The 144,179-nt window shown below is 44.6% G+C and overlaps 3 protein-coding genes and 3 long non-coding RNA genes across 10 annotated transcripts; 3 read left to right on the plus strand and 3 right to left on the minus strand.

Annotated features, from left to right (window-relative positions):
* Window positions 1-8,564: 8,564 nt before the first annotated feature.
* On the minus strand, window positions 8,565-11,506 carry LOC135394342 (uncharacterized). Its single transcript, XM_064625040.1, has 6 exons — window positions 11,322-11,506; window positions 11,046-11,111; window positions 10,906-10,959; window positions 9,403-9,751; window positions 9,076-9,240; window positions 8,565-8,765 (listed from the first exon to the last, which is right to left on the minus strand). Exons 1-6 carry the CDS (start codon window positions 11,483-11,485, stop codon window positions 8,565-8,567), a joined length of 999 nt encoding a protein of 332 aa, XP_064481110.1. The 5' UTR covers window positions 11,486-11,506.
* A 28,981-nt stretch (window positions 11,507-40,487) lies between these two features.
* LOC135376128 (uncharacterized) lies at window positions 40,488-41,486 on the plus strand. Its single transcript, XM_064608711.1, has 2 exons — window positions 40,488-40,882; window positions 41,167-41,486. The coding sequence occupies exons 1-2, from the start codon at window positions 40,648-40,650 to the stop codon at window positions 41,328-41,330; spliced, it is 399 nt and encodes a 132-aa protein (XP_064464781.1). The 5' UTR covers window positions 40,488-40,647; the 3' UTR covers window positions 41,331-41,486.
* Window positions 41,487-55,573: 14,087 nt separating this feature from the next.
* On the plus strand, window positions 55,574-67,368 carry LOC135379034 (uncharacterized). The gene is made up of 4 exons (XR_010418679.1): window positions 55,574-55,657; window positions 55,959-56,017; window positions 56,440-57,577; window positions 63,720-67,368. It is a non-coding gene; the product is annotated as an uncharacterized LOC135379034 (long non-coding RNA).
* LOC135379035 (uncharacterized) lies at window positions 63,873-76,563 on the minus strand. The gene is made up of 4 exons (XR_010418680.1): window positions 76,515-76,563; window positions 76,155-76,213; window positions 74,759-75,732; window positions 63,873-64,818 (listed from the first exon to the last, which is right to left on the minus strand). It is a non-coding gene; the product is annotated as an uncharacterized LOC135379035 (long non-coding RNA).
* A 110-nt stretch (window positions 76,564-76,673) lies between these two features.
* LOC135376139 (zinc finger protein ZFP2-like) lies at window positions 76,674-120,473 on the plus strand. Of its 5 annotated transcripts, XM_064608720.1 has the most exons (9): window positions 76,674-77,016; window positions 77,212-77,320; window positions 81,349-81,584; window positions 83,576-83,746; window positions 87,600-87,755; window positions 90,574-90,738; window positions 94,473-94,637; window positions 97,507-97,683; window positions 117,679-120,473. In XM_064608720.1, the coding sequence occupies exons 3-9, from the start codon at window positions 81,452-81,454 to the stop codon at window positions 118,914-118,916; spliced, it is 2,205 nt and encodes a 734-aa protein (XP_064464790.1). In that variant the 5' UTR covers window positions 76,674-77,016; window positions 77,212-77,320; window positions 81,349-81,451; the 3' UTR covers window positions 118,917-120,473. The 5 variants fall into 5 exon arrangements, with proteins under 5 accessions (XP_064464790.1, XP_064464809.1, XP_064464799.1 ...); XM_064608739.1 differs by lacking the exon at window positions 76,674-77,016 and having other exon boundaries at window positions 77,129-77,320; window positions 97,507-97,671; XM_064608729.1 differs by lacking the exon at window positions 76,674-77,016 and having other exon boundaries at window positions 77,129-77,320; window positions 83,576-83,734.
* Window positions 120,474-134,578: 14,105 nt separating this feature from the next.
* On the minus strand, window positions 134,579-136,037 carry LOC135376164 (uncharacterized). The gene is made up of 4 exons (XR_010417562.1): window positions 135,879-136,037; window positions 135,035-135,121; window positions 134,941-134,966; window positions 134,579-134,748 (listed from the first exon to the last, which is right to left on the minus strand). It is a non-coding gene; the product is annotated as an uncharacterized LOC135376164 (long non-coding RNA).
* Between the last annotated feature and the right edge of the window lie 8,142 nt (window positions 136,038-144,179).

The following is a 144,179-nucleotide window of genomic DNA, read 5'->3' on the forward strand; positions in this document are numbered from 1 at the left end:
GTGGGAGAGCTTCGGCAGTCTTCCTGTGGATTCGTGGGTGCATCAACAAAGATGGGCATAGCCTTCTGGATGTCTGTGTGTGTGACAGCCGGTGTCTTTCTCCCTCTGTTACGTCGCGAGACATCTGAGATCACTGTCTGTGCGCGCTCAGGAAGCTTGAAATCTGCCCTGATACATATACAGTAATATACACCTTCAATATACGCTGATATATATACGGTCAATAAATTGGGACTTGCTCCACGGCAATCTTTCCCGGAGTCCACAAGAGACACTGTTTGTGGATTTATGCCTTACGTTTAATCTATCGCATGTCGTTCCACATCCTACCCGAATAACTCATGCCACACAGTCAACCTTTGACTTGGGTTTAACCTCCCATCCTGAGCACATCATTTCTTTGCATGTCACTGATGGTCTCAGTGACCACAAGGCCATTTTCTAAGATATCTCTTCAAGTAGTCCAAATGTTCATAAATTCAACGATAAAACCCTATACGACTATGCTCGAGCTAACTTCCAAGCCATCAACGAGGGTCTTGAAGCTCTGTGCGAAAATTCATTTCATGGCACCTTGCCTCGCTCCATTGAGGATAACTGGTCCCTCTTTCGTGACAACATAAACTACCTTACCGAGTACAATGTTCCAAAGATAGGAGTGAAATATTATGATCACAATCCTTGGGTCACGAAAAGTCTTAAAATCTTGCTAACCAAGAAAAAGCGCTTATTCAGGAAAGCAAAACGTCTTGGCGACAACGTATCATGGCTAAATTTCACTAATGTGAACGGGAATACAGGCGCTCGATCAAGGAAGTGAAACATCAGTTCTTTCCCATCGACCTCCCGTCTCTCTTGACGAATAAACCAAAACAATTTTGGAAAATCTTATCTCCACCAAAATCCCACCGTATCAGTCTAACTGACACCCGCCGACAGCGACTGCGCCAACGCTTTCGCTTCCTTGTTTTCATCTGTTTTCAACACCGATAAAGGGTACACCCAAAGTCCATTATCAGTAATCGCCTTGTCACCTATGGTCCCCATTCATATCAGCACTCATGGCATTTGTAAGATCATTGAGTCACTTAAGCTGTCGTCGAGTGCTGGTCCGGACTCTATTAACCCGAAGGTTCTATACAACACGAGATCTATTTCCAGCAAGATTCTATGTTGCATATTTACTCAGTCACTCCAAGATTCTGCCATACCGCAGGACTGGAAGATGACGAAGATTGTCCCTATTCACAAATCAGGCACCTGCCACATCGTTAATAACTACCGCCCCATTTCACTCACTTCTATAGTATGTAAAATTCTCGAACGCATACTCCAACGTAGTTAAGTACCTTGAAGGAAAATGCTTCTTCTATCACTTGCAGCACGGGTTTCGAAACCTCTTTTCATGTGAAACTCAAGTAGTCAGTTTTGTTCACGACATCTTTCGCCACGCGGACAATAACCATCAGGCTGACGCCGCTTTCTTAGACTTTCGCAAGGCCTTCGATATGGTGCCGCACTCTAAGCTTCTATACAAACTCTATCTGCTTAACCTCGACCCATATGTCGTCCATTGGATAGCTCAATTTCTGACTAATCGTACGTTATTTGTTACTTGCAACAACCACCTATCCCCAGATGTACCTGTGCTTTCTGGTGTCCCTCAGGGTTCAGTCCTCGGCCCTCTCCTTTTCCATATCTATGTAAATGACCTTCCTTCAGGCATATCTTCCACAATTCGTTTCTTTGCTGACGACTGTGTAGTGTACAGGCAAATCCTCTCTCCTTCTGACCAACTAACCTTACAAAGCGACCTTTAACTAATCCGGCGTTGGTGCAATGAGTGGCAAATGCCTCTGAACATTGCACAGTGTCGCATTTTGTCGTTTTCTCGAAGACGGGTCTCCTGTCTTCCTCCCTTCCCCTACACTCTAAGTGATATCACATTAACCCGAGCAGATTCTTACAGATATCTTGAGTCCAGCTTTCCTCCAACCTAACTTGGAACGAGCACATCAACCATATAATAACTAACGCTTCTCGCTCCCTAGGCTTTGTTAGACGCACCCTCAGGTTGGCGGGCTCCATCTTAAGCTCCTAACCTTCACGGCTCTTGTACGAAGCAAGCTGGAATATGCATCACCTATTTGGGACCCTCCCCAAAAGTATCTCTGCGACGCCCTAGAAGCCATCCAGAATCGGGCTGCCCGTTTCATTTCCAAGGACTACTAATTCGATGCCTCTGTAACCGCGTTAAAATCAAATCTTAATCTCGACTCACTCGAACATCGTCGCCGTCTTGCCAAGTTAGCCCCTTTTCCATAGGTTCTTTTTCATCTTGCCACCGCACCAATCGCCCATCACCCGCCCGAGTGTCATTTTTCCTCGCATCCACCACACTAATAAGGTCACACGCTTTCATTGTAATACCAATGCATTATCCAGATCATTCTTTTGTTCAACTGCCATCGAATGGAACAACCTCCCATCATCTCTCGCAACTATTATCAACCATACAGTATTTTGTAACACCCTCTCCCGTTCACTCCACCCACTCCCCTTGTTCACTCCCCTTGCTTGTTTGTTTCTATCAAGTTGCTGTAAATGTATCTTACGCTCCAGTTTCCCCCCCCCCCCTCCCCCATGTAATGTCCTCCGGACCCTTGGGGTTCTCGAAATAAAGAAAGAAATATGAATGTTATACTAGTGCGTGCAAGTCAGGGTGTCGAACCGAACCCGAACCCGAACCGAAAACCGTACCCGAACCGTTATTTTTGCCGGAACCGAACCCGAACCCGAACCGAAATTTTCATGACACTGTTGAACCCGAACCGGAGCAGAACCGTAAAAAATAATAGCGGTAACCGGTTCGCAACAAAACGGTTCGGACATAAAAGAAGTCAGCATAAGAGTTCCTCTCTATCCCCGAACGAAGACACATTGGTATCATCATCACGCGCCTATATCATAAATTTCAGAAATGTTCGCCTAGCAGTCAGACGACGACGTATAGTGAGTATACTTTCAGCGTCTTTTTAACATGTTGAAGCGCAGTTGTCCTTGTGAGTGCCGCGGCTAGCGCCCCACGCACGCGGTGCGGCGTCTACTCTTCAGAGACCAGGTGCCACGCGGACGAATGAAACACGAATGGAGTAGGCCAGTTATATAGCTCTACAGGACGAATATGTGATCAAATAAGCGCCCAAGATTTCCCTTTACACGTGAGCAGCACAAATTAAACAAGTCAGAAACATGAGAAGTGGAGAAGGAGCGTACGCAGAACGGTGCCTGTTTGATTGGTCGTGCTTTGAAAAGTAAATGTGGTTCTGCTTATTGGTAGCGCAGTTGTGTCGTCGTGACACATTGCCGTTGTGTTGTGGATTAACAAGTACACTGCTGTGAGCTCGGAATGAGTAAGGCTTGCAGGCTTATTTTCGACTTGCTTCAGTACGGTTTCAGATCGATTCACCCTGCGAATGCAGTGTGCCGGCAAGTACTGTCGTCTATGTTACGCTGTCCATCTTATTAGGCTTCCTTTAAAGGGACGGTCTCGTACAGCCGGGGCGATTCCGAAACTTACCCAAAACTATATTCACGAGTGCTCTACAAGTACAACCGTGAAAGTTTCATTCGGAATAACGCAGCCGTTTTCGAGGAATTTGCCGAAACACATCGTAATAGCAGACGACGGAACCTGCGCTTCCCTCTCATGTAACGTCACGTATGACGTCGACCCGCGGGTGGCTCTGGTAGTGCGCCCATTGGCTGAGCAGAAAAGAAAGCAGCTGTGTGCATTCGGCGCGGTTGCCATGGTAATTGTAAGTAGCTGGGGTCGTAGGTAGTTGGCGCACGACGTAGTCATGTCTGACAGCGAATTTAGCAATAGCGACGAATCCCTGTCGCTCAGCGGTGACGAGAATGATTTCATTGACGTCGATCGGCTGAATTACGAGGATATCGACGATCCTTACGAGGCTGACTCTTTGCCACAACAACGTGGTCAACAAGTGGAAGTTGTAGACGATATTCAACCGATTGACTTTAGGTACGTAAGACTGTTATACAGTAAATACGGGCGATTTTGCGCACATTGAGTCGTTTCGTGACCACTTCTAACTCGCACAATCATTACAGGTGCATGTGTAGCCATTGCTCGCCGCAGGAGGTTGACGAATATGTGTGTTGCATGGCTGTTGATCGCGTGGTGCCTGTTGTTAACGGCGCCGGCGTTCGCTGCATCACGCAACATGTGTTGTTCCCCGACTTCTGTACACGCCGGGAACTTTTGATAGTTAACGGCGCTCCGTATCGGCGACACAGCCGTGAGCTACGGCCACTGGATCCGAACGACAACAGGTATGTCGCATCCATTTTCCATTATTGGGAACGGGAAGGCATACGGGATATGTGGATGAAACAAAGGCACAAGAGTTGCAGGGATTGTTTAACAGACCGCCACGCGACATTTGTTCTCACACACATATAAAAAAACGTAGGATTGACTTGCATTTCAACTACTTTTGACAGGTGCATCAGATATGCAGCATATGCATGTTTCACCAATTGGATATGGGGGTACCTTGGCCCAAGGAACAGACGTCAGATTCCAGGCTGTGTTGTGCGCACTATTCGGAACCTGTTCCCATCTGCCACGTACACAGGCTATTGTATGTATTGTTTTTGTTACACAACTTTTTATTTGCATTCAAGAATGTTATGTTCCCCGGTCCTTAGATAACATTTCAGCATTTCGGCTCTTCATCCTATGCATCACATGCGCCTGTCACCATTTAATTGGTACCGAATGGTTACAGGGATAAAAAAATTGTTGCCAACACCACTGCAGGAAGAACATGGTCTTGGATGTAGATGGGTAGAAATCCAGCGAACCGGTAGAATGTAGGAAGGGAGTTGCCTCAGGACAGAAGCCGCCGATATTTCGAACAGAGACTGTTCTTCTTCTGGGCACCGTCCTCATCATTGGCATGGTATTTAAAGGGTTAGGTGTGACGTGTTTAAAGGTTCATGCGAATTGTGGGTCAACAGCCCGGAGGGAAGAAAGGTTCCGTACGGGTTTTTACGGCCGGAGTGAATGGCTGCTTTGCTTTTGGTCTTGGATGGACTTCTGAAAGATGCTGTTCTCGGTATCCACCCCAGGAAGCATTGGAAGGTTGTCAACCTGGTGGGCAGAGGCATTCCATTCATCGTCATTGTGCCAGGAGGAGATGACAGACACAAAGATCCACATAAGCTGATCTACGTCGAGACCTTCACTTACCCCTCGTCTAAGGAAAAAAAGGCCCTTTTCAGGGCCATCCCACATGCCTGTAGCAAAGACCGTGCCTCTGCATAGAACAAGCCCTTATCTTCATTACTTTGCATCAACATTTCTAGGAAAACATTGTGGAAATTCCCACAAATAGGGAAAGCTTCAATAGAATACCAGTATGACCAATAGACAGCTTTACGCAAACACGCAATGTCATAAGATTGGAGCTACTGATTCTATTGATGAACATGGCAAATTTCCAAATCTTTCTCTCACACACTTTTTTTGCATTTATCTACTACACATGCATTGTTTCTTGCAGGTATCACCTATGCAATAGTGCGTAGTTTGTCAAATGAATATAGGAGCAACTTGTCTGAAGCAGTCAGGTAGGAAATTTTCACGGCTTACAGTGTTAGGAACCTTTGTAGTCTGGTGTCAATATAGGTTGCTTTCCATGGTTGTACCCAGAGGGTGGGCAAGGAGGGGTTATGGCCCCTCCCTGGAGCTTCAATATCACTTCTGAAATTTGTTTACTTCTTATCCATACAGGGTGTCCCAGAAAACGTGTCATTGAATTATAATAAAAAAAATATGCCACCTCGAATCATGCGGTCAACAGCATTTGTTCTTACTCGGTTTTCGCCAGTTAATTGTGTAAATATTTGCGAACTGAACTCGGAAATTTGCCAAGTAAAGGTCACTTTTTTACCCCATCAATATGAAGAGTGTACCGAATTCACTCAAGTTCATGATAATTGACAGTGATATTCGCGAGCTATCCCATCGGAAAAAATAGCTGAACATCATGCTTTTCGTAGCACGGAACCATAACGCGAGACGACTTTTCGAGCGCAATCGCTCTCAGTCCGACGAAAGGAGGTTCCAAGTCCAGCCCGCAGAGTGATAGTAGAAAAAGTAACAGTTCCTGAAATTGGAAGAGGGAAAGTGCGATCCCAATGAAAGTCGGACGCGATACGCCATACCTGTGTTCTCTTTCTACGTTGCAGGTGTGAGCTGGGTTTCCAACCTCCTTTCGTCAGACTGACAAAGATTTTTCTGAAAAATTTGTCGCGCGCTAGCTCCGTAGAGCATGATGTTTGGCTATTTTTTTTTATGGGATAGCCCCTGAATATCCCTGTCAATTATCAATAATTTGAATAAATTAGATACGCTCTTCACATTGGTGGGGTAAAAAAGTGACCTTTACTTGGCAAATTTCAGACTTCAGTTCGCGAAAACTTACGTAATTAAACTTACGTTACACGACCTTCACATCAGGAGGTGGCAAGAACCTAGAAGAACAAATGCCGTTGACCGCATGATTCTAGGCGGTGTAGTTTTTTTATTATAATTCAATGACACGTTTTCTGGGACACCCTGTATACCGATATATATTTTTCTCAGATATCATAATATGAACCTATGAGCAACCACATGTCACCAGCATTCGTCTCCAGGAAAACAGACGGACGAGCTTTGCGCACTCCCCCCAGAAGCACTTTGCTCCACTTGTAAAAAATCCTGAGTACGTCCATGTTGCTTTCATGAAAATTGATAGATGGGCAGACATGCACAGAGGTCATGCAGTTGCCGTACTTTGTGATTACGGAGAGGGTTACCATTTGCCATGCTGGTCAGTGACGTAGTGAGTATTGGTGTCACTGTGACTGGTAATGCACATTTTGGTGGAAAATGTCAACGGAGGGCACGGTGCAGCGATACAAATTATCTGAAAGGAAATGTGGAAATGATAAAATGCCCACGACTCTGTACCACGTACACATATCACCACGCACACATACCACACCACATACACACATCACAGAGCTGGATGCGCAGAAAAAATATACAAATGGCCAATAAACAACACACTAGCCACTGGGTGGCCTCTTAGCTACACATGTTGGGACATAAAATCCCAGCTGCCACTTTATAAGGACAGTGGGAATGTTGGTAATCCACACACAGTTGAGCACAGCAACTGCATTTCTCATTAGCAAGGGTTTATAACGCAGCACTGGGCTCTGTTGAAGACATTTGGGTGGCCCTGATAAGGGCCGTTTTTTTCTTGTCTTCTTTGAAGAGAGGTGACAAATGAGGACTTTCAAAGAAGACTGGGGCCGGCTTCAGAGTCACCACGGGGTCCCTCAAATGTTGAACCTATTTACAGAAGAGGTAACAATGTACTCAGCATTGCAGACAGCGCTGTAAACTTAGTAAAATGCTGAGTAGATACACGAGTATAATCATCTGCAGTATAAATACCTGGCTCTGTGTTGCTTAACAGCATCGGCAAGGGTGGGCTTCTCACCATACGTTGTTGAGCGGGCCGGCTGAACCTTGAACACTAGTGCCTGTTTTGCCGATTCAAAGGTTGGGTACTGTTGCATGCGGCTCAAAACTGCATTAGTTAGTGTCACTGTGTAGTCTGCACAAAAGGAGAAAAATCCGTAATTATATAATTCCAAGGCCACAGTTATTACATGTTTTGCTAAGTCACAATGTTTCTCATTGCATGCCTAATGTTTGTATAGCTTACTGTGTGTGGCATTTTCTTTCAGTGGGACGGCAAGCCACGTCTTCTTCACCTTGGATGGTTTCAGGCGGTACTGCTTTGCACCATCTTCCACCAGCTGGACGCGGTCCGCATTTTCGTAATAATGCAAGATTGCTAGTTGTGTTCTGACAAGAAACAATGCATATTGCTTGTGATTTCACCTTGCTAGCTTCTTTCTCTATAACATCAGAACCTTCAAGTGCTATTATTACCTCGCACGCATTCCAGCATCTGAGAAGCCATGTGTTTTTGGCAGAAAATGAAGGAGAACGCTATGAAATGCTTCCAGGCCAAATGTCTGATTTGTAGATGACAGCATCGGAATGTCTTTCAGAAGTGTAGGAGCCATCAGTATATCATGCACGCGCATGTAGGTCTCACTTTCTGGAATTATATGTCATGAAATTTTACTACACATCATTCTTTATAGATTTTCAATTGCTCACCTTCCTTCAGCCATTCCCTTGGGGGGGACACTGGCCCGTGGTAGCAGACAGGGTACCGAGGGTCTTCGTGTTGATGGACGTCAACGATATGGTTCATCAAGGACACCCATTTAGCCCGGCACAGTTCACCATCATCCCCACTGGTTTTGGGGCACCAGTAGGCATGCCGAACTATACTCTCGATCCACAGCTGCACCACCTGATGCTTTGCTGTGCGACCGAGAGCAAGAAGTTTCTTCTTGATACCTGTTATAAGCACACATGTAAAATTTTTCTGTAAGCTTCAATTTCACTGTGATTTCACCTTTGACAACATGCCACACATCAAATCGATGCTTAATGTGGGGCACAAGTCTCTCATCATGGCTTTGATGCCTGTGTGCCGATCCGTGACAAGCATGTCTACTACCATGTCATGCACCTCGAGAAATGCAAGACACCTTTGTAGCCCATGCTTCTCCATGGCGTTGCTGCTTGTCACCTCTGTGACCTAGTAGTTAGAAAGAAATCCAGTGAATTCATCAATGTATACTGCTAAAAATCTGTGAGGTATTAAAGCGTTTACAGGGCCGACTGCCACGTGGATTGGTTCTCAATCTGCTGCTTTATAGGTGCATGTGACATAATGTGATAGCCAGACTGTGTTTGCAGGTTTAAATTTTGTAAAATCAGAAAGAATCAATAAAAATATAACAGCATTTCAGAAAGAGTTCTACCAGGAATTTGCTACCACTGATGGCCCCATAAAGTTTCTGCATTGAAATGTACTTGGCATAGCACGTAAAGATACATGTTTTTACCTTGACTAACTCGAAGTGTACAATGCGATTGGCAGTGGTCTCCAGTAATGTATACGTGCCATAGAGAGCCGTGTGACCCGGAGAATCACACCTCCCATCACCAGCAAGTGTTAGAGGCACTGGGCGCAGCTCCTCCAGCAGTTGTTGCTGCTTCGTCTCGTATACCTGTAAATGAACAGCGCTTATATTAATGTATGCTGTATGCACTGCATATGATTTTGCACTCTGTGACTTTGCACTTGTAGTAAGACATATTGCATGAGAGGACTGACTGATGTCATTTATAAGTCACACAGTCAGCTTATCCTAAATATCAGAGATACTCACATTGTTTACTGCAGGAAACAAATAACATTGCTGCGTTTTGTAGAACTGGGACCTCCTGAGTGCTGGGACTCCCATAATTTTCAGCATTCGGAGGGCTTTGGCAATGTTTGTACCAGAGAAAAGTATCCCGCAGCACAGCAAAACATTCCCCAGTGGCCTATTGCCCACCCATGGCTGGCTGTACCACAGCCTTTCTTTTTGGCAACCGCATGTCATCTTTGCTCTTACACAGGTGCCCTTGAGAGTTATATCAGCTTCAACATCATCTCGCTGGCATGAAGGACACACTGATAGCAGCTCTCTTAAACAAGATTCTGCTACGATAAATAGCCTCTCATCTGCAGCACACCTAAAAGACATATAAAACATGATTTTCAAAATTCAAAATGCTTCATTGTGGCACAATACACTGTATTATTGACAGAGTGGGCAATTGCTCACCAATCCATGCTGAGACCGGACATTTGCTCACTCGTTCTATTTTTGACCTTTTAGACTGTGTGACACAGTAAATGATAATCAGCGTTGTATTTTTAAAATCACAATTCTATTTTTCGAACCTCTTGGAAACCGTGTCGGCATCTGTGTGGTAATTATTTTACAAGAAAAAAGGAAATAAGGGGAGTGGTAAAAAGTCTCCCAGTGCTCGTTGTCTGTACAGGGAATATTTGACGAAGGAACACAACCTCACATACACAAAGCTGGACTGCCCTGTGAGATATGAAGTACAAAAAGACCTTTCTGAGGTTCATCTATACTCGTCGTCGTAAAAGCTACTCGTCGAAGCATGAAAAGAAAACAGCTAATTTTGTAGCTTCGACTTTTCACGACACAATAACAGAGCGTATTTGTATGCGTACGCACTGCATTCCGCGAGGTCAGGGTTAAAATTTGTGATCGGATTAGTTTATGTAGCACTAATCCCAGTATAACCCTCACAGTATTATGTAAAGGCGGCATTGATCGGTACACATTATTTTTATACGCTTTTAGACTTGCCAGGCATGCAGCATTTTTGCAAGTTATATCGGTCCGCTTCGTAGCTATTAAAGGTATGTTTTGAAAGTAAATGAACAACAGATATGTGCCCTTAATAATGGTACACCCATGCTCCGACTTTATCAACATACCCTACTGCCATGTGAGTCCTACGATGCTTCTGTGTTTGTGCGCATGTATGAAGTATTTATACTAATAAGAGGCTGTTGTCATGGGTGCGGTTGCAAACATGACCCACAAATTTGATGTTTCTCAGCAGTCATCTCCCACCCCACCCCGATGCATAATGAAGTATACTTGTGAAATATACTTTTTCTATTCCACTTGCACGAACCACCAAACACGACACACATAACTTGCAAAAACAACAAGCACGTCAGAAACCGTGGTGAGTATTTGTGGACACTTTCAGTCGGTGGACAATTGTCCGGTGAGCAAATCTCCTGGATCCAGTATTGACCTCTGCTGAGATACAATCAACTCAATGAAATGTCTCACACTTACGTTTTACGAGTATGGGATTTATGCTGCAACCTGAACGGCTCCTCGTTCTCAAACCTGAAAGCATCAGTAGATTATTTGCATTCATAATTTGCGAGCAAATCGACAAATAAAGTGCATTAATTTTAGTCACGTAAGCTTACTCGTCAGAGTCTGTGCTTTCTGAGTCACTGGAGAGCTGAAATGTCGTGTCATGCGGATCACGTGGGCTGCAGAAAGAAAAAAAGAAACATTTCATGGAAACTGCGTTCAATAAGCAAAGCAACAGGATTGTTCAAAGATTACTTTGCCCAGCATGTTATATGTGGTCCCTTCGGTTAATACGTATTTTGACGTAAATAATATCCATGCGCAGTTTACTGTCCAATTTTTTTTCCCCGTTTAGAGTGCATACTGTTTGTGTGTACTAAGCTACGTACTATTCAGACTCAACAGTTATGTTGAGCTCCTTTGGTATCGGGGTGGAGCTCCTTAGCAACGGTTGGCTGGTGTCGAGAGGCAAGGCAGGAACCTGTGAGCTTGACATGTTTGGTGGTGTCATCTCAAAGTGGCTGCCCATGCCGCTGTCGCCACACTCAGGCATGCAACTGCTGCTGCTTGCTGAAACCAATGACACCTTACTGGCAGGATTTACAGAAGCCTGTGTAGGACGGTGCAGATGAGTCTGTGTTCCTAAAAGGCATGTGCAGTTTGTAATATCCACAAACAAAACTAGATGAAGAAACCATATAATACAGAATTTAGGAACATAGATGTGCATACCAAGAGTGCAAGTTGGAACAGCTGTCTGTGTAGCCTTGTCGGTAGCTCCTGCGCCTTTGTCTGGGTTGTATGGCACAAGTGTATACTTGAACCCGTATTGGCTTACAGTTTGGTAGGGTATCAGGGGTTGTAAGGGCAACCCGTCAAGCACCAGCACGTTGACTGTAAAAGACGTGGAAATCAAGAGCTATGCTATAGGGAGCTTTCACCTACGTCACTATGTGACGTGGCAGTGACGTGACATTCTCGTAAGCTCCTCCCACTGATGGTCACTTTTCGTGCTAGCGGCGTTGAAAGATGATGAGCTGTGCTATTTTTCGATGCGACAACCATAGATTTCGTAAAAGAAAAATGTGAGAACGAGAATGACGAAGCGTCTTTGGGATAAAAGAAGGGTACAGACGCGTCCGCATTTCAAAATACCATTGAAGGCTTCGTTTTCGAGCAGATGTTAGCATCCTATATATAGTTAGCCACCACATAATTACACCCGGTATTTTCTATATTTGATGTGCAATGTGTTCATAGCAGTGATGTATTAACATGTTGGGAGAAGTCACAAAGTGATAAAGTAGAAAATAAATCAGACAACATAAAAAGGAAAAAAAATTAAAATGTGGTATTTATGGTAGTGTTAAACTAATTTCTCAAAGTGAGTTTAATCATTGTTGCAGTTGAAGCTGCCTTTGTCACGGCATGTTAATGAACTAGATATAATATTCTACATATATGTTCGCATCAATGAGGGGGAAAAGGTAAGCAGATATGTGACTGAGTTGCTATACATGTCTGCTGGTGACATACCGTCATCAGATATTGACTGTGGCACAGGAAGGAAAGTTCCTCTGCTCACGCATCTTGCTCCCTCTGAATTGTCTGTCACTAAAAGGGTAAAAAACGATCAAGTGAGATGAAAGATACAGCTGTTGCAAGATATGTGCAATAAGTAAAACGCAAAATAATAAAATCCAGTCCTCGTTTTGTGACAATAGAATGCAGCCAAAATGCAAGGATATGTATATTAGCATAGTATTAATCACTCAGCAGTGATTTTTCACTGAAGCCTGCAACTCAACGATGTAATTTTCATCTTGATTGCAGAAAAAGTAAGCACATGTTTGTTATTACTTGGTATACAGTTGAAACTTGTTAATGTGATGACGGTCATTCTCGTTGATTTTGGCAATGAAACCATTTTAGGATAAAAAACACCTGTCAAGGTGTAAGCTATGAAAAGTAGTAAATTGAGTGAGGCATTTTAAATTGCCTTTTTTCCTTTATATTTTCAGTGCTGACATACATCAGCTTGTGTAACTGTCAACCTGGGCTATTCCAGCCAAAACCAGCCAGAGATGTAGCTTGACTCTGTTAAATATCACTGAAAAAAATTGTGTGCATTTTTTAGATGATGCATATATCGAATGTAACTCATCATATTGTTTTCTTGACCAATGGGGGCACATTAAACTGTGCCGAAATATGAAGTTGTCCCTTACGAACTTCCTTCTGACATCTACATATGCATCATTTGTGCGCTTTCCTTGCCTGGTGTTAGAGGGGAACCACGGCTCTGCCATCCCAAAGGGTATGTAGAACGAGAATAAATCTGTTGACGTGGTGAGAACTCGAGAAAGGAACACATTTGGAGTCAAGTTTACAATAAATTTCTGACACATTAGCATTCTTGAAGGAGCCCCAGATTATTTATGCTTGTAACTGATTGCTTGTGATTAGCTTCACATAAAAATATCAAGCTGATCTATATTCATTGTTTAACCATGTGTTTGAGAATAACAAGCACTTGCAAAAAATTACTGTTTTTTTCAGATAGTATATTCACATATAGGTCGTCTAAAAGAAATCTTCCCTTATTTGTATAACTAGTCCTCTCCTGCAACATATTGAAAATCTAGAGGTTTATTTTTCTTTAAGAAAAATTTAAAAAAATTGTCACCATAATGTGCTGCAGCTTGTTCGTGAGTTGAGGCCATCTAGGAAGCAAAAAAAAAGAGAAAAAAATTGAGAACCTACAGGTGTATTTGCTCTTACGCAAGAAAAATGTTTCGTCAGCTCATTCATATCCCATCTGTATGACGCTATAGCACACTTTGAACAAATTCTGCATTCAACCGTTCTGCCCAGTTCTACAGATTAATTGCAGTCGCTGCTGCATAACAGCTTTGTCAACATTTATGATTGTTTTCACATACCTGAAGTCATCTGGAAAGTGAACAAATCTCATCATTTCAAGGGCATACCCTCTCCTATAGCATGTTCAGAATCTGCTGGCATGTGTTTTCCGTAGGTCTTACAGCATCAGCTGACCATATTGGCTCAGATCATGTCAGAATGCGACGTAACAGCTTTTGGAAACAATTTATTATGATCTCGTGTGCCCTTCAACCACAACAGAAAAAGAAAAACCCAGTCTTTCTTTCAGTGGAAATAGGTGTTTTTGCTGCATTAACAGAAGGTGGCTCAAATTAATTGTGTACCTCCTTGTGGCCTGGGTGGAGCATGCCTCACTGTGCTTTATGTCCAGTAATTTCTTCTCCAACCGCATCTCTTTGGCAGTGAGCCACAACGTATGCAGTCTTCAAGCTTTCTTTCACCCGGAAGAACAGCTTACAGCTCTGCAGGCATCAGAATATTTGCACGCAATAAGGGGCAACAATCTAGCCCTATAGGTGCCAACGTTTTAAATCGTACTGCGAACACAGTCATAGTACCCTATATCACGGCACAAAGCAATTATGTCAAAGTTATGCTTGTGGAGGCGAAGTCACGCTTGCCAAAGCCAAAGAGGCAAAGTGATGCTTATGGAGGGTTTTATTATGCCCTGCTGCTCAGTGTATGGCTTCTGTTTTTAGCTGGAACAAACCAATAAAAAAAAATCTGAAGAAAGAAATATGTCACCTTCAGTTGTCATCGACGAAGCAAACTAAGTCAATAATGGTGGTTGTTATTCACTCTGCTATGTGATTGTCTTCATGTAAATTCACCTCTTTGGTACTGTGGTATCAGGTAGCTTCCTTGTAGCGTAACATATATGTGACCACATAGAGAACAAAGAGGAGGAATTAGCTAGTCTGGCGTAGGAGCTCTCACACTGGCATAGTTGGTCAAAAAGAAAATGTGGGCCATACATCACATAAGACACAAATACCAGTATATGTTCAGCAAGCACTGGTTAATTTCTAGTAGGTGCAGTGCATATAGCATGTCCATGGACTGATATTTTATTCTTAGAGAAATAATATTGTTGCAGTTATAAAGGATGACAACATGTTCTACATCCGAAGCGAATGTATTAATTAGATCTCGTTCAATTATTAGAAATAGAAGGTCGGTGCAAATGCAGTGTCGGTTTCCCTATGTGCCGCTATAGTTTTCCAAAGAATGCTCGTGACCATTTAGTGCGAGGACATGGCCCCGAAATAATGGCTGTGTGAGAGTAAGTCCAGAAGCGTTCTTTTTGCCTTTTCACTTGAACGTGAGGAAGAAACAACGCTGCAGAACTGCAAGCAGCACATTTAATGTAATGTCGTACAGGATGCAAGTTTTACAGCGATTTCATATTTCAGCACAATATTTATAAGCTGTAAAAATGGGTGCAAGGGTACCATACAGTGAAGTAGCTGGTACCGTAAATTTTAGACCTCTCCTTGGCGTGGGTGCTTGGCATAAAGAGTGACTGCTAATAAACGTACTTGGGGATTTTTGAATGCCAAGATCATAGGAGAGAAAGGAAGGCAAACAAATACAACAGAGGGTGCCATTCATTTCTCACACTTCTGATTTCAGTTACTTCATTGCTCTTAGTTTTCTTCAGTTCCGACATCTGATAACCAGAATTTACACTGTATGTCCACGCGAATAAAAAAGATGCAAAAATTCCTGTGAGAAAATTTCATGGTTTTTAATACCTTGAAAATGGCATTCTTCGGTTCCAGTGTATTCAAAGCCCAGTGAAAACAAAGTGCTTGAAGTATTATGTCTAGATACATCTTTTGCAGCTTTTGCATGGCAAATCGTTGTCTAGGAAGGTGCGCGAATCAATGTGGATGTTCCTGAAATTAGAATCTTATTTCGTTACACTTTGAGATTACCGTATGCTGGTTACAAAAAAATTAGGACCTCTGCTGACTCAAGTTATTCATTCGAGAGAAAATAGTTTTTTTCTTGCAAACAAACACACAATTTCTTCACATTCATATGCAGCTTATTTGCAGAAATGCATTTCGAGAGTCTGTCCAGTACCTGTTCCGTGCGTTAATCAGAACGTAGGCTCACAAGGAAAACCACAGGCAGGTTCCGATTTCACGATTCTACGGTTCTGAGGCTGGAACACACACAAACACGTACAGACGGATAAACACAACACATCCACACGGTATCGGAATCAGGCTTTTTCGTCGATCGTCACTTTTCAACTCTACGACTTCACAACCAAGGCAGCTGCAGGAGAATGGCGATGTTCGCGACAATGTTCATAATATAGCAGGTGTCCACCATAGCTGGGACGGCTGGGACCAACACCGGGAACTCATTCGGTGACACCACACGAATTCAGAGTTCGACATACTCAAATTTGACAGGCGAGCAGCAGAGCAAATCATTAACTGCAGTGTCAACAGAATCCTGATAGCCGGCGGAGAATACAGTAAACGATCGTCCAGACTCGGTACTCTCGTTCCCAGCCCACCGCAAAAAGCCTCACCCTGCGGGGAACTATTTTGAGACGCGGGAGCCAAAAGCCTTCGCTGCTCTGAGGCTGCCGTGCCTGTCGACCAATCAGAGACGATTTATTTTGAAAGTTTGAATCTGAAGCGTTTGTATCGCAAAAGTTGATTTTTACGGCTTTATCTTTACACCGTGGATTTTTTCGTGATTTATTTTGAGGAGTTTATTCTCGAAGTTTATTTTGCGAAGTGTAAACCAGAGTGATCCCGTCGTAAATGTTGTACGTAATACACTTAACGTGATATACCTGCATTACTTCCTTCGGTCACAAAAAGTAATCAAACTTGACTTACCGTTCACCTGCGGTACGTGGGAAAGAAAGCAGACTTCCTCTCTGACGATTTTTGCGTTCTTTGGAGGTGCAGGGATTCCCTGTCATATTCGTCTTCCCGCTGTTGTGATTATCAGGGGGATGTGCCATTCCGTTCTCACATTAGCACTTCGCCACAATCTAAATCTAAAGCATTCAAAACCCTCAAACTACCCGCTAGCGTCTGCGTGCACAACGGTTGTAGTCCGAGAGAACACGCGTGGCCGGACAGACGCGACGTCTCCTCTGTCGTTTTTCTTTCTCCTCCGTTCGACCGACCGTTTGGACACTCGCGGCCCAATCAAATGACTCTCGTCCAATCAGCGTGAAGGAAACTGACGACAGTTCTCGGAGACCAATGAGCATCCAAATATATACACATATAATGTGCCGCCAACCAGAGATCCCCCGAGCAGGCTCGCCGGTGGCGACACCGTTTTGGAGGCGGACCCTGCCCCCCCCCCCCCTTTACCGCTGTGTTCCCGATGTAAAAACCCTATCTCCTGGATGATGCTGTGCCGCAAAGCCCGAAATTTCCTGAAGATGTCCCCCATGACAGACCCTTAAATCCGCTCCTGACGGCGTGTCCTTCGTTAAAATGTGCACAATGAACAGTACAGTGGGAGATCAGCAATAACACCATGAAACAACGTTTGTTTTCTGAAATTCCGAGAATTGTTAACGGAGACTGTCGGGTCACTGGTACTGCACTCTGATACTCATGGGATCAAATGTCCTTCAGCTTGGTCAACGAAAGTTATGCGAGATGGGAGCCACATTTGCTCAGTAACGTCCGTAAAGAGCAACGAATGAATGCAGCTTGCATTTTCCTTCAATGGTATCAAGACGGTCGAGATGAATTTCTTGGAAGCATTATTATTCATCAAGCATGGGTGCATTATGGCATTATGCAACTGCATAATGCCAACAAGAACAAAATACCAAAACACCATAGGAAGTCAGGGTGGGTGCCCGGTGAAAGCACTCTGAATGAGATGAAACTCGCGTTTTCGTCTGGAAAGGCTATGCCGACAGTGTTTTAGGACTATCGTTGTGAGCAACTTGTAGATTACTCACACGCACAAGCTCAGTAAATGCAAAGATGTACTGTGAGATCCTGGGTAAGCTTCAACAAAAACGCAGAGGACTTGGAAGGGTGTAGCGTACCACACAACGCTGTCTGCACTCCCCTTGGAAGACTCGGGATTCGTTTCAGAAATTCATGTGGAAATTTGCCAAAGAGAGAATAAGTCCACAAGCTGCTGGTGTCATGTTGAAGTAGGAAGCATCACCTTGAGGATAAGGAAAATGAAGTATTCAGGAGGCTCACAAACATGAGCCTCCTTTTCGTGTGCTTCCTGTATACTTCGTTCTCCACATGCTCAAGGTGATGCTTCCTACTTCAATGGTGCTTGCCCCAGATGCTGTTCCATCATCCTCTCAAAGTGCCCCTTGGCAGTCACCAATTCGCAAGCGACCATGAAACACAAATTGATCAGGTGAAATGCAAAGTGGATACCTGGATATATCCCCCCCCCCCCAGGACATAGCGTGGCACATATGCTTTTTAGGTGACTATTAACGTCGAAAACATAGAAATCGCTTGGATATGCTACAAATCACGGAGCAACAAGTTTCACACACCTGATGTACGGTGAGTACAATATGGGTAACGGCTTGGGTGGGACCTACAATACGGTGACCGATGGCACCACATCTGCCTGCTAGCGAGAGTGGTGGTCTCCCGCTGTCATGTGAATAAATCTTATAATTTGACGTGGCGATAGAGCTCTTGCTTTGTAATGTATTTTTTAATATACACAATGTTTATCTTTACCCTGTACAGAATTTTTGTATTGAAGTCGTGAGAGCAGCACAGATGTTGTTTTTACATAATGCAGTGATGGAAGTGCTGCGCCAACCATGAAGTGCTTCGCAGTCCCCTGCTCGACCAATCGAGGTCGCACCCGTCACGAGAAAACGCCTGTCACATTGATGTATCAACGATTGCGCTCTTCATCTTGTTTTCTTCGGTTCAGGGACATGTTGCCAACGTTCACCACCTCGCTTGCATTTTGCTTCTATGTTCATCGCTATCCGAACTGAGAGGCGCGAGGTGATTTCCACGCTTAGACTGATTTTCGATTCCCAGGGTAGCTTGCCGTGTCTCTAAAGATGTTGGTTAAGCAAATTTACGACTGCCACTGTAACTTGCTACCTTTGAGGATTGCTCAGCCCTTAGGCAACGAAACACATTGCGTATGTGGACACGAAGTTCGCCCCCACCACGCACAGATTCCTCAGAAGCAGGTTATGCTCGCGAGTCACCAATCTCGCGCCAATTAACGTGGGGTGAGATCCCGGCATCGTCCCCATAAGGTAGTCACGCACAGATTTTCAGCTGTTGCTGAAATTTGTGTTTGGTGGCTGTAACAGTCCTGCGATTTTTGAATGTGCGGCATCTTTTCTTTATGGGTCTATCAGATCAGTGTTGATACTGTTTTTGCTCTTATGTGGCCAGACAAGGATCCCGTGAACGAGTGTGCATAACCACTAAACAGACTAGTGTTAGAACTAGCAGGCTACAAAATGCTCTCTGGCATGTTTCGTTCTATTTTCTAGTCACAGTGAGTCGTTCGAGGCAGCGCTGCAGCACCATGAATCACTCATTGGAAGAAAGGAGCCTGCCAATTCAACACTCGTCAGTCAAAACACAATACACCTTAACTTAAAAGCCTGAGACAAGGGGACAAAAAAAACGACAACACAGACAAGGTCTTGTCTGTGTTGTCGTTTTTTTTTTTTTTTTTCCTCCTAGTCTCGGGTTTTTAAGTTATGGATCTGTACCACCAGCTCGCTTGCTACCTCTCTATCCTCTCGTTAACAATGCACCTGTTTGGCAGCGAAGTCAATGCAGTTTTAGATTGAGTTTTATACCATAGACTTGGTGTGTGGTCTACTGTGAATAAATGTTGATGCGGAGATTCATATTTGCTATCAATTCTATCACATTTCTGCATGAATGCATGCGAGGACGGTAGCAGGACTAGTCATGGGGTAAAGTACGTCTAAGGGTGGCAAAGTAAGCTACAGGAAATGTATAACCGTAGACCTGTCTCGCGAATGGAGAGATAAAATTGGTCTATAGCCGCAGACTTCATGTATAATACATGGTTAGGTATCTGACCAAGTTCCAGACATCTGGCCAAAAAAGTGTCTAAATGTCGTCTTGGTAAATAGACACCGGATGGCTAGGGCTAGATGGCTAGGTGGCGTAACGTTAAACGTGTTATTTGACTTCTAGTGGACGGATAATTGACATTTGGTCTAGTGCCTAGACATTCCATAGATATTCCTTATCTCTCTTTTTTAGACTTCATTTAGACGTCTATTAGCCCACCACGTGCTCCCTGGGAAAGTATGTGAAAGTTCTTCTAGGGCCCTGGGACAATCCAGCATCACAACGCTTTGCGACAGATGTCCTAGTACGATTCCTGACTGACACAAGCTGAGTATATAGGCTTTGACTGCGTCTAGACGTTGACTGTCACTCTTTGACTGTGACTGCACCAGTGTCCCAGTGATACACGTGCTTGCAGGCCTCTGCGTACTGTTTTGCTGCCACCGCTAACGAATGCGGAAAGCAGGTCCTCGAGGGCCTGCTGGAAATAGTAGACATGATCTCATTGTCTTCTCCTCGCAATTTTAATGAGATTCAATGAGAAATCAGACTGCGAATTCGTTCAACGTGTGAAAGCCGACTATTTCTCATTGACTGAATTGTAAGTTAAGCAGGGAAGCTGCCTTCGCGAAACCGGGATCTGCCATGTTGCGTGGCGAAGACCACATCAAGGAGTAAGAAATCAATTGAACGAATTAATTGAACGAATTAATTTAATGGTCGCCAATGAGAAGCTCTGACTTCCAATAGATTTATTGAGGAATCGATTGGAGGAATTGACCTAATGTGTACCAATGAGAAACTGCTTGACAATTCATTTAATGGGATCCAACAAGGGGGAGGGGGTATATGTTTATTCACACAAAAGGATCCAACAGGTTGCATGGCCGCCAATACAATAAGCGAGACGGCAGTTGCTGAAGGAACGAGCGTAATGGCGACCAACATCATCACTCTGAAGTTAATTAATAATTAGGAAGGACGCCGAACGTCCATGTCGCGTGCACTTCGAACAAATGAAATTCCCGAAAACGCAACGTATCGAAAAATATTGCAAGTGAACACCAAATCGACAGCCGGATAGCTGATCCAAAGAACGCATTGGTGCACTGCTCCGCGCAAGAAATATGTAAACCGAAACCGATTACTACTCGAAAAAAACCAATAAGTGTAGACGGAGCTTTTTTTTTAATAATATTTTTTGCTGAAGACCCACATTCGTAAAACAGAGGTTCCGTAAGCGTGCGCAGCAAAATTAAAAAGCTAGGATGTTTATTTAATTAGTGAGCGTATGCAAATGAGCCGCTCACTACTCAGTACATAGCCGTTGTCACAATGATCTTTACCAACAAGAAATTTATTAGATGGCGCCACCTGTTTACAAAATATTCAGCCGGGGTGCCTTCGTGAAACACACGGTACATGCGGTAGGATTCTTAATACACGGTATTTAGTGAATAGTGCCACATAAAAAAATAGGTTTGCCCACGACGAGAAGGCAACGACAGCGCGGCGTGACTTCAGCGTAGCATTTCATTGAGTTCGAGGCATACTCACTGCGACAATGACACTGGCGTCAGGTTTTTTGTGAAGTTTCTGTAGAGGCGGATAACACTGATTGATGAAGTGGTGCACCGCTCGTCCGACCGCAGTGGCGACGAACATACCTGAAGAAAAGAAAGAGAAAAGGAAGGCATTGTTCTCGTGTCAACTCAGCAACGCATCACAATGTTTAAGCGCGGACCCCATAACAAGCGACAAGCGGCGCGCTGCAGAATTTGTCGCTGTCGCGTCTGGTCATGGCGCGTCTTCCCGGTCCATTTCAGCAGCGACGTTTCGTCGCCGAGAAATAATGTTTTTGGAAAAGCAATTCATATTTTATTCGAGCTAAGTTGTAAATTGCCGTAGATATACCAAAAATATTATTTCATTCGTCAAAACAAGGATAACCTGTAATGAAGGTGCTATGTAATATTCGCCGTAACGCAGGGGAACTGCGGTTGAAGTTATCAACGACCCGCCCACTTCGTCGTCTGCTACTTGTGTTGGTTGCCCTCTCCACCCTTTCCCTTGCCCACGCGTTTAGTTCTTGTTTCACGCCGCCAAATCTAGCTGGTTTTGTCAAACAACAGGCAACGAACTCAGCGACATGCTACAAATATCTACCGGGAGTAGATGCAGAAATCTTGAGCCGCGACAAAGCTTTTTTGACGCTCGCGTGGCGGCGGTGACGTCGATTTTGTCGCTTCTCTCCTGTATCTGCCGCGTGTCGCTTGTTATGGGATTCGAGCTTTAAGCGTCAGGACGGGAGGCAAGGAAGATGCATTTGCTGCAGTTTGGGAGATGGGAAAACCATCACAAGGGGGAATGTGCATAAAATGAAAGGTAAATATATGCAGAATGGGACTCTAGAGCATTTCGTTGCACTGACATCTTCACGTACACATCATGCGGTGCACAGACATTTCTGTTTTTTTTTTTCTTTTGTGGGAAAAAGACGTGGAAGAATCCCTCATTGGCTAAGCATTATGTGATTGGTTATTTCCCTGGCTGCTCCTAAAAATTCAGCCCGGACAACTGCTCACTGTCGAAGACGCGCTGTAGCCAGACAAATGATCAACTTCTACAGCCAATTGTTTGTATTCCTCGCGTGACTATTCCTCGTTTTCCTAGCATAATGGCACATACAACGTTCTCCATTCACTTGCCTGCATAAATAAACAAACGTATTCAAATATGTTAATATGTGCGCTACGACGCGTCCTTGAAACGATGCCTTTCCGGCAAGAAAGTTCGTCTGCCTTTATCCCGTCCGTTTGTCGTCTGGTCATTTCCTTATGGGGATGCTACGAGACGTAAGCCCAGAGACGTCCCGGCTTCACTAATATTGATGTATTACAGTGATGACCACTAACTACTTCTACAGTAGTTTAACTATAACTACTAACTACTTTGCGATGGAGTAGTATAACTAGTAGTTCAACTACTTTCCAGGGGAGTAGTTAAAACTACTTCTTTAACTACTGCAATGTATTTTAACTACATCTATAACTACTTAACGTTGTCCATCAACACCAATCCCTTGTAGTGTTCTTGGACACCGAAATATGAATCACAAGCAATGATAAACTTTGGCTCAAGCCATTGCTACGATCGTCAAATACAAATCCTGCGGCGGGATTCTTTCTGTGCCTACGCGATAAACTAAGTTGCAGAATTATTTCACAGCAAATGAGGCTCCACTAGACAAGCATTAAAAGTGAAGATTTAGTACACATGCGCGACACAATTGCTCTGCGCCTCCGTTGTTATCAAACAAGGAGCTCAAAGTAAAAGTCAGAAGCACAGTCGTGCCGTAAAGCTTGCGGCAAAATCGGAAGTAGTTGGCGCCTGCAGTAACCTAACTACTGTAGTTAACTACTCAAAGTAGTAGTTTAACTAGTAGTTGCCACTACATTTCTGCAAGTAGTTGTAGTTTAACTAGTAGTTTAACTACATGTAGTTAACTACTGGCCATCACTGGTATTACCTTCTTTGGGGTCCACCTCGCAGGCGTCGTAAGGAATTTCCTTTCCCATAGTGAGAATAGAGACGAGGCACAGATACAGAACAAGGCTCTTCCTCATGGCTATGCTGTGAAGAAATACGCACCCTGCAACCGACAACGCCCGTCTCAGTGACGCTGACTTATCTTCTTTAGGTGAGCCAAGCTGACTTGTTTGAACTATGGCGCGCCTGCAATGTTATCAAACAAAAGAGAGGAGAGCACACAGGCGTATAGTGTCATAAATCACAAATGCAAACAGCGTTTTATGTCTCTTCCTGTCATCAGCGTGCTGTCTGGGGTGCCTTCGGTACAATTTATCAGCTGCGCTTGACAGGCCTCTTCCTCTAGTAGATACTATTTCCATCCACGTGTTGCTACTGAGTCCAAGAACATACAAGACAATAAAGTGGCAAGTTGGAATTTCTCAAATGCCTCATGTTTTTCTGGGATTTTCGAGCGCGATTTCTTCATGAGTTGTCGCTAGTGTTGCCCCGAAACGGTGCGTATACATACTAAGACTTGCCGTTCGTCAGTTATCCCTGCCGTCTTTGCATCTCCAGGATTTTTGTATCGGCGCACCTACGCGTCCAAGACTTAGGGAAGGTGCTTTAATGTGCTAAAATTAATGCAACCAGAGGCGTAGGCAGGGGCTTTCAAACCCCACGAAATCATATCTTCCGTAGTGCGTTTGGGAGTGGGAAATCCTCGTCCCACATCTAAAGTATCCATAGAGCCCCGAAAATATTTTTCTGCCTACCATCCTGAATGCAACAGTGTGTAAAAGTGCACAGCGATACCCACTGATAACTTTAATATCTCTAGGAGTGTTCTCGCCAATCGAAACTGACACTATTATTAAGTTAAAGAACGGTTGCACTCACCTGGATGTTGTCACAGTTATCTACACAACTACGCGTTCTGAGAACTAACTGCTGCATTAGTCTTTCTATATTTTACTGTCACAGCTATACTACAACCCAGGCAGCCTGTCTATACGACGTCTAAACTAAGACAAATAGGAAAACTGTCTAAAGCTAAGCCTAATGTCTAGTAGACGTCAATTAGTATATCGATAGGCGTCCCTATGTAACGCTACTGACCATGTAACCTTCTACACAGAATGTATATGCAAGTAGCCGAGATTTAGCCGTTTTTAGATGTGATGCGTATAATTAGACATGATGCTCAGCCATATACTAGCACTGAAGTTTATGCTTTGACGTGTTTTATACCCCAGCATACCTAAGTATACCATCATTCCGGCCGCTGGTCTAGGGTTAGTTAATTATTTTCTTAATTCACTTTTGGCAGCCTCATGTGTAGTTTAGACGTATTGTTCACCGTAGCCCCTTTGCGTATTAATGCAAAATGATATTTTTATGTGTGAAATCCCGATGAAAAATAATTCAGGCTGAGAGAACGCATCTTGTAATGAACTAATTTCAATGAGTGTAATTTCAAACAGTGACCAAGGACCCAAATGACCCCAAGGACCGGAATCAGGGGCGCTTTCTTAGGTGTGTAACTAACTTCCTTCAAAGCAGGACATTCCGAGTACGGCTTGGAATGATACTATCCCGTCCTTTCATCCAAGAGAATGGGGTGCCGCAGGGATCTGTCCTTTGCGTCACTCTCTTTCTCGTGAAAATCGATACAGTAGCTAGCATAATCCCACCTTTCATGTCTTATTCATTGTACGTGGATGACATTCAGATTTCCTTCTCTTCCACGAATCTAGCAACATGTGAGCGACAGGAGCAGCTAGCTTTAAATAAACTTACCAAATGGTCTCTCGAGAATGGGTTCAAGTTCTCACATGACAAAACCGTATGTGTTCACTTCTCGAGTCATAGGGCTGTTTCCTTCACGTACTCTTAAGCTGACCGGACAGGACCATGCTGTTACGGGTGAACACAAATTTCTTGGGGTCATCTTTGATAGCAAGCTCACTTTTTTACCCCACATCAGGAGCCTTAAAACAAAATGCATTAAGTCCCTTAACCTATTGAAGGTGTTGGCCCACAAATCCTGGGGAGCAGATCGTGACACTATGGATAGGGTCTATGTGTCCACAGTGCTGTCTAGACTGGACTATGGATGTGCTGTTTTTGGGTCTGCTCGGAAATCTGTCCTGAAGATTTTAGACCCAGTACATCACGAAGGACTGCGTTTGATAACTGGTGCTTTCCGCACGTCGCCAGTCGAAAGCTTCTATGTTGAGAGCAATGAGTGGTCACTCGAAAGAAGGAGATTTTACTTACCTGTGTCGTGCTCTTCAAGGGTAAGAGGTTATCCCAATAACCCAGCTGTTACCTGCATTGAAGGCACACGCTTCAAGAAGCTGTTTCCTAATAAGCCCAGCGTTGTTCCCCCATTTAGCATGCGTGTTCTTCAGGGATGTGAGGATTACAATTTCCCACATAATGATTTCGCCATAGTAGAGGCTAGTCCACGGGTCCCGCCGTGGCAATCTCCTCCATGTTTCAATAGCTCCCTGACTATGTTCAAGAAACAGGACGCACCACCTGTTGTACTCCAGCAGGAGTTTAAAGGGACGGTCTCGTACAGATCGAGCGATTCCGAAACTTAGCTGAAATTATATTCAAGAGTGCTACAGAAATACAGTCGCGAAGTTTCAACCAGAACAACGAAGTGGTTTTCGAGAAATTTGAAGGAATATGCCGTGACAGCAGACGACGGAAGTCGCAGCTGGATTCAACTCCCTCTCATGCAACGTCACATGTGACGTGGTTATGGTATTTATGGTGGCAGCTCGCCCATTGGGCGACCGAAGCGCAATGCACAATACAGTCGGAGGTGTATGTGCTTTGCGCTTGAAAGTTGTCACGCGCGACGTCGTAATGTCTGATAGCAAATTTAGCGATAGTGACGGGTCCCTGTCACTACGCGGTGAAGATGAGCTCATCGGCGCCGATCGATTGAAGAACCGGGGACGTCGATGAACCTTTAGCTACTGACCCTTTGCCACAACAACGTGCATGGTTAGCCAGTGAAAGTAGTGGATGATCCGGAATCGATTGACGCGGGTAAGACTCATCCATAAAAGCGCACTTTTTTGCGTATATATGTTCCGCTTGATCGTGACACGATTCTAAATTGTACAAACATTGCAGGTGTGTGTGTAGACACTGCTCGCCAATACCAGCATGTGTGTTGTGCGCACAATCCGGAACCTGTTTCGATCAGTCACGTACACATGGTGTTGTATTCTCCTGAAAGGTGTTGTAAGGTTTGTTTTGTTTTTGTTTGTTTTTGTTGCGCAGCTTTTTGTTTGCATATAAAAATGTGTGTTTCATGGTACGTTATGCAAAATTTCAGATTTGGTCATATATGTATCAGAACTTGGGTAGACTGCTGAAGAAAGCTGCTCTCTCTATCCGTTCCCGCAAGCGGCAGGAGGTTGTCAACGTGATAAGTGAAGGCTTTCCATTCATGTCATTACACCTGGAGCAAATGACAAAATCAAGGATAAGCTGATCTACTTCAACGTCTTCAATTACCCCTGGCCTATGAAAAAAAAAGCCCTTTTCAGGACCATCCAACATATCTGCATCAAAGACCATGCTTCTGCATCGAATAAGCTCTTATCATCATGGATGATTATAGTATTTCATATCAAAAATACCTAGACGTGCATTACGAATGTGCAAGATGGATCAGCCGTATTTTTGCTAATGTTATGGCGGTGTGTTCATGAGCCCATGGCTCAGATTTTGATTGTGTCAGAGGTTGCACACTAAGATGTCCAGCACGTTGAATATAAAAGATTTGGAAATGTTTAAAAAATATGAAAAATACCTAGACGTGCATGACAAATTTGTAAGATGGAACAGCGGTTTGCAACATGTTTACATGTCATCTGGCTTATTGTTGCTCATGTTACACCGGTGTGTTCATGAGCCCATACTGGCTCAGATTTTGATTGTGTCAGGGGTTGCACACTAAGATGTGTAAATGTTTAAAAAATATGAAAAATACCCAGACGTGCATGACAAATTTGTAAGATGGAACAGCGGTTTGCAACTTGTCGACATGTCGTCAGTTTTATTTATGCTCATGTTACACTGGTGTGTTCATGAGCCCATACTGGCTCACATTTTGATTCGATATCAGGGGTTGCACACTAAGATGTCCAGAACGTTGAATATAAAATATTTGGAAATGTTTAAAAACTTTCAAAAATATCAAAAATACCTAGATGTCCATGACAAATTTGTAAGATGGAACAGCGGTTTGCAACATGTTTACATGTCGTCTGGCTTATTGTTGCTCATGTTACACCGGTGTGTTCGTGAGCCCATACTGGCTCAGATTTTGATTGTGTCAGGGGTTGCACACTAAGATGTCCAGCACGTTGAATATAAAAGATTTGGAATTGTTTAAAAACTTTCAAAAATATCAAAAATACCTGGACGTACATGACAAATTTGTAAGATGGAACAGCGGTTTGCAACATGTTTACATGTCGTCTGGCTTATTGTTGCTCATGTTACACCGGTGTGTTCATGAGCCCAAACTGGCTCAGATTTTGATTGTGTCAGGGTTTGCACACTAAGATGCCCAGCACGTTGAATATGAAAGATGTGTAAATGTTTAAAAAATATGAAAAATACCTAGACGTGCATGACAAATTTGTAAGATGGAACAGCAGTTTGCAACTTGTCGACATGTCGTCAGTCTTATTTTTGCTCATGTTACACCGGTGTGTTCATGAGCCCATACTGGCTCACATTTTGATTCGATATCAGGGGTTGCACACTAAGATGTCCCGCACGTTGAATATAAAAGATTTGGAAATGTTTAAAAAATATCAAAAATACCTAGATGTCCATGACAAATTTGTAAGATGGAACAGCGGTTTGCAACATGTTTACATGTCGTCTGGCTTATTGTTGCTCATGTTACACCGGTGTGTTCGTGAGCCCATACTGGCTCAGATTTTGATTGTGTCAGGGGTTGCACACTAAGATGTCCAGCACGTTGAATATAAAAGATTTGGAAATGTTTAAAAACTTTCAAAAATATCAAAAATACCTAGATGTCCATGACAAATTTGTAAGATGGAACAGCGGTTTGCAACATGTTTACATGTCGTCTGGCTTATTGTTGCTCATGTTACACCGGTGTGTTCATGAGCTCATACTGGCTCAGATTTTGATTGTGTCAGGGGTTGCACACTAAGATGCCCAGCACGTTGAATATGAAAGATGTGTAAATGTTTAAAAAATATGAAAAATACCTAGACGTGCATGACAAATTTGTAACATGGAACAGCGGTTTGCAACTTGTCGACATGTCGTCAGTCTTATTTTTGCTCATGTTACATCGGTGTGTTCATGAGCCCATACTGGCTCACATTTTGATTCGATATCAGGGGTTGCAGACTAACATGTCCAGCACGTTGAATATAAAGTTTGCGGAAGTTGAGTGTTTATGTAGTCATCTTTTATTGTCCCTTATTGTAATGTACGTCCACAGGACTGACCAATTGTGTTAAAATTGGGTTGTTGGTATCGGGTAGTCATAATGATGTTCAAGCAGCAAGCTCTGAGCAACCTGTCGTCCTGTCCTGTCAACAAGGTTGTCTTGTCTTTTGTTGCTTGAACATCATATAATCACAACACTGATTTGTGGATATAACTTACATATTTATATTATGCAATACTTTTCTCACATCAGCAATGTGCAGGGAAAAATTAAATAGAGCTGTGAAGCCTGCGAATTGGAGTTGTTATATTTGTTACCCATTAATAGGTGTTGATTCTGGCACAGGAAGGAGTGCCACTCTCATCAGTTAGTGTCAGCTACTGAAGGGGTACAAGACAACATTATTGAGCATAGTTTGGCGATATACTGCTCCGGTAGGGATAATACCTTAGAGAGGCTATATGCAAAACAAACTGATGTAGCCTGCTGGATCAAGCACTTCCTTCCGAGGTACGCGGGACTGCCGTTGCGTGCGGTGCCGACAATTTCTGTACACATCACTTTTGGCTATTATCAACAAAGTAATACCTACATTTCAATACTGCGCGTATCCAGTTCTTTGGACACCGTTGCCGCTAACAGTTGACTGCGTGACGGCCGACATCTTTTAGTTCGAGCTGCGTCCGGCGCCGTCCCATACATATCGTGCCCGCAGAACGTCTCTTACCTCATATGCATCGTGAACGAAACGTGCGGAGTACACGCACGCGCGTGTGACAATCAGACCTTTTGTTGAAGATGTTTCGAGTGTGTGACTCCCAACAGGTGCTTTTCTATATCCACTTTCGTCACATTGTCTTCGACAAAAGAGTTGTTATACACCCGGGTTACGTTTTCACCACTTCCATACGGAATATTCTTTTCGCAGGTAAGACGAACTAGAAGTGCTCAAAATACCGAACGATACGAGACAAGTTAGTAAATAAGCGTCAACGGCCTTTATTAGGTGGAGTCATCCACGTAAACTGCCGCTCGAAATGAAGATGCGCGACGTATTGACATTGTTGTTCGGCCACATTTTACAATACGCGTCTTTCGTTTGACCAAACCACATGCAGCAAATTTATTGCCGTCGCCGTGATCCTCGAGCACCTTTTGGAAGTCGTCTGCTCTCACCGCTGCAAGAAGGCGCGAGAGCAGACGATTTGTTCATCCAATAAGCGGTCTGCCATCGTAGCGGATATCGCTGTTGCCAACAGAAATCGCAATGTGCTGGCGCTGTTCTTATCAACTTAATTCGTTTATTTAATAACCGTGGCGATTCTGGACGAGCGAATTCACAGTATTACGTTTTCAGATATGAGGAATCGAATGGTACGCTTTGTGGATAGGCCAGGGTGTACGAGACCGTCCCTTTAATTCCCATAAAGAAAGTCTTGTGCAGCACAGAGCTTTTTACATTGACGGTTACAAAACACGCACCGCAGTATCATGTACAATGGTAACCGATGGACTCCCACAATCATATCGTCTGCCTCACATGCTCTCAGTTTTTAATGCCGAAGTATACGGAATAATCCTCACACTGAACTACATCTTAGAAAGTCACACTAAGTCACCGGTCATTTACACAGATTCTCTGAGCTCTTTTCAAGCAATAGGCAACATAGTGATGTCCAAAAACCTTTTTGTGCAGAAGGCACAGTGGCGTGCTGGTAAGGTAATTAAAAAGGGTCTCGCTTTAACCTTCTGCTGGGTACCCAGTCATGTCCGTATACCCGAAAACTAACTTGCTGACACAGCTGCCGCAGCCGCCCTTTCATTAGAAATCAGCCATTTTGATATAACCTCCCATGACCTCCGCCCAGTACTTCTCAGAAGCATAAACAGCAAGTGGCAGCAGCACTGGGATATACATCATGGCAACAAACTTCATCTATTTAAACCCGCCATCGGGAAACCAACGCGCATGTTCTTAGCAGTTGTCTGCATGAAGTTGTTTCCCCCAGGCTCAGGATTGGGCACACCCATTTGACGCACGGTCACCTCCTTCGTAAGGAGGTCCCCGTTCTGCACAAGATGTGACGTGCAAAGCTCCGTCCTCCACTTTCTCATCATATGTCCATTGTATGAAACTCACAGATATCGTCTTTTCCATGAGTTTTACACATACCATTTACCTGTCCATCCATCCCTTTTACGAGGGGATGAAGCTTTCGTACCGTTTGAATGGGTTTTTAACTTCTTCCAAAATATCGGTCTTTTAAATGCACTCTAGTTTTACAGCTTTCTTTTATGCTTTTCGATTGGTAATGCTTTAGTTTTAACCGAAAATCCTTATACCCTTTAATCAGTCACTGGATCATGTTTTCTTAAACTGTTAATGCTTTTTACTGTGGTGTTGGCGCATAATGGTCATAGTTACCGCTGCGCGATTAAAACACGAATCATCATCATCATCATCATTGAAAAAGGCAGTTCAGGTCTGTCGGATTTGTCAGACTCGATACAAAGCCAGTAAGCGGAGTGTGGAATGACTGATTCATCTTTCGAAAGCAGAGGTGCAGCCCCCACGACCTTTCGTCATCTCAATGCTTCAGAGCGGCATAGCCTAGTCAGGATCCATCAGATGGGTCACATATAGTATAACCGGGTTCATGAAGGTGAGGGTTCTGTGGGATACGTAAGAAAGCATACGTGTTACAGAACAGCTACAAGAATGGTCGGATGCACTTGCATGATTTTCAGTACGTAGACTTGGAACTGAAAAATAAATGTGCTAACCTTGTTGAAACTGGTTTTCCCTCAAAACCACACGAGAGCACACTTGGTTGCTTTAGATGAAGTTTCAAAGAGTTCAACTTCAGCATTTGCAGTACATCATCAGGGGGCTTTTATCTCAGGGGGGGGGGGGGGTTATCCCAATATTCAGGGGAGTTTCTTTGTTGAGTTTCTTTCTAGTGGAGGAGAGGAGAAGGAAATCCAATGTGTAAATTTACTTTTTGGGGGGCGACGATCGTTCAACCGCCACCCCTCCCCTGGGTCCACCACTCACTCAAAGATTGAATTTTTGAGGAAACGTTATTAAAGCCAAATAATCAGTGATGCATCTATTGTTTCATACAACCGGCACTGTGAACTGTTTCATAAAAATTGGGCTTTTGAAAAAGTTATGCATTCCTTTATTACCATAATATGTTATAATGCACATTTTCCTAAAGTATTTGTATTAGTATTATAATACGCGTTTTTGTGGAGCATTATGTATTACTATTAGAAAACGAAAAAATTGTGTTACTGGCCACCCCTGCTCGTGGACAATAGGACGAGTGAGAAGGAAATAGCTTGGAGCCCTTCTCCCCCTTTGTTGTCAGCAAGCCCCCAGAGTTCGAAGTGGCGGTAAGCTCCCTGGGATTTTCTAAAGTCTTCAGTCTCTTTGCTTACATAACCGTTTTTCTCTCTATCTTCTTAACGCAGAACAAGGACCGGAATATAGGACCAATAAAGGATGGAATCGGTGGACAAGTATCGGAATGTTGTGCTATTTTTATTTATTTTACAATTTACTACTTTTCACTGGGACTCACTATGCTACTTTTCACTATTTACTTCAAATGACGTTTCGTGGCATGCACTTTGGCAGTGTGTCCTTAAGAGAATCAACCTCACGAAATATGCCTTCTTCGATCGGGGTTAAAATTATTTTCACCGAAACTGGGGATAAAAAAGGAGGTGCTGCGTGAGGGTGTCCTTGTAAGAGATAAGGTTAGTCTCTCGTCTGGTGTATATAAGCGATCGGTGTAAGGGCGTGATATCTTTTGTTTACCTGGTTTGCAGGAGAAATAATCTGTACTCGGATGTTCCTATCGTGGATACAACAAGGCGGTATTTTGGCGTTCCCCGTCGAACAATTAACCAGAACAAATATTCATGCGTAATTTAATAAATGTAATGTAATAATAATAATGTTAAATTTGATTTTTTCTTTAATACAAGAAGCAAACAGCAATTCAATCATATACAGAGAGCTCGCGTTCAAGAACATTGAATGTTTTTGTTTGGAATCTGGTGGTGTGTGCGTCACGTTCAAACGAGTGTCCTCGCACATTCTTCGAACAACAACAGCTGTATTTTGACGATGAAATGGGGAGGTTTTCCACTCTAGGAGTGGAACGCTACCCTGTAGCTAGGGGTCTAATATAGACCTGTGCGCCGATGCCACTTTAACCGGCGGCGGCGTAGAGCCGGTTATGCAACCGGCGGCGGCAGCGTGAGCGGCGCGAGGGCGTAAACGCGTTAAGGGCGAATTACATGCGACGAATTTTTACGACGAACTCCGCACGGGCAGGACAAAGTGCGGCAGCACGACGCGGAATGTTCGCTGGCTGCGTTACATGCAACGAAGAAGCAGCGATTGCCGCTGCGATTTCGTTGCGGGGCTGTCAGTGTGTCCAGACAAGAGAAGCTGTTGTGGTTAATGATGAACCGAACAAGCACGTTTTCGAGACAACTATTCCTGCTTTCGAATAATCGACTACGCAATAAAAATGGACGGGACGCTTCTGCACGGTCGGAACTAACTTATCATTATATTCTAGACGTGTCGCTGTTGATGTCATTGCTGATTTTGGGCCTAATACAACACGTGAATATCGCGCGAAGACGATGACGAGCACGCACGGCTACCAGAAGACGGAAGTCGAGACCCCCTCTGATTGGCTGTTATCCTGGCGCTGCCCGCTGGCTACGTCCGGGAGTGTCGGACGCCGTGCGAAGTTTTCTGGGGTGGCTTGATCGACTGCCGGCGGCATATTTTTGACGCGGGCGTCAAGCGAACGACGCTGGACGAAGTTCGCAGATTGTTCGTCGCGTATTCGCTCCATGTAATCCGCCCTTTAGCCGTCCACAAGCGTACGCAAGCGCTGGTGGCCTGCGAGGTGTATATTGTCTAGGCTACTGTCGAAACCACATCCTAAAAATCCCCTTCTTATTTGATAAAAAAAAGGTCTAACCGTTGCAAATTTATCACAAACAATTGATCTACTTCGATCACATTTTGACTAGAACAAGCCGTGAAAGCCCGTAATCTGTGCACAGTAACATGGTTGCACACGCGTTGTACCCTCAAAGGGCATTTTTACAGAGGGCATAGTTGTCATGCACAAAAATCAACCCGGCTAGCGGGGGGAGGAGGTGCAACGGCCCCCTTGCCCCCCCCCCCCCTTCGCATAGCCTTTGGGGATCAACCAAATACTATCTCGAATGAATGAAAACAATAATAATAATAATAATAATCACAGTATAAAAGGCACAAAGTTCGAGCGTTTTCTACACGTCTCCTTTTACCAATGTTTTGCATTCGTTCAGCAACGGTGAGAAAATTCTCATGTACCAGCATAATCACTTATTGAGGGGCTCCATCCTTCTCTTTTGCGTTTGTCAAGCACGTACTCCTCGCAGAAGAAATCAGAGCCAATTCTCCGCTTCTTTTCACCGTCTTGCGCAAAACTAAGGTGCAAAAGTAACGCCACACCGCGCTCGTTTAAAACGCCCTTGAGTTCTAAAGGTTGGTCCTCACTGTTGCGTCATAATATGCATGCGTGCAACATACCCGTGCGTTCCACGACGTAGCAGACGCAAGGTCATCCGTCGGCATGTCCACACTAGCACGTATGCACGTGCGTCCGTCGGCCGAATTAACAACAACCAACGCCACCACATTGCCTCTGCGCATGCTCAGCGAGCGTTTCGCATTCTGTTGCTCCACGATATGGCAGATATGGAAGGCCAAACGCTCAGTGATGCTTTCGCTGGTTTTCTTGAGAGCTATATTGAGACATCCGACAACATAAATTGGGCCGCTGTAGCGCAGTACACCTCCGCTGCCTTGCTCCTACAGCAGAAGTTAAAACAAACCAGAACATGGGTGGGGAGCATTCTGCGCAAAAGAAAGCCGTACGGTGAATACCACCACCTCGTGAAAGACATGCGCGATAGTAATAAGGACTTCTTCGAATACTTTAGGATGTCAGAAGAAAGGTATGTCATTCTCAATTTCTTGGTTCCACAGTGAGCTGAAGTAGTCTCTACACCCGTAATGTTATGCTCCTTACTGCAAACGCACGTTTGGAATTTCACAGGTTTGACACCATCTGTTCCCTGGTGGACCCACTAATTCGGCGCCAGAACACGCAGTTCCGCGAGTCCATCTCCCCAGAGGAACGACTATCTTTCACACTACGGTAATAACGTCAGACACTCTTCCACGTACGTCCAATCACCAGTGTGGAAAGCCCCATGGCTATAGCATTCTCCTCACCTCTGTTTGAATCTCCAGCGACTGCCATCAAATCTTAACCGAAATGGCAGTCCGATTCCGCCACTAAATTCGGGTAGACCGTTTCAAAAAAGAAAAAGTGTTGATATGGCTACCATTGCTTCAGCCTTTTCCTAAATATGCCTTTCAAACGTTCTTGTTGCAGCTACCTGGCTCATGGATCTTCAATGAGGATAATCGCAAAGAATTACCGAATTAGCACAACAACAGCAAGTTCCATTGTGAGGGACACATGTAAGGCCTTGAAGAAGGTATTGATGCCAATTTACATGCCGGTACGTGCATCCTTATTAGAGTAAATTTTAGCAGATAGCAGGTTTCGTGGTAGTTCCATGTGTATCATACTTGCTACAGAGAGTGGTCAAACATTGCTCTGTTGTGTACTGCAGGAACCAACAGCACGAACATGGACGGCGATTGCTGAAGATTTTTGGCAGTTGTGGGATTTCCCTAACTGCATCGGAGCCATAGACGGCAAGCACATTTCAATACAGGCTCCCCCAAATGAGGGTTCTGCATTTTTCAACTACAAGGGCAGCCACAGTGTCATTTTGCTAGCTTTGTGCGATGCAAAGTACAGGTTTATAATGGTAGACGTTGGCGAGTGTGGGTCCTGGAGTGACGGTGGGGTATTTCGAGACTGCGAAATTGGAAAGAAGCTGAAGTCAGGTGGCTTCTCAATTCCTTCTTACAAAGAGCTCCCAGAGTCGGATGTCAAAATGCCACTTGTTGTTGTGGGGGACGCTGCATTTTCGCTCATGACAAATTTGATGAGGCCATACCCCGCCACTAACCTGCCTCTTCAGAAAAAGGTATTTAACTACCGCTTGTCAAGGGCACGTCGCATTGCGGAGAACACTTTTGGAATATTGGTCTCCAGGTGGAGGATCTTGAGACAACCAATTCAAGCATCGCTGGAGACGATTAATGATATTGTCTGGGCCACTGTGTGCCTGCATAATTTCTTAAGGGCACGTGACATAGAAGAGAGGGCTAGCCCATATTGCCCACGAGGGTATGTTGATTATGAAGAGAGGGATGGAACAGTGCACGATGGACTATGGCGAAAAGATGGTAGCCTTGCTAGTGTACGACGTCAGGGCAGTAACATGTATGCTGGGAACGCCAAAGAAGTTCGAAACACATTTGCAAACTTTTTTTGTTCAAAGACTGGTGAAGTTGAATGGCAGTACAGGATAGTTCTCCGTGGTTCGTCACCCGAGAGTGTTGCAGCAACACTTTGAGTACTAGTTATGTTAATGTTAGCCAGAAGTCTAAGCGTTTCTTCCACTGAGGTTGCTTTTGTGGAGACAGACTTGCCAGGTTTGTCCTGTCCTGTTTTTGTCAAGTACTTATAAATCTGTGTCTAACTTAAACTGTGTCTAACCTTGTTCCCATGATGTTGCATATTGTATCTCAAACCAGTATTTATTGATTGCATTCATTGTCATCAAACTCAAGGCCGAAAAGGACCTCTTGTATTCGCGAGCTTCTTTTTTTCTTCGTTCGACAGTGCTTTCATGTTGCCCCTGTGGTTCAATAAAAACTTTGTGTCATCATCATCTGCATTAACATGACTATAGTAGCGCTGCATCGTTCGTGTACAGTCTACAGGGGGTCGTCTTTAGCTGTACCATGTATTCCAAAAGAGTGTTGGATTAGGACACGATATATCACTCATCACCAGAAAGTAAATTCTAAGTTTATTGTTCCTGCTCACTATCTTCCCCAAATTCCAAGTCGAAGAGTATCTTCTGAATTTGTAGTTGTGCGAGCCTTTTTTTTTTTTTTCTTCGTTGGGGCCTTAAACCTGTCTCTCAAACTCAGTAAAAACATTGCATCGCAGTCATCTGCATCGATCTGTAGGCGTGTGCTGCGACTGCTTGCCATCTCTTTAGTTGCTGCGGCCAGTGCCTGTGTCAAGTAACTTGTGTCTGACACTGTTTTCCGTTTTGCTGGCCTGTGTGGTCGAATGCTGGGAGATTCATTCCTTTCCTCTTGATTTCTCAATCCTCGGAACGTGTCGGACACCTCAAAGGTTTGGCCTGAGCTCCTCTAGGGGAAGGACAGCGATATTGTATTGTATAGGTATTCTGTATCACATAGCAAATTATGTGTGAGAGATCTCACCTCGCTGGTGTTCTCTTCGTTGCTTGTTTCATCAGGTGAAGCAGATGGCTCCTCAAGAATCATTGAGAGGAGAATGCCTGCATAACAAAGCATTGTACAAAATTATGTTGTGGTACATGGGAACAGCAAATACATACAGCAAATGATTGAGAAGAGTAATATGAAAATGCATTACTTAGTTATCTACTTTTTAGTTCTGCACTTTTACGCTTGCATCTTTTCCGAAATACCAGCTAATGGGAAAAACCAACATTCTGCGCACAAGCATGCTCATACAGGCAGGACAACTACCAAATGTACACTTAATAGTTTTGTGCAATTGTATAATTTTATATGTTGCTTGTAATGTAAATATATGATTACTGTAGTCATCTAACCTCATCTATCGTTTACTGCATTCTTACTTTCACCTAACACTGTGTGGTGTAGATACCTTCTGGAGTGGCTCCACTGTGATGCTCCGAAGTGTTCCCGTCGTCCACAGGGTTCTGTTCTATTAGCCTGGTTATGCACAGAACATGATTACTTTTTTTTTTAATGCTTGCTATATAAAAAGGTTTGTATTCACAACTTCAAGGAGACCATGTTTCAACTGTCGCGCACTTTCATTAAAATGTCCTATATAAAGAAAATATTACTACGTTATCCTAAGAAAGTACACTTTCCTACAAATGCCATCTATAAGGTGGTAGCTGTGCAGTCTACACTTTGTCATTGTAATTCCGTAGGGAAGAAGTTTGTGACAGAAATTCCGCATAACTTTGTGCTCAACGTGAATGGTTCTTGCTGTGCAAGTAACATAGTTGAAATTAAACAATCATTCGCGTAAGTGGGACGTAGTTACACAAGCTGGCTGTAATTAGTTTCAGGAGGAATATTGCTGCAGTAATACTTACTTTTTGCTCTTTAAATGGGGCTTGAGGAACCCCAAATATTTGTACAGGGCCCATCTTGAAGTGACAACTTCATCACCGCCGGCACCACTTCTTGGTCCATCGTCTTTTAGATGCCGGTTTTCTCGGGCATATCTATCACGGATGGCCCTCCACTGCTTTTTGCACTCTTCCGCTGCGATCAATTACACAGAACGAGGTTAAATGTTTGTGAAACATACGTCTCTCGAGATAACAACAAAATTAACTTACCGTGAAGCCAGGGTTCGAGCAATAGCTTGCCATGCGTTTTCACGCTTTATAGAGTCCTTGTATTCGGGTCTGCTTTTATCGTAAAGCCACGGATACCTTTCAATTTCCACGCAGAGCATTTCTTGCGTTGTTATGCTGGAAGAACTGAACGAATTTGCCGACATAACTGGCACGGTCGACGCGGGCGCAGGAACCGCCATTGCTGCTCAGCAAGCCACAAGCAACTGCGCATGCCCAAGATTCAGACCGTCGGTCGTGCGCATGCGCTAGTGTTCCGTCGAACGCTTCGCCATCCAGAAAAGTTGGACCGCGGCGAACTTGGTTCCATGCGTGCGTGGTAGTTCTCCGTCGGCTCGTTGCCATGGTAGCTGACGGATACATGCCAACGCAACGCATGCCAATGCGTTAAAACGCATCAGTGAGGACCAACCTTTATGAGCAGAGAACGCTTCAAAAACGGAGATCCTGTCTCTGATGCCATGACAGTTCAATACTCGCGAGGCCAAGACCGGCAGAAGTGCGCGAAACCACTTTGAGCTTCCCGCTCCGCAGCGGAACCGATCCGAACACGGAACGCGCGCGGGATATCGGCGCGCCGGGGTGGCGTGAGCGGCGGCGTCAACGCGTGGAGAAATGGTGACGGCAGTTGCGCGGCGCGGCAGCGCACAGGTCTAGTCTAGTAAGAGTGATGACGATGATGATCGGAGTGGAAACGGCAATCCTGATCTTGATGGTGGGAAGTGTGATGGTGATGTCGTCAGAATAACTCCTTTACGCCAGTCAGTATATAAAAAAAGCGTCTACATAATGTAAGGCCGCCCTGAAGTGGGCTGCGGTGTCCCAAGGGCCGAACAGGCCCACGACAAGTCGAAAGGGGCGGCAGCCAAGGTTGGCAAGCTGTGACTGGAGTGCACGCCTCTCGGTGATATAAGTCCGACAACGGAGGAGTATGTACTCGCATTCCTCTCTATTCCTTTTTTACATTCTTCTAAAAAATGTAGGTAACACTTGCGAGGCAGCGCAATCTCTGGTACAATACGCTGGTCACAATAATACAATGCAATGAATTCTAATGCTGATCGACCACATCTTTGCCTTCTGTGGAACAGTGGTAACGCAAGTTAAAGAAAACGAAAATTATCCTCTGCTCATTGACTATGATTTTATGTTTAGAATAAACATAATGTCTGAGACTTGATTGCGATATGAATTATATTTTGGGTGTGACTCTTTCGGGTAAACGGTTAAACCCGATTTCGCCCGGTTATTCCGTCCCAAATCAGTTTCGGACCAATTCGCATTGTGTCGTAATTTTCTCGTACGACAAACTTACGATAAGTTCTGTCGTACGCCAATCAGACAATCCAATCATCCAATGAGCCAATCAATGCATGGCTTATGCTGCGAATTGCCTCGCCTCAAGAAAGCTGGAATGGTTCGCTCATAAATGCTCTCGCATTTAAAAATCCTAGCATTTAAAAATGGAAGGAAATGCCACACGATGACAGCAGGAAAATACAGCGGCGCAGTGCAAATAAGGGCACTGAAAGGCTTAGGTTGGAAGACTATCTTTCTACGTGTAAGTCTTTTATTCCATGCAAAGCATTGTTCTCCTTTGAACAATAGTCTGGACGAATAGTAATCTTTCAAGCCGAAGCGCAGCCAATAGCCGAGCCGAGCCGAACATGTGTGCAGTACAAGCCAGCTCACCATGGCTAATCTATATCCAACAAATTCCCATAACGAAACAAACAGAGACACACAGGACATGTGTATGGTATATGAGTATACGTATGTATCAGCGCTGACATAGTTTTATATCCTTGCTCGTGCCGTTTACGAATGCAGCTTTGGTCTTATTATGTAATCGGCTTGAGAGAGACGTCGGTTCGAACCGAATTATTCGCTTTTGGTGAATCTTGCCACAGTCCTGGAAAACATGTTACGTGTTCTTGATGCTTTTTGTAGTTATACACGGACCATGTATGGCTCTTGGCGAGCTTGTTCTTCCTCTTCCTTACAAGCAGAGAACGACGACAAGACAGAAAGCCCGTGCCCTCGAGTCCGCGTGTCAGGAACCAGCATTCATTTGCGACAGAGAAGGAGCTCAGACTGTACTTCCAACACTTGCCAATCGTAGTTATGCAGCCTCCAATGGGTTATGGTCAGCCATACGGTGCAACACTTCCAAGCTCCTTTGCTTCTCCAATGGCTTTCCCTCCACCACCAGGGGAGGAAGAAGAGGAAGAAAGTGACAGTATCGGCAAGCCCAAGGCCGTAGGGATGTCACCAGCAGCTCAACGCACCGTCCGCCTGGTCACCGTGCTGACTGTCACGGCTGTGATCATCGGGGCCATGTCCATCGGTCTGGTGATGGGTAAGTGTGCATCATAACAAAGGCCTCTTAGCCTCAGCACATCGGGAACGCTGTCCTTGGCGTGCATGGTAGCGAAACGCGTAATAAAAACAACCGTGCAAATAGAGTTGGTCTAACGCAAAAACTACCTCGGGGAAGACGTGTCTGTTTCGCATCAACGTTCCTGGAATTTATGTCCAGATAAAGTATGGCAGACAAGAGTGAATTTAAAGGCGTAGTGTACAAACGGGGACCGTTCTATATGTCACGATGATGAATCGGTGATAATGGTAATCAAATTTCAGGGTACAGCTCCCTTAGGAACTTTCAAGAGGACGAGGAGGGCACCGACGAGACATCGGGGCCCCATCATACAGAGAAGTGCGACTGCAAGAAGCCAGCTACATGTCCCAATATTTTAAACCATACAGTACCGGACTCTCATCCGTCGTCCAATTCCACAACGTAGACCACGACGCCGCCCCGATCACGATAAAGTGGACGAAAAAGTCGGGTTGAGCGCTGGTTACAGGAGCGGGCATACCCGCCCTTTAAAACTTTGGTACTGTCCTGTGACAATGCAATCGTAGAAGTAAATAAAAACTTGTATAAACTTGTAAACTTGTATACTTGTAACAATTTTGATGTATAGGAGCACTTATTTGCGAGAGGTTCATCAGTTGTGGAGTCCGAACTACTGCGTTCCAAACCCATCCGTCCGTCATCGTCTGGTTACCGGGGCAACGAGCGTCACTTCTTCATTCGCCAATAGGTTATGGAATACGATTACAAAGGTCCTAAAAAAGCAGAAATCTACGCACCCTCGGGCATTCCGTGTATAGGAACAGCTCACATCAATAAATCGAGGTTTAAAACGGAGCTCACAAACAGCACAATCAGGATCCAGGGTCCTGTCGTCGCAACGTACATTTCGCGGCCACACTTTGTGTTTCCTCGTCGTTGGGAGCTTTGAACAGCTTTGAATTATGCTGTTGATAATTGTCACAAAAAGGGCGCACGCCTCCTGTTTTCAACAAATCAGGGAAGATAACGATATCACCCGAGATTCCGGTTGAGTAGGAGCGTGTTCTGCGGTGAAGTTCGTTTTTAAGAAAGTGGCGCTGCCGCGTCACTCTATGTGGATGCATTGCGCCGGACGCAATAATCTACGCAAATGGAAGAGGATTTGTTCCGTACGCCATTTTCTTGCTCTTATCGAGCACCCACTAGGACTATTGTCAGTTCATTTTATATACTATTTCACAAATACTCACATTCCAATTATATGTAGGCAGGGTGTCGAAGCGAACCGAAAACCGGAACCGAAAACCGAAAAAAAAACGCTATTTTGGTGCGAACCGGAACGGAATCGAAACCGTATACGTTTTTTTCGCTCAGGAGGGAAACCGAAAAATATATTTAACGGTTTTCGGTCCAAGCAAAAACTTCGCCGGTTTGGACTACGGATAGACTACGAATGAAACTACGTTTGGACTACGAATGAAACAGACGTCGTGTGCTCTGAAGTCATGTCATGGATACTATACGAGGGTTACGGTGGAATGTATGTCGGTGTACTATGACCCTTAGGCTCCCTTTGTAATGGTTTATCGTTCGCGCACGCACACAGACTTAGAGGTACATGTGACTCTCTAGCAATGTGCCGTAGTGTTCGTTTTAATTTGATTCCCCCAAACTCTCCTCAACTAAACAGCGACCCAAGGGGGCTGCATAACGGCTTCTTTATCGGTAATGTCGCGCAACGCGTCCCTTGTTTGAGAGCAGCTAAGTTGAATACATTTACGTATACGCGAGGGCAAGCCCCTGCGATGTGGCAACTCTTTTGTGGACAGGACACGAAGCAAATATAACGGAGCCGTCGAGCGCGTTTGTGAATGAAGGTGTTCCTCGATTGTGTTCCTCGAAGGTGTTCCTCGTACTCGTGCGTTGGTGCTTGCTGGCTAGACAGTAGCAACAGACATTAGGATGGGACGCGATCGCTCCAACCCAGCAAGAAAGTACTTTACGTATGACATCACGACAAACAAGTCCGTTTGTAGCATGCGCTTCAAGAAAGGAGAAAGCTCATTCTGACAGTAACCTACAGGAACCAGGAGCTACCAATTTCACATCTGTCTATTAAATACCATGTATGCGGAATAAACGGGTTTACATTTTGTAACATTTATTTTTTTGTGTGTGGGGATGAATATTTCCAGCAGAAGCGAAACCGGTTAAAAACCGGTATGAACCGTTATTTTTTTGCTCCGGAGCAGAACCGGTACCGGATCGTTTATGATGTAACCGGAACGAAAACCGGAACGAAAAACGTTTCGGTTCGACACCCTGTATGTAGGAGCCTTGGATTGTCAGTGTTCGATATAGTGGGCTTTACCCCGATTTGAAGGAGCAGGAGTGCGCGAAGGATTTACCCCAATGTCTCTGTGTAGCAGGTGAAGCCCGCTTTACATTTTGTCGTTCAATGCCACACGTCCCAGATATCCTGCTTGACCATGCTCGATTTCTTTCAAATTGATTGATTTTCTCATGCAGCCAATCTTCTCCCAGCTTATTTTGACGCTTTTTTTTTCTTTTTTTGCTGTTTTCGCGCCTTGACTGCCTCTTGAAGACTGCGAAGGGACACGAGACCTACCTGGTGAAAAAAATTCGAACAAAATGGCTTTATCGCAAATTCCAATAAAATCTCTTCTAAATTAAGGCAAATCATAATAACTTACTGTATTATCCGTTGAAGGTTGATCGGCACTTTTTACCGAGAGTTTATGGCCCTGGAATATTCGAGAACGTTTGGAATTTTTAGAGAAGCCTGCAGGTTTTTCACGGCAGTTGAAACTGTCTAGCTCTGTTGTCTAGGAGGCAAATGAGCCCATTTTGATCATTTGTTTTTTCATAAAAAAGCTCTCTATACCATATCTTGTCGTTTGTTTTCCTCGCATGTTAGGATGCATGTCCCAGGCTTCATTTGAGGTGTTGTTAGCAGTAGTAATTTCATTACAGATATGCTGATTATGGTTCACAGTTTCGGTTCACAGTCGATCCTGGAGGCACAACTCTTGGGAAACTATCATTCAATCATTCTGTAGGCACCTGTAATGTTAACTCCGTAACTTACCATGCACTCTTAAAAATGAACTTCACCGCATAGCACGCTCCAGGACAACCATCAACTCGAATGATATCGTTATTTGCCCTGCTTTGTTGAAAACCGGAGGCGTACATCTTTATGTGGCACTTATGCTGTTCATAACTGTCACCAAAGAAGGCGCACGCCTCCAGTTTTCAACAAATCAGGGCAGATAACGATGTCATTCGAGTTGATGGTTGACTAGGAGCGTGCTATGCGGTGAAGTTCATTTTTAAGTATCTACAGTTCCTCCTGAAGTCGGTCCCAGACGCATAGTTACATCCTTGTCCCCCACTCCTCATTTTCCTCTCTTCATCTGTACGCCCTTCAATAGCCAAAGCTGCTTCGTGGCGCTAGCACTTAAATGAACTATGAAATGATTTTTTCTCGTTTTCATCAGAAAGAAAATCTTTTTCCGAGTCTAGAACAAAAAATTATACCTTCATCATGCGAGGAGTATTCTCGGGAGCGAATTTAAACGGAGCGACGAAGGGGGGACAGCTGGCGCCGCGCCGTGGCGAGCTGCCGAGCGGAGACACAGACCGGCAACTTGACGGGACCACGGCCGGCTCGGCAACACGTCATCGTGACGTGTTGCCGAGCCGAAGGATCCCCCCAGGAGCATGCGCCGTATAGGATCCCGCGTATGCGTTCATCGGGAGTGGAAATCTCCATGACGGCAGCTTTCGCGCGATGGTCGCATCCTGTGGTTTTCGTCGTCATGCCGGGACGATGTTGGATAGTTGGTTGCCCCAATTTACGTCAATATTCGCCTGGTATCCAATGTTTCATGCTTATCAGTGACGAGACGGACAGCTTTTGACGTCACAAAGCAATCGGACCGCCGGAGGGAAAGACGATGCGGTGCCATCGACTAGCTGCTCGTGTTTGTAGCGGGCATTTGTATGATCGAATTTACGAAGCGTGCGCTGAACCTCTTCAACGTACTGAATAACGAGCTTAGTGTCGTCTGAATCAAGGTGTAGCACCATCACAATACCTATCCACACCGGGGAAAGAACATCCACCTAAACGGCGCAAAGGTGTGAGTATTTTTCGTTATTGCAGCTAACACAGGTCTCTCAGTCCGTGTGGTTCAAATACTGTCATAGATTTCAGGATTGTGTGAATGGGTTAATTCTCATCTGCGTTAGTCTGAACCTTGCCGCCGCTTACGGCACAGAGAGAGTAAGAAAAAAGAAAATAGAAGTTACCGAATCTAGTCCCTAAACTCAGGTGGTGCACAGTTGATAAAAGTACACTTCGTTTAGCATGATCTTATATACCATATTTCAACAGAATATTTATGTGATATGTTGAACATACGTATCCGTTCTTTTCTCTTCACTAACCTGTTTTCATGTTCACAGGTGACTTCCTCAGCGGAGCCTGAAACCACTTAGGTGAGACAGCATGATCATTGTAACCCACTGTCCAGAGCAGACAAATGCTGTGCACCCTCTTTCCAGATTCCTCTTTAATGCAGTGTCTTGCCTACCATTCGAGCTCTGTATATTGTTCACAAGTTCTTTTAACCTTTTTTGTTATTTGATCTACAGTTTGCTTTATCATGTGCACAAATATGATATTGAAGGGGACATTTTCTTGTTTACACTTCTTATCTTATAATCATTGCTCAGTTAGATTACATCATTTGCGTTCACCGGAACTGCGGTTGTGTACTGTGTTATTTTCTTTTCTCAAATCAGGGCAGCCCATGTGCATGGCAGCTGAAGTCTTTCACCAGGGTAACATGCCAGGACAACTCCAGCAAGTGCTCTGCAGGTCACCTCTAAATTAAAGGAACCTACCTTTGATGCACTATGTCCTTATGAGATTTTGTTCCTGATACAACTCTGCGCTTTGTTTCACATTGCCAAAAAATAACCCTACCAATCATTATCATACCAGTGGTGTACTGCTGTGTTCAACCAGTTCAACTTGCTCTGGGCATCCTGCAAGGCCGTGTAGCTACTTCAGCCCTTATTTGCTGGTAACACTGGTGCCAATACAGATGTTAGATGAGCTGTGTGACAGTGTAAAATAGAACATATCCTGTGTTCTATTAACAATAAAAATTATGCACGTATAGCATATAATGTGTATGTGTAGATGTTAGGTCTTAGTTATTGTACTATTTAAGCTAAATGTCGAAATTTCAGCTGTTTTAGCCTGATGCCCTCGTCCTTGACGCACATACAAGTGTGCCCACACCTTCGGAGGAGCCTGCATAGCGAGGACTCTGTCCCGGTGGCAAATGGAACAGTTCTTTCACAAAGAAAGCAGATTTCCGCCAGAAGACCAACAAGCAGTTTACTTGAAATACATGTAGTACCAATTACTTGTCGTTTTTCTGATTGCAAAATACTGGGCACGCTACGTCAGTACTGGGGGTTTTTGCTTCCTTCCAGTTACTCAACTGGTGACTTCAAGCTTACATAACACAATAATAAAAGAGGGCAACGAAGCAGGCGAACTGGTGTCGTGAGATTGTGTCACCCAGACTTAGGGTTATGGATGTATTACACAGTATTGGAAACCTGGTTGAACAATAAATTTGTTAAACGACAAACACTTATCAGACATCAATACGATGTGCAGAATGCTCTTACAGAATACGCTACAGCTGAGTTTTTGAAAGCATGGTGGTTGGCAACGCTAAATGTTCAGATTTACGACGTGTTCAACATTGAATACAGAATACGTGACGTGCTCATAAATAAATTCTTGCATGAAACATAATCTGCCACCTGTAGAACAATAAATGCAGAGTAAATCAAAATCGCCTGAAGGCGCGAAGCTCCTTTGAATAATAACAGTAATGATGTAAATGTACTGAGTTGAAACAAAGTAAAACAAAACATTAGACCATTAGATCACCCAGCCTTTTACGATAATTCGGGCAAACAAATCGAGCAACAAAGGGGGCATCTTCCAAATATCACAGGCTGCGTTCCAATACCTCGCGGCCGCGAAGCCGCCTGACTAGGCAGCTGAGTAGACCCCTTTGCTTGTCACTATTGGGACAGGCTTGCCTAGCCGAGGCGCCTGTGGCGCCATCTCGTTGCTCACGCAAGAAATGCGTACGGCGCAAACGCAGCAGGTACTAGCGTTTCCCGCTGTCAGCCATCCCGGCTGTCAGATGGTCAGGCGTATGACTAGACTGCATCGGTGCGCACTAGGCGGTAGCCGACTGAATAGCGGACTTGCCGAGATTTGGAACGAGACTTAACATGCGGCACTTCCGGTTAGACCGCTAGGGAGTCGACTAACCGGGGTATTGGAACGTAGCCATAGTCTCACTTCACAACGCACTTCCTTTGTTGTCAGATTGCTAACATGTAAACGTAACTGCAGCTGACGTAAATATAACTGCAACGCCAAGCAACCACCAGACACTTTCCATTGGTGACGGCGATACAACCAATACATGTTACGGTGAATCGCTAGAGGCCCACGTAACTCGTCAGCAAAACTCTCAAAGCCACGGAGGTGCGTGAGTTCCTTGTTGTGAACGGCCGCAGATCAGACGACGAATACATTCGATGAAAAAAGTACAGCTCGCATGTCATACTTGCCAGCTCAACTGTAGCAAACGATTCACATGCAAAAAGCTGTTCATTATAGCGTGTTATCCGAACGCCTCCAACCAAGAAAACGTAATACTTCAACTTCAACCCTGAGACGCGACCAGAGACCTTGTGACTTTGTATGTGCGACTGGACGGCGGCAGCCACAGCGCGAGCTCACAGCATTGCTTGCCATTGCGCAACACCGGTGACGTAACGAGGAACAGAAGTGCGGTCCGTACAGTTACACCATCGACAGGGGAACATGCGCGGGAGACGAGGAACGCGGAAGAGACGTTTCGAGAGCGCGCTCCTCGCAGAGTGGAGCGATTTCATCCGGAAAAATTTGTGGCATATATTACTGTATCCGCGGGAAGAACAGTTTCCAGCGAAAAAAAGTATGGGGGTTCGGGAAATTTCATAGTCCCTTTAAACCTCATCAGCGGACCGCCTGCATATCCGAGCTTTCGATTGCCCTCATGCTAGTCTTTTGCCTATTAGTTGTAAGTTCCTCCGCCCCCCTCCCCCGCCCCTAGGGAATTCTTTGTGGTAGTACAAAAAAAAAGGCAAGAGAAAAAGACAAAAAAGGAAGGTCCAAAACAAAAACAGAAAAGAGGAAGAAATCGTGCGAAATAGAAATGCACATAATGTTACTAAATGATAAGAAGGGGAGAAAATGACGCAAAGCGACACAAGCGGCTCCGTAAAGTGGGCTTCACCTGATAACAAATTGCTACATTTCGCCATTGATGGCGGAAATTTACGTACAGTCTGGCCACAATGGTAGTTCTGTACGGTGGGCTTCACCTAATGCACCCGTGCGCTAGGTGAAGCCGACTTGAGGAATGGTGACGTCTACCAAAACAATGCCCAAGTTTCGTTTTCGACGTCAGGGTTCGATAGATGTACTGTTGATTCGAAGACGCAGCGGTATGTATGGTGCGCGGTGCCCAACGCTAAAAACGACTAGTTTGAGTTTGTTTTTCGGTCACATTATCTCGATCATTACGCCGTGATGTTGCTTCCTCAATATCGTTTCGAGCGTCGTGTGCACCGCCAGCACCACTTATGTGCAATATTCTTTACCGCTGTGATTAAACCTTGACTTAGGACACGGACTTGAAGCAACTTAACAGCATGTTATGCTCAGCGCTCCAGTGGATGGTCATAGCAGACAACGCTAACAATCATCATCATCGCGCTTTTTCTGTTGCGCGTATGAAAATTAACACGATCAAGAATTAAGTTCTTACGTTGCACGCACAGCAGTTTTATTATTCTTAGACATATAGTTTTCATGATTTTTTGTTTTGAAAAGCAACTAGATGAAAGCTGCCAACTGTGCAAGAGTGGGCAAACCGAATCTACAGCTTATGTAATTCTGGAATGCGCTGCTCTAGGGGCGCACAGGTACGTCATGCTCTTGTCGCGGTTAGGAATGCTCTATTGGGAACTAGTCTGCTCCGAACCCTACTGGCTCCACACGACACAGGCGGGAAATCCTAAGCATCCACAGCCGGAAGGGGAGCCGAAGCTCCACACAACACATGCGGGAAAAACTTAGCCTCCACAGCCGGAAGGGGAGTTTACCTCTTTCGCGACTTCCACAGCCGAGGGAAGATACAAGTCCTCACACAAGGCGGGAAGCGGTGCTAGAGAGGCAGAGTGACAAGAGGCCGAGACAGTTTCCAGAGATCCAACAAACGACCCCCGGCAGTGGCCCAGGACGCTGCTTATATAGGTCCAGAGCATGGTCCGGTACCACTGCGGAGGCTACACTTTATTCAACTAAATATATACAAAACAAACACTTGGGGAGTGAGTGCGCGCCGGAAGGTGGTTTCGCGTTACAGTTACGAAAGGAGGAGAAAGTCGTTGGCGGGAAAGGCGAAAGTTGAACAAAGAGTTAGGCAATAATATTGGCAAACAGTTATATAGTAAGTCATGATAGTGGAATTGTCTGAATATGTGGTTATTGGAATTGTACTTTTAAAAAGGTGCTCAAAAATACCACACAAGTATAAGTATAAATTTAGTATGGCGCGACATCTTCCCCGTACAAAGAAAGAGTGTCCCCACTCTTAGGCAGCTTGAGTACAAATCAATATTCTACACAGTAAGCATTCTGCACAGGTAATAATAACAATAAAACTACAGGTACACTTCAAACACGACAATATAACTCATGTCCAATACTCAATAATATAAAAAGTCTGGGCGCTCGGTGCGTCGCGCGTGACGTCGAGGTCGGCAATCTGAGTTCCCAATTGGGCGCGCTTGCGGAAGGCTAGTCGCATGTCGGGAATCCGCTTCGTCGTCCGACGCGTCGTTAGCGCTGAAGAACTCGTCATCCCCCGATTCATCCTCACTGCCGCTTACATTGCCGTGGTTGGAACCTTCGTTTCCCTCCGGAGCTTCATTGCCTTCTGATTCTTCCCGTAATTCCCACGTCGGGTAATACGGCTTCAGACGAGAAACATTAACAATGTCAGTTCTCCTACCGGTTCTGTTCTCAATTTCCCAGTCGTTCTCGGCTGTTTGCCGGACGAGGCGGAATGGACCATGATAGCAATGAAGGAGCTTTGTTGTCCGTTTCTTTGACCTCGGCGGTGACCAAACATAGACGAAGTCTCCAGGCTGGAAGTTTTGGCCCCGTCTACGTTGGTCGTAGCGCTCCTTGTTCTTCTCTTGTGCGTTTCTCTCTCTTTCAGCGACGATTTCCCGTGCAAGCTGGAGCCGCTGTTGTATGATTTCCGGATCTTGAGAGGAAGGCTCATTGTAACGGTTCTGCAGGGCCACGTCAATAGGAAATGCAGGCTCGTATCCGTGCAGGAGGAAGAATGGCGTGTGCCCTGTCGTCTCCTGCTGTGACGAGTTATAGGCGAACAACACATAGGGAAGAAACTCATCCCAGTCCTGATGGTTGGACGACACATACATGCTTATCATATCGACAAGCGTCTTGTTGAATCTTTCACAGAGTCCATTTGTTTGCGGATGGTAGGCCGTCGTGGTCGCGTGATTTGTCTTCAGCAGCGCGAGTATTCCTTTCATCATGGTAGCCACGAAGTGCTGCCCACGGTCCGTGATTAATTTATCCGGGGCGCCATGTCTCAGCACGATGTTCTCGATGAACCCTTTTGCCGCCTCAGATGCAGTGGCTGCCGGCGTAGCAACGGCTTCCGCAAACTTAGAGTGGTAATCCGTCATCACAAGGATGTAACGGTTACCGTTCCTAGACTTCGTAAAGGGGCCCAGGAAATCCATTCCAACCTGCTGAAAGGGGCGTGAAACAGGAGGAATGGGTTGTAAGAACCCCGCTGGCTTGAGAGGAGGAGCCTTCCGTGTCTGGCAGTCCTTGCATCCCATGACGTACTTTGTAACGTCGGAAAACATCTTCGGCCAGAAAAATCTGCTTCGTACCTTTTCCCAGGTGCGCTTGATACCCAAATGCGCTGCCGTTATATCATCATGGCAAGCTCGAAGTATTTCGGGACGTAGGCACCCTGGAACAACGAGCACGAACCTTGTTTCTTCTTCATTCTTTGCTCTACGGTAGAGTACACCGTCGACCATCCGGAATGCCCTGGCTGTTCTTTTTACCTTCCGATCAACCGGGTCATCCGGGTTTTCCAAATGTCGAATTATTCTGGCCAAGAATGGATCTCCTCTCTGCTGCTCCGCAATGTTCCCTTGATCCGTGACCAGAAGCGGTAGGACAGATTCATCACTTTCCGGTGCTGGATCATAAGGAAGGCGGGATAAGGCATCGGCGTTGTTATTCTTTCGACCTGCTCGATGGCGTAGCGTGATATTGAATTCTTGAAGGAGCAGGGACCAACGGATGAGTCGTCCGTTGGAATTTTTCACATTCATCAGCCAGGTGAGGCTGGACTGGTCGGTCACAACTGTAAACGAACTGCCGAATATGTATGGTCGAAATTGGCGGCAGGCATACACAACAGCAAGGCACTCCTTTTCCGTAGTGCTGTAGTTGCTCTCAGCTCGATTAAGGTGACGGCTGGCGTAGGCAATCACACGTTCTTCGGTACCGTCCCTCTGCACGAGGACAGCGCCAATACCATAGTCGCAGGCGTCCGTATGAATTTCCGTCGGCTTTGTTGGGTCGAAGTGGCAGAGCACAGGTTGAGAGACAAGGCGTTGCTTAAGCGTTGCCATAGCTGTTTCGCACTGGGCTGTCCACGCAAATGGCACACCCTTCTTCGTGAGGTTTGTCAGGGGTCGGGCAATACGTGCAAAGTCTTTGATGAAGCGCCGATAGTAGTTGCCGATCCCTAGGAAGCTTTGGACCTGTTTCTTGTTTTTTGGCGATGGTATCTCCTGGATAGCTGCAATCTTGGTCGGATCCGGTCTAATATGTTCCCCGTCGAGTACGTGTCCGAGGTATTTGATCTCCTTCTCCGCGAATTTGCACTTGTCTAATTTTAGGCGCAGGTTAGCATTATCCAGGGCCCGGAACACCTGTTCGAGATCCGTCAAATGGGCTTCCATCGTCTTGGAGAAGATGACAATGTCGTCCAGGTACGCCAAGCACACTCTCCAAAGGAGACCACCAAGTGCCTTGTTAATCATGCTCTGAAAAGTGGCCGGCGCGTTGCACAGTCCGAATGGGACCGCATTAAATTCGAAAAGTCCTGCATTACAAGCGAAAGCTGTCTTTTCCTTGTCTTCTTCTCGGATACCGACCTGCCAATAGCCGGACGTCAAGTCTAGGGTTGTAAAGTACTTGGCGCCTTGTAGAACGTCGAGGATGTCATCTATACGCGGCAACGGGTGTACGTCCCTCTTCGTAACGGCATTGACTTTCCGGAAGTCGACGCAGAAACGCCACGTCCCGTTTGGTTTTCGCACTAGGACCACCGGAGAAGCCCACGGGCTGTTCGATTCCCGAATGACACCGTCCGCTAGCATTTCATCTACCTGAGCCCTGATTACTTCTCGTTCGTAGGGAGAGCAACGATAGGGATGCTGCTTTATGGGCGCCGCATTACCGGTGTCTATCGCGTGCTCCGCCAAATGCGTCCGACGAATAGGGTTGTCCTTTCTTGTGAACAGGTGGGAGAATTTGGAAAGCAGGCTGTGTAGCGCGGCTTGATCCTGGGCTGATACGTGGGGTCCAAACCGAATGTCTCCGTCGTCTTTTGGCGTTCCTTCTTGGGGTGCCACTACGCATAGCTGGGTATTCAATATGGAGGTGGCCAATCCAATTTTGCTATGGGCGTGAATGATGATGGGCGAGGAGGTTGAATTTGCAACGCGAACGAATCCCTTCTGCTGTTGCACGTTCGTGATAGTACGTGCTACTGATAAACCGTTGGACAGTTTAGGGTACGACTCGACAAGTTGTAGCCCATCATTTTGAACCTTTACCTGCAGAACCACTTCCGTTCCCGATTCGATACGCACTTGGGAAACATTATATACGGGCGTCACTTTATTTACACAATTTGCATTACGCTCACTAAGGTTAATAGAAAAGGTTTCTTGGTTAATGTGCAGCTCGTGATTATAAAAGTCAATAACAACGTTAGCGTCCCTACAAAACGGTATTCCCCCCAGAACGTCATATTGGAAGTTCTTCAAAACGATAAAAGATATGGGAAAAATCAAACTGTTCGAAAATTCCACATTCAAAACACATTGTCCTGCTGGTTGTGCCAAATCACCACTGACAGTCTTGATGAACACATGCGGTGCTGGCTGTACAGTCACAGAAGATAACGATGATAAAAAATTGGAAGATATAATGTTCACTGCTGACCCTGTGTCCACTATAAAGTTTGCAACGTGTCCTTGTACATTCACAGGTAACTTCAAGAGTTCATTTTTCGAAAGCGTTGCGGTAGGGCGGCCAGACGTGCCCCTTACATCTGGCCGTTCCCGTTTCCCGCCGCGGGCAAGTTTCGTGGGGGTAGGTCTCGCTGAGCCGAGCTCAGTTGTTCGTCTCGCATTCTTTTATGGCATTGTCGGTAAATGTGACCCCGTCTGTGACAATAGTCACACACGGGCCTGCCATCGTCTCTTCGCCCTCTTCCTGCCGGAGGCCACCGCGCTTGGGTGCGACGAAGATGGACCTCCATGGCAGCCAGTCGCTTTTCGAGGGAGCGCAGGGATGCCCCAAGGTCATCTTGTGGTTGCGGGCGTTGATGGTTTGAGCCGCTTGGTGCGGATTCCACGAAGGCGCTGTGGAGCAGTGTGGGATGGGGAACGGTGGCTGGTGGTGGCGACGACCCTGCGTTGACTGTCGCTTGAGCGAGGCCGAGCTGCTGCAACCCCTGTGGAAAATGCGTCGCTGAGAGAGACATGATGTTTGCTTGGCTGATGCGTTGCAAAGTGTGCAGAAAATCGGCGCACGTCGATGGATTGACGAGGAGCATTTTCTGCATATCTTCTGGGCGCAGTCCTTTCATGAGGTGCCGCAGTTTGCACGCCTCAGTCATTTGTGGGTCCACCCGAGCACAGAGCTGAAGCACGTCGTAGAAATATTGCTCCGGTGTCTCCAGTGGACGGTGTGTGCGGCCGCACAGGTGTAAGTGGAATAATTCCGTCGTTTGCCGCCCACCGAAGTTCTGCGTGAGTTCGTGTTTCCACTGTTCCCAGGTGAGCTGTGCTCCCGTTAGCATCTTGGTGGTATACCACTTCCGTGCGTCGCCGTCGAGTGCGAGGTATAGGCACTTAACTTTTGCTTCGTGATCCCACCCGTTGATCCCCGCAACGTGTTCGTACCAGGTCAGCCACTCGGATACGCTCTCATCGGGACCTCCTTTAAAGGTGGGTGCTCCCACGGCCGGTCGTGCTGATGGGGTTGCCATTATATTGGGCGCTTGTTTACTTTTCTTGCTGGGCATGAGTTTTGATTAGTTCTTCTGCGAGTTCGAATAGGCGGTTGAAATGATGATCTATTTTGTTCCGGCGTTCTTCTTCGGATGTTTTGGACGGGAGACGAATCGGTTGTGCGGGTTTTGGGCGTGTTGTTTGCAAAAGGCGGCGACGGCGGTTACGTTTTTGACTCGCCGTTAAAGCGTGAACACTGATCGCGTTTTGGGGAGTCGCTCTCATGGTAGATTAGGGATAATTGCCCCGCACCTCCACCACTTTTGTCGCGGTTAGGAATGCTCTATTGGGAACTAGTCTGCTCCGAACCCTACTGGCTCCACACGACACAGGCGGGAAATCCTAAGCATCCACAGCCGGAAGGGGAGCCGAAGCTCCACACAACACATGCGGGAAAAACTTAGCCTCCACAGCCGGAAGGGGAGTTTACCTCTTTCGCGACTTCCACAGCCGAGGGAAGATACAAGTCCTCACACAAGGCGGGAAGCGGTGCTAGAGAGGCAGAGTGACAAGAGGCCGAGACAGTTTCCAGAGATCCAACAAACGACCCCCGGCAGTGGCCCAGGACGCTGCTTATATAGGTCCAGAGCATGGTCCGGTACCACTGCGGAGGCTACACTTTATTCAACTAAATATATACAAAACAAACACTTGGGGAGTGAGTGCGCGCCGGAAGGTGGTTTCGCGTTACAGTTACGAAAGGAGGAGAAAGTCGTTGGCGGGAAAGGCGAAAGTTGAACAAAGAGTTAGGCAATAATATTGGCAAACAGTTATATAGTAAGTCATGATAGTGGAATTGTCTGAATATGTGGTTATTGGAATTGTACTTTTAAAAAGGTGCTCAAAAATACCACACAAGTATAAGTATAAATTTAGTATGGCGCGACACTCTCTACAAGAAGCCCTGGGGTTCCGGGAGGATAAGAGCTCGGATGTAGAACTCCGAATAACTAAGGACCGGCTGAGGCAATGGACTACAAAAAATAAAGAGCAAGAGAAAGGGCAAAGGAGAGGAAGGTTACAACCCATTGCGCCGACGACCAGGAAGCAGACGACGGAACACGGAACGGAACAACCCGACCGGAAAAGGCAGAGCGCGACCATGAGCGCCGCCTGGAGAGGCTGAACCACAAGTTCAACATAAGAAAAGCAACTGGGAACGAGATTACAGGAAGTGACGTCATACTTCAACGTGAGGCAAGGCGGGTCGTTATTTGAATAGATGCCGTAAGTTTTCTAGCTTCATTTGAAATAATTTAGCGTTTTTATTGAAAATAACTGCTTAATATCGATAGATTAATCGTTCCTCTACCTGCTGCAACCGTTTTTCTTTCTTTTTACACGATTAAACAATAGTTAACACGATTTTGCTGCATGTCGTCCCCAGCGACGGATTATTATGCTTTTGTCATTTTTCCTAGTGTAGTTCTCACATCATGGAACACACTGAAGCCAAATATCAATTGATCAGTGCATTCCTCGTCTAAATACATCTACTTCTCTTCATATATCCGCTGTTTTATTACAGGATTCCCCCTTACTTCACGTTTTCTGAAGGAGCACAGAATCCACGGCTACATGCGCAGAGTAAGTATAGCTATATTGTCTCTAAATACGTTACCAAGACCACTTCAGAAATTGAACTCATTTAATTTGACTAATGAACTACCTCACGCGACACACCTGCTGGCCGAAGCATTTCTTCGCATTTCAATGTAAAGCTCACAAGAGTGTTTTTTAATCCAGCCTTAATATAACTCTACTAAAGTAGTAGGCATTATGGTATATTCTAGAAATCAGTTTCACCTCCTTTCCCCAACTTTTTTCATCACTCAACTCTCACACTTAACGGCACGACGCATCTCCTATCCACTTACCGATGATTCTTGCCAATCTTAGAAATTTTACTCCCCCACCCAGACTAAATATATTTGTATTGTCTGTAAATAGAAATCATGCCCTGCTCTAGAAATGAATTTCATGTCATTTGTTCAATTCTTTATTTCCAGAAATTGCATGGTTTATCCTACATTCCATCCCAGCCGTCAGGAGAAATTATTGCCTCTTTTAAAAATATTTCTACCTCACGCACATTAAAGATAAGTTCATATTCTATAAATATACACACTGTAAAGCCTTCCAGAAATCAATTTCGCCTCATTTTCTCTATGCTTTATTCGCTCACCTCATGAATTTCGCTGCATGTCCCATTTCACAAGCACTTGCCGATGTTTCTTTCCAACGTTTACAATTTCTGTACCCCACTGTGATTCAGTTGAAGTCTCTGTGTCTCTATCCTTCAAATATCCACTCTGATGTCCCCGGAAACCAGTCTCGCCTCATTTGCGCAATGCTTTCGTCATCCCCGTCATGCATTTTTCTGCTGCACCCATTTCTAAAGCCTTTGCCTATGTTAAAAATATTTCTACCCCACTTAGACTCAATTTTGGTCACCATTTTATAAATAAATATTCTGAAGCTTTTCAGAAATCAGTTTCACCTCATTTCCTCCACGCTTTCATCACTCATCTCACACATTTCCCTGGGTTGTCGATTCCACAGCACTTGCCGATGTTTCTTTCTAATGTTGAGAATATTTCTACCCCACCAAGATTTAACAGTATCCCATAAATAGACACCCTGAAGCAATCTAGAAACCGATTTCACCTCATTCATTTTTTATTCACATAATGGCCACGTTTTGAAAACGCTCGTCCTTTCCGGAGCACTTTGCGAAATTTCTTTCCAATGTGAAGAATATTTCTACCTGACTGAGATACAATCTCCTTACTCCATATACTCACTCCATATACTGTCACAAACACCCCTAGACAATCTCGAAATCAGTTTCACCTCATTTGCTCAATCCTTTCATCACGCATCTCATGCATTTCACTGAATGGCCCATTTCCGATGCACATGTCAATGTTTCTTACCAATTTTAAAAATATTTCTACTCCACTTATTCTCATGCTAACTGCATATCCTATAACTAGACATTGTCGAGCATTCCAGGAACAAATTTCATGTCGTTTCATTCGTTTCACCCCTCAGCTTGCACTTTCAAGGGTGCGTCACGCCTCCGAACCATCCGCTCCTCAGCACCTTTCCAATTTTACAGATATTTCTACCTCACACAGATTTAAGGTACGTTCATATGCTATAAATGGACATTCTAAACCCTTCTAGAAATCAATTTCATATCACTTCAATCATTTCGTGACCCACAATGCATTTCGCTCAATGGCCCATTTCTCAAGCACTTACCTGTGTTTCTTTCCAACGTTAAAAATATATCCAACCCAATGCCATCCAGTTTAGCTCCATGTCCTATAAGTAGACACTCTACAGTTTTCCATAGACCAATTTCACTCACCTCCTTTGCTCAACGCTTTCCCTACCAAACTCTTACATTTCGATGAAAGGCCCATCTCCGAGGCACTTGCCGACATTTCTCTCATATGTTAAAAATATTTCCACCCCAACTGGATGCAGTTTAGGTGCATATCCTACAAATAGACACTCTGTAGTTTTCCAGAAACCAATTTCACCTCATTTGCTCAATGCTTTCCCTACCAAACTCCTACATTTCGCTGAAAGGCCCATCTCCGAGGCACTTGTTGACATTTCTCTCGTATGTTAAAAATATTTCCACCCCAACTGGATGCAGTTTTAGTCCATATCCTACAAATAGACACTCTGTAGTTTTCCAGAAACCAATTTCACCTCATTTGCTCAATGCTTTCCCCACCAAACTCTTACATTTCGCTGGACGGCCCATCTCCGAGGCACTTGCCGACATTTCTCTCATATGTTAAAAATATTTCCACCCCAACTGGATGCAGTTTAGGTGCATATCCTACAAATAGACACTCTGTAGTTTTCCAGAAACCAATTTCACCTCATTTGCTCAATGCTTTCCCTACCAAACTCCTACATTTCGCTGAAAGGCCCATCTCCGAGGCACTTGTTGACATTTCTCTCGTATGTTAAAAATATTTCCACCCCAACTGGATGCAGTTTTAGTCCATATCCTACAAATAGACACTCTGTGTTTTTCCAGAAACCAATTTCACCTCATTTGCTCAATGCTTTCCCCACCAAACTCTTACATTTCGCTGGACGGCCCATCTCCGAGGCACTTGCCGACATTTCTCTCATATGTTAAAAATATTTCCACCCCAACTGGATGCAGTTTAGGTGCATATCCTACAAATAGACACTCTGTAGTTTTCCAGAAACAAATTTCACCTCATTTGCTCAATGCTTTCCCTACCAAACTCCTACATTTCGCTGAAAGGCCCATCTCCGAGGCACTTGTTGACATTTCTCTCGTATGTTAAAAATATTTCCACCCCAACTGGATGCAGTTTTAGTCCATATCCTACAAATAGACACTCTGTAGTTTTCCAGAAACCAATTTCACCTCATTTGCTCAATGCTTTCCCCACCAAACTCTTACATTTCGCTGGACGGCCCATCTCCGAGGCACTTGCCGACATTTCTCTCATATGTTAAAAATATTTCCACCCCAACTGGATGCAGTTTAGGTGCATATCCTACAAATAGACACTCTGTAGTTTTCCAGAAACCAATTTCACCTCATTTGCTCAATGCTTTCCCTACCAAACTCCTACATTTCGCTGAAAGGCCCATCTCCGAGGCACTTGTTGACATTTCTCTCGTATGTTAAAAATATTTCCACCCCAACTGGATGCAGTTTTAGTCCATATCCTACAAATAGACACTCTGTAGTTTTCCAGAAACCAATTTCACCTCATTTGCTCAATGCTTTCCCCACCAAACTCTTACATTTCGCTGGACGGCCCATCTCCGAGGCACTTGCCGACATTTCTCTCATATGTTAAAAATATTTCCACCCCAACTGGATGCAGTTTAGGTCCATATCCTACAAATAGACACTCTCTAGTTTTCCAGAAACCAATTTCACCTCATTTGCTCAATGCTTTCCCTACCAAACTCCTACATTTCGCTGAAAGGCCCATCTCCGAGGCACTTGTTGACATTTCTCTCGTATGTTAAAAATATTTCCACCCCAACTGGATGCAGTTTTAGTCCATATCCTACAAATAGACACTCTGTAGTTTTCCAGAAACCAATTTCACCTAATTTGCTCAATGCTTTCCCCACCAAACTCTTACATTTCGCTGGACGGCCCATCTCCGAGGCACTTGCCGACATTTCTCTCATATGTTAAAAATATTTCCACCCCAACTGGATGCAGTTTAGGTCCATATCCTACAAATAGACACTCTCTAGTTTTCCAGAAACCAATTTCACCTCATTTGCTCAATGCTTTCCCTACCAAACTCCTACATTTCGCTGAAAGGCCCATCTCCGAGGCACTTGTTGACATTTCTCTCGTATGTTAAAAATATTTCCACCCCAACTGGATGCAGTTTTAGTCCATATCCTACAAATAGACACTCTATAGTTTTCCAGAAACCAATTTCACCTCATTTGCTCAATGCTTTCCCCACCAAACTCTTACATTTCGCTGGACGGCCCATCTCCGAGGCACTTGCCGACATTTCTCTCATATGTTAAAAATATTTCCACCCCAACTGGATGCAGTTTAGGTCCATATCCTATAAGTAGACACTCTGTAGTTTTCCAGAAACCAGTTTCACCTCATTTGCTCAATGCTTTCCACACACACCACTGACATTTCGCTAAAAGGCCCATCTCCGAGGCACTTGCCGATATTTCTCTCATATGTTAAAAATATTTCCACCCCAACTGGATGCAGTTTAGGTCTATATCCTATAAATAGACACTCTCTAGTTTTCCAGAAACCAATTTCACCTCATTTGCTCAATGCTTTCCCCACCAAACTCTTACATTTCGCTGAACGGCCCATCTCCGAGGCACTTGCCGACATTTCTCTCATATGTTAAAAATATTTCCACCCCATCTGGATGCAGTTTAGGTCCATATCCTATAAGTAGACACTCTGTAGTTTTCCAGAAACCAATTTCACCTCATTTGCTCAATGCTTTCCACACACACCACTGACATTTCGCTGAACGGCCCATCTCCGAGGCACTTGCCGACATTTCTTTCATATGTTAAAAATATTTCCACCCCAACTGGATGCAGTTTAGGTCCATATCCTATAAGTACACACTCTGTAGTTTTCCAGAAACCAATTTCACCTCCTTTGCTCAATGCTTTCCCTACCAAACTCTTACATTTCGATGAAAGGCCCATCTCAAAGGCACTAGCCGACATTTCTTTCATATGTTAAAAATATTTCCACCCCAACTGGATGCAGTTTAGGTCCATATCCTATAAGTACACACTCTGTAGTTTTCCAGAAACCAATTTCACCTCCTTTGCTCAATGCTTTCCCTACCAAACTCTTACATTTCGATGAAAGGCCCATCTCAAAGGCACTAGCCGACATTTCTTTCATATGTTAAAAATATTTCCACCCCAACTGGATGCAGTTTAGGTCCATATCCTATAAGTACACACTCTGTAGTTTTCCAGAAACCAATTTCACCTCCTTTGCTCAATGCTTTCCCTACCAAACTCTTACATTTCGATGAAAGGCCCATCTCAAAGGCACTAGCCGACATTTCTTTCATATGTTAAAAATATTTCCACCCCAACTGGATGCAGTTTAGGTCCATATCCTATAAGTACACACTCTGTAGTTTTCCAGAAACCAATTTCACCTCCTTTGCTCAATGCTTTCCCTACCAAACTCTTACATTTCGATGAAAGGCCCATCTCAAAGGCACTAGCCGACATTTCTTTCATATGTTAAAAATATTTCCACCCCAACTGGATGCAGTTTAGGTCCATATCCTATAAGTACACACTCTGTAGTTTTCCAGAAACCAATTTCACCTCCTTTGCTCAATGCTTTCGCTACCAAACTCTTACATTTCGATGAAAGGCCCATCTCAAAGGCACTAGCCGACATTTCTTTCATATGTTAAAAATATTTCCACCCCAACTGGATGCAGTTTAGGTCCATATCCTATAAGTACACACTCTGTAGTTTTCCAGAAACCAATTTCACCTCCTTTGCTCAATGCTTTCCCTACCAAACTCTTACATTTCGATGAAAGGCCCATCTCAAAGGCACTAGCCGACATTTCTTTCATATGTTAAAAATATTTCCACCCCAACTGGATGCAGTTTAGGTCCATATCCTATAAGTACACACTCTGTAGTTTTCCAGAAACCAATTTCACCTCCTTTGCTCAATGCTTTCCCTACCAAACTCTTACATTTCGATGAAAGGCCCATCTCAAAGGCACTAGCCGACATTTCTTTCATATGTTAAAAATATTTCCACCCCAACTGGATGCAGTTTAGGTCCATATCCTATAAGTACACACTCTGTAGTTTTCCAGAAACCAATTTCACCTCCTTTGCTCAATGCTTTCCCTACCAAACTCTTACATTTCGATGAAAGGCCCATCTCAAAGGCACTAGCCGACATTTCTTTCATATGTTAAAAATATTTCCACCCCAACTGGATGCAGTTTAGGTCCATATCCTATAAGTACACACTCTGTAGTTTTCCAGAAACCAATTTCACCTCCTTTGCTCAATGCTTTCCCTACCAAACTCTTACATTTCGATGAAAGGCCCATCTCAAAGGCACTAGCCGACATTTCTTTCATATGTTAAAAATATTTCCACCCCAACTGGATGCAGTTTAGGTCCATATCCTATAAGTACACACTCTGTAGTTTTCCAGAAACCAATTTCACCTCCTTTGCTCAATGCTTTCCCTACCAAACTCTTACATTTCGATGAAAGGCCCATCTCAAAGGCACTAGCCGACATTTCTTTCATATGTTAAAAATATTTCCACCCCAACTGGATGCAGTTTAGGTCCATGTCCTATAAATAGACACTCTGTAGTTTTCCAGAAACCAATTTCACCTCATTTGCTCAATGCTTTCTCTACCAAACTCATACATTTCGCTGAACGGCCCATCTCCGAGGCACTTGCCGACATTTCTCTCATATGTTAAAAATATTTCCACCCCAACTGGATGCAGTTTTGGTCCATATCCTATAAGTAGACACTCTGTAGTTTTCCAGAAACCAATTTCACCTCATTTGCTCAATGCTTTCCCCACCAAACTCTTACATTTCGCTGAACGGCCCATCTCCGAGGCACCTGCCGTTATTTCTTTCCAACGTTAAAAATATTTCCACCGCACATATATTCAAGTTCATATTCTGTAAAGAGACACATTGAAACGTTCTAGAAACCCACTTGATTTGCTGAATTCTTCCATCACTTACCATGCATGTTTTGCTGCACTGCCCATTTCTGAAGCACTTGCCCATGTGTCCTTCCAATGGTAAATAATTTAACCTGAACTGAAATTTAATTGAAGTCTATGTTCTATAACATAGACTGTAACATAACATATGATATAGACACTCTGAAGCAATCCAGAAATCAATTTCACGTCATTATTCACTTCATGTGCCAAATTTTGAAGGCACAGCTCCTGTCCGGAACAGTTTGTGAGGTTTCTTTCCAATGTTAAAAATAGTTCTCCCCACTGAGACCCAATTTAAGTCCGTATTCTGTAAATAGAGATCTGGTACGCTCCAATAATAATTTTCATCTCATTCACTCCATCTTTTATTCACATAGGACAAATTTCAAGATAACGCTTGTGTCTTCAGCAGTTTGAGAAACTTCTTTCCTGTGTCAAAAAGATTTCTACACTAGAGAGATTCAATTTAAGTCCATATTCTGCATGTAGATGCTCTGATGTGCTCCAGAAATCTGTTTCATCTCATTCAGTTAACTTTTTATTCACATAATGGCCACATTTTGAATATACAGGTCCTGTCTGGAGCAGTTCGCAAAATTTCATTCCAATGTTAAATATTGTTCTCCACTCATTTCAATCGAAGTCCATATCCTATAGGTTGACATTCGGAATTTATACAGAAATTGAACACCCTGTAACCGGGCGTTATGAAGCATACCAGTAAATTATTTTCATTGCCATACAAGTTTTCTTTTCTTTTTTGATACTTTGCAGCTTTCCCCCATACTATAACGCCGAATCCTTCTAAGAAATCCCTGCAAATGTAAGAAATGCTTAATGTGTGACTTTTATGACTACAAGTTCTATGCTGTTGTGGAGGTTACTACTGTTAATTTTTTTGCCTTCCTTTTTATGACAATTGCATGTCATGAAATATATGCTGTCCAACATGTACTTCTGATATTGCTGTGCTTCCGTCTTGGTATCCTGCTTTTCTTTTTGTTTTTCAGAGCTCCGTTCTCCTTCAACTTCACATAGGTGGAGAAAGAACACTTTCATGTACCTTCTTCCAAGCTGCATCCTAGCCGGCTAGCCAAGGAACTAGGGCAACAGAACCATGTAACCAGCAATTTCTGCATCTCTTGTGTATTCATATGGCAATTTTATTTCTAATTCTAACCAAGGTAAACAGATGTTTTCACACTGTATATCATTTATTTTGAACTATACACATGTTTTTACATTTCACAATCTTAGACAACAGTTTCTCTGCACACTGAATCCGGTACACTAAAAAATTCAATTAGGATTCCTTAACTCATACCAATCAACAATGTAATGGTGTGGGGCTAAAGTTGTCTTGTAGATAGACGCGTTAGTCATTGGAGTCGAGGATTTATTGCACAGTAGCTGAAGTTGCATTGTAGTACAGTTTTAAGCCAGTTAAGGAACTTGCTTCACCCTTGCTAATGTTGCTGCTGGCAAAGGAAGTGTGTCAGGGAATGGGGGATGTGGCTGTGTAGGGCTTAGATGGGTGCTACCAAGACTCTGTGCCCCTATAGTGTTTCTCACGACAGAGACGGTGATACTCGCACAGGACGGAAAGGATGCTGGAGAGGTGGAATGTTCTCGATGGCGTCACATGGTGTGTTCTTACTCTAGTAGAGGAGACTTCCTCAACCTCAGGACCATCAGGAGGAGATGGCTTCCTCAACATGAGTTCTGACTGGCAGTGATGGAATGTACAAGCGAGCGCACATTTCTGGCTCCACGCGTGGCCACTGCCGTTACAACTGACTAACTGTCACGCCTTTGCAGGCCGCCAAAGGTCATTTTTTTTCTTGCACGTTGCCTACATTGTGAAACACTTGGACCATTGTAGTGGATGACAGGAACATATGAAGTCCTATAATTTGCGGTGTTCACTCTAGAGGTGTCACCGATGAAGTGTGCCGCTTTCACTATTACGAATAATCTTGACTGATTCGTAGTCCTCAAAGTTGATAGTTTTACACTGTTGGTGTTCATGTGGGGCAAACAGGCACCTCAGGCATCATTGCTGTTGTTTGACATCTCTCTTTTATAGACTTGGGCTGCACAAATGGAATCCTGTGGATCAAACAGATGGAATGTTCAGAATCTGGCTGTCCAGTGTTGAGATAAACCTAGTCACTTCTGAAACGAAGAAGGCCACAAAACGAGATGATTTGTCTTTCAACACAGTGCATGGGTATCATTATATATGTTCAGACTGACGACCACAATGCAATATTTACTAACACCTTTTTTTTTTCATGTATATATATATATATGTGTGTGTGTGTGCTCCATACTGCACAATGATTCTCACAAGGGTTCCACGTAGCTTCACAATCTCTTAGTTTTTCTTTACATCGAGCCAGGAGTGGATTAAAAATTGGTACGATGTTAATATAAGCAGCACACAAAAAAATTTCCAAATTAGGTCCACATGTACAAAACTGCACAACGTGAATTGAAAAGAATGTGGAAAAAATGAAGAAATTGAGCCTATTAGAGAGCAAAAAATACAGCACAAGTGTACAACATGTGGAATGAAAACACATGCACACATAACCAGTTCTTGAATTGCTTGACGATGGTACCGGGAAGGCGGTTCCACTACAACGACATACGAGGAAGAAATGAATTCAGAAATGACTTCCTTGAACATCAGGGAATACCCACTTTCTACAGGTGATCGGCACGATATGAGATATATATATAGCCTGCTAGACCAAAGATTCTCTGAGGTGATTATTATGAATGATAATAAATCTTGTCGAAACAAGGACTAGTTATGTTTTGACAAGTGCAAAGTAGAAGCAGATGGAGGATATGCTTCATAGCAGTGATACTGGCATTGTAGTTACCAAATATGAACAGGCTGTCCTGCATTGTACTGTTTCTATTGAGTTTGAAATGTTGATGTAGTCGGTATCCGACACAGAGCTGTGTCTTCCAACTTAGGAAGGGCTAGTAATTTATACAGTCACTATAGTTGGAGTGGATGAAAAAAATTCAGAGGTGTAACCTGGAGCTCGAGATTCGTTGGTAGTGATGTGTTCAACATGAGGGACCCAGGACAGGTTAGATGAAATGAAAATTATGAGGTATTTGTAAAGTGATACACAGAGACCATGGTGATACTGATTCAAATGGAATGTTATTAATGGAATAAGTCACATGCACTTTATTAGAGCGAGAAATTATCACCAGAATTTGGTTCTTTTTTTTGGGGGGAGGGTATATTTACATGCTTGTCACTCAATATTCTGCAATCTCGCTAGATTTTATGGGGGGGGGTCTGGATAAATCACTGATGTAAGATCATTTGGAAGGTTGTTAATGTATAGTTATGCTTCGCTTATCTGGACAACTTGCATTACCGAGAACGAGCCAGCTACCATAGGACTTGGTCCCGGTTATCCTGGAAGAAGACCAACTTTCTGAGACATTAGCAGGTTGACTCAGTGCATGCTGTGGGTGTGACCAGAATTCTGTCATACATTACTATTGATTGCAATCGGTTCCCTTTGCATGATTTTTTGAAGTAATCTTTTTTTTGTTCCCTTTTCTGGAGCTATAAAGGAGAGTTTTAAATTTGTCGGGTTCTCCCGGAAAGGGCTAAAGATGGGACTGTTTGGTGGCCCATACTTTCAAATTGGTAAAAATTCATGTGCCAGGGAACAAACAAAAAAGACCCAGGGAGTAGGCAGGAGTATCAATTTTAAGGTTTTCCCAGAAGCTTGCTTGGTTCAGTTATCTGGTATCCAGATGAAAAGGGATGACTACTGAAGTGTCTGGATAATGAGACACGACTGTATATGAGAAAGAGAAGTGGTCCAAGGACAGAATCTTCGCGAACTCCAGAGAGGACAGGCGTTAGACTGGATTCATTATCGTTCATAGAGACAAACTGTGAGCTATTAGTCAAGGAATGTATCCAAGATAGAATTTTATCATCAATGCCAATATTGTGCAATTGATGAAAAAAAAAAAAAAAGAGAGAGTGTGATACGTTATTGGATGCCTTCGAGAAGTCAAGAAATCTGCAGTTCATGCAGAACTTGTGATCCAGTGTGACATGAAAGTCATAAGAAAAGGGACTAGTCGCGTTTCACAACAATTTTTTTTCTAATACCGCGTTGATATGGAGAGAAGGAGGAACAGAATTTTAGGTGTTAGATAATGTGCACTAGTATTGTACATGAAATTATGGGGCAATAATTGTTGCTCCTCTTGCACAATGCTTGTCTCCTGATTTATGGAGTGGTACAGCTTGGGACAAAAGTTTACGGAAAGCGGCACTGGCACATTTCTTCATCCGAGCGGCCCCCTGTTAGATATTAGGAAGAGATCGAACAAGAAACAGGTGACCGGCTATTCTGTTAATTTTTCAGTATGTGTGTCTGCTCCTTTTGGCTGCCAGGGGGTCGTCCCAACAGCTAAATGCGACACCTCGGTGTTCCGTAAACTTTTGTCCCAAGCTGTACCACCTTTCCAGTCATGTGGAAGAATGATCTCTCCAAACAACATCAGCAATCGGCACCAGCATGCCTTCTGTTGAACTCCCCCTTCCAATTTTACACTATCTTTATCTATGAATTCTAAGTCCATTAAAAGTATGTGATGGTTTGAGCCCAGTGTGTGTGGTTAACTTTCTTTTCTTAGCCAGACTCAAGTGCATCTTTCTACATTCACCGGTGTGCCTCATATTATTTTCTTCATGAACTTACCTCGAATCTGTGTGAGGTAGATATATTGTTAGCATTGAAAAGAAACATTGGCAAGTGGTCTAAAGATTTGTCACTAGAATGTGCAAGTTCAGTGATGAAAGAATTGAGTAAATGACATGACATTTGTTTCTGGAATGCATCAGGATATCAGATTTGCAAATTGCTCCAGACCGGAGCCGGAGCCGTATTTTAAAAACGTGGCCTCTGAATCATATAAAATAATGTGTAAAATATAATATAAAATGTTTTTCATAATCTGTGAATAAAATAATGAAGTGAATGAGGTGAAATTGATTTCTGGAATGCTTCAGAATAGCTACATTTAGTACATTGACTTAAATTGCATCTCGGTGGAGGAGAAATATTTGTACCTAACATCGGAAAGGGATATGGGCAAATGCTTCAGAAACGGGCAGTGAGGAGAAGTGCGTGGGGAGAGTGATGAAAGGATTGAGAAAATGAAGTGAAATTGATTTTTGGAATGTAACGTAGAATATGTTTAACATTGAAAACAAACATTGGCAGGCGGTTTGGAGATGTGCCCTGGAATATGCAAGTTGAGTAATGAAAGAATTCAGTAAATGACAGAAAATGTGGTTCTGGAATGCTTCACAATGTCTACTTATAGGATACTCAATTAAATTCAATCCCAGTGGGGAGAAAATATTTTTAATATCAGAAAGAAATTGTGCAAATCCTTGCAGACACGAGCAGTCTTTTAAAAATTTTGCAAATATGTTAACAAAAAATTGAATGAAATGAAATTAATTTTTGGAGCTCTTCAGACTATCTACTTATAGTATACTGGAGGCGTCCACAACCTCAGTAGAGGTTCAACCTAACCTAATATACTTAACATTGACAAACGTAAGTGCTTCAGACGTAAGCTATGCATGCAAAATGTGTGAGGCTAGTAATGAAAGAATTGAGTACATGATGTGAAATCTGTTTTTGGATTCCTTAGAGATGTCTAGTTATAGGATATGAAGTTATCTGCAATCTGTTTGGGGAAGAAATATTTTTAACATTGGAAAGAAATTGCTCAAGCTGCTCTGGACAGTAGCAGCGTGTTCAAAATTAGGCCTCTGTGAATAAAAAAGTGGAGTGAATGAGAAGAAACAGATTGCAGGAGTGCTTCAGAGTATCTTTTTATTGGACATGGACCGAAACTAAACCTCACTAGGGTGGAAATATTTTTAACATTGAAAAGAAATGTTGGCAAGTGCCTCGGAGATGGCTACTGCAGCGAAATCTAAGAGGTGTGTGGGGAAAGCATTGAGCAAATGAGGTGAAATTGGTTTCTGGAAAACTACAGAGTGTCTACTTATAGGATATGGACATAAACTGCATCCAGTTGGGTTGGAAATATTTTTAACATATGAAAGAAATGTCGGCTAGTGCCTTTGAGATGGGCCTTTCATCGAAATGTAAGAGTTTGGTGGGGAAAGCATTGAGCAAATGAGGTGAAATTGGTTTCTGGAAAACTAGAGAGTGTCTATTTAGAGGATATAGACCTAAACTGCATCCAGTTGGGGTGGAAATATTTTTAACATATGAGAGAAATGTCGGCAAGTGCCTCGGAGATGGGCCTTTCAGCGAAATGTAAGAGTTTGGTAGGGAAAGCATTGAGAAAATGAGGTGAAATTGGTTTCTGGAAAACTAGAGAGTGTCTATTTGTAGGATATGGACCTAAACTGCATCCAGTTGGGGTGGAAATATTTTTAACATATGAGAGAAATGTCGGCAAGTGCCTCGGAGATGGGTACTGCAGCGAAATGTCAGAGGTGGGTGGGGAAAGCATTGAGAAAATGAGGTGAAATTGGTTTCTGGAAAACTAGAGAGTGTCTATTTATAGGATATGGACATAAACTGCATCCAGTTGGGTTGGAAATATTTTTAACATATGAAAGAAATGTCGGCTAGTGCCTTTGAGATGGGCCTTTCATCGAAATGTAAGAGTTTGGTGGGGAAAGCATTGAGCAAATGAGGTGAAATTGGTTTCTGGAAAACTACAGAGTGTCTATTTGTAGGACATGGACTAAAACTCCATCCAGTTGGGGTGGAAATATTTTTAACATATGAGAGAAATGTCAACAAGTGCCTCGGAGATGGGCCTTTCAGCGAAATGTAGGAGTTTGGTAGGGAAAGCATTCAGCAAATGAGGTGAAATTGGTTTCTGGAAAACTACAGAGTGTCTATTTGTAGGATATGCACCTAAACTGCATCCAGTTGGGGTGGAAATATTTTTAACATATGAGAGAAATGTCGGCAAGTGCCTCGGAGATGGGTACTGCAGCGAAATGTCAGAGGTGGGTGGGGAAAGCATTGAGCAAATGAGGTGAAATTGGTTTCTGGAAAACTAGAGAGTGTCTATTTATAGGATATGGACCTAAACTGCATCCAGTTGGGGTGGAAATATTTTTAACATATGAGAGAAATGTCGGCAAGTGCCTCGGAGATGGCCCTTTGAGCGGAATGTAAGAGTTTGGTGGGGAAAGCATTGAGCAAATGAGGTGAAATTGGTTTCTGGAAAACTAGAGAGTGTCTATTTATAGGATATAGACCTAAACTGCATCCAGTTGGGGTGGAAATATTTTTAACATATGAGAGAAATGTCGGCAAGTGCCTCGGAGATGGGACTTTTAGCGAAATGTAAGAGTTTGGTAGGGAAAGCATTGAGCAAATGAGGTGAAATTGGTTTCTGGAAAACTAGAGAGTGTCTATTTGTAGGATATGGACCTAAACTGCATCCAGTTGGGGTGGAAATATTTTTAACATATGAGAGAAATGTCGGCAAGTGCCTCGGAGATGGGTACTGCAGCGAAATGTCAGAGGTGGGTGGGGAAAGCATTGAGAAAATGAGGTGAAATTGGTTTCTGGAAAACTAGAGAGTGTCTATTTATAGGATATGGACATAAACTGCATCCAGTTGGGTTGGAAATATTTTTAACATATGAAAGAAATGTCGGCTAGTGCCTTTGAGATGGGCCTTTCATCGAAATGTAAGAGTTTGGTGGGGAAAGCATTGAGCAAATGAGGTGAAATTGGTTTCTGGAAAACTACAGAGTGTCTATTTGTAGGACATGGACTAAAACTCCATCCAGTTGGGGTGGAAATATTTTTAACATATGAGAGAAATGTCAACAAGTGCCTCGGAGATGGGCCTTTCAGCGAAATGTAGGAGTTTGGTAGGGAAAGCATTGAGCAAATGAGGTGAAATTGGTTTCTGGAAAACTACAGAGTGTCTATTTGTAGGATATGCACCTAAACTGCATCCAGTTGGGGTGGAAATATTTTTAACATATGAGAGAAATGTCGGCAAGTGCCTCGGAGATGGGTACTGCAGCGAAATGTCAGAGGTGGGTGGGGAAAGCATTGAGCAAATGAGGTGAAATTGGTTTCTGGAAAACTAGAGAGTGTCTATTTATAGGATATGGACCTAAACTGCATCCAGTTGGGGTGGAAATATTTTTAACATATGAGAGAAATGTCGGCAAGTGCCTCGGAGATGGCCCTTTGAGCGGAATGTAAGAGTTTGGTGGGGAAAGCATTGAGCAAATGAGGTGAAATTGGTTTCTGGAAAACTAGAGAGTGTCTATTTATAGGATATAGACCTAAACTGCATCCAGTTGGGGTGGAAATATTTTTAACATATGAGAGAAATGTCGGCAAGTGCCTCGGAGATGGGACTTTTAGCGAAATGTAAGAGTTTGGTAGGGAAAGCATTGAGCAAATGAGGTGAAATTGGTTTCTGGAAAACTAGAGAGTGTCTATTTGTAGGATATGGACCTAAACTGCATCCAGTTGGGGTGGAAATATTTTTAACATATGAGAGAAATGTCGGCAAGTGCCTCGGAGATGGCCCTTTGAGCGGAATGTAAGAGTTTGGTGGGGAAAGCATTGAGCAAATGAGGTGAAATTGGTTTCTGGAAAACTAGAGAGTGTCTATTTATAGGATATAGACCTAAACTGCATCCAGTTGGGGTGGAAATATTTTTAACATATGAGAGAAATGTCGGCAAGTGCCTCGGAGATGGGACTTTTAGCGAAATGTAAGAGTTTGGTAGGGAAAGCATTGAGCAAATGAGGTGAAATTGGTTTCTGGAAAACTAGAGAGTGTCTATTTGTAGGATATGGACCTAAACTGCATCCAGTTGGTGTGGAAATATTTTTAACATATGAGAGAAATGTCGGCTAGTGCCTTTGAGATGGGCCTTTCATCGAAATGTAAGAGTTTGGTGGGGAAAGCATTGAGCAAATGAGGTGAAATTGGTTTCTGGAAAACTACAGAGTGTCTATTTGTAGGACATGGACTAAAACTCCATCCAGTTGGGGTGGAAATATTTTTTACATATGAGAGAAATGTCAACAAGTGCCTCGGAGATGGGCCTTTCAGCGAAATGTAGGAGTTTGGTAGGGAAAGCATTCAGCAAATGAGGTGAAATTGGTTTCTGGAAAACTACAGAGTGTCTATTTGTAGGATATGCACCTAAACTGCATCCAGTTGGGGTGGAAATATTTTTAACATATGAGAGAAATGTCGGCAAGTGCCTCGGAGATGGGTACTGCAGCGAAATGTCAGAGGTGGGTGGGGAAAGCATTGAGCAAATGAGGTGAAATTGGTTTCTGGAAAACTAGAGAGTGTCTATTTATAGGATATGGACCTAAACTGCATCCAGTTGGGGTGGAAATATTTTTAACATATGAGAGAAATGTCGGCAAGTGCCTCGGAGATGGCCCTTTGAGCGGAACGTAGGAGTTTGGTGGGGAAAGCATTGAGCAAATGAGGTGAAATTGGTTTCTGGAAAACTAGAGAGTGTCTATTTATAGGATATAGACCTAAACTGCATCCAGTTGGGGTGGAAATATTTTTAACATATGAGAGAAATGTCGGCAAGTGCCTCGGAGATGGGACTTTTAGCGAAATGTAAGAGTTTGGTAGGGAAAGCATTGAGCAAATGAGGTGAAATTGGTTTCTGGAAAACTAGAGAGTGTCTATTTGTAGGATATGGACCTAAACTGCATCCAGTTGGGGTGGAAATATTTTTAACATATGAGAGAAATGTCGGCAAGTGCCTCGGAGATGGGCCTTTCATCGAAATGTAAGAGTTTGGTAGGGAAAGCGTTGAGCAAATGAGGTGAAATTGGTTTCTGGAAAACTAGAGAGTGTCTATTTGTAGGATATGGACCTAAACTGCATCCAGTTGGGGTGGAAATATTTTTAACATATGAGAGAAATGTCGGCAAGTGCCTCGGAGATGGCCCTTTGAGTGGAATGTAAGAGTTTGGTGGGGAAAGCATTGAGCAAATGAGGTGAAATTGGTTTCTGGAAAACTAGAGAGTGTCTATTTATAGGATATAGACCTAAACTGCATCCAATTGGGTTGGAAATATTTTTAACATATGAGAGAAATGTCGGCAAGTGCCTCGGAGATGGGCCGTTCAGCGAAATGCAAGAGTTTGGTGGGGAAAGCATTGAGCAAATGAGGTGAAATTGGTTTCTGGAAAACTAGAGAGTGTCTATTTATAGGATATAGACCTAAACTGCATCCAGTTGGGGTGGAAATATTTTTAACATATGAGAGAAATGTCGGCAAGTGCCTCGGAGATGGGTACTGCAGCGAAATGTCAGAGGTGGGTGGGGAAAGCATTGAGCAAATGAGGTGAAATTGGTTTCTGGAAAACTAGAGAGTGTCTATTTATAGGATATGGACCTAAACTGCATCCAGTTGGGGTGGAAATATTTTTAACATATGAGAGAAATGTCGGCAAGTGCCTCGGAGATGGCCCTTTGAGTGGAATGTAAGAGTTTGGTGGGGAAAGCATTGAGCAAATGAGGTGAAATTGGTTTCTGGAAAACTAGAGAGTGTCTATTTATAGGATATAGACCTAAACTGCATCCAATTGGGTTGGAAATATTTTTAACATATGAGAGAAATGTCGGCAAGTGCCTCGGAGATGGGCCGTTCAGCGAAATGTAAGAGTTTGGTGGGGAAAGCATTGAGCAAATGAGGTGAAATTGGTTTCTGGAAAACTAGAGAGTGTCTATTTATAGGATATAGACCTAAACTGCATCCAGTTGGGGTGGAAATATTTTTAACATATGAGAGAAATGTCGGCAAGTGCCTCGGAGATGGGCCTTTTAGTGAAATGTAAGAGTTTGGTAGGGAAAGCATTGAGCAAATGAGGTGAAATTGGTTTCTGGAAAACTAGAGAGTGTCTATTTGTAGGATATGGACCTAAACTGCATCCAGTTGGGGTGGAAATATTTTTAACATATGAGAGAAATGTCGGCAAGTGCCTCGGAGATGGGCCGTTCAGCGAAATGTAAGAGTTTGGTGGGGAAAGCATTGAGCAAATGAGGTGAAATTGGTTTCTGGAAAACTAGAGAGTGTCTATTTGTAGGATATGGACCTAAACTGCATCCAGTTGGGGTGGAAATATTTTTAACATATGAGAGAAATGTCGGCAAGTGCCTCGGAGATGGGCCGTTCAGCGAAATGTAAGAGTTTGGTGGGGAAAGCATTGAGCAAATGAGGTGAAATTGGTTTCTGGAAAACTACAGAGTGTCTATTTGTAGGACATGGACTAAAACTGCATCCAGTTGGGGTGGAAATATTTTTAACATATGAGAGAAATGTCAACAAGTGCCTCTGAGATGGGCCTTTCAGCGAAATGTAGGAGTTTGGTAGGGAAAGCATTGAGCAAATGAGGTGAAATTGGTTTCTGGAAAACTAGAGAGTGTCTATTTGTAGGATATGGACCTAAACTGCATCCAGTTGGGGTGGAAATATTTTTAACATATGAGAGAAATGTCGGCAAGTGCATCGGAGATGGGCCGTTCAGCGAAATGTAAGAGTTTGGTGGGGAAAGCATTGAGCAAATGAGGTGAAATTGGTTTCTGGAAAACTACAGAGTGTCTATTTGTAGGATATGCACCTAAACTGCATCCAGTTGGGGTGGAAATATTTTTAACATATGAGAGAAATGTCGGCAAGTGCCTCGGAGATGGGCCTTTCATCGAAATGTAAGAGTTTGGTAGGGAAAGCGTTGAGCAAAGGAGGTGAGTGAAATTGGTCTATGGAAAACTGTAGAGTGTCTACTTATAGGACATGGAGCTAAACTGGATGCCATTGGGTTGGATATATTTTTAACGTTGGAAAGAAACACAGGTAAGTGCTTGAGAAATGGGCCATTGAGCGAAATGCATTGTGGGTCACGAAATGATTGAAGTGATATGAAATTGATTTCTAGAAGGGTTTAGAATGTCCATTTATAGCATATGAACTTACCTTAAATCTGTGTGAGGTAGAAATATCTGTAAAATTGGAAAGGTGCTGAGGAGCGGATGGTTCGGAGGCGTGACGCACCCTTGAAAGTGCAAGCTGAGGGGTGAAACGAATGAAACGACATGAAATTTGTTTCTGGAATGCTCGACAATGTCTAGTTATAGGATATGCAGTTAGCATGAGAATAAGTGGAGTAGAAATATTTTTAAAATTGGTAAGAAACATTGACATGTGCATCGGAAATGGGCCATTCAGTGAAATGCATGAGATGCGTGATGAAAGGATTGAGCAAATGAGGTGAAACTGATTTCGAGATTGTCTAGGGGTGTTTGTGACAGTATATGGAGTAAGGAGATTGTATCTCAGTCAGGTAGAAATATTCTTCACATTGGAAAGAAATTTCGCAAAGTGCTCCGGAAAGGACGAGCGTTTTCAAGACGTGGCCATTATGTGAATAAAAAATGAATGAGGTGAAATCGGTTTCTAGATTGCTTCAGGGTGTCTATTTATGGGATACTGTTAAATCTTGGTGGGGTAGAAATATTCTCAACATTAGAAAGAAACATCGGCAAGTGCTGTGGAATCGACAACCCAGGGAAATGTGTGAGATGAGTGATGAAAGCGTGGAGGAAATGAGGTGAAACTGAGGCGAGACTGGTTTCCGGGGACATCAGAGTGGATATTTGAAGGATAGAGACACAGAGACTTCAACTGAATCACAGTGGGGTACAGAAATTGTAAACGTTGGAAAGAAACATCGGCAAGTGCTTGTGAAATGGGACATGCAGCGAAATTCATGAGGTGAGCGAATAAAGCATAGAGAAAATGAGGCGAAATTGATTTCTGGAAGGCTTTACAGTGTGTATATTTATAGAATATGAACTTATCTTTAATGTGCGTGAGGCAGAAATATTTTTAAAAGAGGCAATAATTTCTCCTGACGGCTGGGATGGAATGTAGGATAAACCATGCAATTTCTGGAAATAAAGAATTGAACAAATGACATGAAATTCATTTCTAGAGCAGGGCATGATTTCTATTTACAGACAATACAAATATATTTAGTCTGGGTGGGGGAGTAAAATTTCTAAGATTGGCAAGAATCATCGGTAAGTGGATAGGAGATGCGTCGTGCCGTTAAGTGTGAGAGTTGAGTGATGAAAAAAGTTGGGGAAAGGAGGTGAAACTGATTTCTAGAATATACCATAATGCCTACTTCTTTAGTAGAGTTATACTAAGGCTGAATTAAAAACCACTCTTGTGAGCTTTACATTGAGATGCGAAGAAATGCTTCGGCCAGGAGGTGTGTCGCGTGAGGTAGTTCATTAGTCAAATTAAATGAGTTCAATTTCTGAAGTGGTCTTGGTAACGTATTTAGAGACAATATAGCTATACTTACTCTGCGCATGTAGCCGTGGATTCTGTGCTCCTTCAGAAAACGTGAAGTAAGGGGGAATCCTGTAATAAAACAGCGGATATATGAGGATAAGTAGATGTATTTAGACGCAGAATGCACTGATCAATTGATATTTGGCTTCAGTGTGTTCCATGATGTGAGAACTACACTAGGAAAAATGACAAAAGCATAATAATCCGTCGCTGGGGACGACATGCAGCAAAATCGTGTTAACTATTGTTTAATCGTGTAAAAAGAAAGAAAAACGGTTGCAGCAGGTAGAGGAACGATTAATCTATCGATATTAAGCAGTTATTTTCAATAAAAACGCTAAATTATTTCAAATGAAGCTAGAAAACTTACGGCATCTATTCAAATAACGACCCGCCTTGCCTCACGTTGAAGTATGACGTCACTTCCTGTAATCTCGTTCCCAGTTGCTTTTCTTATGTTGAACTTGTGGTTCAGCCCCTGGAGACAGGAGATCGAACGGCTGGAAGCGGTGCTCATCAGTGACTCTTGTTTTTCCTGTGCTTGTGTTTCCTTGGGAAACTGCCCCGCTTCAAAGGGGACGAAGCACAACCTGAACTTGAACCTGCGCGACGTACCCTGGCCAGAACGGGCAGAATGATAACTTCGCGGAAATTATCGACGGACCAAAAACAGCAAGCATAACACATAGCATTGGAGGTAAACGAAAGAAAGAGTTTAAAGCTGTTGCTTGCATGTGCGCACACTATGCAAAGTGGTGCTGGTGGCTGCTGGACCCTCGATACAAACCGTGCCCCTACATTCCATCCATCCATCTACGCGTGGTTGATTTGATGATGTGGTGTCCTCATTCCTCGCACTTTTCTCGATGCCGGTAAGTAAATAAGTTCGACGCACAAACTTTCAGGCTTCTAGTGACGGCAAAGTAGCTTCGGGTCAAACTTAGAAGAAGAAGAAGCCTTTAGTTTTCACTTGGAGGTATCGGAAACGTGGTGCTCTCTCCGAGGAGGCGATATTGGGAACTGCCCACAGATTTGCTAATATCCTTTGGTATTCGTTATTGCTCCAGGATTGTCCAACAAGAAAAACAACCAAGGAGTACCTGGAGCAGTACCTCGAACAGAAAGACAGAGACAGCGTGCTCAAGTAAATAGAAGAAGAAACAGCTACAGAAAACAGTAAGCTATGTCTAGCTGTATGGCATGTATTGTCTACAGAATTTGCCTTGGATGTAATTAAATACGGAACCTGTAACACAGAAAGGGCGAGATACATTTAGAAGAAACAATGAGATCTGAACATGTGAAGCTTCCATAGGAAATTACTATGACTGGTTTTCTCCTTAAAACAAGAAATAAATTGATCAAACGAAAAGAAAGACATAATTCAAATCGTGTGTGTGTGCACCATGTTGTATGTGAATGATGTGGCAGCACGTTCCTTCCATGCCTATTCTTTCCTCATTTCTTCACACTGGTCTTCTGCAATTGCTGCACTTTTTGCATTTATTATTCTTTTTTTTTAACTCTGCGTGAGAAGTAATTCTAGTAACTGAGCAGAATAGAAGAACTTCAATTCCCTGAAAGAAATTTGAGAAACTAACCGCCAGGGAAAGTGGTGGTCTTTCATCAGTGTCACCTTCATGGAGGTCATTTGAAGACCCTTGTAGATACTCACCAGGCTATGCTCATCAGTAGCCATCAGTTGCAGTATCTTTGTAGTCTTAAGAATCACTTCATACGTGGTATGTCCCCAAGCGTGAGAACCTCATGAAAATGCCAGGCATTACAAATAAAATGTTAGACAAACAGAGAGGACATAATAGTAATAATAATGATAACTTTTATTGACCACAGTCAGCAATAAAAACCGTAACAGACCTGCCTAAATGAAGTAGCTTGCGGCACTGGGTCTCAGAGCAGTCGACAGCAATCACAGTATAAGCAAAGTATTTACATCAAAGATAAAAATAGACATGAGACAACTGATGCTCTGAGGCTGGAACAACATAGAAGGGACAAATACATACAAGGCCTCAATTTGCCTAAGAAATTAAGGATGAAAGATGAAAGTCACTGAAAAGGATAGCCAGCTGCAGGAGCCGAACCCACATCTTCTCTTTGTCCCTTGAGATGATGCACCCTGGAAGTCGCTGAGAAGGCGTGTTAGCTTAGCTCAATAGACGAGTTCAGAAAATCCCAGGGCTCTTTGCGCACGCATTGCATCCTGGGCGCTCGCTCAGCAGGGGAACGTAGAATAATCCTTCACATTTCGCTTTCGCTGACCTTGACAATGGACAATGGACCGCTAAGGGAGAAATCGGAACAGTTTGGAGGTAACCCATGTCTTTCGTATTAGTAAACTCCCACATTTCAAAGCGACGCTAAGCACTCTGGGATTTTCTGAACTCGTCTATTGGTAGAGCCCTGGACCGGCAGTCCAGAAGATGTGGGTCCGACTCCTACAGCTGGCTAACCTTTTCAGTGACTTCCATCTTTCATAAAATGGACATTGTAGACAGAAAATATGTCCGTGTAAGGGTTTCTTGTGCTCGGAGTTAGATTTAACCGAGGGGAGGCGAAATGGGGGGGTTGAAAATTCTTAGGCCATTCTACGCACTCCATACATCTCTATACACCCTTCGACAGGATCCAAATTTGGTAAAAGGGAAGGGAACATGTAAGTTTTGAAACATTTTTGGAAACATGGAAGGGTACATTGCGATACCATTTCAGACGCATGGCAACGGGCAGCCAGGCAAGCTCAACGTTCGTTTTTGTGTTTTGTCTTCTGTCCTGCCCCCAAGCTCGGGAATATGTTGCCGATGTCAAGTATACATAGGGCGCCCTGTGTGCTCGGGTTTTATGTTCTTTTTAAATCTGGAGATAAAAATTGAGCAATACGATTTCCTGGAGCCGTAAAACGATAAAATCAGATTATATCGGGTGGAGAATAAGAAAAAAAGGAGCTTCTCGCATTTTAAACACCTACAGGGCCCTAATATGCACCAGCTTGCTGGCATTTTACTTCTGTGTTCAAGCTTAGCTTGGTTGTCTTTGTCTTTAGAATGTGCCATTCTGGATGGTTGGATTCTAGTGTAACCCCATCCACTCACAAAAAGCTAAGGAAATACACAGATAGATGTGACATGTTGAACTGTAGAGCCCTTTGTTAGGAAGGAACCAAGGAATAAGTTAGCTGGAGTAATAAAGCCAAATTTTATAGCCTTCTCAATATTATGCATGCATAGGCATGCATGGAGTTCAGGTGTAAGATTTTTGTTGAAATTTCTTCAAAGAATAAGTGCAAGAATCTTGTGACTGGAAGTTAGTGCTTCTTCAAACGTGGTAGGTCTTAAATCGCCAAAGCAATATGGGTGTAAAGAAGCTATACCTGGTGCATTGGATGAGTAATAATACATATATATTTGGTCAGGAACACCAACCTTGATTGCCAGCTGTTTGGAAAGTATGTCCACAAATGAAGCTCTGATACGAAATGAGGAATAAAATAATAAAAATCACTGGATGAATGCTAATAGACTTCCTGGTGCTGTCCCTGCAGCGCATCTTTCGCTACAATATCTGTTCACGCTGATATTGGGCTTAAATATCTCAAAGATGAGTATAATTATTCGTATTATTTTTTATTTATTTATACCGTTGACTGCCTCTTGACCGTCATAACAGGAATGAGTCGCAAAATTGTTATATATCTACAAACAAATAGATACCAACTGCATAAAGTAACCACTGTACCAGAGAATCGCTATTCGACAGATATCAAAGTTTATACAACGGTTTCACGTGCCAGACCCAGTCAAATGCCTCAGAAAAATCCAAAAATGTAACGTCAACCTGCCCTTTTCTATTCAGTACCTCGGGAAGGTCATGAGCGAAATTTTTATCAATTGGGTCGTAGTTTGTAAGCCTTTTTTGAAATCCACGTTGATTACTATAAAACATATTGGTCTCCTCTGTGCTCCTCTTACATATTACGACTATAATTATTCCGAATTAATCCGTCGAACTGGGTAGCCATCTAACTCATCAATGCTATGTGGAGGCAGCTCTTCATTCTGCTGTTCAGTGTCTTTCGGAATGGCACACACGGTCAGCAACACTTTGACTCCCTTATTTTTATCAAGCACATCTTCAAGTTGAGTATCAATTCAGCACACACTCCATCAAGTGGTGGTTGCTGAATCCATAGGGTGCTTCATTGTGTCATTGTGTGGCACAATAGTCCGCCCCCCCCCCCCGAACATGTTTTCAAGAATTCAGGTAAAAGCAGATATCTACCCGAAATCTTTGCGGCCCATTGAAAGGTCCTTCAACTTGTCGTTCTTGGTAAACCTTCAGAAAAGTGAACCATAGTATCTGAAACAGAACTATTTGTGACCACATATTTGTCCTCCTTTTACAGCCCCTGTCACAGCAATGGTTTGTTTCATGCACCTTTCGTTTCACCCAAAAAATTTCCCGGTGACATATCAAACAGAGACCATAGCGCCCGATTTCTCCCCGAATTGTCGTGCGCAAATAGCGCCCGATTTTATCCCTCCCGAATTTGAAAAGTCATTAAAAAACCCAAAAACGAAGAACTCTACGAATCCACTGGTTAGGTAGCACAAACCAGCCGAAATGCAACAGAGTACCTTAGATGCGGAGCTGGAAAACGGGTTTTTTGACTGGTGACATCTCTTTTGAAATAATAAGTGGGAAAATAAAGCGAACGGCAAACATAAAGAGATGATTCGGACGAAGTACATATGCAGCCGCCATGTTATATGACCATAGGGAAGAAATACTTGCTACAGATTTGTGTCGTCGTAATTGGTAATGTGTAGAGAAACGTTCTGATATCTTCTAGAACACATTCTAAAAATATGCATTTTGCATAATTTTAGTCACCACCCTTTCATTCTTCCAAATGCCACGTGTTGAATCAACTAAGTATGGTATTCAAATAGAAGTATTGTTTCTTTCTTCGGAAGAAACAGTGGCTACACGTGACTCCGTCGTTTTGGAACGTCTTCTGTTTTTCTGGGAACCCATGACACCCAATGAGTCGGTGTTTTCATCAGTACACTGTTCAGGGTTTTCATATTGTATGTGCTTAAGGAAACTGTTGCTGCAATATTCTTTTTTTTTTCTTTTTCGCTTTTCGTCACGCTTGTTTTTTTTTAATTGTCACCAATTTACAGGGGATGACAGCAGCGAGCAGTCTATTCCGCATTAAGGAAGAAGCATGAGGCACTTGTGTGTTTGAGTCATCACATCATCACCTTCGATCCACGACTCCAAGAAATGCAGTTCTTCGCAGAGTTCAACGGGGGTCAGCTCATGAGAGTAAAATCGGAACCACCTGATGCTGCGTGCCTACTGGAAGAGGACCGGATCAAGCACCGCAGCGATTCTCCACCAGGAGGCAGTACTGATGGTAAAATCCTCATGAACAGTACACTCGGGCGGTTTTTTACCTTTTTGGATACCATCGGACTTCGATGGCTATTGTAAAGGGGCTCATTATTTCGTTCCGTACGTCACCACCATCATTGGGGAAACTCCTCATTCACCATCTCAAAATAGAGATGTTTGTTTCTTTTAGACATAGGGTCTGAGTTTTTCGGGTTAAAATACCTAAACTGGATTCAGGAGGGAAAAAAAATCGGGTGCTGTTTTTTTAAACCGGCGTTTCAGTTAGTAAATAGTGCCCGTGATGCACAGTACAACCTGATGTGTGGCTCGATTCAGGGAGAAATGGGATTTGACTCGAATTGGTTCTAAAGCGATTCGGGGGGGAATAGTCGGGGTGAGCGAAGTTTCACGCGAAAGGTTATATGAACCTGTTTATAGAATGTTGGCGAACAACAACAACAACAACTTTATTTTTAAAATTGTGAATTTTAGAATTGTGACGCGGAATATTGCTGAAGAACACACCGTAGTATAATAGGATTCTGCGGAAATACTACTCAGGCAATGAACGTTTCTGACTAGGATGTCCTAAGCCTGGCCATCTTACATCATATAGCAACAAGGGATTCCTTGTGTCATAGACGGACTGTTTTGCATACAATATGTACAGATAAGTTGCAGTAGGGCGTAACTATAGAATCGGAAAGCAGGCGGAGATGGCAGTCACAGGACTTGGAGCCTTGAGAAGGGCAAAGGATTCAGCACATTGGTGATGAACGTTCAAGACAACGTAGTGCAACGAGAAGATGTAAACGAAAGACAGTGAGGAACAGGGACAAACTTCCAACAAAGGATTTATTGCGGGGACACAAAAAATACACAGTTTGGAAGTTTGCGTTATTTTTTTCTTACATGGAATATATACATAAGCTGTTAGGGGACTGCCAGGCAAGCCCGAGATGCGGTCCCAAAAAGAAAATTCGTTTTTACGTGGAACACGTACAACGTACAACACTACCAAACGTGCAAGAGCAAGACTCTCATGCCTCAGCCCTGATAAGCATAAATTCCTTGCATGTGAGTGTCGCAAGTGGATGACTGATACATATACCTACATATCTCTGACGTGCATAAAAGGTCTCTGCGGGGAAACGTACCTGTTACGCTGAAAGGACACACCGGCTTGGTAACCCAGCTGCAACCTAGCTGCAGCTCGGTCTTTATTAAAACAGGTTTTCTACATATGCAGGAAATGTGATTAAATCGTAACTGACGGAGTGTGAGAGAACTGGATGTTCTGAGGCTGGGAACACATAGAAAGGACAAATACATACAAAGCCTACATTCCTAAGAAATTAACATTAGCAATGAAAGATGCAAGTCACCGAAAAGTTTAGCCAGCTGTAGGACGTGAACCCACATCTTCGGGATTATCTGTTACCGGATTGCCGTGTCTGGATCGTACCGGATCTGGATTACCGGTGTCTGCGGTAATCCAGAAGATGTGGGTTTGAGTCCTACAGCTGGCTAACCTTTTCAGTGGCTTCCATCGTTCTTTCATCGTTAATGGAGGGTGCTCACATCACAGGTACGTAGGGATTTACCGGTCGTCCATTGGTGATGCTCACAAATAAGCAATTTATGCTTACTCTGAAAGAACACACTTCGGTTTGCGGTCGCATGATTCGGTCTTTAATGAAACTGGTTTTGTAGAAATGGAGGAAACGTGATTAAGCGGGGGTTAATGGAGGCCACACACATCAGAGGTATATGTAGGTTCTATATGTATAAGTCATAAGGGATTTACACTTATCAAGGCTGAGGTTCTAGGGGTCTCAGGGGGCATTGTGGTTGCCATGTGTGTACGGTGTATTCCTCCGTGCAATAAGTCATTCGTTGGAAGTAAGTGCATGTTCCTGCCCCTATCGTTTTATCTTGTCCGTGTCTTCGGTTGCATAAACTGTCACGAGCTTTGCGATGTGTCTTACTTCTCTCCCTTTAATTTCGCTTCAGGGGCGACTCCCGGGATGTGTCATATTAAAGAAGAACCCCGAGATGAACAACCAGTCACAGTAGTGAAAACGGAGCCTTACAATGTTGCAATCTTGGCAGGGCAGGAACCAATAGAGCACAAAGTCCAGCAACGGCACTGCGGAGGGTCCGCATCAGAAGGTGATAATTACGGTAAAATTGTCGTAAACTGCTATGTACTCAACGGTGGGGAATGCACGCACAAAAAAAGAGAGGTACAGAGATAAACGAATGATGCAACAGAACTGTTTTTTTTTTATTAGGCAGGAACAGTCAAAGCTCGTTAATATGACGGATGGCGTTCCCACGGATTTCGGTCATAAAGTGGATTGTGATGTTAACGAACAGCACATGTTACGATAACGCAAGGATAGAGAGGTAGCAAGCCAGCTGGTGGTATAGATCCATGCAGAGAGTCGAACCGAAACGTTTATCGGTTCGTTTCGGGTTTAGGTTCGACTATAAGGGTTCAGCTCCGGTTCAGCTCCGGTTCAGCTCCGGAAGGCAACTATAATGGTTCAAATCTTTTTATTTTCTTTTTTTTCAAACGGTCCGGTTCCCGAACCGGTTCAGGGGCCACGGGTGGGAATAAAGCGCAACAGGCAGGTTAAATCACACTTCAGTTTGTGTGGTACAGTGCTTGAAGTGGACAGGAAGGCGTCAACAGTAGTTCAAGATTTTGAAAGATTTTGCGCGATATGAAAGATATGATTAGTAGTGGTTACGATAGGAGCATAACCATGAGTTACCACTTTGGGTCGAGTGCTACAGCACGTTGAGCTCGTGTCGCGGTAGTTAACTAACCCACCGGGTGGTTTACAGAATCTCGGCAGGAATATAACGGTCAATTAACCAGCCTGCTCCCTTAGCCTAAGTCTCTTAGGTCATTGAAACTATTGATTACCAGTCGGTAGACGCGAACACACGTTAAGCAGCGAACGACGCTTCATGACAGCCGCTACTTTCGGTTGCCGTTACTTCATGACACGACGTTTCATTCTTTTTCGAGGCTTCATTGTAGTTGGATTGGCTATAGCTCTCAGGCATGGGTGTTGACGTTTTTTAATTAAATTGGATCGGTTATCACTGACCGCCGCCGTGCAACCATGTCTCCGTCGGCCCAGGACGCATACTAAACCCCGTGTCCCCCACTACTTCCTGCTGTCCTCTCTCCATCTGTCCATGTCTGTACGACGCTCATAGCCACAGTGGCTTCGTGGCGCTATAACGCGGAATTAAAATATATACAGGGATGGTCCACCAACCACGATAGAATTTCGTAGTAAAAAACGTAGGCCCCGGAGAGACATGGGGTCAAGGGATTTTTTTTCTGCCAATCACTTTTGCCTCATATTGGTAACTGGTAATTGGTTTTATTTCATTTCAGTCGACGGAAAGTTAATTTCTTGAATTGAACTCCGAAATTTTCCGAAGCAACTTAACGTTTTCTTTGCGAAAATGGGTTCCCCGTGGTCATTTTACTCAGTATAGCGCATAATCCCACTCGGAATGCAATGGCAATTGCCCAAATAAATTTGCCGAAAATCCGTGGAAATGAGCCCTTGGCTCCGCCTCTCTTTTGACAGCTGGTAGTTTGAGCGCAAAGCTGCGAAGGAAGGAGGTTACATTGGCACCCCACACGAGGGGGGAAAGGGTTACAAGCCTTACCAACGGAACAAACACGTGCGGTGAGTGGGGGAATCGGAGCTATCTTATCGAAAATGAGGTCATCCGACGACCCTTTCCCCCCTCGTGTGGGGTGTCAATGTAACCTCCTTTCTTCGCAGCTTTGCGCTCAAACTACCAGCTGTCAAAAAGGAGGTGGCGCCAAGGGCTCATTTCCACGGATTTTCGGCAAATTTATTTTGGCAATTGCCATTGCATTACGAGTGGGGGGGAATATATATTTATTGAATGGGATGATGTGCTATGCTGAGTAAAATGACCACGGGGAACCCATTTCCGCAAAGAAAACGTTAGGTTGCTTTGGGAAATTTCGGAGTTCAATTCGAGAAATTAACTTTTCGTCGATTGAAATGAAATAAAAATGTTACCAATATGTGGCATTGGTGGACCACCCTGTATACAGGGTGTCCCAGAAAACGTGTCATTGAATTATAATAAAAAAACTGTGCCACCTAGAATCATGCGGTCAACAGCATTTGTTCTTATTAGGTTTTGCCACCTCCTAATGTGAATGTCATGTACACCAAGTTTAATTATGTAAATATTTGCGAACTGAACTGGGAAATTTGCCAAGTAAAGGTCACTTTTTTACCCCACCAATGTGAAGAGCGTGCCGAATTCACTCAAATTCATGATAGTTCACGGTAATATTCACGAGCTATCCCATCGGAAAAAACAGCCGAATATAATGCTTTTCGGAGCATGGACCATAGCGCGTGATGACTTTTTGAGCGTAATCGCTCTCAGTGCGACGAAAGGAGGTTCCGAAGCCAGCCCACAGAATGATAGTAGAAAAAGTAACAGTTCCTCAAATTGGGAGAGGGAAAGCATTATCCCAGCGAAAGTCGGACGTGATAAGCCATGCCTGTCTTATCTCTTTCTGCGATGTCGGGGAGGGCTGGGTTTCCAACCTCCTTTCGTCAGACTGACAACGATTGCGCTGAAAAATTCATTATGCGCAATTCTGCGCGACCTCCGTAGAGCATGATGTTCGGCTGTTTTTTCCGATGGGATAACTCCTGAATATCCCTGTCAATTATCATTAATTTGACTGAATTAGACACCCTCTTCACATTGAAGGGGTAAAAAAGTGACCGTTACTAGGCAAATTTCGGACTTAAGCTCGCAAAAATTTACATAATTAAACTTACGTTACACGACATTCGCATGAGGAGGTGGCAAAAACCCAGTAAGAACAAATGCCATTGACCGCATGACTCTAGGTGGTGTAGTTTTTTTATTATAATTCAGTGACACGTTTTCTGGGACACCCTGTATATATATATATATTTGTTTTCACCTCTTAAATTTCAAATGTACAAAGAAAACCAACTTTGGTATGTCTTAACCTTAAATAAAGTTGTTGTTGTTCATTCTGACCACCATGAGGGGGCACTGTTAAAACAGAACTTCACCACATAGCACGCTCCTAGCCAATCATCATTGCGAATGATATCATTCTGCGTCCTGATTTGTTCAAAACTGGGTAGGCGCCTATCTGGGACAAGATAATGTGTCCCAGATAGGTGCCTCCTCCCATTTTCAACAAATCAATGCATAGAATGATATCATTCGGAATGATGGTTGGCTAGGAGCGTGCTATGTGGTGAAGCTCTGTTTTAACAGTGTGGCTGACTCTTTACTTTGTAAGTGGCATATGTATGCTCGCACGCGATATGTGTCAGTTAGGGTGGACTCCATGTATAGCTGCGTATGTCACTTCATGAATGCTACCCAAGGCTGTCGTTGACCCCCTAATCCTTATATACATTAATGTCTAATTGTCTATGTCCTAGACGTTAATAGTCTTAACACTTTTAAGTTACCATATTTGTATATACTTTGCGACTCCAGCAAATCTAGAGCGTTCCTGCACAGGACGACTTTTTCAGCAAACGACATTAAGGCTAAGTAGCTAATAAAAGAAGAAAAAGCAGTTTTATGTTCATGCACAATATGCAAAGCTCCACCCTTACCAATACCAACGTTCCCGAGCGTTTGAGGCTTTGTGTGTGCTTTGAGGGTTTGTTTTGTTGGTTCCGCCCTTAGTTCCGTACGAACCGTTATTTGAACCGGTTACCAGTAATTTATTTAACGGTTTAGTTCCGGTTCAGCTCCAAGATGGCGTCGACTGTTTCGGTTCGGTTCAGTTCCGGTTCGGCTGAAAATAACGGTTAATAGCGGTTTTTGGTTCAACTCTCTGGATCCATAACTTAAAAACCTGAGACCCTATCGTTTTATTTTGTGTGTGTCTTCAGTTGCATAAACTGTCATGAGCTTTGCGATGTGTCTTACTTCTCTCCTTTTAATTTCGCTTCAGGGGCGAATCCCGGGATGTGTCATATTAAAGAAGAACCCCGAGATGAAGATAAACAACCAATCACAGTAGTGAAAACGAAACGGAGCCTTACAATGTCGCAATCTTGGCAGGGCAGGAACCAATGGAGCGCAAAGTCCAGCAACGGCACTGCGGAGTGTACGCATCAGAAGGTGATAATTATGGTAAAATTGTCGTAAACTGCTGCGTACTCAATGGTGGGGAATGCACACACAAAAAAGAGAGGTACAGTGAGAAACAAATGCTGCAACGGAACTGTTTTTCATTTTTTTATTAGGCAGGAACAGTCAAAGCTCGTTAATACAGTCAAAGTCATTTACAACGAACGTCTTTATAACGAAAAGACTGTTGCAACGAAAGTTTTTCATGGTCCCGTCAGCGCCCCATAGGGCGCAATGTATATTTCCGACCTTTAGAACGAATTCCTTTACCCCGAAACTACCGAAATAACGAACACACAGCAGTAGTTCGGCCGCCTGTGCATGAGTCATGCCACGGTCCTCGTTTTCGGCATACGCGCTGTTTTGTGAACGGATCCGCGGAAGACGCGGGCGGGGGTCGTGTGCCCTTCCGAGTCACTATTGGAGATGACCGCGTATGAATAGCAAAAAGAAGAGTCCACAGAGGATTTTAGAACTTTGACTGCTGGGGTACTGACCGGGCTGAATGGGGCATAAACGTACTGGAGATGAAGGTTAATCACCCTTTCGGGCACGTTGAAAAGGGGGAGAAGCCCACCGGTGTTCATAAGGCTAGTCTGCCGCCAGAGATCGCCTGTCATCCGCGATGGCTGCAAAGAAAGCGTCCACGACACGAAAGCAGTTCTCCCTGGAGGAGAAAATGGAATCGGCGCATCCACACTGTCAGAGTTCCTAAAAGACCGGGCCAAGCTTGAAAGGGAATATGGCAACGGCGGAGGTGCACCATCACGGAAAAGAATGCAGGCTGCTAACTTCGAAGACGTCGACAAGGCGGTGTACAAGTGGTTTCTGGAAGTGCGATCTCAGGACATACCAGTGTCTGGACCCATGTTGTGCGCGAAGGCCAGAGATTTTTCGTGCATGTACGGCGTTGACCACAAGTTGAAGGGCTCTGAAGGACGGCTCCGGGCCTTTCGTGCTCGGCATGACATTGTGTTTAGAGGGCTCGCCGGCGGAGAAAAGTCTGCTCCTCAAGCCATCGCTGTGGGATGGAGAGAGCAAGAAATTGCAAAAATACTCTTGAAGTATGACCCCAAGGACGTGTTCAAAGAGAAGTGCAAAGGCGGGCAGAAGTCAAAGGAGAGGATTGCGGTCCTTCTGTGTTGCAACATGACGGGCTCCGCAAAGCTGAAGCCACTGGTCATCGTCAAGTCTCGCAACCCACACGCTTTTAAGCGTGTCATCAGCCTCCCAGCCGATTATTACTGGAACAAGAGGCGTGGATGACAACGGAGGTATCTACCGACTGGCTGGCCAAGCTCAATGACAAGATGAAAAGAGGTGGAAGAAGAAGATCGCCCTCGTGCTTGACAACTGTTCTGCTCATTCAAGGCTTCCAAGAATGACAAATGTGAAGGTTGTGATGCTGCCGCCAAACCGCACGTCCTTGCTCCAACCACTGGACCAGGGGATCATTCGCTCGACGAAGGCGCACTACCGGAAAAGGATGCTCGAGCGAATCTTACTTAACATCGAGAACGAAGTTCAGAGGCCCACTGAGATCAACGTGTGTGAGACTATCGAGATGATAACCGGAGCCTGGCGGAACGTGACATCAGAGGTCGTAAAGAACTGCTGGAGGAAAGCCGATTTCATGCAGGAGGTCAGCACAAACGAAGCGGAGGTGTCGCACGAGGATGACTCATTGATCCTTGACGCGTGGGATGGCTACGTGGACGCGTTTGGCATCCCGGAGGGACTTACGCCGACAGACTTCATCACCGCGGATGATGAAGGTGACAGTGAGGTCGCAGCTGAACAGCGATGCAGCCATTTGCGAGGAAATTCAGCTTGACAATCACATTGACACAATGGAAGACGCAGAGGAGGACAGCAGTGACGATGAAAAGCAAGCACCAGTGACAACGATTACGTCGGGAGACGCGGCGGAGATGTTAGAAAAAGTTCAAACCTTCCTGTCATGCTTGACGGCCTCAAATCATACTGTTCAAGGAGCGCCTTGAACAAACTTTCCCAGAAGAAAGTTATGAAGTTCTTTAGTCAGAGATAAATAAATTGCTGTTTCCTTACGCCTACACATGTTGTAAAGTTGTCTGAGTTCATAACTGGGTGTGGTTAGGTTGCTAGAATTTGCGGTTTTCACGGGTCGCAGGGATCGCTCTACGGTGCTTGGCATTCCGAAACCAGAACCTCATCGCCCGCGACGGTGGCGCCACTGCTCGTCGATTGCTCTTCGGTTCCCCGAAGCGTAATGTAGACAAACCTTTACGACATGTCCGTTTTCATGGTTCGTGATACGCCATGCTGCAGGTAGAACGTAAAGCTCGTGTTGGGAAATTCCGTCGATATATCAACGGGTTGTGAAGGGAGTTGTGAATGGAAGAAGTACACCTAAAGCTTCATTTTTGCTACGACCCCCCGTGTTCGTTCACGCCACTTCCGTCCACGTCTAGTGCGGAATGCCTAGACTATAATATTGATTCACGTCCCTTTTTAACGAAGTCACCTTTACAACGAATATTTCCCGCGTCCCCGTGGAAGTTCGTTGTAAAGGACTTTGACTGTATGACGAATGCCGTTGCCACGGATTTTGGTCATAGAGTGAATGGTGATGTTAATGAACAGCACATGTTACGATAAGGAAAGGTTAGAGAGGTAGCAAGCCAGCTGGTGGTATAGATCCATAACTTAAAAACCTGAGACCCTATCGTTTTATCTTGTCCGTGTTTTCGGTCGCATAAATTGTCATGAGCTTTGCAATGTGTCCTACTTATCTCCCTTTAATTTCGCTTCAGGGGCGACTCCCGGGATGTGTCATATTAAAGAAGAACCCCGAGATGAAGATAAACAACCAATCGCAGTAGTGAAAACGGAGCCTTACAATGTCGCAATCTTGGCAGGGCAGGAACCAATGGAGCGCAAAGTCCAGCAATGGCACTGCGGAGTGTCCAAATCAGAAGGTGATAATTATGGTAAAATTGTCGTAAACTGCTGCGTACTCAACGGTGGGGAATGCACACACAAAAGAGAGGTACAGTGAGAAACGAATGATGCAACGGAACTGTTTTTTTATTTTTTTATTAGGCACGAATAGTCAAAGCTCGTTAATACAGTCAAAGTCATTTACAACGAACGCCTTTATAATGAAAAGACTGTTACAACGAAAGTTTTTTCACGGTCCCGTCAGCACCCCATAGGGCGCAATGTATATTTCCGACCTTTAGAACGAATTCCTTTACAACGAAACTACCGAAATAACGACGTTATTTTTCTCGAAGTTAGTTTATTATCTCATCACGTGGTGATGAGACAGACAGCAGTAGTTCGGCCGCCTGCGCATGAGTCATGCCATGGTCCTCGTTTTCGGCATACGTGCGGTTTTGTGAACGGATTAGCGGAAGACGCGGGCGGAGGTCATGTGCCCTTCTTTGTCTGGGAAAACCAGCTGCGAAGTTTTATTTAATCTATTTTTCGCTAATCCCCACTGCAGCCCCTCAGAAACCACACCCGGAGTAGTCTTTCGAGTCTGGCTTTTTTTTTTTCGGATTCCTGGGTGCACCTTTCCTTCCAACGGAGGGCCGGAATTTACGTTCCGCCTTCCTTACACGCCCTGTATCTTTTTCTGCCGCACGATGAAGGGAGCACACACCTGGGCTGAACCCTAGTTGGGACGCAATGTCAAGAACTGTCCTCCGACAACCAGCGTTGAACTTACACACAGCCTCAGCGACTGCTGACTGTACACTCCTGAGGGACGCAAACTGGGTTTTTGACTAGAGTGTCCAAATTACATTGTTCAGACTTTCAACGGCGTTCTGTGTCTTTCCATCTTTGCGTCTTTCAAGGAGCTCCCTCGCTGAGAGCCTCTTATAGATCGGGGAAAGGGCCCCCCGGACATGATGCGGCAAGTTGTACTGAAGCGGGGGGGGGGGGGGATTCTTCTCTTGCCAGGGCTCTATGGAATGTGCACCAGGAGTCTTGTCCTGTGGGGCAGAGTTCATGGTGTGGGTCTTTGTCAGTGGAAGTGATGTGATGAAATGTAGCCACGATGGCCCTTTCCATTTTTTCTACGTCACCAGCATTGCTCTTGATACCCAAGGCGTAATAATTGGCTTGAGCTTCTTGATCAATCCCCGAGTTAGACGTCCTTTCCCACCCCATGCTGAGTCCTTGATCCTTGCTCTTGTTCTTGTCGACAGGGTTGTGCAGTGCCATCCCCATTCTTTTTTTTGACATGGTTTACACATTCCTGCTTAAGGCCCTTCCTTTCCTGCGATTCCGCGATTCTGCAAAATTTGCAGAATTATGGATCTGCCACAGAATATGAGGTTTTGCGCAGAATTTTTCAGAAACCGCGTGCTGAACTCAGTTTATGCGCGAGATGAACGGACTTTGCTCGCACCGGGTCAGCTTGCGTTACAGCGTAGATGTGCCAATCGGGATAAGGCCCCATCTGTGTGCTGGAACAACCCTCTAACTCCTCTCTCTAACCCTCAACTCTCTGGGATTCTGGAGTGGAATGCAAACACTGACCCCTGCTTTGGTGTCCATAGCTGTCAAGTACCTTCGTGTGATAGTAAACTCTGTACATGCAGAGAGGTCACTCATTAAGTACTATTTGATAGTCAGTGACAAACGTCACTCCCTCTTCAAAGAAAGTACAATGTACCTTGTTATGCTAAGTCACAAAAGTTTTTGGACTAAGTTTCTGGTCCCCTCTACACTAAGAGCTAGCAGAGAGCATTTTCCGTCTGAACGAGGGCAATTTTCCTTTTACCGCGGGAAAATACAGAATTCCTAGTTCCCTGCTGCGGAATTCAGGATTTGGTACAGCAGAAAAAGAAGGGCCTTATTCCTGCTTCTTTATGGGGATAAATCCATATACCTTCTCTTCGCTGAGGGCGATGAATGTCCGACTATCACCGTCACAGAGTATGTTTTTGGTATGACCGTTCAAACATGATTCAGGCTGCCTCCACTTCCATCTGCCCAACGTTTGCTTCAGTGTTCTTTTGGCAGTGAGGCCTGTGGCTTTGAAGCCACTGAGGGTGACTGTCATCATCTGGTTTGGGTCCCACAGCACAACCTGGGCAGTAGTCGGAGAGGACACAGTGGTCGAGCACGAGGCCAGAGTATAGTTCAATTATGCAGCCAACACCAATGTGGCTGCTGCTATGGCCCTGTGTCATCCGTGTCCCATCGTAGAGTACATCAATATTCCCTGGTGCTCCACCAAGTTCCTTGTATATCTTGTGCACTTTTTGCGCACTTTCTGCTTCAATCTTGGTGGCCGCCGACACAACAGCAGGGTGGCTGTACTTGCATTGAAGCCTTTGATATGACTTGTGACGCAGCCCCCTATGTGAAATATCCATCTGGGAGAAGATGTCGTTCATAGCTGATTGCTTTCTTCCAATGGTCTGTACAGCCCTCACAGCATGTACGTTTACTTCAAATGGGTTTACCTTCTGGGTTCACCTTCGATCCAAAGAGAGGACCAACTGCTCTTTATTATTATACCGCAGTTGTCACAAAATAACTGCATTTTTGTTGCCGGACCCATGCAGTGTGTGGTGTCAAGTCGGATGGGTGCATTGCCACAGCTACTGCAGCCAGCTGCAGAAAGCACGTCGCTTAGCATACTTTTGTTCACTACGAAAAATGAAAATTCGGTGGCTGCACTGCTGACATCCTCTTCATTGAAAGGCTCAAATTTTTGCTTTGTTGCGGAGGTGGATGAAAAGGCGTCCAAAATGTCACGTTTTCTCTGCTCCTGTTCAGCAATTTCTTCCGTACTTGGAGGTAATGCGGAGATCCGTTGCAAAATGTTGGACTTAGTTTTGCGGGGTAGACGCCTCGTGGCTGTCCTCAAGAAGCTCAGCAGTGGCCCATTCCTGAAGTTCGCATTCGGGGGGGCAGTCGGCAAAATCAGCGTCACCTGTAGTAGTGCCAGCCTCAGGTATTGGACTACTAATCCCTTTATTCCAAGCTTTCCGGCGCTTTCCGAACTTATGTGTCCTGCGGAACTTACGAAGACCCATCTAATACTGCTGTCCTGGCAGCGAAAATGCACGTAAAATCGGTGTGGTCGCGCTTTACAGACACCTGCCGTGAAACCGGAGCAGGCGACGCAGCGCGCAACGCCGAAAGCGCGCATTTTGAGCGCGGCATGCCGTCTCCGCCAATAGGAGGGCAGCGGACTGACCACGTGGCTCTCGGGAGCCAATCACTTCCCGAGTTCGGCATTTTTCGCACGCGCCCTGCTCCCTCATTTGCGGACGGAGGAGCGCGAAACTACGGCCAGCAGGAAGCTGGATTTCTCCTCTTTCAAACGATACCAAGATGGCGCCGATCTGAGGGAAAGTTATCGTGCAGTCGGCGGAATAGTATGAGCCTTCGGAGCGTAATTTCTACTCACTTTTTCGTGAGTGTGTGTTACAAAAGTAAACATTTCATAAATTTCTAGCTCGAATTTGACTGAAACACTTCGTGACATGATAGGTGAAGGTGCGAGTATTACGAAAATACACATATTGAAAAATCGACTTTTTTGATGAAAATCGACATTTTAATTGCCACGTCTCCCCTTAAAAACCGAAGACCCCATCGTTTTATCTTGTCCGTGTATTCGGTTGCATAAACTGTCATGAGCTTTGCAATGTGTCTTACTTCTCTCCCTTTAATTTCGCTTCAGGGGCGACTCCTGGGATGTGTCATATTAAAGAAGAACCCCGGGAGGAAGATAAACAACCGATCACAGTAGTGAAAACGGAGCCTTACAATGTCGCAATCTTGGCAGGGCAGGAACAAATGGAGCACAAAGCCCAGCAACGGCACTGCGGAGTGTCCACATCAGAAGGTGATAATTATGGTAAAATTGTCGTAAACTGCTGTGTACTCAACGGTGGGGAATGCACACACAAAAAAGAGAGGTACAGTGAAACCCGCGTATAACGATATTGATGGTAATCGCGAATTCCATCGTTATACGGGGCACATCGTTAAACGAGGGCTGACCTAAATAGCGCGTCCTCAAAACGTCGCGCGCCACCCCGCGTGTATCAAAAGAAAAAGAAACAGATGCTAAAAAAAACGCGAAGCTGTGTGACATCGCAGTGGCTTGGGAAAACAGCGATCAGAACTCGTGGAGGGAACCAGACGACATAGCAGGACAACTTCTGGCAACACTACACGTTACCATTCCGCAAGTCGGCTTCACCTAACGCCTGCGTGCTCTAGGAGAAGCTCGCTTTAGAACAGTGTCTCGCGACTTGCGGGTGGAAAGCACGTGCTAGGCCTTTTGAATCATCTCGCGAATTTGAGCAGCATTGGCCAAATACGGAGACATAAAAGCGTTACCACCTACCTCTTTCACTGACAGTATTGGAAAATGAACAGTCGCTGTCTATTTTCTTGCCTCAATTTTTATTTTGGTTTAATTCTTTCGATGTGAATTTTGGATGATACGAATTTTTTCTGCTACCCCGTGAGATTCGTAGCATCGAGACTCTACTGTATCCTATCGCGGCGAAAATCGCCGCGTGGTTACGCGCACGGGACAGCGTCCAACATCGTTATACGAATACTCGGAACCGCGGTCTCCATCGCTATACGCTGGTCGTTTCCCCATAGACCCAATGTATATTTTGACGGTAAAATCATGAACCATCGTTTTATAAGGGATATCGTTATACACGATATCGCTATCCGCGGGTTTTACTGTACAGTGAAAAACGAATGATGCAACAGAACTGTTCTGTATTTTTTTAGGGCTGTTTGAGTAGCAATATTTTCGAGTTCGAGTAATACCAAATCCCTGTTTCGAGTATCGAGTCAAGTTCGAGTAGTTGGTGTTCCATTAAATGATAGGTAATGTGTAGAAACAGGAAGATAGATATAAAATTTCAAGCTGCTATAGCGCCACTTTTTGGCCAACTTCCCCTTAAAAATCTTCTTTTGTGCTACAGTTAACAAAAAATGAAACGAATGAAGATTATAAGAGCTTTATGAAAACAATGTGCCACCTAAGGACAGCATTGCTAAATGAATACTGCAACCATAAAAGGTTTAAAAGTTATGGGTAGGAAAACTGGTCTGTCTACAACGTGTGGTTTAACACATTTTTCGGTGGTTTGACAAATATTTTTTTTTGTGGCTGACAGTATCACTTCAAAATATGTTGCTATATAGGAAAATGCAGGCAAATGAATGCCCTATCGAATGATGTAAGTTTCATAAACAAAGCTATCCATGTATTCCTGAAATTAATTTTGCGACACCAAAAAATTGGTGTAACAGCAGAAACCTCATGAAGATATGTCTGGATTTTTAACAAAAATAATATATTAATCTACAAGTTCTAAAATATACAAAACGCAGCAATCTTTGTCAGAAATAATACCTGAAAATATCAACCGGATTAAGAAGTTAATGAGTTGCGGAAAATAACGTTAACACTGCATGCTGTTCATGTAACTGAGTGACAGAGATCATTGAAGGAGTAAGACGGAAATCAACATAGTAATTTCCGCTGAAAACATTAGTTTCAAGCTCAACTTTCCGGTTGTACCACTTATCGCTATTTCACCGCTCTTCCATTCGTCCCGGCTGGCTTTGAGACAGGAAGAACAGCAATTGTGCAAGTTATATACATGCCCGCACATGCAGGGCAAAAATCTGATTGTCTAACACCTTCAGAGTTGTTATTTGCATTGTAACAAACGAAATCTAATCCAAATATGCTTCAAATGCAAGTATTGCGCATTTGCGAAAGAGGTCTGCCGCGGGAACGCGACACCGCAACGTGATGCCGCAACCAAGATAGAATCTCCACACTGGCTCCTTGGCACAGGGCCAACTTCATAAATCACTGCCACAAGGAACAGATAAACGTGAAAATGGAACTCATTCTGTAACCACTTGTCCAAATCTACTTTAGGGACCAAGTAGCGCCGCTCATAAAGTGTCGATCACCGGTTATCGACTATACAGGGTGTCCCAGAAAACGTGTAATTGAATTATAATAAAACTACACCACCGAGAGTCGTGCGGTCAATCGCATTTGTTCTTACTGGGTTTTTGCCTTGTTTTTTTTATTATAATTTAATGACACGTTTTCTGGGACACCTTGTATATGGGCGCGGTAAGGAAGCGTTCGTACCGGAAATTTTCGTAGTCCTACACAAGGCTTCTAGCCCTTTTTCGGTTGTGTGCAGATGCACTTTCTTCACACTTGTCAGCCGTCTGCGAGTTTTATGAACTAGTAAAACCGAAACAGACTCTCCGGCCGAAGATACGAAACTACGAAGTGCGCTCCTCCCATGTCGGATACGCTTCCGCGCGCACGAGATGCCTCCGTGGCCAGCAGTAGCCAGTTGAAGCCGGTTTGCCATTCATAGCCACTACTCAGTCTGTAGCCAAGTCGAGGCTAGCCGAAGCTAATAGTGAAAAGAAGATGGCGGAATTGTGACAGCGATCGCGGCTGCGCCAAATGCGTGTTTCCAAATGGTGGAATGAATCGTTGAGACAGGTTATATCTTATATGTGATGGACTTTAATGAGGATCTAAATAGAGCTCGAAACGATATCGAGTACTCAAAATTTGGCGAGTCATCATTTGTCGAGTCGAGTTCGGCTCGAGTATAAGGTCGACACGACTCAAACTCGAAATTTCGATTGTCATGAGCTTTGCAATGTGTCTTACTTCTCTCCCTTTAATTTCGCTTCAGGGGCGACTCCTGGGATGTGTCATATTAAAGAAGAACCCCGAGATGAAGATAAACAACCAATCACAGTAGTGAAAACGGAGCCTTACAATGTCACAATCTTGGCAGGGCAGGAACAAATGGAGCACAAAGTCCAGCAACGACACAGCGGAGGATCCGCATCAGAAGGTGATAATTATGGTAAAATTGTTGTAAACTGCTATGTACTCAACGGTGGGGAATGCACACACACAAAAAAGAGAGGTACAGAGAGAAACGAATGATGTGACAGAACTGTTTATTTTTTTATTAGGCACGAACAGTCAAAGCTCGTTAATATGACGAATGCCGTTCCTACGGATTTTGGTCATAAAGTGGATTGTGATGTTACGAACAGCACATGTTACGATAACGCAAGGATAGAGAGGTAGCAAGCCAACTGGTGGTATAGATCCATAACTTAAAAACCCGAGACTAGGGGACAAAAAAAACGACAAACACAGAGAAGATCTCAATCGAGGCCCTGTCTGTGTTGTCGTTTTTTTTTTGTCCCCTAGTCTCGGGTTTTCAAGTTACGGACATGTTACGAGTTGTGCCATGCCCTTTACGTAAGCTTCGAAAAGTATAAAATTACGTAAGCTGGTAACATGATACGAATAATGAGGCATTTTAAAAGAACATATAACTAGGGGTGTGCGAATATTCGAATTCTCGAATTTGAATCGAATATCAAACGCTCGAACTATTCGATCCGCGAATCGAATATCCAGTATCGGATTTTTCGGGTAAATAAAAATTGGGTAAATAAATGTGCACACTAAATTCGTGCGAATTCGGGTGAAAAAACTGCCGGTATGCTAAATTTGGGGAGAAATCGGGCTCAGTTACTCAAACTAACTGTAGTGATTTGGTACAAACGGTGGTGTAAATGCATTTGCTTCCAAAAAAGTGAGTCAATGCATTCTTACAGGCATCCTAGTGAGGGGAATTTACCGGGTGAAAATCGGGTTTCACTCTAAAGGGTGAACCTTCAATTCGGGGTGCAAATTCGGAGAAGAATCGGGTAAAACCCTAAAACTTAAGGCTCTAATCGTGTTGGTTAGTTTATTATTAGAGATACGTTAGTTTGGCGTTTGCATTGCTGTATCCAGGTGAGCCGCAGTTTTTGTAGACCTTGTTGTTGTTGTGGGCAGATAACATTTATTTACACTAGTTTATTTTGCATCCGGGGTTTCGATCACTTTATTTTGAATTACACCCAGGGTGGGCTTCAAGGTGCCTGCAAGATATCAACACGTGCTGCGAGTTTCCTTGCATGTTGATATGTCAATGGGCACAAACTATGTCAATATGTGGTAACCGAACAAGAGGCGCTGGGAAAGCACGAATGAAACCAAATTTGTGTGCTTGTGATGTTCACATTTGTAGAATGCTTCAGCTAATTCTCGTTTAGCTGTATGATTGGCAAGTTGACCATGCAGGGTGTCCCAGAAAACGTGTCATTGAATTATAATAAAAAAACTACACCACCGAGAATCATACGGTCAACGGCATTTACCACCACCTCCTGATGTGAATGTCGTGTAACGTATGTTTAATTATGTAAATTTTTGCAAACTGAAGTCGGAAATTTGCCAAGTAAAGGTCACTTTTGTACCCCACCAATGTGAAGAGTGTGTCAAATGTACTCAAATTAATGATAATTGACAGGGATATTCAGGGGCTATCCCATCAGAAAAAAATAGCCAAACATCATGCTCTACGGAGCTAGCGCACAAATAATTTTTCAGCACAATCCTTGTCAGTCCGACGAAAGGAGGTTGAAAACCCACCCACACCTGCAACGCAGAAAAAGATAACACAGGTATGGCTTATTGAGTCCGACTTTCGCTGGGATAGCACTTGTGGGACCCTTATCTCACATCTCGGATCCATGCTCGCTCGTCTGGCTAGCCCGGCGAAAAAGAATGGAACGGATTACTGTGACAAGCAATATATGTTTATTTTACCTTGATACCAACCGCCTTTTGCTCCAGTTCTCCGAACGCTCACACACCCCATGCGGCCCAGTGAATGAACATCCCACATGAGTCAATGCATCAATGAGGAAAAGGTTTATTGCATACCTTCGTTCAGAATGCCCCAGGTGACTGCCAGACAACGCAGCTCTCCCACACGAGCTCGATGCTCCGCTTTTTATCCCATTTTTCTCTCGCCCCCCGCAATGCTATCAGCATATCACAGTGAGCAACGCCCCCTCGGGGCGCACACCACAAGTTGTGGTTCCCACACACTTTCCCTCTCTCAATTTCAGGAACTGTCGCTTTTTCTACTATCACTATGTGGGCTGGGTTTGGAACATCCTTTTGTCGGACTGAGAGCGATTGCGCTCAAAAAGCCGTCGCGCGTTATGGTTCGGGGCTACGAAAAGCATGATGTTCGGCTATTTTTTCCGGTGGGATAGCCCGTAAATATCACTGTCAATTATCGTGAACTTGGGTGAATTTGGCACGCTCTTCATATCGGTCGGGTAAAAAAGTGACATTTACTTGGCAAATTTCCGAGTTCAGCTCACAAATATCTACATAATGAAACTTACGATACATCACATTCCCACCAGTAGTTGGCAAAAACCTAGTAAGAACAAATGCCGTTGACCGCAGGATTCTACGTGGCGTAGTTTTTTTTATTATAATTCAATGACACGTTTTCTGGGACACCCTGTATATTGCGGTGGTCTTATGACATTGCTTGACTCTGCTGGTCTGTGCGACAGCCAATGGACGTTCCACGCCTGATGCCGCAACCGTCCTGGCTGTGGCATATTGTGATAGATTTCGCTGGTTTTGTGTCTGACAATGTATCGGCAAGAATACTCCTCTAGCTGAATGATATATTAATTACTGAATGGCCAGCAAAGGTTGCTCGTCGAAATGATGGGCAAATTGATGATCATAGGAATGTGGAGGAGACCATTTTGAAGCGTGAACTGAAGCAGCGATTACTGCTGTGCTGTGTGTTTATAGTTATTGCCGCCAACAACGGAACACCAGTAACAATCACCACGATGAGGAACACCATATAAAACACAGACACGGACAGAACCATGTTCAACTGGTGCGTGTAGCTTATTTTCATAGTTGACCTACTGCAGAAAGAGAAAAAAAAAACGAGCTCGAGCAGAGACATGTTGACTGGTCTTTTGGCTAATGTTCCTCAGGGAGTTCAATGAGGATAGCCTCCACAATCTAATGGCCTAAGCTTGAATCATGCTTTGAATGGTGTCTATAGACCAGTGTTCGTTTACTGTGTCTGATAATTCAGAGAAAATGCGAAAAGAAACATGTTCCGCCTCTCCGGCTTACGGAGTGGTTCCGACTGAAAAATAGCGGATGAAGTTCCTCTAAACCAACCAGCGGCTTCCCTCTCCTGACGTCAAAATGATGTGGGCGCCTCAGTGGCTCGTTCCAACTCTTGCCATCGTTGCGCACGGCCGCGATTTCCAAAATCGAATTCTTGAATATTTATGCATCTGTTGATTGAATTACTTCACATGATGAATTTTAAGAGGCAGGATAACCGCTTGGTTTTAAAAAAAATGTTAGTGATTTCAAGTGCCTTCTGAGCTCCTTTAAGCTCTTCATCATCAGTCACTCCGAAAGCGGGACAACATTTTTACCACTATAGGTCGGGGGAACTGCCGGTTCTGTGACCGAAGCTCATAATAATGAGGGTAAAATATATATGTTCGCCCCTAGTTGTGCTGAAAATACCAGTCATTGCCATGTTAACGAAATGTCGTATTAACAAAAAAGAGTTACATGCGGAGGCCATTGGGGGGGGAAATGGTTCCCAAGGAAAGTGGCAATAAAGCAGGGATGTTATATTAATGAGTGTCGTTTTAACGAGGTTTGATTGTATCGGCTTGCTAGCGCACGCTCACTTTTACTAAAGACTCACGCAGTAGACAAAATAGACACTGGGATTGCTTTTTCAATTTTGCCTCGTAACTTTAGCAGAATTAATTAAAACATAAACGACAGCATATTTGTTCGTTAAGATATGGACACGGTGCTATGTGTCCGTCTGTTCTGTGTTCCTTCCTATCTTTGCACTCTATCTGTTCAGTAACGTGCTTTCAAGTGCACAACATGCACTTGATAATACAGTAAAATCCTTAATAGTTAGTCCTCCCGTTAAATCGGATAATTCGGACGACCCACTAGGTCCCAGCAAATGTCTGCAGAAATTCGTGGGAACGAACGTTCGGTAATTCGGCAGCAGTTAATTGCGTGCGCGGAAGATAATTCAAACTATCAATGCTCGAGGGCAATTCACCGAGGCAAACGGCGGATGCCTCAACGGTAGAGAAACGGCAAAGTGAGGTGGCCGCATCACCGTTGTCGTCAGCGCTGTGACGTTGCTGACGCCAGCTGCCATCAGCTGCCATCTTTGAAGGAAATCTCCTTTTAAATCATGCGTATCAGTCAGTCTTTGTGCTACCTGCATGCTGTTTTGACATGGCTGACAATGGGTAGAGCCTGAAGTTTTCAGGAAATATTTTTTTCTAAATTCGGGGGGTAAAAATTGGGTAAATAAACGTGTGCACTAAATTCACGCAAATTTGGGTGAAAAAAAACTTCCAGTATTCTAAATTCGGGGAGAAATCGGGCTCTGTTACTCAAACTATCTGTAGTGGTTTGTTACAAACGGTGATATGACTCCATTTGCTGCCAAACAAGTAAGTTAGTACATTCCTACAGACATCCCAGCGAGGGCAATTTGTCCGGGTAAAAATCGGGTTTCACCCTAAAGTGTCAACCTTCAATTCGGGGTGCAAATTCGGGGAAGAATTGGGTAAAACCCTAAAACTTCAGGCTCTAACAATGGGTAACGCCACTGGTTTTCTGCTGCGGCAAATTCTTCCGGCAGATTTTCCGCAGCAAGCAGCCAACGGCTGCTTGAAATGGGAAACACTTTATTTTCTCGGATAATGTAGGGACAAACCTATTTTATAAAATCTCGGGTTTAAAGCGCAATTGTGGCTCAGCATTACATACATGATATCTCCTCTGACATGCTCTCCTCTGACAAGGCCAAATGTCTGGCACGTGCAATCGTTTTATACCTTCTGAAAGACTTTTCAGCATCTACAGAGTTTCTAGGAATTTTATAGGAAGTTTATAGGAAGGGCCTTGCAATACATGCCCTGTGGAAGTTACAAGACACCCTTTTTGTTTCTTGGCTGTAGGCATGACTTAAGTGTCCCTAAAGGGAAACTCACAGACATCAAATCAAAGTCCCCCCAATACCAACGCAAAACTGCAAACTGCTGAGGCGAGGTGTGCACCGTCAACTTGGGCTAACGTTATTTTAAGCTAAACTACAATCCGCAGCATATGTAGGGCCTGACTTTTTAGTAGGGGTGTGCGAATCCGAATATTTTAAGTCAAATCGAACATCGAATCGAATGGGGGAAAAAATTCCGAATACCGAATCGAATATCGAATATTCGTGCAAAATTTACAATATGTGACTTTCGCACTAAAAGTTTCCATTTTGTAGCCCATGGCTTTAGTGTAATTTTTCTGGCATTAACTGTCCAAGAGAGACATGCAATTCTTCTGTCTAAAGCCCGTACTCTTTAATTTTACGTGAGGGTGCTTCCTGCTTTTCAGGTGAGCCTACACTTACTGGAGTACTGGAGTGGTTACCTTCATTTCAAAATTTGACGTCAGGCAGTAGCATGTTACACGGATGAGGCTGTAATTGCTTCAGACAACCACAGGCCCTTTGTGAAACAAACGAATTGGCATCCTGCCTCAGCTTTGCCATGAACACCCTTTAGGTTCTTTGCACTCGCCCTAGGAAGTTGCACTACTGAAATTTTAGACGTAAAGGACATCTTTAAGACACCCTTCTTGTTCGTGGGCTGTAGTCATTATTCGAGAGTTCTAACTTTTTAAAGGCAACCTCACAAACATCAAATCAAAGTCCCTCGTCGGCACCGCTAAACTGCATGTGGGAGGGGCGCCACCCCTTCCACAGACGATGTCTACAAAACTAACTTTGGATAACGTTATCTCAAACAAAACACCGTCCCGCCTGTGTTGGTCCTGCAACAAGGGCAATTTCGTAAAGCAGGCTTCACCTCATGCACAGAAGCATCAGGTGAAGCCCACTTTCGGGTTGTGTCGTTTATATTCGTGGAATAGTCGAATATTCGAATACTGGATATTTGATTCGCCAATCGAATAGTTCGAGCGTTTGATATTCGATTCGAATTCGAGAACTCGAATATTCGCACACCCCTACTTTTTAGGGTTAAACCCGTATCCGCCCGATATCTACCCCCCGAACGAAATCTGTAAAAATTAGGGTTTAACCCGAATCTGCCCGAAAACATCGATGTCGCGTGGCACACTCGTAAGCGTGCATTAAAATAAAGTTTGATAACATTGCTTAACATTAGTTCCATGTTAAGACAAATTTTTATTTTTAAAAAAATCACCCGAATTCCTGACGACAGAATATGCCGTAACGGGATTTAACCCGAATACACCCAAATTTTCGAGTGGAAAAAATATCACCCGAAATTCACCCCCCGAATTTGGCCAAAAATAAAACCCGAAAAAGTCAGGCCCTAACCATATGTTACATGTTGTGCCATGCCCTTTATGTAAGCTTCGAAAACTATTAAATTACCTGAGCTGGTAACATAAAATGAATAGTGAGGCGTTTTAATCACTTTGTTTTTTTAAAAAGTCTGATAAATACAATGAAAAAATGGCTAGGAAGCAAGCGAGCTGGTGATGATGATGCATAATGTAAAACCCAGAGACTAGGGAACACGAAAGGACAGACACAAACACGAAGTCTCTCTCTCAAGTCTCATTTGAGACTTCGTGTTTGTGTCTGTCCTTTCGTGTTCCCTAGTCTTGGGGGTTTTACATTATGCTCATAAATATGTTTGCTTAGTGCATTCTCAATCTCATGCATATGCACTCCATTCTTCATTGCACATATTCAATTCTGTCTGTGTTGGTCCTGCAGCGTGTGCAGTTAACAATGGGTTACAATTGGAAGACACGGCTCTTCGTTTGAGTACGGACTCCTGACCTACACCCAGTCTGAAAAAATTTGCAACAAGATTGGGGCATCACAGCCTTCAAAGTATCAGAAGGCTGGTTTGCGTGGTTTATAGAACGCCATGGACTTATCCGCGGATTAACAGTGGAAGCCCTTGCTTTGTTGGAGGACTTTTGCTGCAGTGCCCCCTGGCGGTGCCAAAGCATTGCATGCTGAAGCATGAAGTGCCAAAGCACTTGGCAGCCATCAGAAAAGCTGTCTAAAGGCTCAGGACTCTGGTACAAAGCAAACAACACTCTCCCAGTTCTCTTCACAATAAAGGTACATTGAGAACGGCAAGTTCACCTCGTACGTTGTTGCCTGTTCCATAATTGGACATTTGGATAATTCGGACATTTGCGTCAGTCGCACGCGATCTGAATTGACGAGGTTTTGCTGACATTACTAATACAGTCAAGCTCCTTTACAACGAATGCCTTTATAACGAGAAGACAGTTACAATGAAAGTTTTTCACAGTCCAGTCAGCATCCATTAGGGCACAAATATATATATATATATATTTCCGCCCCTTTATGACGAATTCTTTTGTAACAGAGCTACTAGAAATAACAAAGTTGTGCCCCGGTCTGATCGAAGCCTGATCTGCGAAGCACAAGACCCATATAATGAAGTTTTAGAAGCAACTGCCTCATGCAACATAATTGGGTTCCCTTTCTGCCTGTGTCACGCGGCTGGCTTCCGGCTTAGAGGTTTTATGAACGGATTAGCAGAGGGCACGAGTGGAGGTCACATGCCTCCAGTGTCTTCTTAGTCACTACTGGAGATGACCAATATGAATAGAAAGAAAAAGAGAGCCCACAAAGGGCTCATGCCTCTGGTACTGTAACTTAGAGAGAGCTGGTCACGGACCCAAAAAATGTCGCAGTTTTTTTTTTTTTAGCCCGAGGTAAGCAAATCGCTGTTTTCTTATGCCTGCCCGTGCCCTAAGCTGTCTGAATTCATAATCGGGTGAGGTTAGGATGCTAGAATTAACACTTTTCACTGTCTCAGGCATTCGCTCTACAGTGCCTTACATTCTGAAACCAGGACCACATCGCCCGCTACGGTGGCGACACTGCCCATTATGAACAGACCACAGCTGGTGCGCGTGGTTCATTATCTCCCATGCTTCTGGTAAAACTCATCTTCAGAAATTCTATTGGTATTGGTATTGGGCACAATCCGCGTGTTGCCACCTTTTGCAGTGAAAAATACCGGCTGAGGGAGAGGAGGTGGAATAGAGGGAAAGGGGGAAGCTCGCAGGAAAGGGAAGTGGGTGAGGGGTGGAAGAGCACACAGAGAAAACGAGAGAGAGAGAGAGCTCAAGACACTACGGGGAAACGTGTTCCTGTGCGTAATAAATAATAATGATATTCCAGGATATATGAGGGTGATATATGAGGGTGATATGATGAGGGATATATAAGGATGATATTCCAGGCCGGTATAATACCGGCCTGGTGGAAACCCTAATGTCACTGGACACGGGGGAGAGTTTGGACTCCTAGCCAATGACGGGCCCCGTTGACACAAGCAGCGGCATGTGGAGAGAACCGGTTGTGGGGACATCGCTGTGACCTTGTGGAGCAATAAAGCGCTGAGAACATGACACGTGCACGAAATGGAGTATTTTGGGCTTTTGTTACCTTTTGACCCGGCTACAGGTTTTGGGATTAACGAGTGTAAATAATATGTTTAGAATTGACCTCACGTTTTGATATTGCAACTAAAATCAATGCAATCCCTCGTTTTGAATGGTTGGCGATGCGCAATGTCAAAATGACGTGTGGCTATCATCGCCAGGGCTTGTGTAGGGATGGCCATGAGGGCAAAATAATGCAGCGAACATTCATTAGGTCTGGAGCCATTATTTACTTTTTTTGCGTCAATCTTTTCGAAACGTTCACCGCCAGCAATGTATCGCGGTGCGTTCGAAAAAAGTACGCCTCGTACGCCCGTTTGCTGTCCCTTTTAAGCGGACTATGACGCCGTGTTTTTTGACACCGCTGGAGCAACAAACTCTTTCACATGTGCGTGACACCATTCACATTCAGTCTACGCATACATAACTGTATTGAGACTAATACAGTCACTCTAGGATGTAATATCGCTGCACATTCCTTTTTAACGAAATCGCCTTTACAACGAATATTTGCCGCGTCCCCTTGGAGTTCGTTGTAGAAACTGTGGATAATAAACGTGCCAATACTACTAATTGGGGTAGGACACGTTTAACCCGATAAAGTCCGATCCTTTATAGAGTCTTGCGTAAGAACATCCCATAGTACTTCATTTCTACTAACAATCATTATGAACAAAATAACGAATAACGCTATACAGTAGTATGGCACGATTTATTAAGGAATAGATTGACGTTAGGCTCACACACTTTATTATAAGGAATCCCCGCACCAGCTGTGCTGTCTGAGGTTCTCCCTGGGAGTTTCGGCAGACTTTCCAGTCAAATGTCTGCATAGTTTCCCCTGAAGTCGGCCCAAGGCTCAAGCTAACCCTCTCTCCTGCCTGCTGGCCTCTCTCTATCTGTCCATGCCTGTATACTGTTCATAGATACAGTTGCTTGGTGGCACTAACACAGAATTAAAAAAATAGCATTTTAAGGAAGGATGTTATTCAGTGACGTATACCAACGCCACCTAGATACAGAACGCGTGCTTAATGCCTCGTCCCTCTTCTTCGCTATGCAGACATATAAAGTCTGAATTCTTCTGCTACCGTGATTCACTGTTCCGCGAACTCTAGAGCTATGATAGGTGATTGCATATAACTTTTCAAATTTGAACCTGTAGACTGAAAGTGCAATAGGCTTCTCATAGTCTTAAGAAGAGAAAAAACAATAACCGGTTTGCACTTTATTTTGTTTTTCCATTTACTATGTGGGGACATTCACTACTCGCAGACGACAGTTACTGTCCCATGTGGTTGACGGTGGCTCGCCTCCATCTCTTCGACCGCTGGAAGCACATCCGTGATTGGCTACAGCCATTGAAAACACGATCCTGATTCGCTGTCTCTTAGTTGTTACGTCATGCAGACGAGTAAGCAGGCTTTCTCTGTCTAGGTGGTGTTGCATAGACCATGTAAAGAATGAGTATTTAAAGGGACGGTCACATCTAGAGGGCCATGTATGAAACCGACACCACTACGTTTGGCACTGGCTGACAGTCTACCCAGCAAATCCGTCCGAAAAGTGCTCATATATTAAATGAACGAATTTTGAAGATCAGCCCTGCTTCAGCAGCCGCACAAGCCCTGGCAGCGTGACGTCACTCCACAAGCGGAGGAATGAGGGGGAAGTGCACAGAGGAGGAAAGGTGCCGTCCAGATGCCCGGTCAGCCGCGACATTCCTAAGGGTTGCAGCCTCATTGATTCATAGGCAGTTTCTAGAGAGGGAATTCCAGCACACACTCAATATTAGTCCTCTGCTCTTGACATGTATTCAATTGAATGACAGTCAAGCTAAATTGCTCCTTCGTGTGGGATTTTCAGTACTGTGGTCCACGAGGAACGAAGAGACACCGTATTTTTGAAATGGACTGGAACAGATGCGAGTGTCCTTTTTAATGATGTCTGTTTAAACAAAATGCAGAAACTGACACTGAAGATTTTTGTTTAAGTTTAATATGTACAAGCTTTCACGTGGACCTCCACGCGAAAGCTCGTACAAATTAAACTTAAACAAAAATCTTCAGTGTCGGTTTCTGTATTTTGTTTATGTGATCTGCAGGACTTGACTCCCCTCTTCCTATACCCTAATGATGTCTGTTTGGAAGACATATTCGTGGACCTTCTTGGTATCATCCACTGTGAAAGATATTTATCTAGCTGGAGTAATATACCGTGAAGGATTTAAAGCTGATTATGGCAGATGAAAATTTCTTGAAATTTTATTAAATTGTGATGATGGTCAGGCCACAAGCCAACTAGCCAACCTGTCGCCGGAGTAAAAGAGGTTGACATCAGTCTGCAGCCCACATCGTTCTGAAACCAAGATGAATTGTTTACAGTGTCCTTCCTATTCCCTGCAGACGCCCTGCAGACACTCTTCAAATTGCTCAACCACTGCCTGACTACCATAACCATCAAAGAAGAATACGGCCCATAACACCAGCCATTTTTGCCGACTCTGAACACCTCTATGAGGGGCTCCCAAGCAGCCACATCCCCCACGACTACAACTGGACCAGTGGGCAATGCCGATGTTCCATATTTGCAGGCATCTCTAGACTGCCACATCACTCGTCATTTTGGGCTGTGGACACCACAGATAGGGATTCCTACTACACACTTACTCGTCTATTTTTATGCCAACCCCCTGGGACAACTCTACTGTATCGAGTCGGAACAGACTGGCTCACGTACATTAGAAATGGGACTCTGGAACAACGAGGACACAGCCGGCATACCGACGGCGGAATATTGGAAGCACAATTCATAGCACCTCAGGGTACAGATTCCGAAACCAACAACTGTCACAGAAGCATTCCAGCCCTGGGTGCCACACATCAACTGCTGAAGGCAGTTCACCAACTCATCTATGTTGCAACAGATAGACTCGTCAGCTCCAAGTACAAGTTGTACAAGTACAGCTGTACAGGTGGTTCTACTGTAGTGTGGTCCTATAATCAACCTGCATTTTCTTGTCGTTGTTTCGCTCGTGATCTTAGTGAGAACGGGAACAATCTTGCGGACGGGTTATCGCATTATTTTTTCGGTTCTGCTCCGGTTCTGGTTCAACACTGTCATAAAAATTGCTGTTCGGGTTCGGTTCCAGCAAAAATAACGGTTCGATTACGGTTCGACACCCTGCATACATGTGCGATCTCTGCGTAGCCGAGTTCAGCCACAGCACAGGTCCGTGCAATCACGAGAGGGCACACGTGTGAGAATCCACAGACGTGCAGCTTCTATCTTGCAGGGCCCACAGCAACAACCTGCAATGTCACAAGCGGACACACATGAGGGGAGGAGCCCTGTAAGTGTGATTCCTCTTGTGCAAAGTTCGGTCAGAGCATCAGTCTGCGTAATCGTAGGAGGACACACATGGACGAGAAGCCATAAACATGCGAGCTCTGCCCTGCAGCAAGAACTTGTGGTGCCACAAGCAGACACATGGGCGAGGACCCCTACAGCGGGATCTCTGTCACAGCGCAGACCTAGGGCACCACAGGTGGGCACACACAGGTCAGAAGCCATACGAGAGCATTCTGTGTTCTGTAAACTTCAGGCCGAGCACTAAACTTCAGCATTACACGTGGACCTACATTAGTGGTTGCAAAGCCATACAAATGCAACCTCTGTCCTGCAGGGTTCAGCGACGGCATGAGGACACACCAGCCAGAGAATAAGCTGCGAGCAGAGAACTGGCCCGTTCAGACAGAGCGAGAGCGAACCTGTGGCTTCAGAAGTAGTCACGACACTCTTGGGATAGAAGCCATACAGGTGCAGGGTCCACGTACACATAAAAGAGGCTGTCCAAGCATCAGTTGTGTTCCGCCACATGTCCTCAATTCAGAGGCCTGAAGAAGCAGATGGTGATGTGCGGAGAGGAAGGACTGTAAGGATGCAGTCTGTATACCACCGCACCTTATTTCTTTGTGATTTGAAACTCACATTCATGAACAGAGCGGAGAAAGAGTTTGATTGGGGGGCTGGATTGGGTGGTGGCACTTGTGAAATGTTCCTGACATTCCTCGCATCCTCTTCCTGACACAGGCTCCGAATTCTATCTGAGCCTTCTGTCTTCTAATCTACAATTCTACCAAATTGGTGGCACTGTCAAACACTATGATGTCATTTGTTTAGAAACAGGGAGAGGTCTATTAGGTGACACAGAAAGGCCACGCCTCCTGATTTTTCGTCTGCTTTGGAAGACGGAATGCCAGTGTGGTGGGAACATGGAAATCGTGCTCTCGGACGGTGTAGCAGAAATGCGCCTCTACCTCCGCCTGCTCACGACGTCGCGTCGGGCACCGCCAAGTGAGAATGGACCTTTTTCATGTGTGTGTTATTCCGGTGTCAGAATGCAAAACTTCGTATTTTGACCTCAAATGAGTGTGTGGCACTTTTCGGACTGGCACATCACGTGGGACACTAGTAAGAGGAGATTGCAAAAAGGAATGCAGATAGAGTGAAAGCGATTGTACTAACTAGAGTGCGAAGCAGCAGTGGCTGACCATGCGCGTATGCTTAGTTGGAAAAGGTCCATTGGCTCCAAAAGTTTGTACCAGCAGCCGTCTGTGCACGATGGAGCGGTGCCTGCAGAACTCAGTCTTCCCGACATACGTCTCTTCGTGCAGATGTCGTCGATAAAAGTATCCAATGGTGGCAGCTAAGTCCAGCTTTGGGATGTTGCTAGGGTTATCCAAACCAATTCAGTTTCCCCAACATGGTTTTGTGGTGCCCTGTAGATAACAGTGAAGTGTAACGCTAAACAGTTTGGTTATTCTTAGTCATTTTGGTACCGAAACCCAGGACAGGTCGTCTTGCACATGAATCACCGTCGAGCAGTGGTGTAGCTAGACCTCTATGGTATGGGGGGGGGGGGGGGGCTGTTTTGCAGCTGCTATTGTAGGATCCACATCTAAGTTAATTATAGAAGGGCCAAGAACTAAAAAGTGCATAATATGTAGCGAGACACTCGAATTTAACTCGTTACTTTTCCAAAGTGGCTTAGGAACTATACATGGCAACATATTTTTCTCCACAGTAACCTAATTAGCTGGTAACGAGATCCTTCCCCACCTCTGCTGTTACGCCTGAAAGGTCCTCCATCTAACTCGTCTCCGAACCAAACACCCGCAATACACTACAACAAAAAGTGGGTATTCAAACGAGACGTGTGATGATCAAAAGCGAGTGAGCGAATGAAATCTAAATCGCAGATGTCGTTGATTATGACAGAAATTAACCCATGGCTAATGCGGACATTTTCAATTAGGTCTTGCGTGTTTCCACACTGGAATTCGTAGCATGGACACCACTGGGACATAGCTGTCATATGCAAAACTGAAACCACACATGGCTCGTTGTCTGCTCGCCAAAACTGGTTCGCTTGACGGCAGAACCCTCTGCTAACCCTCCTGCAAAGAAATGTAGCTGGGAGTAAGCATTCTCGGATTATGGCACAAAGCTTGGAAGTTATTTCTAGCCATGACTAAAGTTGCGTTCATTTTCATGTGCAGCGCTGAAAAAGGAGGACGATTGACGTCGTCTGCTATGGTCGCCTGCTGGTGCAGAACTTGCCGCCACCGTCCAACGTTTAAATTACTTCAGTTCGTTTTCTGCATCAAGGCTCAATAGATATGTAGCGGCCAACTTCACTATCACCGCCATCGCCTGTGCCCCGTGAGTGCTTACCTCGAGCGTAGGTGTCGAGCGTACCCGCAGCTCATTAAAACATTATTCTTCCCTCAGCCATCAGTTGTGTCAGACCTCGCTTATTGTAGCGCAGCTACAAATTGGTGACCCGGACGTGACGTCACTCCCGGACAGCGATCACATACCCGTCACCGCAGAGGCCACTGTCACCAACCTTCACCTACCGCTGTATTCCCTGGCTGATCCTCAACTCTGGTTTGCCCAAGTAGCCGACCTCGTCGTAGGGAAGGTCGTCGCTGACCTCCCCTACGCGATCATGGGCGCCGATTTCTTGAACCACTTCGACCTCCTGGTGGATATTCGTCGCAGTTGTCTCGTCGACACCACACTGCTTGAGGTCCGCGGTTTTCCGTCTGTTTTCGCGCTCTCAGTCCTACGCTCCGCCTGCCCGACCGCAGCCCTTTCGCAGACATCGTCAACGACTTTCCTGCCATTTTACGCCCTGCAGCAGAAGACGCTCCTTCCAAGCACGACACCGTCCATTACATAGTCACCAAAGGACCACCCATAGGCGCCCGTCCCCACCGGCTGGCGCCCGAGCGCTTGCGTATTGTGAAGCAGGAATTCGACCATATGTTGGACCTATCATCAGACCATCTTCCAGCGCATGGTCCTCACCTCTTCATATGGTTCCAAAATCTACCGGCGACTGGTGCCTTTGTGGCAATTATCGGACCCTGAACCCCGTTACATTGCCGGACCGCTATCCACTGCCGCACATACAGGACTTTACCGCCCGTCTGCACGGAACTTCTTACTTCTCGAAGATCGACCTAATTAACGCATACCACAAGATTCCTGTTCATCCACCAGATATTCCAAAAACCGCTATCACGACTCCATTCGGGCTCTTCGAGTACGTGCAAATGCCCTTTGGCCTGCGCAACGCAGCTCAGACGTTTCAGCGTTTTATCGACCATGTTCTCCGGGGTTTAACATTTTGCTTTGCGTACCTGGACGATATTCTCGTTGCCAGTTTTTCTGACGATGAACACCGAGACCACCTGCGCCAGTTGTTCACTCGCCTCCAGGAATTCGGCATAGTCATCAATGCATCTAAGTGCGAGTTTGTAGTTTCCACCCTCAAGTTTCTCGGGCACACCATCACTCTGCACGGAATTTCACGCAGTGGCATAGCCACGGGGGGGCTAGGGGGGGAGCCCCCCCTACCTGCCACGGACCGACCCACAGAAATCGTGCAAATCCGAGGAGAAAATAATATATATATTGGGGGGGGGGGGGGTGACAGTGTGACGATCGCAAAAGTTCTTAAAGTTCATGGCGTCTAAGCAGCACTCTTGAATGGTTTTCAAAGTATGAGCTTTTCAAAATCCTTCCAATCTCGTGACACCACCTCATTGGACATGACAGCCTATACATGTAATCGTATTGTGCACGTCCAAATCAATTATTTTCGTTCTGTTTTCTTATCGAGCCCCCCCTACCTTGGAGGTCTGGCTACGCCACTGATTTCACGTCAGGGCGATAAAGTCCAGCGCATCCTCGACTGCACACTGCCTACCTCCCACACCAGACTCCGCAGATCTTTGGGACTCATCAATTTCTATCAAAGTTTCGTTCCGCGCTGTGCAGACGTCATCGAGCCTTTGCACCATCTGCTCGCCGACACCGGCCGCAAACAGCAGAAAACTACCGCCCTGACTTAGACTGATCAAGCTCAACTAGCCTTTGCAACCGTCAAACAGCACCTTGCCGATGCAACCCTCCTGCATCATCCGCAGCCTAACGCCAAGACGGCCTTATTGGTCGACGCTTCAAACAAAGCAGTTGGAGTCGTCTTGCAACAACTCTGCAACGGCAAATGGTGCCCACTAGGTTTCTTTTCGCACAAGCTTTCCCTAACTCAGCGTCGCGATAGCACCTCCGGGTGGGAGCTTTTGGTGGCATATCTCGCTATGAAACACTACAGGCATTTCCTAGAAGGCCCATCTTTCACGCTGCATACCAACCACAAGCCCCTCCCTCGTCCATGCCATGAACACCACCCACTCTCTCCGAGGAGAGCGTCACATGGCATTCATACTCGAGTTCACCGACGACGTCCGCCACATCCCCGGAACCTCCAACAACGCTGCCGACGCCTTGTCACGGCTTGACATCGCCGCTGTTTCCACCCAACCGTCACGGGCGTCTCGACGCCGTCGGGCTCTCTTAAGTTTGCCCAGTGTCCCTGCCATCCTCCACCACATTACTTTGGTGCGACATCTCCACCGGTTCACCACCACTCTTCGTGCCGTCTGAGTTCTCCGCTGCGTCTTCAACTCCTTGCACAACCTTTCGCACCCTGGCATTCGGGCATCACAGAGGTTAGTTCAAGAACGCTATATCTGGCCTGACATAAACCGCGATGTCCGCCGTTGGACCCGCTCCTGCCTGTCCTGCCAACGGTCCAAAGTTCAACGTTTCCCCACCCGGACTTTTCCTCACCCCGGACGTGCGGTTGGGCCGTGTTCGCATTGATATTGTCGGCCCCCTTCCTCCGGTACATGGCAAGCGCTGCTTACTAACAAATCTCGACTGCAAATCGACCGCTTTACTCGCTGACATAACTGCAGAATCGGTAGCCTCAGCCCTCCTCTCTGGCTGAATTTCTCGGTTTGGCGTGCCGTCCTCCATAACAACAGAACGAGGCCGACAATTCGACTGCCACTCTCTTCAGGGAGCTCTGCCACCTGCTCGGCACCAAGTACATAACGTACCACCGCCTACCACCCCGTCACCAATGGTATCGTTGAACGTCTGCACAGGCAACTCAAGGCAGCCCTCTGTGTCGCGAACGATACGCGACCCCGGCTGGATCGTCTCCCCCTTGTGCTCCTAGGCATCCGCTCGTCCTTGAAGACTGACCTGCGCTGCTCTTCAGCCGACCTCCTGTACGTCTCGTCCCTACGGATGCCCGGAGCTTTCTTCACACCAGTCGAATTGCCAGCTGTGCCCGACCCCTCCTCCTACCTCGACCGCCTACGTTCAGTATTTCGTGACATGGTGGCAACACCTCCTCGGATCCCTCGCCGTTCTTGCACAATCTTCTGTAGCCCTGACCTGGACACCGCGACACATGTTTTTGTCTGACGTGACACCCTTCGCGCCCCCTCCAGCCACCATATGATGGTCCCTTTAAAGTACTTCACCGTGCCGACAAATACTTCGAGGTGCAGCTGCCGCGCGATCCCGACAACATTACCTTGGACCGGCTGAAGCCCGCCCACCTCGCGGACATCGATGCACTCCCGCCGCCCACAACCCACCTTCCCTCCCCTGCAGCACTGCCCAGTGTTACAAGCAGTCACCGTCCGTCACCGCGTCCGTCAACACGCCACTTTCACTGGGCTTCACCTTTCGTTCAACCCTCCACAATCGCCGCAGGGGGAACCCTTGTAGCGGCCAACTTCACTATCATCGCGATCGCTTGCGGCCCCGCGAGTCTTTACCTCGAGCGTAGGTGTCGAGCGCACCCGCAGTTCATTAAAACATTATTCTTCCCTCGGCCATCACTTGTGTCAGACCTCGCTTATTGTAGCGCTGCTACAGATATAATGCTGACTAAGATAAGGTAAGGTGCTGACTGCAGATGCAACGGTAACGGTATGGGTGACCCCAACGTTGGAACAACTTCTAGTTTGTTCTTCGGTCATCTCCCTTGGCCGTGCTGCTGCTTCCTCAACATCGCTTCTAGTGTCGTGTGCACCACTTATGTGCAAATCTTTACGACTGTGCGTTTGAACCAGCATCATACTTATTAAACTTTGACGTAGGAGCTTCAATTTAACGACTCTCAGTTCTCCACTGCCTCGTCCTCTCTCACATGGCGTACTTGCCTCTCCACGTCTTGACCGCGGATCGACGTCCGCACTTTTCCTTGAAACGCCCCTTCTAATGTTAATGCATTACAGGTTGTTTCATTTGTATGACTGCTTCCACGCCAGTACTGGAGAGTGAATTGGGTTCAAATCCCCTCACCGACTGTGCTATCTGAAGATTTCTCTGGCTTTTCGTGCAGTCCTTCCAGGCTAATGTCAGCACAGCTCCCCCATGAAGTCAGCCAAGGACGCGTACTAGCCCCCCCCCCTGTCCTCCGTGTTTCAATGTCCGCACGCCGCTCATGGCCACAGTTGCTTCGCGGTGCTAGCACAGAATAAAAAAGGGGCCTAGCCTGTTTTAAACCATTAAAAATAACATTTCAAAAAAATAACACGTAAGCAGCAACTGTCAAAAATAAATCTCCCGCAATACATGTTTAAAAATCAACGCACAAAAATAATAACCGAAGTGTCCCCATGGAAATAAAAATGCTAAGGAATCCACGATTAAGAATATACCGTTAAAAATAAATCGTTTCAGAATCCCCTAAATCCACCTTACGGTTCTTACAGTCACGTGGTGTGGCCGCCAGTGAAATAGACAATCCGCTTTGGCAAACAGTCCCAAAGTCGGCGAATTTAATTGGGCTCCTACCATGAGTATACTTCGTACATCACACTTCCATACTTCATACACGAAGCAAGTGTACTTTACTTGAACGTCAGTGTAAAGCTAACTCTGGACACACGCACGAACGAGCGCTCAGCACTGCCACAGTTCACGTCGATGCTTTGTCAAGAGAAATAACGCAGGACATGCATGTAATGCGTAGGCTTTTCTACGCTCAAAGGAAAACATAGCAACAACACACACACACAACAAATATGGCAGCCATGACAGACCACTAGGTAGAGGTGAGTGCTAACAGTGGCAAAAACCACAAATGTAAGCAATGTCTTACTTCTCTCCTCTGCGTAGAGATATACATCTAGTACCTCGCTGTCATGTTGGACTACAGGATGTATCTTGAAACAGTGTATTTTTAACTATATATTTTGCAGCAATATACTTTTCATGGTGGATTCTTGAGCGACTGTTTTTTGGCTGGGAATTTTTGTGCAGTTGATTCTTTATCGGGGAATTTTACGCGGTTTATTGTAAAACAATGTATCACAGAGTTTTTCTCAAAGGATTTATTCTAAACGATTTATAGTGTAACCCCCAGTAAAATAAAGTATTTTATGATTATGATTGGTGGGTATTTATTTAACCCATAGTTAAATGAACATTTATTTGCATAGTTAACACACTTATTGCCCCAAATCATGGCACTACAGACAAGGTGCATGTGGAAAAAAATTGTAGGTGTACAAGTATTTGTTGGAGTCCCGGTCCTATAATCAACCTGGATTTTCTTGTTTCGTTTGTGATCTTAGTGAGGTCATCTTCTGCTTTGTCGAGAGCAGAAGACACATCTGTTATCCACAGCAATACCAATCAATCAATCAATCGCAGCACGATATCATAATCCACAGAAAATGATTCACTTGTGGTCCTGGCAGTGAAATCTCGATACTTTGCTTTTTCGCTAGTACTGCATTTTCACTCTAGCAGCACAACTGACCAGGTGGAGGCAGCCACTGCAGTGTTATCAAATACCATAGTACCAGATGTACTGGAACAAAACGGCAGATGACTACCAGGCATCGATCTTTCATAAATAATGTGGCCTCTGGATGGCAAACCATTTTTTGTGCAACATAGTGCCTTAATTTTGTGAGCGAATATTGTGCTAATCGACTACCAAGCTGTCAGCACTCTCAATGTCCAATTTCTGTAATTTCAGGAGCAAGAGAAGGCACAAGGATGCTTCATCTTGAGAAACAGCCCAGAGGACCTTGTAGTCGAGCGTCTACAAGTTGCGCTTCTTCAAATCTACTCTTCAATACAAACGCAACAACAGACGAACCACAATTCGACAACAGTTCACTGGTGACTACCAGCGATCGACTTTCAGATCAGAGCAAGGCTTGGGAGGCAGGCAAATCGACGACGTTTGCCCATGAGAAAGACAGGTTGTACAAGTGCACTGTTTGTTTGGCTACATGCATTGACATTGGCCACCTGGAAGATCACCTCATGGCTCACAAAACAAAGCCACTTACCTGCAACACATGTTCCGCGGCATTCTGTGATGCATCAACTCTGCGAGCGCATGCAAAAAGTCACACGGGAGAAGGGTTGCACAAGTACGCGACACTTGTACGCGCAATGGGTGCATGCAAGGGCGACCTCGGCCCCGCAGAGTTCAGCCAGGGCACGAGCCTGTCGGATCATAATCGAACACAAACGGGTGTGAAACTATACAAGTGCAATCTATGCCATGCAGAGTTCAGGGATGTCACAAAGCTGCGGAGTCACAAGTTAACACACAAGGGCGAGAGGCCATACAAGTGTGATCTCTGTCCTGCAGACTACAGCCAGAGAACATACCTGTTGCAACACAAGCGAACACACACAGGTAAGAAGCCATACAAGTGCGATCTCTGCAGTGCAGAGTTCTATGTCAGCAGAACGCTGCGGCATCACAAGCAAACACACACGGGGGAGAGGCCATACAAGTGCGACCTCTGTCCTGCAGAGTACATGCAGAGCACAAGCCTGTTGCATCACAAGCGAACGCACACAGGTGAGAAGCCATACAAGTGCGATCTCTGCCATGCAGAGTTCTATGACAGCACGAAGCTGCAGCATCACATGCGAAAACACACGGATGGAACACCATATAAGTGTGATGTCTGTCCTGCAGCGTTCAGCAGCAGGACAAGCCTGTCATATCACAAGCAAAAACACGTGGGTGACACGCCCTTTAAGTGCGACCTCTGTCCTGCAGAGTTCATGCTGAACCACTACCTGCAGTGTCACAGGCGAATCCACACAAGCGAAAAGCCATACAAGTGTGGTCTCTGTCCTGCAGGGTACAGCATAGAACGAGCCTGTCACGTCACATGCGAACACACACGGGTGAGAAGCCATACAAGTGTGGTATCTGCCATGCAGGGTTCAGCGAGAGAACAACGCTGAAACGTCACAAACGAACACACACAGGCGAGAGGCCATACAAGTGCGACCTCTGTCCTGCAGAGTTCAACCGGAGCTTGAACATGCAGAGTCACAGGCAAACACACATGGGTGAGAACCCACACAAGGGTGGTCTCTGTAGTGCAGAGTTCAGCGAGAGCACAGAACTACAGAGTCACATGCAAACACACGTGGGTGAGAGGCCATACAAGTGTGATCTCTGTCCCGCAAAATTCAGCTACAGCCGAAGCCTGTCGTGTCACATGCGAACTCACTGGGCAAGAAGCCATAAAAGTGCGAAGAGTTCAGTGCGAAGCTGAGGAATTACAAGTGAACATGCGTGAGCGAAAAGCCATTTAAGCGCAATCTCTCTCCTGAGGAGTTCAGCCAGAGCAGAAGCCCGTCGAACACCCAAGGGTGAAACGCCATACAAGTGTGATCTCTGCCTTGCAGTGTTCAGTTAGAGCACTTGTCTGCACAATCACAAGTAGACTCATATGAGCGAAAAGCCACAAACATGCGACCGCTGTCCTGTAGGGCCAACAGCGGGAGCTGTGATGTTAGAATCAGACATGCATGATCTAGAAGCCCTACAAGTGCGATCTCTCTCCTGCAGAGCCCAACGAGAGCACAAGCCTTTCATGTCGCAAGTAAACACACACATGGGTGACACACCATCTCTGTGTGTCAGAGTTCAGTCAGAGCATGAGTGTGCCTAATCAAAGGTGGACACACACGGGTGAGAAGCCATAAATGTGTGACCTCGCTTCTGACGTGTTCACCCGCAACAACTTGCAGTGTCAGAAGTGGACACACGAGGAGCCCTAGAAAGGCGATCTCTCTCTGGGAGAATTTTAGCCAGAGTGCAGACCTGGGGCATCGCAAGTGGGCACACACAGGTGAGAGGCCACACAAGAGCAATCTCTGCTCTGCGTACTTCAGGCAGAGCACAAACCTGCAGCGTTACAAGTGGGCCTACATGGGCGTGATGCCATGCAAATGCAACCTCTGTACTGCGGGGTTTATAGCCATAGCATGAAGACAGACCAGCCAGAGAATTGGCCTGCTCAGCCAAAGCGAACCTGTTGGTTCAGAAGTAGTCAGGACACCCCTGGATAGAAACCGTCCAAGTGCCATGTACACATGAAAGAGGCTGTCCGAAGTGTGAGTCGTGTTCCGTTACATGTATTGAATCCAAGGACTTAAAGAAGCACATGGTAATGTACAGTGAGGAATGGCTGTACAGATGCTGTCTGTATCCCACTGCAACTGATTTCTCTGTGATTTGAAACTCTCATCCATGAACAGAGTGAAAAAAGAGAATTTTATTGGAGCTGGATTGGGTGGTGACACCTGTGAAATGTAAAAAGAAAAAAAAGACATCATTCACAGGCTCTGAACAGTCAACCAGGGCCTACTTCAGTGAGCAAATTGCTCTTGTGTCCGTTTCTGATTCTATTCCCGTAGTGATCTTTTCTGATTTTCTTCCTCTTGTTTTATGCCCTACGTCTCCTCTAACGCTAAAATGAACAAATAAGTCGAACCAAAGAAATAAACAATTCTGCAAGATGTGTGACGTCTTGTGACCGAAATCCTGAGAAGTACTTTTAATGCCACTAGCAGCTGTAGTGGAATGGATTACCACCACTGTGAGAGAATCGTGTGTGGTTAGAAGAGATTAGAGGGAGTAAAATGCAAAAACAACTTGCTCTCAAATGAAAGACCGTGTTTCATTTAGCTTCATACAAGCAAAATTAGTCCACAGAGCGCTACCGGTTAGAAGAAAAACTCAATGAAAACAGAGCAGACTTTGGCAGCCACAAATGGGATCCCCCGGCGGAATGGGATTCGGAGGTGAAGATTGGCAGCACCCAATGAGACAGCAGGAGAAGCACACGCATAGCTATCGTGGCCGTGTAAATTTGGAACGGGCCCGATCGTAATGTTCCATATATGCGCGGCATGATGCGCACTACTGCATTTTTGAATACCGATTCACTTAAAGGAACATGGAAATGATCGGAATAAAATATGACGCGAGAAGTAGAAATTACGATTCTCAGCCCTGTGATACCTATTTGCACAAAACGTTTGAGCGTAGCGCGCAATCCTGGCGCGCAAGGGAGCTTTGAATCTCACGGCAGAAATGCCCCCTCATTGGCTTCCAGCCACTGCCGTCATGTGGCCGCGCCGTCATGTGGCCGTGTGAGGCCGACAACGGCAAGCCCTATCACCACCACCACCACCACCACCACCGTCTTTTTCTCCCGACTTTTTCTCTCTTGTTCTCCCAGCTCCCGTGGCTCAGTGGTTAGCGTGCTGGCCATGTCACGTCGAGACTGGGAGGTACCCGGGTTCGAATACCGGTGCCGGCTGTGCTGTCTGGGGTTTTTCCTGGGTTTTCCTCAGACGCTTTCAGACATATGTCGGCACAGTTCCCTTAGAAGTCGGCCCAGGACGCACATTCCCCCAGGGCGTCAGTCGTGACGTTGTCCACCTACGTGAGGCCGACAACGGCAAGCCCTTTCACCACCCACCACCACCATCACCGTCTTTTTCTTTCTTTCTTGCGATTTCTCCGTGGCGCCGGCAAGCCGACCGAGCAGGAAACGGCTTTGTTCATCGGACGTCGTTGAAAGGACAGGTGATGAACTGAACACTCTTTAGGCGACATGTCTGCTCTTCTTGACGAAACGTTTTATGGAGTTGGAGCCTAAGCTCCGCCAGCTTCGAATTCGCCGCACGAACGAATCGGAGGCTGGTAAGTGATCTCAAATCAACAAACAAAGGTTGAGCCAAGCTTGGCAATAGTTAGGCTGGCCTTCCTTGGTACATCATCGGCCAACAAGTTTGTTTCTTGATACGGATCTGTACCATGGCCAACGGTTTGCCAAGCATTGGCCAGCCTAAGTTGTGCCAAGCTTGTGCCAAGATACACACCAAAGCATTCCTGCGGCGTCTCTCATTTCCATAATCCTCTCGCGGCGTAAGGTAACGATATATCAATATTTGTTTGCGTTGCTCATGTTTCCCACAATGGACAGTGAGCACAACGTTTCAAAATGCAAAAAAATAGAGTTGTCTAAAAGTACAAAAAAAAAAAAACTCGTAAGATGCCCGAGACCACAATGCGACCAAACTCACAACGGCATGTGTTTCCCGAGGAAAAACAGATACTATACATAGCTTGTCTCGCAAGCTTTTGCAATTCTAGAGTCCTGTTCGCGTGTGCGTCAAAATGACTGGTGAGATGTCGAAATTGCTTGTCGTATTAACTCGCCATGAAGTTAACGCTTCTGTTTCTTACTGCTTTAGTTTTAAAAAATTACCTTGGTCCATCAAAAGTCGAACCTATGCAGCGCTACACCATTCTACGTTACCCTCTCCCCCAGGCGACATTCACCTAAGCTTTGGCAAGTTCTTGGCCAACGAGCTATTTCCTTGTTATGGACCTGTACCCTGGCCGACGGCTTTCCAATCCTCACTCTGCCTATCACTATGCAACGTTGCACCAACGTTGAATGGTCCAAAGAGTCGTTGGCCAACTGTCATCCGACCTTTTGCCAACCGTCGGCCATTGCTTGCTTGGGATGCTGCTAAGTGTGAATGAACATTCTGATTGAAATATAGTGCTTCTTCTTGGTTACGAATGCACAGTCATGAAGACGCGGTGCAGTGACCAGTGTTTTCATTTGAAGAGGTCGTCGACCATCATGACTTCTCCTTGTTGTGGCCATCACTATGGGCTCTGAACCGCATGGGCACTGGCATCTCCGAGGCGAAAGAGCGGACCGATGAATGCATAGCTGTGTAACATTGCGCTTACCATATCTTACTGATACCAGGAGCTCAACGTCTCCACAAGCACAACAACATGAATACCATAATAAAGTCAGTAGAGTTCATCTGCTAGCGATCTGTGGGAAACCCAAAAACGCATGGCCAAATAAGAGTTTTCTTTTTTGAATGGTCATACTCAGCATACAACAATGGCACATGGAATAAATCTCCAACTGACAGGAATGTATTTAGTCGTATCATATATATGCTGCACACAGAGGCACAATACTGTTCACTAATCAACGACACTTCAGCACAATAGGAACAGAACCCACAACCGTGTACGATACAACTTAACCCGGGCCGTCACGGCAACACAGAGGATTAGGCACACCTTTTACACTGCCCGCAGTCATGTTTTATGCAAAACGTACGAGACAAATAATGTAAGAACACAAGTGAATGTTAAACGCAAATAAATAGCAACAGCCGTCTCAGTCGGCAAGTCGCCACGATTCTGGAGCTAGCAGACGATTCTGGCGGGGAGCGGACGCTTCCGGCAGCCAATGAAGTGCTCGGCCGCCTGACGTCACCACACGCCAGACTCGGCTTGGGGGAGACTGTCGCATTCTTGCACACTAATTTTCTCAGGAAATTCGCGCTTTTCGAAGGAAATCTTTTGCGTGACAGTTTATGAAGGTAGTACGAGGGGCAGTCAAAAATTAACCTTAATATGGCGACATAAAAAGAGATCGCGTAGTACGCGGTTGATGTTTAGACATGTTCACATTTCACCCTAGATGGAAGAGCTCGTCGAAAGTTGTTGGCGTGCCGCAAAGTATGACGTCACAAAGACATGTCGAAGATGTACGTCACCTTGGATATTTGCACCCGAGAGGAGCAACATACCATTCTCGTATTTCTGACCAGCGAGGGCAAAAAACCTCAAAACATTTATTGGAGGATGAGGAGACTGTACCAGAACGCTTGCATGTCGCTTTGGCAGGTTTATGGATGTTGCAAAGTTCAAATCTGGCTTTCATACTTTGACTGCTGCATGTCGCTCTGGGCAACCAGGCGCTGTAGACGCTGTTGCTGGAGTAAAGGTTACCGTGCGCCAAAACCGGCGGGTGGCTATTGTAGAAGTTGTCTAAGAATTGAACGTCAGTCATGGCTAGACCCACCAGCAGGTTCACGACGAGCTGCACTGCTGCAAAGTCTCCACCAGGTGGGTACCAAGACAGCTCACCGCGCCAAACTCAAACAACGCCACATGGACATCAGTGAGGCCATAATATGGTGCCAAGAAGCTCTTGGGGATGGCCTCCTGACTCGTACAGTCACTGGCGACAAGTGCTGGGTCCATCATTTTCATGCAGAGACGAAACAAGAATGTAGTGTTTTTCATTGTCGCTGAAACGTACTGCTCGACGGCAGTGGATGACTAATTGCGCTGAAATTCACAATTATATTTCTCTCACGAAATTTGTGCCTTAGTCAAACGATGGCCAACGTGCAGTGAACCCAGCGGGGACTATATTGAAAAATGATCGAATTATTTTTTTTCTAATTTTGTGTTTTCTCTAAATAAAAAAAACATTAATGTTACTTTTTGATTGCGCCTCGTATGTTCATATCAGGCGGTGAGAAATATATGTTCCAAAATGGATTTCCATGCTCCTTTAATTGTAGCCCACAACAGTTCTCGTGAATGTCCCACTGGTAGCATTTATCTTCACATCCTTCGGACAGCGACGCCAGTCCGCACCGCAACGTGCACTGTTTTTCACAGAGACCTTGGGCTCAATCTTGATCGGCACATAGCGATCGTTATAGCTATTTTTCAAAATTTGTGCGTTCATTCCATCACGCGCATTGGCCGTCAACAGGGGAGCACGAGCGTTTAGCAAGCGTTACGGGATAGCGAAAAGTTCAAAATGTAGCCCCTTGATGGCGTGGCACGTGCTGCACGCGCAGCATGGAAGCACCGATGCACGAGCTGAAACGACGTTCACTGCTTAGCGCCGAAGTAAGAAAGAGTTCGGTATAATTTCGATTGTAGCTCCGTATGGGAATCAAAGTTTTGAGTTATGATAACAAGTACGAAATTAACATAGCGTGGAACGTAACTTAAAGTCAACTTGTCTTTGCATTTTCGAGCCCCTTTAATGGCGAATTCGCTTGGTCAAAATGTGGCAAAACTACCGAGCTCTCGGAAATTGCAAGGTTCTTTGCCGCGCTCGCTGGCGAATTCCGGGCGCTCCGAAAACGCCACGCGAACATGCGAGATCGCCAAGATCGTCGTGGTTTGACTGAGTAAACGTAACTGCTCGGGAGTCGGCAGAAAAAGTTGCCACGAAATGACCACCCGAATTTGCAATAAAAAGTGATAAGAATAGTTTTTTTTTATACCGAATCATGACTGGACACTACAACTACAGGTTTTCCCGTCGTATTTAATCCTTATACCGCGGAATTTAATCCTCATGCCGCCACTTTTAATCCTTGTTTCGCTGGATTTAATCCTTATGCCGCCACTTTTAATCCTCATACCGTGGGATTTAATCCTTCTGTTAAATTTAATGCTCGTGCTACCAATTTTAATCCTGATCCCTTGGAATTTAACACTAAATTCTCGTGTTATCTTTTCATTATTCTTCTCACTACTATGCGACAGTGTGGGACTACCTGTATTATTTATGACCTGTTTTGACTATTTCCTCGTTTACATCCATACACCGACTCTTTTGTGACAGTCACTGCTCAATGCACTACTATGTCATAGTATGGGACTACTTGCATAAGTTATGACCTGTTATGAGTAGTTCCTTGTTTACGGCTACAAATTGACTTTTTATGACTACGCCTACTCTATGCAGTACTACAGGGTGCTATGGGACTACTTGCATAATTTATGACCTATTATGACTATTTCCTCGTTTATGGCCATAAATTGACTTTGTATGACTATGCCTACTCTATGAACTACTGTGGGATGGTATGGGACTACTGGCATGATTTAGGACCTTTTTTTTCACTATTTCCTCATTTCATGCCCAAGAATTAGGGACAAAACGTAAAGCAGGCTTCACCTAAAACGGCTCCCATAGAGCCTGTGTATTTTGGAACGAAAAGCGCGTGCTACATATTCTGCTGGCAGCGCTTTGCATTCGTTCTCTAATGGGATGTTGCCTCTGCCAAGACGAAACTTTTGAGCATTTTTTTGGGCATGAATAGTGGCATCTTCAAGGTTCCATTCGGGTTCCAAATTTTGAACATGTAAAGGAGCCTTCAATCGCCACACGGACGCGTAGCGGCGAAGCCTACGTTCAAGGCCACGCGCAACCACAGGTTTGGGAAATGGCTCGCCGCAGAAGAGACTACAACGGATAGAGAAAACAAACAAGAAATAACAATACCAGGAGCAAAGATTTGTGTATTACTTCACGTGGTAATGGTATAGGATATAAAAAGCTAAAAACTTGACAGCTGTTAAGAGAACTAACATCGTTGAGCAAACGTGTGTACATTATGGCTGTTACGAAGTCTGTTGGTATCTGCTAAACTGTGAGCAATCAAACAACACATAAAATAAAGGTGTGGTCGGAGTGAACGGCACAACAAAGACAACAATAATGACGATGATGAGATGGGGTGTTTCACCGCGGAGGTGCGTACCCTACCCCACTGCACGTGGAACATTATGTGAAGATGATGAAGGAAGGATGAAAACACAAGAAAGAACTAAAATCAACAGCAGAAAATGGACCAACGACAGCTTAAGACGACATGTACTACTTTGCACAGGAAAATGTGATATCTGAGGTCCTACGATGTGCTAGGGTTGTCAAACCAAGTTTATCGAGGATAGGTTCATAATTATAGACACCAATGCGTCGGTCATAGAGAATGTACAATGACTCCAAGGGATTCGATGCTGTCATTCGGTCAATCTCTAATCTTTGAAAATTAGTGAAGCTAATTAAGTATACCATTCTAGTTAGCCATCGAACACTGATGAGACCGACTGGGAAAGATATCCGAGAGGCCAGGTATGTTAGCCGCCGAAACGGCACGTCCGGGGCTCTCATAAATTTTTAATAACAACTGTGGCACCTAACAAAGGACAACCTGTATATCCTCATGTGTTTCCATACTGACTCCCAGAAGAATTCGAGGCTCGTTCGAGTAGACCGAATGTAAAATCGTATTTATGAAATAGCGCACACAAAAAAAGGAAACTAAAAAAATGATATGGTTGCAAAATTTGAGACATACACAAATAAAAGATTTGACTGAAATTGGCGGGCTAAAGTGTCCCTAACGAACCAACATTCAGTTTGATTGTAGAAACAAGGTATTTTGAGGCACGATAGATCTATAAGTTGAGTGAATGTTGGCGTGGATATGTCACGGTGGCGTAGATGGTGTCGTCTAGACGAAAAAAATGCTGAAGGCTGAAGGCTCGGCAGTGCAGAGAACCTACGGATACGCATGTAAGATGAGGGAAGTAGGACAACCATGCACGCACACGCATGACGCTGATCTATAAAACCGATCTGTATATTCCGAAACTCCGAGTGGCTGAACACACCGTTTGTATAGACTGCCGGTTTCGTTTCTTCTTTCTCGCTCTGTCCTTTTCCTTTTTCTTTTCTGTTTTCTTTCTTTGGGGGGGGGGGGGGGGGAGGGGGCTTATTAATACCTGAAGACAATTTATGATACAGCTATAGGATGTCAGGCTTCATCGCGAACGCAGGAGCCTCTCTGCGAGGAAAATGCAAAGGCGGTCACGTGGTCGGTTTGTATTACAACACATTACTCTGCTCTCTTTCGACCACATGCTGCATGCGGACATAATGCTCGTTCCTTGTCAATGTCATCTGCATTTTTTAGACACTGTAGATATGTCGTTCACCTCGAAACTACAAAAGAAAGTTAAGAAATCACGACTTTCTGCTGTTTGAGTTTCATTTGCGATTTTGTGGCGACTTTCTGTTGTCGTCATCTCTCAAAATCTCTCAAAATAAGCACAATTTCAGACAACGAAAAAAAATAGAAAAGTAAAGAAAATATATCGTTCTGCTTTCCTGTCTTTTATTTTCCATACTTAATACAGCTAAAGCCGTAGTGGCTCAAATCTATCCCTACTGCAGCCTAATGCCACGTGCTTGTCGACAGCCGTACTCCTGGCTTTTCTTTTCGTCAGTGGAGAGGGTTCTAGCAGGTATGCTGTCTTATCAGCGTAGTTCTTCTGAAGATTTACAATCTTGATCCAGACGTACTACATGCTCGCGCTTTCAGCAGACTGCTTGGGACTTTGTTGTTCGCTATCGCGTCTTTTTTCATTCGATCATCTTTGTTTCTGTAGGTGTGAAGAAAAGTTTATTGACCGGTTGATAAGCAACTGCGTCTGCGTGCACCACGTAAAAGTCAGTTGTGTAGCATCGATTGCTAATACCTATGAGTTGAATAAATACGAATGAAGCACGATGAACATTTGATTTACACATAAGAGTTAGTGACGTTTCATGTTGGGAAAAACTTCGCATGACTGCATATGCGATCACAATGTCCTCCTTTTAACGTTGAAGCCAAAATAATCGGCGGCACTCCAAACCACGTTACTCAAGCTGTGACGCAACATTTGCCTCAGCTTGCCGTCGTCTGGATCTTTGGACGTCGTTCCCGATTTCCGTTCTTAGCTCACCTCGCGTCATAGAGTCCACATCTAACATGCGTGACACGCGCTGGTTGAGTTCGACACTTATACGTGGCCTCTTTCCTCTTGGATGCCATCTTCTTCCCAGTACATGACGTCACGTTTCTGATATCTCCTAGCCTGTAGCGCAGATGAATTTTCTTCTAGCCTTTAACATATTTTAGCCCATCCCATGCTGTGTCTCAGTTGTTTGTTCGCCGATGATGTAGGTTCTCTAAGACACAATTTTTCTTTTTTAGTCCTTGGCTAGAAGGCCATCCTAGTCAGCGCTGCTGCATGTCGCTCATCGCGGCGTAATGCGAAAAAACATGTATCTATGGGGTCACGCTCTACTGTCCGTACCCCTTGCATTTGTTTCCCAGATCTAGAAACATAGTTAGGACGTTTAACGTCTCCTGCTCCTGACGCAGATCTTTCCCTGCAGTATCTTGCTCAAATTCTTTTACCACACGTCTAAAAAGATCCCACAAGTGTACCAGTTCATCTCTGGTGTCTGAGGAAAGGTAGATTATCAAGAAGTAAATCGGCATCCTTTCCTGTTAATGATGTGAATTTAGCGACTTCCGTTTTGCTGTCAGTGAGCAGTCTGACGTTCGCGCCAGTTTCCTTTATAATGTCCACCAGTTTTCTCACGGACGTGTCTTTTCCTTTTGGATCGCGCACTCTATTAGCAGTGTCTACGTCCTGCATTTCCAGAGCAGGTTTTCAAGAAGCTGCTCGACTATTCGTATCTTCATGTGCAAAACATCAGGGACAATGAAGCGGGGTTCTATAGAGAACAATGAGGGTGCCGCACTGAGTTTTTCATGTTGCCGTACATCTGCGTCTGCTTTCCACTGGCCGAATAATAACTTGTGAGTGTTTGTTTCACAAATTTGTCATAATAATACCTAAGAGGATCGTTAATTCAAGAGCTTATATGCATTCCGTTACCGATGCCAAACAATTTAAGAAATGCTTATGCAACCATTGCGGGCGGAGGGGTGACGTGGAAATTGGAGCGATCTGCATGCCTACACTGGCGGCACTTTGCTGGGGGAAGGGATGAAGAGGGGGAGATGAAAGAGGAAGGCTCACGCGTCTGGCCGGCATGACCATTGCGCTGCATTGCCGTTTTTAAATTTCCACTTTGTACGTGCTGTCATTCTTTGCTCCAGTTGACCAAAATGTTTAATGTACTTGTTTATTTACCTCCACGTATCTGCACATTTTTTTCATGTGGTTGTCTGCTGCTATGGTAACATTATGCTACGAAATGCTAACCTCCCTTTTGTATTGCCTCCATGGCCAACAGGGGAAATAAATACATGAGTCAGTAGGTCTCACAGCTAAACAACCGTCCACCTTCCGCGTTCATGCTTTGAGAGCGATAAGAGATAAAAGCGATAATCAGCTTCTTTTGCGGGACTCGCCGATGCCACTCGACTACTGAAGTTTCTCTCTCTCTCTTTGTTTTTTTTTTCTTTTCTTTTTTTCTTACAACGGTTGCAGACCGGCCACTACTGCACGGCTCATGATGCACTCGTACCGGGGCATCAAGCGCGGAATCATTATTTTATCTGTATGTTGTTGAGTTGCCCGCTTCATCACGACTTCTGCATTAACCACACGACAGACAGAAAGGCGAGGGCTATTACAGCAGCTATCAACGAAACCCGTGCACAAAAGTAACGACCGACTTATTGTTTTAGTTACTTTTTTTTCCCTTCCATACTTCATCTAATGAAATCATTCCTTGTTCATCAAGATATCTACTGGACCTGATAGCACTGCGGTCTTGTCTTGAGTAGGAAGTATGCTAGGACGTTGCCAAAGCTTATTCGCTCTGCGCGCGTTCTTGCCATTGTTCCTGTATGCAAGGGCTTTTGTGCCCCTATTTTCTGCCTCTGAGAATTCTGGGAGTCTGCGACGGGAGTACGAACAGATGGGCCTTCCTATATGTCTTCAGACTGCCTCTACGCCATAGAACGAATAATTGCTAAAAGGGTATTCGATAATCTGTATGGGAATATACAAGGAATATATTACACGTCCGTGAGAAAGCTGGCAGAGATTATAAAGGGATGTGGTGCGAACGTCAGACTGCTCACTGACAGCAAAACGGAAGTTGCTAAATTCACATCATTAACAGGGAAGAATGACGATTTACTTCTTGAGAGTCTACCACGCCTTGCGACCCCAGCCCTGTCCTCGGACACCAGAGATGAACTAGCACAGTTATGTGGTCTTTTCAGAGGTGTGGTAAAAGAATTGAGCAAGATACTGCAGGGAAAGATCTGCGTCAGGAGACGTTAAACGTCCTAACTATGTTTCTAGGTCTGGGAAACAAATGCAAGAGGTACGGACAGTAGAGCGTGACCCCGTATATACATGCTTTTTCGCATTACGCCGCGATGAGCCACATGCAGCAGCGCTGACTAGGATGGCCTTCTAGCCAAGGACTAGAAAAGATAAATTGTGTCTTAGAGAACCTACATCACCGGCGAACAAACAAATGGGACGCAGCATGGGATGCGCTAAAATATGTTAAAGTTGGAAGAAAATTCTGCGCTACAGGCTAGGAGATATCAGAAACGTGACGTCACGTACTGGGAAGAAGGTGGCACCCAACACGAAAGAGGCCAGGTTTAAGTGTCGAACTCAACCAGCGCGTGTCACGCATGTTAGACGTGGACTCTATGATGCGAGGTGAGCTAAGAACGGAAATCGGGAACGACGTCCAAAGATCCAGACGACGGCAAGCTGAGGCAAATGTTGCGTCACAGCTTGAGTAACGTGGTTTGAAGTGCGCCCGATTATTTTGGCTTCAACGTTAAAAGGAGGACATTGTGATCGCATATGCAACCATGCGAATTTTTTCCCAACCTGAAGACGTCACTAACTCTTATGTGTAAATCAAATGTTCATCGTGCTTCATTCATATTTATTCAACTCATACGTACTAGCAATCGATGCTACACAACTGACTTGTACGTGGTGCACGCAGTTGCTTATCAACTAGTCAATAAATTTTTCTTCACACCTACAGAAACAAAGATGATCGAATGAAAAAAGACGCGACAGCGAACAACACAGTCCCAAGCAGTCTGCTGAAAGCGCGAGCATGTACGACGGGTGGATCAAGATAGTAAATCTTCAGAAAAAATACGCTGATGAAACAGCACACCTGCTAGAACCCTCTCCACTGACGAAAAGAAAAGCCAGTAGTACGGCTGTCGAAAAGCACGCGGCATTAGGCTGCAATAGGGATAGATTTGAGCCACTACAGCGTTAGCTGTATTAAGTATGGATAATAAAAGACAGGAACGCAGCACGATACGTATTTTTTTTTCCGTTGTCTGAAATTGTGCTTATTTTGGTAGACTTTGATAGATAGAACAGAAAGTCGCCACAAAATCGCAAATGAAACTCAAACAACAGAAGTCGTGACTTCTTAACTTTTTTTGCAGTTTCGAGGTGAACGACATATCTACAGTATCTAAAAAATGCAGATGACATTGACAAGGCAACGAGCATTATTGTGATCAAAAGAGAGCAGAGTAATGTGTTATAATACAAACGGAACACGTGACCGCCTTTTACAATTGCGCTTTCCTCCCTAGAGAGAGGCCCCTGCGTTCGCGAGGAAGCCTGACATCTTATAGCTGTATCATGAATTGTCTTCAGGTATTAATACGCCCCCTTCCCCCCCCCCCCAAGAAAAAAGAAAATAAAAAGGAAAAGGAGAGAGCGAGAAAGAAGAAACGAAACCGGCAGTCTATACAAACGGTGTGTTCAGCCACTCGGAGTTTCCGAATATATAGATCGGTTTTATGGTTCAGCGTCATGCGTGTGCGTGCATGGTTGTCCTACTTCCCTCATCTTACATGCGTATCCGTAGGTTCTCTGCACTGCTGAGCCTTCAAGCCTCCAGCCTCCAGCCTCTTTGGTCTAGACGACACCATCTACATCACCGCGACATATCCACGCCAACATTCACTCAACTTATAGACCTATCGTGCCTCAGAATACCTTGTTTCTATAAGCTAACTGAATGTTGGTTCGTTAGGCACACTTTAGCCCGCCAATTTGAGTCAAATCTTTTATTTTTGTATGTCTCAAATTTTGCAACCATGTCCAATTTTTTTTGCGCTATTTCATAAACACGATTGTACATTCGGTCTACTCGAACGAGCCTCGAATTCTTCCGGGAGTCAGTATGGAAACACATGAGGATATACAGGTTGTCCTTTGTTAGGTGCCACAGTTGTTATTAAAAATTTATGAGAGCCCCGGACGTGCCGTTTCGGCGGCTAACATACCTGGCCTCTCGGATATCTTTCCTAGTCGGTATCATCAGTGTTCGATGGTTAACTAGAATGGTATACTTAATTAGCTTCACTAATTTTCAAAGATAAGAGATTGACCGAATGACAGCATCGAATCCCTTGGAGTCATTGTACATTCTCTATGACCGACGCATTGGGGTCTATAATTATGAACCTATCCTCGATAAACTTGGTTTGACAACCCTAGCACATCGTAGGACCTCAGATATCACATTTTCCTGTGCAAAGTAGTACATGTCGTCTTAAGCTGTCGTTGGTCCATTTTCTGCTGTTGATTTTAGTTCTTTCTTGTATTTTCATCCTTCCTTCATCATCTTCACATAATGTTCCACGTGCAGTGGGGTAGGGTACGCACCTCCGCGGTGAAACACCTCATCTCATCATCGTCATTATTGTTGTCTTTGTTGTGCCGTTCACTCCGACCACACCTTTATTTTATGTTCTGTTTGATTGCTCACAGTTTAGCAGATACCAACAGACTTCGTAACAGCCATAATGTACACACGTTTGCTCAACGATGTTAGTTCTCTTAACAGCTGTCAAGTTTTTAGCTTTTTATATCCTATACCATTACCACGTGAAGTAACACACAAATCTTTGCTCCTGGTATTGTTATTTCTTGTTTGTCTTCTTTATCCGTTGTAGTCTCTTCTGCGGCGAGCCATTTCCCAAACCTGTGGTTGCGCGTGGCCTTGAACGTAGGCTTCGCCGCTACGCGTCCGTGCGGCGATTGAAGGCTCCTTTACATGTTCAAAATTTGGAACCCGAATGGAACCTTGAAGATGCCACTATTCATGCCCAAAAAAATGCTCAAAAGTTTCGTCTTGGCAGAGGCAACATCCCATTAGAGAACGAATGCAAAGCGCTGCCAGCAGAATATGTAGCACGCGCTTTTCGTTCCAAAATACACAGGCTCTATGGGAGCCGTTTTAGGTGAAGCCTGCTTTACGTTTTGTCCCTAATTCTTGGGCATGTTACGGCCTTGAGTTAACTTTTTGTGACAATGCCAGCTCTACCAGCGGCATGGCCGAGTGGGCTAAGGCGTCCGCTCGTTTGTGGTAGCCAAGGTCGTGCTCAAGACTGGGAGGTGTTGGGTTCGAATCTTACCCCCGGCTGTGCTGTCTGAGGTTTTCGCTGGGGTTTCCGAAGACTTTCTAAACGAATGTTGGCACAGTTCCCCCTGAAGTCGGCCCAGGACGCATATTGACCCCCTGGTCCCACTCCTTCCTGCTGTCCATGTCTGTACGCCGCTCATAACCACAGTTGCTTCGCGGCGCTAACACGCAAATAAAAAAAAAGCCTACTCTATGCCCTACTATGAACGGTATGGGACTATCTGCGTGATTCATGGCCTGTTTTGGCTATTTCCTTGTTTATAGCTATAAGTTGACTTTTTATGACTATGGCTACTCGAAGCACTACTATTGTATGGTATGGGACTACCTGCATGGTTTATGACCTGTTTTGACTACTACCTCGTTTACAGCTATAAATTGCCTTTTTTGTGACTATGCCTACTCTATGCCCTGCCATGGGATTGTATGGGACTACCTGCGCATGTCCTTGATCCTACAGCTTGTCCTACAGCATGTCCTTGTTTGTAACTATAAATTGACTTTTGTGACAATTAGTGCTCTACGCACTACAATGGCATGATATAGGTCTACCTGCATGGTTTATGACCTGTTTTGGGTATTTCCTTCCTTAGGCCTATCATTTGACTTTTTACGACTAGGACTGCTCTATCCATTACTATGGGATGGTATGGGAATACCTGCATCTTATATGTTCATACATGCAGAACACTAGGTATTATGAATGACAAAATCAGAAAATAAGACTGGAAGTGTGTGTAATATGACAGTGAGTAGATGTATAGTTGATATTAGCAACATATCTCTGAGTCAGCTTCTCCTCCCGGCTGCACACAAGGGTTTCTTGTTCCGATTTCCATGCCCAAAAGGAGTGGACATCGCGCATGACGTTATTTTCATATATCTTCTTTCTGTGGTAGATATCGTTTGACAGTTGTGAAGAACATAAAGATATAATGACACTTTGAATGGCAGCTCTTCTGAACAACAAATGGTCTGTGATGTCAGCGGTACAATAACATGTTTTCTATCATTTAAAAAATTGTAATCTGTATAGACATGAATTGCCCTACCTCAGGAACAGCAGGAAAGAGGTTACCTACCGAAATCAGTGTGTTTGCCATTGGACCTGCAATTAGAGCTATTGTTAACTATTGTGTAATACGTGATCTTAGCCAGTTAGGGACACAAACATACCTTTCACCTTCATCTTCAGTAGACTTTTCATTCTGAACATCACCACCAGACTGAACACTTGCATCCTGGCTGTCTTCAGCCATCTGCCTGAAATTGTGAGTGTGTGAATGAATGTTGAGCTAACGCAGCAAAAGCAGGACCAGTCAAATGCACAAAAGGAAGACATGTCAGTATATAATGTCCTGCAAAGAGTATCGCCAAGGCTCCTGCAAAGACCGGCCACACAAAAAAGGGAAAAGAAAACAAGCATTGGTGTATGTCAAGGCTATGAACTGTATTTTTGACAGACATAGGCAGTGTATACAGCCTGATAAACATGGTATATACATTTAAATGCCCCCCCCCCACACACACACACAAAGAAACGGAAAATGTCTTGCAGTCTGCACCTCAACGCGAGTCAATAATGAACTGCATCTTACTAACAATAATTGTATAACAATATACACTAGTCAATAATAATTAGCACATCAACTTTACACAACAGAATAACTGGTTTACTTAGACACTTCGTCCTCCATATTTTTCATCATGACGAATGCTGGCTTTCGGAACATCTTTGCAACTAGTCAAAGAACAAAATAGCAGTAGGAAAGTTAACCTGCGTGTACTTCCATCTGCCTTGCAGAAAGCGAGAGAAAATTGTGTCCAATTATTTATTCTTACAGTGAACATAACCGTTTTTGTACTGTACACAATACTGCGGCAACCACACAAGTTGCAATGTCTGTCACTACTATAATACAATGATCCTCAGGACAATATTTTCAAATTGTTACTATATTGTACGATCACACAGGAAGAACTATGCCACTCCTATGAGCATTGAAGCTTGTAACCTTACCTGTTTGAACATCGTCTTCCGACATCTGCGCGTCGCCGCTAGACAAGGTATTGTCTACGAGTGCCTCCTCGACGAGCTGCACATAACGGCTGTTGTCGTAACTCGAGGACAAAGCATAAAAAATAATGTCAATTATCTTCTGGACAAAGCTCACTACTACGCGTCAGTCTTCAGTGTTCTCCGAAGTTTTCCTAGTCCGAACTCCAACTTCAAACGATCAGATAATTCAAAGCTATCTCTTGAGAAGTGTGCAGAACACATTCTGCCCGTCTTCGCACGCTTCCAGTCATGCGGATTTCCTAAAGCATCTAACCATGCTTTACGTAATTCAGCCTTTTTTTTTGGGGGGGGGGGAACGAAAAAATGAAAGAGTGGGATCTTTCACCGATGTCTCTTACAGTCATCAGCAGCACAAGTCCTACCACTCATGCTTGGGATGAACGATGATTGCAGATTGCGATAGCTCGATAGTCGCTACTCGCAGCACACTCGATAGCTCGATAGTCGCAGAGTCACACAAACATGTCAAACCGAAACAATACAAGCGCCGGTATGGTGCGAAATGTAGGGCTCCAGTGAGGCGAGGTCCAGTGACGTCGACTCACAACACTGTTGCCCGAATTCCGCCGGGAGCGCGCAGCCAGCAGCAGAATCTTATTAAATTCGTTTTCTAATCACTCCGACTGTTTCAATACGATATATTCCGCTTACGTGCATTTCAGGCACCAACAATTGCGATAGTACCTTCAGCGCATATGCGGTTTTTGTCCGGACACCACCTCGAGGAACTGAACAGCAGCCAAGTATAAACAACGAAATAAACAGTACACACCCGCTATCCTGTCTCCTGAGTATTTCCAAGCTCATGTCATCATTATTCCTAAACTTCGCACATTATGTGTGAGCATTTTGCAGTGTGTTTCTGATTGGCTGTGACATGTTTCCTCTGCTCTTACTCATGTGTTGACATCGGGAGCCACACAGAAGACATGTCAGGAACAAATGTAGTGTAGGCTACATCGCCACACAACATAAAGACATCAGAAATGCATGTAGACTAATCAGGAAGCTATTATATAGTAATTAGGAAATTTATTGCTTAGGAAATAATTGAAAACTTACCCGAAAGGGATCATAAACCGTGAGAAACTCATCAAGTATGCATCGGGAAAGATCGGTCAATTTTAAACATAAATTCATCAGAAATTTTCACAAAATTCATCAGAAATTCTGATGAGCCTGGTGTCAAAAGTCATTGACCTTTCAACAAAAAAATCATTAAATTTCTTGTAAGGGTATTTCTGTATTTATCAGTTGTCTCGCGACGTAAACACCCAATTATTATTATTATTATTTCTGTATTTCTGCAGCTTTCCGTATTTCTGTAGCTTCGATGACGGTTAGCATAGATATAATTCCATTTCTGTATTTTTTTAATACCAATGCTGCTTGTCCAAGATAGAGGATATCTTAGAATATTGGTTGTTTTTCGTGATGGTGTTGTCAGAAAGATCGTAACAAATATACGATAAAAATAAGCTGTATCGTACTTGAGCACAACAGCCTGCACTTCAGAATTCTTTGTATTTGTAAGACATACCGTACTCCATGTAGTACCCGTTATGGGAACATTAATTTGTTGATGAAAACTGAAAGATGGTAACATAATACCCTGCAAATAGCTGTCTGTTGATGTTGTATCGAAATAAAATCGCCCACTCTAATCGTTTTTTCTTTCAGACAAAACTTGGATGTCGACATATGTGTTTCGCCACGTATGTTTGAGAGGTTCTCTTCGGGCGTTCTGACAGACACCACGAACCCCTTTCGCACAGGTTTCAGTGCGGGGCCTCCAAGAAGTTCGGCCAAGTCAGCATTCTGAATTCGCTTTCAATTTTATAATTACAAGCGAGCAAGTGATGGTCTCAGAGGGGGATAACCTCCTCTGACCCTCCCACCTCCACCACCACCGCCACCAATTTGTGTGTGGGTATCACACACAAATAATTGGTCCCGGGGGTAAGACGTGGAACCACATGCTGTAGCAACGCGTCTTACAAAGAATGGTTAGTAGCACAGAGAGAAGCAGTATTGGCATACTGAACTCAAGTGGAACCCATTCATACACAACCCTATGCCGGGGCCATGATGGGCCTTCTCGCACCTCGAAGGATTTGCAGTTAGAGGTTCCTATCATGCGCACCAAGATCATAATGATAAGTACTTTCGAGGTCATTATGCTGGTACCAATTCGGTTGTGCAACGATTAAAAAATAATATGATCGCATTGGCCTTTCTCATTGTTTATAGTGAAACGACAGTTCACCGATTCAGAGAACGGCGTCGCCCCTACGGTTTTCTAAAAATTGATTTGCGTTTCATAGGACATGTGTCTGTCACTATAAGATTGTGGCGGCCCATGGAAGACGACGAAGAGGTGCCTCTGCTACCACGCCCTACTGCGCTGGTACAAGTTCTTGCTTTATTCCCCAACTCGCCAAAACTTTCGTTCTCAGCAATGTGCAAGGCCATAATCTCCTTACGGGTTAACTCGTTCTAGGTACCAAAATAATGAATATGTTAAAATACAGGTGTGCTTATTGTCATATATACAGGGTACGCGACGTAAGACCAACTAAATTTTATTAAATCCGCGATTGACTTTTTTTTTCGCCAAAGTCGTTGAATATATCTATTCCCGACGGGATCTACTCAATGGTGGTGGTGTATCAGTAAATAGCACAGCCGTTCATTAACTTTCTTAATTAATCTTCGTAATTAATGAAAATAATTTGACTGCAAAGATGTAGAGTACAACTCTGGGCGGTCTACCCCACAAGAACTGACACAACAGCTCATTTTTGTGCTCTATTAAAAATGTGCGAAAATACAAAATAATTGAGCATTGTGCGGGTTTTGCGACCAATTTCTCCTCTCCCTGTCTCGGTGTCACCCCTTTTCAATTGACATCAGCCCAATCAGCACAATGTACTGAAAGTCGAGTGCAATAGGGGTGGACGGGTAGGTGGAAGACCTTGAACAGACTCTTGACACTAAAGAACATTGATAAGACACATACCGTCCACCCCTATTGCACCCGACTTTCAGTACATTGTGCTGCTTGGGAGGTTGTTCCTGAAATCACAGAAGAGCACGCTTTGTCCCCAGAAGTAAGCATGAGGGGAATTAGTGATGCCGTTTCTCAGTCTACGTTATCATAAAACGCCGTGTTTGATCTTCTTTCCGTCATTATATCCTTTGGTGTGCTCAGCACCTTCTATGGCAGTTCGCGATTTGATGTGACAACTGTCACGCAATAAAACTACCAATGTACCACGGAGATAACAAAAATAAAATAACCGATTCTGCTGCTCGATAAGTGTGTACGTTCTGCCAGAAAAGAAAAACGACGATATCGACCAGGACGCTGGGAAGCGGGGGTGCCCCATGTTTTGTGATGTCAGTGTTGTCAAAGTTTGACGGTGAGAGAACGACAGGAAAAAGCGGCCGCCGAACTCGCCCAACGCTCGACGATAGGGTATTTTCTCATATTCTTTATATGCACAGAAGAGTAGTACTGTTTCGATTCTTCCTGAGTAGACTTCTCAGGGTTGTGCTCTACAAATCTAGAATTGAGCGTTCAACTTGTTTTCAGGAATCGTGAAGATTCATTATAAAAGTAGTTTTTTTCTTCTTTTTTTACCCGATCTTTTTTTAATCTTTGTGGTTGTTTTTTGGTACCCGAACAAAAATAAAGGTATTGTTATTATTATTATTACTATTATTTACACGATGAAAGAAGTAACGGCTGCTGAGTGTGCGTTCCAAGGCGGTTGCGTCTTGGTCTCTCACGATGGCAACATTCTGGGCTGGTGGTTCAGTGATGCAGATGTCGATTCTGGCTTTCATGTTCCCAGGTTCGATCTGGGGGTCATGCCTTTCTTTTTTTTATGAAGGGAGTTTTAAGATTACGGCAAGGCAAGATCATCACAATTTTTATCCTGGATGGCCTATTATTAGGCACTATGACATAACATGACTAGTATGTGAAAGGTAGACCACTTTTTATTGCATCCGAACCTACTAATACATCGTTATAGGAAGTCCCATCACGAAGAAATTATGAGTTGACCTTTCATGTCATTTACACTTCACCCACCTTCGTTATCTTATATTCGGTTTGGCTCCACCTTTGTGCTATATTTTTGTTTTAGGAATAGCAAGCCGACCTTCAGTCAGGCTGACCTTTCCGAAATAACCGTTTGTCCACCCCCACCCCCACTGCGGGTGAGAAAACTTGTACTTGAATACGCGTTTTTCTTTACCGCTTCCCGCATATTATAAAGTGTCTTCATATGGGACTGCGATAACTGTCGTTGCTTGCTAGTTGAAGTCTCTTATTTCAGGTTATCAATAGCAAGCGTATAAAAGCAGGTTTAGCAGACCGTTTGTAAGGTTATCATGCTTGCCGGTGCCAATTTGCAGTTATGTAAGATTCAGTATCTTATCCACTGGCGAGCCACGTTCAAGAAAGCCACGTTATGAACGGTTTGCTAAACTTTTCTACCATGTTCACCCCATTCCACAATAAAGGGAATAGGACGCCCACAAAAATTCCAGAAGAATGGCGATTATCTGCGGGAAACATCACGGACTTTTGCGCGACTCTACTCTTTGTGTGGGAGAGATTTACTAGACGGATTTCACATGGTACTATACAACAAGCACAACACACACATAACATACACAACACAAGATCAACGATACAGGGCGATGCAAATTGCGGATATTAATAAAATGAGAGGCAATGAATGATAAATGATCATGGATGGGAAAAAGTATGGATGGTGAAAAAAAAAATATGTACAAAATATGAATTCGCTTATGATGGGACGCCGGCGATGGTGACGAGACCGCCGACAGCGCGAACAGAAGGGTGATGGCCCGAACAGCGCACAAAACCATCCTCCCCTACCGCAAGCACTTCCCTCTGGAGGACGCTGACGACGCGAACCCGCAAAGATCTCACAAGCAGGAAGATCGGGACGTCGCGCCTACGCTGCGCCACAGCCTTACATCTGGCACCCCACAAGATCTGGGCCCCACAAGCCGTCACAAGCACACTGTACCGCTGGCTGGCACATCTCCGGTCAAGGGGTGTTGGGCACATAATGTTTGTATGCCGCCTGACTAGCTGCCAGAATATGCGGGCTATGCGGCATTCGAAGAGCACATGACAGTTGGTCTCTACACTGGCGCAGTATGGGCAGATATTCGTCGGAGTGATGTTCCGCACGTGGAGGCGATCACGCGTCGGCTATATGCTCCACGCAAAACTCCACAGTGTGTCGAACAAGGATGGAGGGAGCCACGAGCACACAACCCTGCTCCATGCGATGGTGTTCACTTCCGCAATCTTCCGCTTGTTTGTTTGTTTATTTTCATTTTTCCAGTGGAGGGCGTTGGTGGCCGACAAGCCTTGTTGATGGTGTCGGGAGGAGACTGTAACACGCAAAATTTGGAATTAAGCATTGAAAGGTCCTCGTGATAAGACCGAGAACAAACTGAAGTGTATGATACAGTGATAAAGGAGTAACAAGGTACAAGTAACAAACTGAAGTGCAGTTACTGAATTCGTCTTAGTAACCTATGGAGTATTTTTTGTTCGTGATAACATAGGGTAATTTGTGAGGTTTTCCTCCGACGCTGTCACACATACACCGGCACAGTCCCCTTAGAAGTCGCCCCAGGACACACATTTCTCATCGTCAACGGCATCCCCATTTCCCACAGAGAGAACAAAAATGTATATTGACCAGCCTTACGAGTGCCGGTCATTCCGTTCCACACGCTACGAGCAGCAGCCCAGAATTATAAGAAGCAGTACAGCAAAGAAAGGATTGACAACAGTTATCAGAACTGATTATCACGTTTTTCATTCTGCGTTAGGCAATTGCTGCTGATAGCCAGGCTCCACGCGCGATATCTGATGTTCCCTTTCTCGTCTGCCCCACGCCTCTTTTCATTTTCCTTCTTCCTCACCTCATACTTTTCTTTCAAGTTGGCTTTCCTACATGTTCTTCTGCTATCAGGCAGAACCTGCATCAAAGGAGGTGTCCCAAAATTCTGGTCATGTATAGGATAAAGATAAGCTGTATCGTACTTGAGCACAGTAGCCTGCACTTCAGAATTATTTGTACTTGTTAGAATGTGATATACCGTACTGCACGTAATACCCGTTACCTGTGTGGGAAAATTAATTTGTTGATAAAAACCGAAGGATGGTAATATAATACCCTGCGAATAGCTGCCCACTCTATCGCACACTCTAACTTAAGCCAAAATTTGGATGTCGACATATCTGTTTCGCCAATTAAGTTTTACGGTTCCCTTAGGGCGTTCTGGCCACGAACCCTTCTCGCACAGGTTTCAGTGCAGGGACCTCCAAGAATTTCAGCCAAGTCAGCAATTTGAATTTGCATTGAATTTTATAATTATTAGCGTACAAGTGATGGTCTCAGAGAGGGATAACCCCCTCTGACCCTCCCACCTCCACCACCACCGCCACCAATTTGTGTGTGGGTATCACACACAAATAATTGGTCCCGGGGGTAAGACGTGGAACCACATGCTGTAGCAACGCGTCTTACAAAGAATGGTTAGTAGCACAGAGAGAAGCAGTATTGGTATACTGAACTCAAGTGGAACCCATTCATACACAACCCTATGCCGGGGCCATGATGGGCCTTCTCGCACCTCGAAAGATTTGCAGTTAGAGGTTCCTATCATGCGCACCAAGATCATAATGATAAGTACTTTCGAGGTCATTATGCTGGTACCAATTCGGTTGTGCAATGATGAAAAAATAATATGATCGCATTGGCCTTTCTCATTGTTTATAGTGAAACGACAGTTCACCGATTCAGAGAACTGCGGCGCCTCTTTGTTTTTGTTTATTTTAATTGATTTGCGTTTCATAGGACATGTGTCTCTCACTATAAGATTGTGGCGGCCCATGGAAGACGATGAAGAGGTGCCTCTGCTGCCACGCGCCACTGCGCTGGCACGACAGTTCTATCAGCACCGTCCTTGCGTGAGGCCACGCACATCTGGCCGCTGGGACATTGCATCGTCGCCGGCCAGGGCTCATGTAGAGGAAGACCGTCGTCCTCTGCAAGATTTATATTATCTTCCGTTGAGCACATTGTAGTGACATAGAACTAAACGGTATCGCACCCCCTGCGTCTCTCATAAAGTGTACCATTCGATTGTCCTTTGTTGAAAATGGAATACTGCGAATTTAGCCGACAAAACGCGCCACAGTTATGAAATAATCGAATTAAATTGATAAACATGCAGAGCATGCCGCCACCTGTGTTGGCAACAATAAGAACGGCCACGCCGCCCTGCGGGAAAGTCCGTGATAGGATACAGAAATCGTCTGATTTTGTGCGCGCTAGTACATAGGCGTGAGAAGACGAGTTTCAGAAGTTGCTGGGCACCGCGGCAACTCTCGTACATTTTCTTTCTGTTCTCAGGTGAAAAACGCACATTCTAAGAAGTGCAAGCATACGGTTTAGAACAACTACGTTAATCCTCAGAGGCAAGTTAAAAGTCGCAGGACAACCCCACCCACAATCACAAATCTGAAGTCGCTGGCCATCAGCTCCGACCAAAAATAGCGCGATTCCATCACACTCACCATTGCACACTGATCATGACAATTAAAAAATGGCTATGAAGCAAGCGAACTGGTGAAGATGGTGCGTAATGTAAAAACCCCGAGACTAGGGAACACTGATCATGCTTCGAAATGAAATGTGGCTGACGACGTACATGGAGAAGGGGTGCGTGTTTATTTAAGAACCGCATTGAATACTCGCGGAAAGAAAACACGTGACTTAGCTTCCACGTATCCGATTATGCGCCACATTATCAGAGACCGCACAGTCAATGTTCGGGCTATATGCACCGCTGGCGGAGGTATATGACTGCGTGTCCCCATTTCGAGAGCAAAGGGGTAACTCAACCCAAGGTGCTTCTCCATCTTAAAATTACCATGACAAGGACGACGTCATACGTGACGTATGCATGACAGAAGCGCAGGTTCCGTCGTCTGCTATTACGGCATGTTTCGACGAATTCCTCGAAAACGACTTGGTTATTCACAATGGAACGTTGACGGTCGTATGTGTACAGTACTCGTGTAGCTAGTTTTGGCTAAGTTTGGCTAAGACCGTCCCTTTTACGCTTATCTGTTTAAACGCTCGCAGTGTTGTTAACAAAAGGGTAGGGATTGGA

Source organism: Ornithodoros turicata, chromosome 1, assembly GCF_037126465.1.
Source record: "Ornithodoros turicata isolate Travis chromosome 1, ASM3712646v1, whole genome shotgun sequence".
Lineage (NCBI taxonomy): Eukaryota > Metazoa > Arthropoda > Arachnida > Ixodida > Argasidae > Ornithodoros > Ornithodoros turicata.

Excerpts from the sequence above, each read along its gene's own strand:
- LOC135394342 (XM_064625040.1), bottom strand. The coding sequence starts at position 11,485 with ATGCCTGAGTGTGGCGACAGCGGCATGGGCAGCCACTTTGAGATGACA. Across the intron at positions 11,112-11,321 it reads ATAACTGTTGAGTCTGAATA|CCCACGTGATCCGCATGACA; the intron begins GTACGTAGCTTA and ends TTCTTTCTGCAG. Across the intron at positions 9,752-10,905 it reads AAATCCCATACTCGTAAAAC|GTGTGCTGCAGATGAGAGGC; the intron begins GTAAGTGTGAGA and ends TATGTCTTTTAG.
- LOC135376128 (XM_064608711.1), top strand. The coding sequence starts at position 40,648 with ATGCAGCCTCCAATGGGTTATGGTCAGCCATACGGTGCAACACTTCCA. Across the intron at positions 40,883-41,166 it reads GTCCATCGGTCTGGTGATGG|GGTACAGCTCCCTTAGGAAC; the intron begins GTAAGTGTGCAT and ends ATCAAATTTCAG.
- LOC135376139 (XM_064608720.1), top strand. The coding sequence starts at position 81,452 with ATGCAGTTCTTCGCAGAGTTCAACGGGGGTCAGCTCATGAGAGTAAAA. Across the intron at positions 81,585-83,575 it reads ACCAGGAGGCAGTACTGATG|GGGCGACTCCCGGGATGTGT; the intron begins GTAAAATCCTCA and ends ATTTCGCTTCAG. Across the intron at positions 97,684-117,678 it reads ATCAGAAGGTGATAATTATG|GAGCAAGAGAAGGCACAAGG; the intron begins GTAAAATTGTTG and ends CTGTAATTTCAG.